This window comes from Elgaria multicarinata, chromosome 8, assembly GCF_023053635.1.
Source record: "Elgaria multicarinata webbii isolate HBS135686 ecotype San Diego chromosome 8, rElgMul1.1.pri, whole genome shotgun sequence".
Taxonomy (NCBI): Eukaryota; Metazoa; Chordata; class Lepidosauria; order Squamata; family Anguidae; genus Elgaria; species Elgaria multicarinata.
The window spans coordinates 97,575,979-97,720,157 of record NC_086178.1 but is presented as its reverse complement, the minus strand read 5'-3'; the positions used below and the strand labels follow the sequence as shown (position 1 = coordinate 97,720,157).

The 144,179-nt window shown below is 41.5% G+C and overlaps 2 protein-coding genes across 4 annotated transcripts; one reads left to right on the top strand and one right to left on the bottom strand.

Annotated features, from left to right (window-relative positions):
• The first annotated feature begins 10,010 nt into the window (after positions 1 to 10,010).
• On the top strand, positions 10,011 to 28,731 carry CDK1 (cyclin dependent kinase 1). Its single transcript, XM_063131640.1, has 7 exons — positions 10,011 to 10,068; positions 13,518 to 13,674; positions 16,714 to 16,837; positions 19,010 to 19,180; positions 21,268 to 21,431; positions 22,459 to 22,600; positions 28,566 to 28,731. Exons 1-7 carry the CDS (start codon positions 10,032 to 10,034, stop codon positions 28,680 to 28,682), a joined length of 912 nt encoding a protein of 303 aa, XP_062987710.1. The 5' UTR covers positions 10,011 to 10,031; the 3' UTR covers positions 28,683 to 28,731.
• A 14,431-nt stretch (positions 28,732 to 43,162) lies between these two features.
• RHOBTB1 (Rho related BTB domain containing 1) lies at positions 43,163 to 127,892 on the bottom strand. 3 transcript variants are annotated; one of them, XM_063133089.1, is made up of 11 exons: positions 127,784 to 127,892; positions 118,733 to 118,831; positions 89,290 to 89,491; positions 87,286 to 87,389; positions 67,535 to 67,720; positions 64,890 to 65,866; positions 61,633 to 61,751; positions 50,063 to 50,213; positions 49,292 to 49,380; positions 47,804 to 47,909; positions 43,163 to 44,846 (listed from the first exon to the last, which is right to left on the bottom strand). In XM_063133089.1, the coding sequence occupies exons 3-11, from the start codon at positions 89,479 to 89,481 to the stop codon at positions 44,677 to 44,679; spliced, it is 2,094 nt and encodes a 697-aa protein (XP_062989159.1). In that variant the 5' UTR covers positions 89,482 to 89,491; positions 118,733 to 118,831; positions 127,784 to 127,892; the 3' UTR covers positions 43,163 to 44,676. The 3 variants fall into 3 exon arrangements, with proteins under 3 accessions (XP_062989159.1, XP_062989160.1, XP_062989161.1); XM_063133090.1 differs by lacking the exons at positions 118,733 to 118,831; positions 127,784 to 127,892 and adding an exon at positions 108,760 to 108,811; XM_063133091.1 differs by lacking the exons at positions 87,286 to 87,389; positions 89,290 to 89,491; positions 118,733 to 118,831; positions 127,784 to 127,892 and adding an exon at positions 69,695 to 70,419.
• Positions 127,893 to 144,179: the final 16,287 nt, after the last annotated feature.

The window sequence follows — 144,179 nt, the reverse complement described above, 5'->3', positions numbered from 1 at the left end:
TCCTATCAGAAAAGGCAGAAGGACCTGGATATATCTGGCCTAAAAAAGCAAAGATAAAGAAGCATGTCTACCTACAAATTTCAACCAGTTCCAAACATGTTTGTTTGGAAGCCAAACTACTGTAGCTCTTTAAAGTCCCAGAAATTTATAAAAATGCTCAACATCCTCTCAAAATTACAGTTCCCAGGTTTCCTGGTGGGGGACAAGGAGAGTACCACCCTTTTATCTTAGCTTGTATGAGATTTGCATTCAGAACCTCTTGCACCCAAAGGGTGTCATCACACAGGAGAAAATCACATTTGCTTACTGTTGCTTCTCTGCCCACACCTTTGTCCCTCATTATTTCTTCCTTTGAAAGTGGAAGTAAACAACTTGCACGTGGCCCATTCAGTGGGCCGTTTTGATCCTGCTGCTTCTCCTGAACACAGCAGGAGATAGCGGCAGCTTCTATTTTTAAAAGTAAGTCAGACTTACTGGGAAGGTTTTTTTGTCACGCAGAGAAGGCTAGAAGGGGCAGGAGGCAGACGATGTTGTGAGAGGCACCCATGAAAATCCGTGAGTGCCCAGGAATGAGCATGCAATAAAACGCTCATCTGATGGAACTGAAAGTGAGAACCAACACAATTCCCACAAGGCTTTCAAGCAGACAGTGCCTTTCTAAAACAAACCAGGTATAGCTAATGCATCTCTGTAATTACACTTTCTTTACTGCATTAAACGTTTTTATCTTTGCACATTTATCCATTTGTCTGCTCTGCCCTCTAATGGGCAACTGTCAGATAGCCGCCCATAATTTCCCCCCACCCCCTCTGTAATAAAGAAATCAAATCAGCTATGATTTTAGTGACTGGCCCTATTCAGAAGACAACTTAAACCACAGCTTTAACCATGGTGGTTAAGCCCGAAAGCAGGGCTGTGTTCATACACCTTAAACCACGGCTTCAACCACGGTGAAAAAGGCAAAGAGCCTTATTCATGATGGTTAAAGCCATGGTTTAAGGTGTCTTCTGAACAGGGCCACTTTTTGATGCTGCCTTAAAAGAGCATTTATGTTAATTCAGATTTATTAATAATGTAGTTTGAAGTATTTTAAATTGCTCCACCATATGTGAATAGGGCAGCCCGTTTACTAACAGGGACTGGCCAGCGAGACCACATCACGCCAGTCCTTTTACAACTTCATTGGCTGCCAGTTCAGGTCTGGGCCCGATTCAAAATGCTGGTACTAACATTCAAAGCCCTAAACGGCTTGGGGCCAGGTTATTTGAAGGAACGCCTCCTCCCATATGTACCTGCCCAGACTTTAAGATAATCCACAGAGGTCCTTCTCCGTGAGCCCCTGCCAAAGGAAGTGAGGCAGGTGGCTACTAGGAGGAGGGCTTTCTCTGCTGTGGCACCCCGGCTGTGGAATGAACTCCCCAGAGAGGTTCGCCTGGTGCCTACACTGTATTCCTTCCATTGCCAGTGGAACACCTTTTTTATTTTCTCAATATTTTAACACCTAATTTAAACTTAAATTTAAACTTGCTGTTTTAATTCCGTATTTTGATCTATATCAATTTCTGCTGTGTGGTTTTATCCTGGTTGTGCTTTTTATATTGTATTTTGTATTTGTGTTTTTAGATTGTTGGTTATTTTATTGTGCTTTTCATGGTTTTAATTTTTGTGAACCACCCAGAGCGCTCCGGCTATTGGGCGGTATAGAAATGTAATAAATAAATAAATAAATAAATAATAAAATGAACAGCAAATAAAGTGTAAAAATAATATATTGCAGCTCTGAGATTTTTTCAACTGAGAATATGAATGCATATTTCCTAGCAAAATAATATTCAGGTTCTCAGTGGTGTGTAGGCACCTTTTCTAGCAAGGCTGCTGTTCTAAGGGAATATACAGCAGCTGTGGCTTTGCAGGGGGTGCCTACTAGAGAGGCAGATGTCATACAAAAGGGAAAACCAGTGTGGCATAGTGAACTTGGTCCAAGGAGATTGGACCAAGTCCAATAGCTGCTTAGCCATGAAGCTGATTGGGCAGCCTTCAAGAAATCATTATCTCTCAGCCTGACATACCTCACAGGATTGTTGCAAGGACAAAATGTGATAACCCCATTATGCTGCCATAAACATCTTTGAAGAACCATGTGATGAATAAGTAGAGGCAGACGATGGACTCAGAGAAGAAGTATGATCTGTCTGCCCAGCTAGACAACTAGGTGAGATGCAAAATCAGCCCTACTTGTGCAGTGAGTTGCATATTTATTATACATGCTCAAGTGGTCTTCTGATTGCTCCATCATACAGACATATTGGTTTCAACCGAGGAGGAGGTAAGTAATTTTTCTCTCATGCACTTTCTCATAGGCTGAAAACCCAAGGCAAAGTCTAATCTTCCTTACGTCAAGCCACTCATCATTTTATCTGTTTGCACTTCTTTGTTGTAACTGTGCTTGCATGGTGTGCTACACATCCATATTCAAGAGAGTAGCAGGCAAGTTTGGCTTGAAGGTTCATAAGCCTAGGGACCTGGCCTTGTTTTCAAAGAACAGAACGTTTTCACATGCATCCACTATGCTCTTCATTATATGCCATCCATGAAGGGGATTGGTGGAGTAAAATGGGCAGATGTTAGCTTTCAATTGCAGTAGGCCTAATGCTTAAACTGCAGAAGTAAAGGGGAAACGTAAAGGAAAAAGAACAGATCTCATCACTTTGCTAAATTGCAATCCTGCAGTTGTACAAAAAGCTTCCATCACCCTTGTGAGTGTGTTTTATGGTGTTTAAAGCGAAGTCTGTTCTCAAACAGAAGAGTTAGCTAATGTACATCTTGCTTCCTGCCACTTGTGGGCATCAAAGCTATTCATTCCTTGGAAGGAATAAGAACATTCATTGCAGGTGTTATTTTGGGATGTGGGTGGGGAAAATTTGTTCACCTTGCAGTGTTCACATGAGGTGATGGCTACCGATGATTAGACAGTTTCCCAGAAGATGCTGCTAACCTTTCCCAAAGGCACATAGCCATAATGCGGTGCAAACTCGGACGTGATCTAAGAGTCATGGTAAATCGTGAATGTGAAGATGCGCATTATCGGGTTAAAAACCTGGCACTGCGGCGAATGGATGGCTGTGTCGTGTAACCTAAAACGTGAATATGTGCATTTAGGTTGGGGTAAACAAGCCGTATAGACAAGCCTCCTGTCAGCTAAACCTGGAACATTCCTCTTTGGAGGCAGTTTACCTCTGGTGACCCAAGAGAAGCCTGAAGCCCCTCCCCACTTTCACACACACAATTCAGAAAGATGGGATTACATTCTGAAAGGACAGGACTACAAATAGGTAACACCACATCTGGCTTCCATTGTCTCTGAATTGGGAGTTTAACTACACAGGCACATGAATCACATAGCTCAGATTGTACCACTTCACTGGGAGGGGTGGGATGTGTCAACATGTTCGAATGTTCTCTTCAGGGCTGGCATCAGGGTTGGTGCCAGGCTTTTTTGCACCCTAGGCAAGGTGAGGTGCTTTCACCCCCACCCCACCATACCCCCACCTCACCCCAGGTAGGCGGAGACAGGTGGGGATGGAGGCCGCCTTACCTTTCCCTTGCCTGAAGTCGTCCCGGCTTGGCTTCGGCTGGGCAGGACGCTGCGGTGGGGCGGGCGGGCGGGTCCACCTTCTGACGTCTGGCGTGCCTGGATGCCAGAACGTAGAGCTGTCCATTCGCCCCCCCCCCCCGGCAGTGTCCCGGCTTGGCCCAGCCGAAGCCAAGCCGGGACACTGCCGGGGGGGGGGGGGCAGTCGGACAGCTCCATGTTCTGACATCCGGGGCATGCCAGAAGTCAGAACGTGGAGCCGTCCGTCCATCTGCTTGCCCCCACCCTCACCCCAGCGTCCTGGCTTGGCTTTGGCTGGGCGGGTGCCCAGCTGAAGCCAAGCCAGGGACGCTGGGGTGGGGGGGGGGAAAGAAGGGCAGCTTCGGAACAGCACGCCTGGAAGCTGCCCTTGCTCAGCCAGAGCGGCTCAGAGTGGGAGGGTGACTTCTGGGCATGGCGTTTGGCGCCCTCCTTACCTTGGTGCTCTAGATGGCCACCTGACTGGCCTCTATGGCAGCGCCGGCCCTGGCTGGCATCACGGCTAGTTATGCTTGGGCACTTGCCAAGGGACCACATCCCAGCAGGGCTCCAGTGACAGGAACCCTCTGTACTTGCTCCTTCTCTTCACCATTGCAACCTGCTTGTTCACCTACCTCACACTCTGGCTCAGATAATGGTGGTGGTGGTGGTGAGGAGGAGCAATAGATGCTACTGCCTATTGGCTCCCTGGCTCTCTGCCTGTCAAGCAGACAAGTGTAGCAGCAGTGATGAGAAAGAAGAGGAGGAACAATACCAGCTGGTGATAATGGTAGTAAGAAGGTAGAAACACTGAGGGAAATGGGGGTATTGAGGTTGTCTTGCTCAAGGGCCCTCCAAAAACTGGAGCTGGCACTGTTTTCCTCACATCCAATTCCCTGCTAGTTGAAAGCCAGAATATCAGGGAGAGGGTTCTAGACCAGTTTTCTCCCAGAAATACGAGATTATTGCATACCAGGGAGGTGGTTTTTTTTAACACAATGGACCCTGTGTAAAATGTAACTCTTCATCAGCAATCTGAAACTGTAAAGTCCAAGGAACTCTGTGCTGCGTGATTCATCTGCATAGTTAAAGGCTGGTTGATCCATTTCCCAACCTCTAAATATTTTGGACTACAACTCCCATTACCCTCAGGTATCATGGCCAATGGCCATCTGGAGGGCACATGATTGGGGAAGGCTGATTCAAGAGAGTTAAGACATAGTGCTTTTCCTAGGCAGTACCATTTCAGACTACTGATGGAAGATTGCTTCTTTGCTTATGCACCCCACCCACCCCCTGTGTAAAACCAACAACTCCCTACATGCACAAAATTAACAAGTCAGGGAGAAGAGTTCAATCTACTCTTCTTTCTGACAGCCTGTTTCATAGAATCATAGAATAGTAGAGTTGGAAGGGGCCTACAAGGCCATCGAGTCCAACCCCCTGCTCATTGCAGGAATCTGCCTTTGAAGTATCCCTAACAGATGGCTGTCCATCCAGCTGCCTCTTGAATGCCTCTAGTGTGGGAAAGGCCATGACCTCCCTAGGTAATTGGTTCCATTGTAGTACTGCTCTAACGGCCAGGATTTTTTTCTTGATGTCCAGCCAGAATCTGGTTTCCTGTAACTTGGGCCCATTATTCCATGTCCTGCACTCTGGGAAGATCAAGGAGAGATCCTGGCCCTCATCTGTGTGACAACCTTTCAAGTATTTGAAGAGTGCTATCATGTCTCCCCTCAATCTTATCTTCTCCAGACTAAAGATTTATTTATTTATTTAAAACACTTATATCCTGCCCTATATCAATAAGATCTCAGGGTGGTGTACAGATAAAAGCATACAGTATAAAACAGTAAATATACACAGCTAAAAACAAATTAAACCATAAACCAAGTTAAAACGATATATAATTTAAAAGCAGTAAAACTATTAAAACAGTTAAAACAACGTGCCTAGTGAATTCAACCATTAAAAGCTTTGTTTAAAAGCCATGTTTTCACTTGGTGCTGGAATAAAATCAGCGTTGGCACCAGTCGGCCCTCCAAGGGGAGGGCATTCCACAGTCGGGGTGCCACAACAGAGAAAGCCCTTTCCCTTGTCCCATCATAGCAAATGTGTTGTGCTGGTGGGATGCGTAGAACATGCCCAGTTCTTTCAGTCTCTCCTCATAGGGTTTTGTTTCCAGACCCCTGATCATCCTCATTGTCCTCCTCTGAACGTGCTCCAGCTTGTCCGCATCCTTCTTGAAGTGAGGAGCCCAGAACTGGATGCAATACTCTCTGTTTATGTCCAGAGAGTTTTATCAATGGGGAAATATTCAAATATAAAGCACCCAAACTTGCGGTGGTACACTCCAGGAAAAGTTTTCTCATTTGATTCAACTGGATGTATAGGGTGGTACTAAGTGTAAATCAGTGTACATGTCAAAATTAACCTCCGGCTTTATAGATATGATTACTAGAATTTGTCACCCCACTCCTTTCCCCAGCTTTCCATAGAATCTATGTGTTCCAAATAGTTACGGAGAGAGGAACACATGTAATAATCCATCAGCATCTATATTAAAGGAGCAATCCTATGACCCTACGCAGTATCTGAGGAGTAGCCATAGGATATTTTGGATTGCCTGCTCTGACCTCAGAGTGGGGAATCTGACCTCCAACCCCCTTCCCCCTCACAGCCGGTGTGGAAAGAACAGCACCAGCTGCTGTCTAGGATTGGGAACGACCTCAGAGAAGGATGCATATCAGTGGGAGGAGACTGGAGAGGCCAAATTATGAACTGTCCTGAGGCCTCTCCAGACTCCTGCCTCCCTCGCTAACGCCCCTCAGCTAGATAGGCAAAAAATCCAGCCTAGTGAAAAATGCAAGGCAGGAGTACAGGAAGGATCACTCCTCCTGCAGAGAATGCTCATAAACCTCCATGTTTGGGGGCTTACAATCATCAAGTATTGCACCTTAAGGCTGTAAATGTCATTGCCTATGCATAGGGCGACCATATGAAAAGGAGGACAGGGCTCCTGTATCTTTAACAGTTGTATTGAAAAGGAAATTTCAGCAGGTGTCATTTGTATATATGGGGAACCTGGTGAAATTTCCTCTTCATCACAACAGTTAAAGCTGCAGGTGCCCTGCCCTCTTTTAAATCTGGCCACTCTAGTATAGTTCCTGCAGCTTTAACTGCTGTGATGAAGAGGGAATTTCACCAGGTTCTCCATATATACAAATGACACCTGCTGAAATTCCCTTTTCTATGCAACTGTTAAAGATACAGGAGCCCTGTCCTCCTTTTCATATGGTCACCCTAATAGCCTATGTAGCCAAAACTGCATGATGGGCACACCAGAGGGGGAGGGGGTCAGTAGGCTTGGGAGAAACCCAAGGTTTGTAGAAGAACAAAAAGAGCTTTATCAAATACCTTTTGGGAGGAGGGATGCTAAGTTTGTTTTTTAATGGACCCCAGAATTGTTGTTTTAAATGGATGCTGCTGTTTTTATACTGTTGTTTTTATTTCTCTGATGGTTTTTAAATTTTGTATACTTTTAATGTTTACTGTTTTCAGCTTTTGTGAACCGCCCAGGGAGCTTCGGCTGTGGGGCGGTATATAAATGTAATAAAATAAATAAAAATAAATAAATAAAAATAATTCAATAAGGACTACGCATGCTCTCTGGCCACAGAACGCTGACTTTTCAGGGTCGAGGGAGAAAAGAAAAAACAAGGAAGGGAATGGAGTGGCCAGAATCCTTAACAGCAGCACTCCATACTGCAACATTTTGTTGCAGGGCCTACATGTTTGGTATATTTCCATCAGGAATACAGTTTTGATTTGTCCCAGGATGCCTTTGTGTCACCTCATACCATGGCCTGCCTATAAACAACTCTTCCTACTTCCTTTTTCCATTTTAATTCTATAGGAAGTCTGTCAGCAATGGAGTATGCCAGGCACAGCACTTGGCAGGCTGCTTGGCAGAGAAGCTCTCTCGCCTTCCTCCTTTCCTTTTCTCAAACAGCCAGTGGGGAGGAAGCCCTCCCCATCGCTCAAAAGCTTGTAAACTGTAGCCTCATTTCTGTTGTTAGGCTGTCAGCAATATATGAATTCAAACAGGGGCATCTAGTAAGAAGACAGATATTGCATGTTTTTAGAATTGCCACCTTTTGTTCTGGCAGGGACTGCTGCCCTTTTAACAGCTGCACGACATGCAGTAAATTCACGTTCCCACGAGGTGAAAACTTCACCTATCGTGTAGCTGTTAAAGGCTCGGGGCAGGAGATCTGGTTAAGGCTGCTTTGGGGGGGGACGGGGACCCAATAACCGTCTGAAAAAGTGAAACAAAAGAAATAAAATGCGTGGGGAGAGAATCCTAATAAATGAGGGAAACACTCCCTGGGAAGTATGAGAATAGAAATTTTGGAAAAACTCGGAAGACTAAAATTGAACAGTAAAGCAAACGGTGCGGGGAAGCAGCTATGCCTTTGTGAAGCTGCGCCATATTAGTTTGATGTTTTATTTATTAACACCCGTCCCCGTTTGAATTCCCTACAGCTTTAAAAAAAAATATCACAGCACACGTTGGAGAACTTTCTATTGAGGTTGCTGCGCCCGAGCACTTCAGGCCAGCCCGACCGCTCTTACGCAGAGCTTTGGCGCCGGCCCGCTGACGCGCGCTGATTGGCCGTTTTGAAAGCAGCGCCGCGGCGCCATTGGTACGTTGCGGGCGGCTTAGCGCGGTTAATTTGAATCCGCCTCCGTTCGGCCTCTCACAGCAGGCGCTGGGAGCAGCGTCTGCTCGCTCGGTCTTCCTAAGCTGGGCTCTTGGTTTGCTGGGGAAGCGAGAGGAACGGCTAGAGCAGTGTGGTTGGCCCAGGCTGAGGCTGCGTGGGTAAGGGGGCAGCAGGCAGGCAGGCGTGGATGGTATAGTCCTCTATGTAGGACTGGGGTAAGGGGCAATTGGTGGCTGTGGTTTGGGCAGCGGGGGATAGAAGCTCCTGGGGAGACCTGGTGGGGTGTATAAGGTGAGTGGGAGGGGGTTCATATGGTGTGTGTGTGTGTGTGTGTGAGAGAGAGAGAGAGAGTCTATTAAACGCTACTTTAAAACAACAACATGTAACGCAATTACATACTCCCTAATTTCTATTCCTAAGTGTGGGTGAGCAACAGCATATATGATGATGATTTGGAGAAAATCACTTGCGGCTTTATATCTCCAAAATTTCCCCCGTGGTTGTATTTGCCTTTTCCCACTTCCTTTTTCTTTGCGGGGTGGGAGGGATGTGGGAGATTAGTTTTCACTCCTAGAACTGTAATCTTATGCATGCTTACTTGGGATTACTTTTCAGCGATAGGGGATAGGCTGAGTTGTAAAGCAGATAGGATTTCTGAGAAGAGGAAGGAGGAGAGAGGTGATTGAATTCTCACCCTCCCCCACCAAGCTGTAAATTTAATCTGGGTTTAAATGGTCAAAATTGTGGGGTGTGTATGTGGAATAGAGAGACACTGTTGAGAGGCTGATTCTTTCTCTCTTAGCCACATACACTCCTAATCCCCAAAATCTGTTTTTCCTTAGCCTCTATAAGTGTACACGTGGCTCTCATGGCCTCAAAATGTGGTCCCTTATATGAACAACCATGCAGTGCTAAATCCTTGTGATCAGAATTTTGTCCTTTGGGAGTGTTGCTTCAGTTGGCAAAACTTTGTTATATGAGAGGCCTGAAAAGTGATGGTTTCTGGAATATATTTAAGCAGTGTCAGTTTAGATTTGGGCAAGGAAAGGCAGTGAATACAATAAATGACAAACTTTCTTATGTGTTCTCTTCTTCCTAGACTAAATACAGCTCAAAAGAGTGGATTGCTCACATATGTAAGCTTTGCTTAAGTGCTCGTCCACTTCTTATATGGACATGTAATGATCTATTTATAAATTACAGTATAGATATGGGGTTCATATGGAACCCCCAGAGAACATTTATTTCTCTGGTGCTAACCAGGATTCCTGAAATAAATCCCTACAACTGCTTCCCCTAACTAAATGAAAAATAACTCCTTCAACTCAACACATCTATGGATATGCAATGACAATACATTTTACTTGCTTTTTTCTTTACAAATTCTTAGCCCTTTTCAACCCAAAATTGAACTGCTATAGGTGAAGTTAAATGAGACTTAAAAGGAAAAAGTGATCTCTTGTTACCTTCCTTAACATCAAAGCAGTAATGGAACAAAATACCTTTCCTCTTAACTTAATTATAGCTGGCTGAATTACAGTTTGTGCAGGAAATAAAGACATACATGCCAGTTCAAAACGTTCCCAAGTAGATTTTGAAAACCAAATGGAAGGATACCTTTTATATTTGGTATGCACCTGTCATTACAAATTCCTATTCTCCTTCTTCTGTTTCAGGTCTAATCATATCAAGGAATAATGGAGAACTACACAAAAATAGAAAAGATTGGTGAAGGTTGGTAATTATGATCTGTCATGTAGTCTAGGCCTGCATTGCATCTCCAGGCTAAATCTACATACTTGGATGTAAATGTCATAGATTTAGATGGAGCTTAGGGTCAAATTACATATGATGTCAAACATAGACACACATACACCGCCATCATTAGCTGTGGAGGGCGAAATCTAATGAATTGACTTAAGCCTGTATGTTTTCTCCTCCATTGCTAATATCAGCTTTGAGCCAGGGCATTTTGTTGTATCAGGGTTATAGTGAAGAGGCATGGGGCTAGACCCTCTAATCCAAATTCCTTGCAGCCAGGGTGGATTTGATTTAAATCAATACTCAGAAAGACTCTATTTAATCATGTGACTTCCCCCCTCCCCGCAAAAAAGTGCACTCTTCCTCACTATATTTTACACAACTCATAGTTACCAAAGACCCATTCTTGCTGATATAATCTTAATATTTACAACCAGATGAAGGTTTCATTTTTAGAATAGCAACTTTTCAGATTAGTTTTACAGTTACATCAAAAAATACTGATTTGGTTATACTATTAGAAACACATCATAGATAATTATGAAATTATTGCGAGGTGAACTGTCTCCAGTTTAATTGGTTAATTCATATTTGGACAACTTTTCTGCTGTACTTTAGTGGAAAGAGAAAAATAATCTTACAGAAAACTCTGGAAGAGCATGACATCGTGAATGGATTAATGGAATTCATTTACCAAAATTTAAGCAGGCTCATGCTACATAATTAAAAACTAATCCTTATTTCATGATGAATAACCTTTGGACTATAATGTATCTTAAATAGAAAACTATCTTTAGATTTTTTCCTCAAAAAGCATTTTATTAAAAAAATCCAATTTAAATTAAAAAAATCTGATTTCTTTTATATATTTTTAAAATACTGATTTTTATCCACCCTCCTTGCAGCTGTTCTTTTTAAAAGCGAAAGGAGTTGGGACTTCCAATCACCAAATTTGAATCACCTGGTTTAAATTTAATGATCCCAGTCTGATAAACCATGGTTTTCCAGACCATGAGAGAACTGTGGTTTAAGGATATCCTACAAACCAGAATATCGACTCTATAAATCAGATCAACCCAGGGTAGATCTGCTTTATAGGGGATCTTAAACCAGTTTCTCAGTGTATAAATTACGGGAAACTGTGGTTTAAGAAACTAGAAAAGCTTTGTTGAAAGGGAGGGGCATCTCAGTCTGATAAACTGTGGCTGAGTGGGCTCTCATTATATCTGATCCAGGCCACTTTCCCTTGAACTGTTTAGCTGAGCTCTTGGATGAAGATGTATTCATCATTTCCCAGTGCAAAAAGCAGTCCCAAAGCGACACACACACAATACCGACATCCATGGTTAATATAACAGGGAAATCCTCTAAAATCAATATAGATCACAATTGCAATACAAATAAAATAAAATACCATAAAAACGCAATCTTAAAAAATTGCAGTATGAAAAGTTTACACAAACTTTTACACAAACTTGCCCCACTCCCAGCGCAGAACGCACATCACAAAAACAGCCCTCAATAATTGGACCATGACTAATATCCAAATGCCCAGAAAAATGAGGATGTCTTTGTGTAGTGCCAAAAAGGATGATAGCATTGGTGCCAGATGAGCATCTTTGGGGAGAGGATCCCATGAAAATGAGGCTATCACAGAAAAGGCCTCATCCCAAAATGACATCCGCCTGAAGCTTCTCCCCAAGAGGGTACAAAGGCCAGGGCTTCTGAAGCTCACGTCGAGGACTGGGTAAGTTTATACAGGGAGAGACAGGCCTTAGCTAGACCTAAGGATTATCCCAGGCAAATGGAGGGGTCGTCCCTGCCTGCTCCCAGGATCCCCTGTGTGTCACTTTGATGCACAGGGATGATCCTGGGATATAGGCCTGGTCTAGCAATGGCCACAGTCCTTACATTATTGAACCATGTAGGGAGTTATAAGTGAAAAGCATCCTTTTGAATTTGGCCGAAAAACAAATTGGCAACCAGTGCAGGTAAACCAGGACTGGACTTACATATTCATATTGCCTAGTCCAGCTAACAACCTGACTACCGAATTCTGCACTAGCTGCAGTTTCCAAACTCTTCAAATGGAAGTAAGGAATGGAAAGAAGCTTAACTGAGGAAATGGCCTTGTGGGGTTGGGGAGATAGATTTGCAGGACAGAGCTTGCAAATGTGGGAAGGATTAAGCACTCTCGTGCATTCATGTTACCTTGGTGAATATGTGTTTTTTGAGGTAACATACTTCCACCCTCGGATTAATGAGACACTTCATACCATGTCGAGCCTATTGGTCCAGAAACTTGACCTCCCATCTACAAAGAAATGGTTCCAACTGTAAGCTTATATTGTAGCCTTGCTTAACAGAATCTTGACCTTCAATCCTCTTTACTGCTACAGAAGTAGCATTTGTGACATTTTTAGCATCTGGGCATGAGGAGAACAGAACACGGTTTCCTACCCTTCTCCCTGACATCTAGTTTTCTAGGTTCAGGGAATTTTTATGTGAAAGGAAGTTCAGACTACCAGTCTGTGAAGGAATGCTCTTCAGCTATAATTCTTGATCTCTTGAGGGAGGAGTTGAGGCAAGTGGTAGTGACTTTTTGGGACAGGGAAGATAATATTCATAGCTGGTTACTTTGGTGGAAGACATCAGTAACTGGTCTTGTAAACCCAATGTAAATTAGTCTAAGTGTGTTTCAGCCAATCCGGATTCTCTTACCTGTGGCTTTGCTCTGCTCTAAACATCAAGGAGGACAGTTCATGCCCAACTAGATGTTCCTCAAGAATATAGGCATATTTAGTGGCCTGTTTTGGGTGACCCAGGAGCCTGCCATGGGTAAATTAACCATCAGGGCACTGCAGTGTCTGCTGGCTGCCATTATGAGTCTGCAAGTCCCAGCTTGGGGGCAGGGCGGGCGGGATTCCTAGCTTGCGCTCTCCGAACATGGGCAGCAGGGGTTATGCAAGTGTTGGTTAATCCTCAAATAAGCCCTGCTGCCCTGGTTTGACCAAGAGGATAAGTCACAGTGGTCACCAGGCAGGGTTTGTATATTCATAATAGTGGCTGGCTTGTGCCGTAGCTCTTCACAGGTAAATTAACCCATGATGGGCTGTCATGTTCTGCAAACTGGCCTACTTGTTTGTCTAAGCTTCATGTCAGTTTTTGGAGTATACTCAGGAATATTCCTGAGGCGGAGTATATACCCCCATTTGACTAGCATCCTTTTTGCTCATCCCTTAAATACCCATTAGCCAAATTATATTGCTCTTGCTGTCCTTCCTAGGTTTGGTATACCAAGTCATGAAATGAGTTCCTTTTCCTGGATTTTGCACCTATATTACTAGTACAGTCTTAAATAACTGAATCATGCCTTGTGTGCTTAGATTGTACTGCGTTAAATTGACATTTTTTCCTGTTAGGAACTTATGGTGTTGTGTATAAAGGAAAACACAAAACTACAGGCCAAGTGGTTGCCATGAAGAAAATCCGATTAGAGAGCGATGAAGAAGGTGTTCCCAGCACTGCTATCAGAGAGGTTTCCTTATTAAAAGAACTACATCATCCCAATGTAGTCTGGTATGTAGATCACACAAGATTGTATTTGGAAATGGGTTTTCCTGTCTTTGCCTCTAATGAGTATGCAAAATTCCACTTTAGTGCAAGAGAATGATGACCTAGTTCATGTGTCACAATAACCCAGAATTTATAATAATTCTGAGTTATTGCGAAAGTGTTAGTGAACGTTGCCAGATTGCTTCTGCTGTGAGAGGTAGACCAGGAACTCCAGCTTGTCTCTCTCTCTCTCTCTTCCAGCAAGCCAGACTTGGAACCAAAGCTTTAAAACCAGAATTAAAGCCAGAGTTCCTGGTTTGTTCGTCACGACAAAACAACCAAGGGATGGAACATTCTTGGATTGTTTAGGTGTTGTTCTCAATGGGAGCAATTGAGAAGCATGAACTAGTATATTCGTTCACAACAACCCAGTATTTATTTGGGTTTTTTATATAAAAAAAACCTGGGTTGTCATTATGTGAGAACTGGGCCAATCTCTTGTAAGCTACAAAATAAGTCAGTGTAAAATATTGGCGTTGGTCTTAAAACACATAAAGGTCGATCCCTCGCAACTTCTCTTGTGATATCAAAATAAAGAGCCATAAGTCAAATGCCACTAATAAGGTTGTGATCCTATGCACATGTGGTTGGCAGTAAACCCGGCTGAAGGTAGTCAGAAGTAAGTCCCAGTAAACAAGTTTAGGGCTGTGTTGCTCTTCTTCTGTTTTATCATCTGTATTGTATAAGCTTGTTTAGGTTGGCTGGACACTTTGTTGCAAGTTATAGTCTAGGTGGTAGCCTTGGAGTATACAGACAAATCTGGTGTGTGTTTAGAGGCATATCCTCAGTATACTTATTTTTCCTCCTAAAAGTCATGAGATACAGTATATGGTGGTATGCAGTATCAATTGCACAATTGGTATTAAAATATTCATAAATATTAGGTACTATCCAATTTTAAGCACCTTCAAGTCATCATTTTTTGACAGGTTTAAACTTGTGCTTGAATATCTTTTGTAAAAATCAATGGGATTGGCAGGTGTGTGTGTTTAATTTGATAGCATCATGCCCTTTATTTTCATCCTTAGTAATTTCAGCATAATTTTAATACATGTCTAAAACTTTCTGGGAAGTCACGATGTTTCTTCATTTCATTTATTGCATTTTTATACCGTCCAACAGCCGAAGCTCTCTGGGCGGTTTATAAAAATTAGAACTATAACAATATACTAATCAGCAACTTCACAATAATATTCAAAAATACAAGTTTACAGCAAAACAAACCAGCTAAGAAGATAAAAAGAAAAGAAAAGACAGCTTGGTTGGAACAGCATTTCTCCCCCTGAAGTAGCGCGCTCCAGCCTTGCTTTTAAAGTCTCCAGGTTTTGGGGGGGGGGGGATAGGGGGAATAGCTCACCCTTGATGGAATAGCATCCCCCCCCCCCAAAGCAGCGCCTCCCTTCAGCTCCAGCCTTGCTTTTAAAGTCTCCAGGTGTATGTGTGTGTGGGGGAGCTTGTGGAATAGCTCACCCTTGGTGGAACAGCGTTTGTGACCTCAGAGGAGAAGCCATGGCAGAATTTTCCACAGCGGCTGCAAGGAATGGGGAATCTAGGCTTGGATTTCTCCCCCTGAGGTCACAGTCGTGTCTATGGCTTCAGGTACAAATCCGCACATCCTATGGGCCCTGGGATCCATAGAGTTGAAAGAGAAAGATTAGGCCTTTTGGGGTAACAGGTGAATGGCAACACAACTATTACACAAAAAGGGGAGAGAGCCATAGTATGTGAGATGGTGAAGGTGGCCTCCCGTGTTATTCTAGGTCCCTTCCCAGAATCTTAAGCTTCCCCCTTTTTCCCCTTTAATGAAAAAACTCTGGTCCTCTTATTTTAGAGAAAAGGAAAAATGCACAGGCAATATTTTATTCAATTACTCAGTATGAAGTTCAATCCATTTCTAGCTGTCCTCATTCGGGCCCATGACCGCAAAGTCACTGGGATGACACTTAAGTACTTGGCATGTAAGTGTCCAATTTTCTGAGGCTACAATGCTATTCTATTTTGGGAATAAGCTCCACTGAACACATTGGGACTTACTTTTGGTTATACATACATGCTGTAAATCTGACATTTCATGAATAAGCAGGCATGCTAACTGGTTGCCATAACAAAATATCTATTTGCAACTCAATAGAGCTGTTATGCATCCCAAGAGCGTCATCTAAAGCTCTAGTTATGCAGCACATACGCCTTTTTCAGTACATAACTTTTATCTGCATAAGGGAGTATTTGTGAATGTTAAGGATTTCTGTTTGGCTATCTCTATGCATGGTAGGGTACTAAGCAAGATCACTTAGTGGAAGATTTGGGTGCCCAGACTTCCCAAAAGCAAGGGCTGTTGTTGCTAAGCAAAAGGTGTTTCTGCATGATGTAGTTGGTGAATGTCCGTGCTTTTTGTTCGACTGTGCGTCTAGAGGATTGTAATCTCAACAATAAATGCAATGCTAGACCTATTGAGTTATATTTCCCCTTGGTGTTTTTTTTTTTTTTTTTTTTTGTACATAGAACAGGCTGTGGATTCAGGTTTGTGGGATATTAAGTGTAGATTTTATATGTTATTAAATTTATATCCCCCTTTTCAGTAACTAAAGGTGTGATTGTATGCATGTTTAGACAGAAAAAAGTCCTACAATGCTTGGAGTTGTAGGACTTTTTTTCTGTCTAAACATGCATAGGATTGCGCCCAAAGTATATTGGGCTAGTTTTATTTGGTCTCTGTGTGCCGCCTTAATTTACAATGTCCATCCACCCATCACTGCCGCCACAGCATTTATAGCTACAGGTTCAATGGATCCTTCAAGATAAGCTGCTGATGGGAAGTATGTTTATGTAGTTAAGCTGCAGAACCCTTATCTTGGCATGTAGGGAAGGCTGGTTTAGTATAATGAGTGATAACCAAGATGCTTAATGCTTGTCCAGTTACATAAAGAGGCCTTAGTGGTATGTATAACAAAACTGGTTTATATGCTTAATGTTTGAGCTGTCTTTAAAAAAAAATCTCTTCAGTCTTCAGGATGTGCTCATGCAAGATTCAAGGCTTTACCTTATCTTTGAATTTCTGTCTATGGATCTCAAGAAATACTTGGATTCTATCCCATCTGGACAGTATTTAGATCGTATGCTTGTAAAGGTAAGGAAACAATAATGTAAATTGATACATTTGAAACAACCTCTCTGTGGAACCTTTCCACCTTGATTCGTCAAATAGGGAATCTGTACATGACAATTTCATTATCCATGACATATGAGACTCCTGGGGTGAATTCCAGTTCACACACAGTCATGTGGAATGCCACATGGGTCTGGGCCTCACTGTTGCCTTGGATAAACTGACCATGTGTCCTAAAAATGTCTGAGGCCCCATATCACATGGCATGAGAAGATTAAGACAATTGTCCACTACTACTGATGCCATAGGGTTTCATAAGCCATAGAAGAAGATGCATAGGCCCAGAGGGAAGAGGTCTCTCTTCTCTCTCCCCGCCTCCCCACCCCACAACATTTTCCTCCATATCCATTTGGCTGCTGGGAGAGGGACAGATCGTTCCTGCCAGAGGTCTGAATTGATCACTTCGGAGGGCTTTTGATCGCTTCGTATGGCGATTGAGCCACCTTGGTTTGGAGCGTTTTTACTTTGCTCTTCAGCTCAGGGTGGATTTGTTTAAAATCAATTTTATTTAAACCATGATTTAAATCTCGATTTAAATCACTACTCAGAAGGACTTGATTTAATCAAGTGACTTCCCCCCTCCCCCCAAAAGTGCACTCTATTCATTGAATTTTTTGAAACATAGCACTTAAGAGGTAAGGGGTTGATTCTGTGTACATAGATTTGCAAAGGAACAATGGGATTGTGATCTCTGCAGACACAAATTCACAGTTTTGAAGACCGTAAAACCAAGCATCTGTGATAATATCTTCTAGATAGAAAAATTACCCAATAATCTTACAGAAACCTCTGGAAGAGCAGGACATTGTGAATGGATGAATGGAATTCATTTACCAAAAAATTTAAACATTGCATGAATATACAGCCTCATGCTACATAATTAAAAACTAATCCTTATTTCATGATGAATAGTCTTTGGACTATAATATATCTTAAATAGAAAACTCTTTTTAGATAGATTTTTCTTTAAAAAGCATTTTATAAAAAAATATGATTTTTTTGATATTTATTTTTTAAAAAATCATTGATTTTTATCCACCCTGCTTCAGCTGAAAAAGACCCCCAGAGTGGCTTACAAAGTCCCTTAACAAGACTGTCCCTGCTGCTCTGAGGCTTACCATCTCAAAGACACAACACAAAAGGAAAAGAGTTTATGATGGAGGATGAGGAAAAAGCAAATTCTGGCACTAGTTCTTCAATGGCATGGAAACCGTTCACGGGGAGGAGGAGCCAAGAGTTGCTGATCCCAATGCTACTGGCCCAGTTTCCCATCACTCCTGCTGCAGCCTATTGGAATGGCTGCTGTCAGGTGGTAGTTGGTGGGGGAAGGACCCTAATGGAGGAGATCTCCTAGTGGAGCCAGTATTGGTGCTCTGCCTCCTTCCGTATGCATCTTTGTAGTTTCTTTCATTTATGTCTACTGCATAATGCACAAAATTAAAGAAGGCAGTAGTTGATATGAATAATAGCAACCAACAAGTGCCAAAGGCACACTACTATAATATACAATAATTTAAATAATAAATATATTAAGAAAGGGGGTGATAGAAAATCTCAATACTGTTTTTTTGTCTTTAATTTGACATAGACTTCTTTCAATAACAAAATCTCAATATTTTTTTGAATTAACATAAATTTCTTTCAATAGGCTTTTTAGGCTTTTAACATAAATTTCTTTCAATAGGCTTTAACAGGCTTCTGGTGTAAATTAATCCTGTTTTCGCTGATTTGCTTCTTCAGAATCACACCAACCATAGGGATAATGCCGTGGCCAAAAAGGCAGTGGTTCCAGACATCATTCTATGTATCCACTTAAATGCTTAAAGCCTGGCAGAAAAACCTCAAACAGATTTTTTTCTTCTAATAGCTGACATTTATGTTAAAAGCCTAAAAAGCCTATTGAATGAAATTTATGTTAATTCAAAAAATATTGTGAGATTTTGTTATTGAAAGAAGTCTATGTCAAATTAAAAACAAAAAAAAACTGCATAATGCATAATTTCAATCTCATCTTTCCCCTACAATTTAGATGTGAAGGGGACCCTTGCGTTTCTTCTGCGATGTCCAACTTCAGGGCAGTTCTTCGCGTGTCTGTGTGCCGTCCATAATAACACACTGTTGCCATTCTTTCAGAGTTACTTGTACCAAATCGTGCAAGGCATTGTGTTCTGTCACTCAAGAAGAATTCTGCACAGAGACTTGAAGCCTCAGAACTTGTTAATTGATGACAACGGAGTAATTAAACTTGCTGACTTTGGGCTTGCTCGGGCTTTTGGCATCCCTGTGCGTGTCTACACACATGAGGTAAGGACCCTTCAAGTACTATTTAGAAAAATGATTATATAACAAGAGAGCACAAACAAATCAATACTTTCCCCAGAGTATTATTTTGAACCAAAATAAAATTTCTAAATCAGGTCTACTATATATGTTAGGTATAATCTGTCTTTCACACTATCACTAAAATGTACTTGTGTACGTGTTTTTTTTTAAAAAAAACACTACAATCCTGAATAAACTTATTCCATTGTTCTAAGAAATCATTTTTGTGACTTAACTCTTCCAAAGTTTCTTATAAAGAGAAATGTTATGCATTAGTATTTTATGCAAATATTATTCTGTCACTTTTTTAAAATTGTCATTCCTTATTCCCCCCCAATTTTTGGCTTTTGGTATTCAGGCAGAAGTTGGCATATTTGGGGGAGTGTGATTATCTGGTTGAGCTTTTATATTGTATATTATATTATGGTTTTATACTGTTTTATGTTTGAATTGTCTTAATTTTGTAAACTGCCCAGAAAGCTTCGGCTGTTGGGCGGTATAGAAATGCAATAAATAAATAAATAAACAAACAAACAAACCATTATTTGGTTATTAGCTGTAACAAAATCTTTCAACTGCTAATAGTAAAACCATTGGATTCATAGGTAATTTATATCCAGTTATATCTTCTATTATACAAATCACACTAGCGCAAAAAAATCTTGCATTTTTACAAGACCACCATCTACATTTGATGTTTGCAGAATCTTGACCACATCTCCAACATATTCCTGTAACCAATGTATGTATCTTCTGTGGTGTTACTTTGGCTACTTTGTAGCAAAGCATTCTAGTTACTTTTGATTCCCCAAAGCTAAAACAAAGGCTAATAAGTTTTCCATTTAATGTGTGTTTAAGAAGGCTACTACATGGCATCTTTAGCTTCCAAATTATTGCTAAGATCCTTGCTGGATCAGATCAAAGTCCTCTAGTCCAGCATCTTCTCTTCCACGCTGGCCAACATTATGCTTCAGAGAAGCCTGCAAGCAGGACACGAAAGCAATAGCCCTCCCTGTCTGCTCTTCTGCCCCTTCCCCATCAACACTTGGCATGCAGGGGCTTACTGCACCTGAATTTGGAAGGTCCATTTCAGGGTGTGTGTGTGTGTGTGTGTGAGAATAGTTGTCACCTAATCCAGTGGTTGTCATCGCATCTTGCGGAGTAAACGCCATCATGGTATCAACTGAATGAAGAAGTGCTTCCTGTTATCTGTCCTGAAGCTACCGCCCGTGCACTTCATTGGCTGGTCTAATCCACTTCATTGGAAAGTTCTAATATTAGGAGGGAGAAAAGGACTCCCACTTCCTCCATACCGTGCATCATCTTATAATTGGGAGTGGCAACCTCTAGCCCTCTGCAAGGCTTCCGTTTGGACCTCTGTCAAAAGTGAATTGTCCCACCCTCCACAATATGCTTAGAGAAGGGGTGGCCCTGCCTGCCCTTTGCTCTGGCTCTCTGGCCAGGTTCAGATGACACAACAAGCTACGGCAACCCCTGCCTGGGGCATATTCAGAATGGTAGGCAGCAACTAATGCAAGCCAAGAGTTAATGAACCCATGATGGGATGACCTGTCGTCTGAACCAGGTCAGAAAGCGAAGCTATTTTTTTGTTCTTGGCTTGTGAACTCTGAGTTGTTTAAACCACGAGTTGTCATTATGTGTGAAATAACCATGGGTTATTTTGCCAGGCTACAGAGGTGGCAGATAACCAACTGCTCTTCTTGCCAGTAGTACAGCGCCTCAAAGGCATTTGGGATACAGGAAGGGAATGGGGGAAGGAGTAGGGAAGCAAACATCCCAGGGATTTCTTCGATCGTCTGCCAGACAAATCCTGGATAGGGCAACAAACCATGAGTTGGCCTTATGCGGGAACCAGATGCCTGTAACTATCTCAGGTATAAACTTATCACTGAATTTACAAAACGAGTTAAAAAACTGTGTGCTTTTAAAAGCAGTTACAACTCCAAGGACTGGTGTTGCAGGTTGCATTAGTTGCTCCAAAGTGTGCCAGATCTTTCTCCTCCTTCAAATAGCTATTAAAAATTCTAATGAGCATTTTCTTGTGCTAGGTAGTAACACTGTGGTACAGATCCCCAGAAGTGTTGCTAGGCTGTGCACGCTACGCAACACCTGTAGATATATGGAGCATAGGCACAATATTTGCTGAAATGGCCACAAAGAAACCACTCTTCCATGGGGACTCGGAAATTGATCAACTCTTCAGGATCTTCAGGTACTGAACAAAAAGTTGGAAAGATCCATCTGTGAAATTGTGGTTGGCCAATAAGTTTAGATCTGGTTTCACGAAAATGTATCCTGTCCATTTTGGACAGTTTTGTTGTGCGTCCAATGAATTGACACCAGTGCTTGCTTGTCTTTGTTCATTGTCTCTTTTGCGATGGCAAATTATTAAACAACACATCATTATGGATCTGAGCTAAGTGGATCCTAAATATATTCACTTGGAATTAAGTTCCACTAAGCTCAATGGGATTAATGTACTAGTAAGTGTTTAGAATTGTCACCTTAATGGTCTGTTTCTGAGTGATTATAGTGGCACATCTGTGTACAGGATATTGTGCATGGACTTTATAATAGTTCAAATGGCATTGTGTTCAGGCCATTTGAACTATTGTGTTGCAGCAGTGTCTGTCTGTGTTGCCTGGACAATACCACTTCAGCAACCTGCTGGGAATGATGGACTGTGTTTGCCCTCTCACAGAGCGTAATAGCGCAGATGTTCATTTTCTTACACACAGTCACGAGTGCTTCAGTTCAGCACAACAAACTTATTGCTGTGCATGTCTTCAGAAGCTGAAGATTTCAACAAAGCCACATAAATGGCGTTTGGGTGATTGAGATTTGTGGGTGATACCACAGTAATCTTGCAAAGGGCAATTCTCAAAGAAGCGTTCAGCAGAACCTATTCAGACGTGTTTGCCAAAGACAACTTGAAGAGCTATCCTATTGGTGGGGGCAGGACATACCCCAAGGCAGAGGAGACACCTGATCCAAAGTCTTGCTGGGCTCCTGTTGGAAGAGAGGAGGAACTGGTGTTCTTCCTCACCCTTATGATTCCCCTCCCATTGACTGGAACAGGAGGGAAACTATCTATGCCACTTCTGGGGCTGGTGGACATTCTCCCCAATTCTGGGAGTGTGTCAGGGGTATGGGAAGGCCATAGACTCAAGCCTTCCTCCAATCTGTTGATAGTATCACCCTTGCATCCTCAGTCAACTCCATGGTTATTTTTCCTGCAGAGCTCTGGGGACACCCAACAATGATGTGTGGCCTGAAGTAGAATCCTTGCAGGATTACAAGAACACTTTCCCCAAATGGAAACCAAGCAGTCTGGCCTCTCAAGTGAAAAACCTGGATGATGATGGGCTGGACCTGCTTTCCGTAAGTGAACATTTCTTTCGCATGGATGGATGGAGAGCGCACATAGAATGACTGAGTGTGTGTATGTGTAATGTTATGTTTATATTAATTTAAGGTTCTGATGCATGGTAAACATTTCTCCATCTGGCTGAAAGATTTGGTTGTCCCCTAACAGTTGCTGGGGATAAATAAGGTTATGCAATAAATAAGACAGGACTGCATAGGATTTAGTTGGCCACAGGGATATGCAGATGAATTATTTTTGTGTAATCCTGCTGAAGGAGAAGTTTTCTCTCTCTCTCTCTCTCTCTCTCTCTCTCTGTGTGTGTGTACACATTATCTAAGTGGCTTGCAGAAGTATTATTACACCTTTGACATCCACACTTTTGTTGTGTTACGACGTAGAATTAAAATAGAGTTAATTGGTGTGTTTATTATTTGATTTACACAACATACTTAACACTTTGGAGATGCAAAATATTTTTTATGGTGATACAAAAGTTAAGTAAACAAAAACCAACTGGCATTTGTTGGTTGCATAAGTGTTGACCCCCTGGACTGTGACACACCTAAATAATAGGGGTGTGCACGGACCCCCCGCTCCACTTCTCTTCCAGATCCGCGACTTGTGGATCGGGCCGCTTCGCTCCGCCCCCGCTCTGCCCATGTCCGCTCTGCTCCGCTGCGGAGCTCCGGATCCGGATCGGAGCTCCGTTTCCCCCCCCCCCCCCATAGGCTTGCATTAAGCTAAAAAAGTATACAACTTTTTTTCTGTTAAAGTTAGAAACCTCAAGTTTGGCAACATGACACCTCATGATACACACGAACGCCAAGACTCAAGGCAATCCCATCATCCCCTGATTTTTGGGGAATTTATGAAAATCAGGCACCCCATTCACACCCCTTTCCATAGCTCCGTCAATTTGCACGTTAGAAACCTCAAACTCACCACCATGATAGCTTATCCAGGGATACACATGCACGCCAAGACTCAAGGCAGTCCCAGCATCCCCTGATTTTTGGGGAATTTATGAAAATCGGGCACCCCATTCACACCCCTTTCGATAGCTCCGTCAATTTGCACGTTAGAAACCTCAAACTCGCCACCATGACAGCTTATCCAGGGATACACATGCACGCCCAGACTCAAGGCAGTCCCATCATCCCCTGATTTTGGGGGAATTTATGAAAATCGGGCACCCCATTCACACCCCTTTCGATAGCTCCGTCAATTTCCACGTTAGGAACCTCAAACTCACCACCATGATAGCTTATCCAGGGATACACATGCACGCCCAGACTCAAGGCAGTCCCATCATCCCCTGATTTTTGGGGAATTTATGAAAATCGGGCACCCCATTCACACCCCTTTCGATAGCTCCTTCAATTTGCACGTTAGAAACCTCAAACTCGCCACCATGATAGCTTATCCAGGGATACACATGCACGCCAAGACTCAAGGCAGTCCCAACATCCCCTGATTTTTGGGGAATTTATGAAAATCGGGCACCCCATTTGCAGACGTGGACTATTCTCTGACATTTGGACAGATAAAAAAAAGGGAAGTGAGCACACTCACAGATGCCATCTAGACCCACAATCATGCCAAGGTAGAAGGCAGTCCCATCATCCCCTGTTTTTTGGCGGGGCTTAAACCTGCAGACAGCTCAACGGGGCCATTTCAAAGGAAATCCCAACATGCCATGAATTGGGGAGTAGAGATAAACCTATGAATCTTCTTCCAAACTTGAAAAATGGATTTGGAACTTCCAAAACTCCAAGTGAGCGCAGGAAGGACTTTTCCCCTGAGTCAAAGCCAGACGCACACAACATCCCTGCGAGGCGGGCAGGGGAGGAGGGAGGGAAGGCAGGCAGGCAGCAGACATTTCTGGGGGCATAAGGAAGTGAGCCAAGGATAAGCCAGTAATGCATATAAAATGGAATAAATAAATAAATAAATAAACAAAGGAGAGGTGGAATTAAAAGCAGCAGTGTTGCTGAATAAACAACAAGAAGAACTTTTTTTAAAAGGCTATATCTGTCTTTTACCAGTCATAGGGGGATGTGCCCAGGGGAGGGGGAAGCAGCTGCCAATTTGACTGGTCCTAGTGACCAGTCTTTTAAGAAGCAACGCTGTCAGTTCAACTCATGAAAGCCATTGCTCCACCACTAGAGCTCAACTAAGAAGTCAAGCTCTCACTTCAACTCATGATAGGCATTGCTTTACTCTCTTTGGAGGGCTCTGATAGCCCTCCAAGTACAGGAGAGAGTGGGGGCACGTCCACATGGCATGCCCTAGGGGAGCTCATCCCCTTGCACCACATCTTTTCAGTTGTTCCCCAAAGTTAGGGTGGGTAGCAGTGCTCTCTTATTATTGGCTTAGTATATGATTTCAGGTTGTGTTTGTGCATTTGGTGGGGCTAGTGTTTTAAAAAACACTGGGAAAAGTCTGTTCAGACTAAGAAAGAGAAGTTCCCAGAATCCCAAGTTACCCGTTTTGCCTATCCCCTCCTCCAACTTTGGGATCATGTGATCATGACCGGGAGTTGACTCTGCCCCTCAGCAATCGAAACAGGTAACCTTTTCCCCGCCTTTACCCTACTTCTTAAAAAATTCTAGCATGCGACCCGCACCACGCAGAGAGTAGGCTCAAAATGACCCCCATCCACGACTCACTAAGCACAAGAATTTTCAGAAAGATAGCTTCAAAAACAACACAGTTATCCCCCTTTCTTTTCCGCAATGCAATGCTATGGGTGAAATGTTTCAAGATGGCGATCGGACCGGACCGCGGAAAGAGGAGTGCTCCGAAAATGGGCGCTTCTCTTCGCCTTGCTTCTAGGGGTCCGCGGTCCGCTTCTACTCCGCCTCTGGGCAAGGTGGAGCAGGCCAATTCGCTCCTGCTTCTACGCTTCTAATCGGAGCGGAGCACATGCCTACTAAATAAGCTCCGGTGCAACCAATTGCCTTCAGAAGTCACATAATTAGTTAAATCGAGTCCACCTGTCTTCAATTCAAGTGCCACATTATCTCAGATAAAATATACCTGTTTCTGGAAGACCTGCGAGTTTGTTGGAGAGCATATCTAAACCAATAGCATTGTGAAGTCCAAGGAACCAGCAAAACAAGTCTGGAATAAAGTTCTGGAGAACCACCAATCAGGGTTCGGTTATAAAAAAAATATCCCAAACTATGAACGCTGTTAAATTTATGAGCGCTGTTAAATCCATTATTACAACATGGAAAGAATATGGCACAACTGTGACTTTGCCTAGAGAAGGCCATCCACCAAAACTCAGTGACTAGGTAAGGAGGGCATTAGACTGAGAAGCAACCAAGAGACCAGTGATCACTCTGAAGGAGCTGGGGAGATCCACAGCTGAGATGGGAGAAACCGGCCATGGAACAACTATCACCTGGACGCTACGTGAAGCTGGGCTTCATGGAAGTGGTGAGAAGAAAGCCATTGCTGGAAAAAAAATGCATATCAAACTCTGTTTGGATTTTGTCAAAAGACATGCAGGAAACACAGCAAACATGTGGGCAAAGATTCTCTTGTCTGATGAGGCCAAAATTAAACTTTTTGGCTTTAGCGCAAAACGTGGTGTGTGGTGCAAAACCAACAGTGCTCATTGCCCTGAGAATACTATGCCCACAATGAAGCATGGTGGTGGCAGCATCATGTTATGGAGATGTTTTTCATCGACTGGAAGCTGGTCAGGATTGAGGGCAAGATGAATAGAGCCAAATACAGGGCAATCCTAGAGGAAAACCTGTTTCGGTCTGCAGGTGAACTGGGACAGCAGCGGAGGTTCACCTTCCAGGGCAATGACCCTAAACACACAGCCAAAGTTACACTGGGGTGGTTTTTTTTTTTAAAAAAAGCTGAATGTCTTAGAATGGCCAGTCAAAGACTAGACCTCAATCTGATTGAGAGTCTGTGACAAGACTTGAAAATTGTTGTTCACCCACGGTCCCCAACCAACGTGACACAGCTCGAGCAATTTTGCCAAGAAGAATGGGCAAATATTGCAGGATCCAAATGGGCAAAGGTGGTAGACACTTCCCCCCAAAGATCCACAGATATAATTGCTGCCAAAGGTGCTTTTACCAAGTATTGACTTAGTGGGGTGAATACTTATGCAGCCAACAAATGTCAGTTTGTTTTTGTTTACTTCTGTGTCACCGTAGAAGTATTTTACACCTTCAAAGTATTAAGTATGTTGTGTAAATCAAATGGTAAACATGCCAATTAATGCCATTTTAATTCCAGGTTATAGCACAACAAAAGAGGGAATGAATACTTAAGCCAGGCACTGTATAAAATGTAAGGTACTAGAATCATAGAATAGTAGAGTTGGAAGGGGCCTATAAGGCCATCGAGTCCAGCTCCCTGCTCAGTGCAGAAATCCACCCTAAAGCATCCCTGACAGATGGTTGTCCAGCTGCCTCTTGAAGGCCTCTAGTGTGGGAGAGCCCACAACCTCCCAAGGTAACTGGTTCCATAGTCGTACTGCTCTAACAGTAAGGAAGTTTTTCCTGAGGTCCAGCCGGAATCGGGCTTCCTGTAACTTGAGCCCATTATTCTGTGTCTTGCACTCTGGGATGGATCGAGAAGAGTTCCTGGCCCTCCTGTGTGGCAACCTTTCAAGTATTTGAAGAATACTAGGAAAAGCTCTGTTGGATAGACCTTTGGTCTGATCTAGTCTGATATTTTGCTTCTCACAGTGGCCAGCCACTTGCTTAAGGGAAGCCCACAGCAGGGCAAGAAGGCAAAAGCGCTTCCCTTTAGTGGCTTCCCAGCACCTGGGATTTATAGGTGTTAACTGCCTATGGCAACTTTGCTACCATGGCTGATTACTCTTGATAACCTTCTCCTCCATGGACTTCTCTAATCCTCTTCAAAGCCGGTGGTCATTGCCACACCTTGTGGTAGAGTAGCCTTCCCCATCTGGTCCCTCCAGATGTGTTGAACTGTGGCATTATGGGAGATGTCCAACGCACCTGGTGAAGGCAGTGGTAGTGAATTCCATAAATTTTATTCTGTGTTACTTGAAGAAGTACTTTTTTTACCTGTCCCCAAACTAATTTAACTTTGTGAAAGAGCAGCCTGTCTTCTGCTGTCTATTTTCTTTGCGCTATGCATAACACATGCCTAATCTTTAAAATTAAATCACTTCTCCATCTCACGGTCACACCTGCTTTTCACAATTTCCAAATTGTGATTGGGCCTCTGGGACCAAGTCAATGGGCTGCAATCTGTCAAATGTCCTACAGGGGTCTTTTTGCATGATGGAGATGTGGGAGTTCTACATCCTACTTCTCACGAAGCAGGTGCTCTATGCTGATGCAGAGCTGGTGTGGGTTCCCAATTCATGCCATCTCTCTTTTGAGGAAGAAGCACATGAATTGGATGCTCAACACAACTAGGTTTCTTTTCATATGGAGTTGCCTGCTCTGTGGGTTCGGGCACTTGCATAGTGGATTGATGGGGACACGCCTCCTCCTCTTCTGCTATGTGAAGAGGTGCGCCATATGTGATGTATGAACCAGGATTGAGGAATGGGGTTCAACCCCCTAAAGTTTCTTGCTTTGCCAAAATTAACATGTTGAAGTTGGAGAGGAACTGAAACTACTATCTATTTATTTATTTATTTATTTATTTATTTATTTATTTATTTATTTATTACATTTTTATACCACCTAATAGCCGAAGCGCTCTGGGCGGTTCACTAAGCTAGAATACTTATGAGCAGATCTATTACTGTTATTATCATCATCATTATTATTTTTCCTATACTGGGCCTCAAGGTGGCTTCCTATGGCAAGCTTTTGACCTGGTGTCAAATACTCAAAAAGAGAATGCTGGATAAGCTGGGTGTTTGGTCGGTTTCGGCATGAAATGTGCAGTTCTAGGGATCCTGATTGCTCTGCCTAAGCTTGCTCCTCCAGCAGGTGGCTAACCTGCCTTTATTTTGACTTGCAGAAAATGTTGATCTATGATCCTGCAAAGAGAATTTCTGGCCGTGTGATCCTGAACCATCCGTACTTTGACGACTTGGACAAATCGAAACTTCCAGCTAATCGGATCAAAAAATGTTAAATGCTTTAAAACAACCTCTGGGGTTTTGGAGTAAAATTACTGAAAGTCTCTCTCTTGGTTTTTTTATATGTATGTGTCTTGTCCTACTCTAAAGCTGTAGCGTTATTTAGAGTGCTCTGGTTTCAATCTTCCTTGAATGTAAATATTAACCTGGTCCCTAGCCAATAAAGCTGTAAACTGTTAATGCAACCCACTATTATATAAATAAAATCTTTAAATCTAGCATAGGAGTGGAGACTCTTTCTTTCAAATATGCGGAAGAACTCATTAACATGACTAAGTGAGGGGGACATAGAAATTACATGGCAGGTTGGGCTATGCCAAAGGAAACACATACTAACATAAATGAAATGGGATCCAGGATGGAGCTAAGCAGATAAGAGGCCAGCTTGATTTTCAATGGTGGAGTCGACAGGAGTAGGTTCTCTCCTCAGCCTAATGCCCTGGAGTGCACCCCATTATTTTTTCCCCATAGGAGTGAATTGCAACCATTCACTTTCATCCCATGCAAGTGTTGTGCGTGTGGATGGTGTTGCAGTGTGAGCGAAACCTGCCCCTTCATACAGGCTTGTCCCTCACTGAGGCGCATTGTGCATGATGTACCCCTGAAGCATGACTATTTAGAGCACACAGACACAACGCTTCTTTTCTCCACACCACCACCACCACCGTCAGTTCTTGGCAATACGCAACCCTTCTATCCATATGCATGCACTCTGCCTGTTGTAATCAGCTCTTATGTGGGGTTATCTGGACTTAGAATTGTGTTGCTGTTGTGGACGTCCTTTGGTTTGTCTTCATCATAGTGACGGTTTCTCTTTCATCTCTCCAATTCCTTCCTCTATTTTGATCTTCCTGGCAGTTCCCACTTACGATGGTTCTACGCGCAACAAGATAAATGAAGAGTCAAAACCTTGTTTTGTAAGATTTATATCGTATTAATATGGGGGAGCTATTGGCCTGTCTTCGTGTAATAAGTTCTAAAAGTAGTAGTTTTCAATGATCCACAGGCAAATTCCAATTCCTTGACTTTTAAAAGATTGAACCATGGTCTCTTGCTACTTTCAGAATGGGGGTTACTTTGTGAATCTGGATTAATATTCTTTGGCTATATTACCAAGAATGGCGTAATGGAATTTTTTCTTTACAGTGTTTGTATTTTGACCAGTAATGGTGTTTGCTGGATGGCTTTCACTAATAAAAGATGAAATCAGCAATCATAAAACGGTTTTTTAAAAAAGCCACCAGCAGCAAATAATTAGTACAATATTTGCATATCATCAGTAAAAGTACACAGCAGATTGAAGTTGCAGTAGATTGAAAGTGTACAGAACTAAAAAAAAAAGCCTGGATGCTTTTTTATAATTTTCAATACCAGCCACATTATAAGGATGGTGCCAGAGGAGCCTCTCATTCCATAACCAGGGACCACACTTGAAAATGCCCTTTAGAGCAGGGTAGGGTGGAAATCTGGGGAAGGCCTCCAAAAGTTATGCTCGGAGAATGTGTTTGTTCTTCATGGTCGCTGTGCATCACATATATTGTATCAGAGAGAGTTTCACGGAGAGGCAACCAGCTAGGTCAGCGGTTCTCAATCTGTGGGTCGGGACCCTTTTGGGGGTCGAACGACCCTTTCACAGGGGTCGCCTAAGACCATTGGAAAACACATATTTCCGATGGTCTTAGGAAACTATTGACTGAACTATGTCATGTATCATCTTTTGTATTATTAAAGCTATTGTTATGTATTATTTTCATTAGCAAACCATCCCATGACAATGGATTGTGTAGAGAAGAACGAAAATAATTTTATGGTTGAGGGTCACCACAACATGAGGAACTATTAAAGGGTTGCGGCATTAGGAAGGTTGAGAACCACTGAGCTAGGTGGTCGAAAGAACTGAGGAGATAGGCAGGAAACTGTTAGTGGACAACGAAGAAGAGTTCCTGCCAAAGATGCTTCTCAGCTATAGTAGGATGACCATATGAAAAGGAGGACAGGGCTCCTTTATCTTTAACAGTTGCATAGAAAACGCCTCAAATTTATCTACCTCCCTTAGTTCCAGTGAGGCGCTTTTACCCTCTTCTCCCACCATTCAAAGTCCTTCCCTTCCTTAGCAGATTCATAGTGCAATGCCAGCTTTTCTTGATGCTGATTTCATGTCGTATGGGGTTTATTTAGGGTGACCATATGAAAAGGAGGACAGGGCTCCTGTATCTTTAACAGTTGCATAGAAAAGGGAATTTCAGCAGGTGTCATTTGTATATATGGAGGACCTGGAGAAATTTCCTCTTCATCACAACAGTTAAAGCTGCAGGTGCCCTGCCCTCTTTTAAATCTGGTCACTCTAGTGTAGCTCCTGCAGCTTTCACTGTTGTGATGAAGAGGAAATTTCACCAGGTTCCCCATATATACAAATGACACCTGCTGAAATTTCCTTTTCAATCCAACTGGTAAAGATACAGGAGCCCTGTCCTCCTTTTCATATGGTCGCCCTAAGCTATAGAGGTTTCCCGAATACATGCTCTGAGCAGGCATAGAGCCCATATGCGTGATACACAGTGACCATGAAGAAGAACCGCAGTTATAGGTAATACAATACAAAGGGGGAATAATATATTCAGAATCAACTATTATATCCTAGGAATCAGTAAGCCATGGCTTGTTGGAATGTCATATTCTCCTCGGCCACAAGATGTCAATGCAGTATTTAAATATTCTAGTAAGATGCAAAGGAGTGGGGGGAAACAATGGACTAAAATGATTCCTTATAAAATTAGTATTTGGGTAGTTTGCAGATGTGTGGTGTTGGTCTATACCTGCCTCTTTATTCTGGCAGTTTTCCTGTCATGGCTGTTACTGGCACTTGTTATTGTACCGGTTTTCCTGTCATGGCTCCCCCCCCCCCCCAACAAACCCCAGGGGACTGTAATTTGGTGAGGTAACTGAAAATGATTAGAAATCCTTAGCCTCCTTTATCTTCCACACACCCCTTTTTGTTTGTAGTTCTGCCGTTCTCGGAAATCTGTAATACTACCTTGGACGCAGGAATGCTCGTTGAACCTGTTTCAGTGTGCTGCGTTCGAATTTAAAAGCTAACGATAATATCCGTGTTTGTAATGTAACACAGTAGGTTTGTGATAGTGGTTTCTGGGCCATAGTTTCGAGGTTAATCACGTATTGCTATTTTAACATGTGCTACGTTTCATTTTGGTTTTAAGGGGAATTGGGCAACACGTATTACATTTCTTAACAGGGCAACGGTTTTGTAGCTACGAATCAAAGGAATTGCATCAAGAGTATTTGGTGTCTAAAGACAGTGGATTAGGGCACAGCAAAAAATGGCTTCCCCAAATTCTCCAGCTTCTTTGTAGGTGTGTTTATATAAGGGAAGCATGAGGGGAGGTAGCGTGCTGGATATTATCATAGTGCGGAGAGGTGGAATTATCCAACAATTGTGTGGGGGGTGGGTGGGTGAGTGGGACAGAGAGTCTAGAAAAAGGGATTCTCAGTGATCTCTTCTGAGGAGTTTCTGATCAGAAAATGATCAATGAAGCTATATTGTTAGTTCATCCTAGTGGACTGAGGAAGCAATGGGCTGGGTTGTCCTTCAAGCAATGTTAAAATAACATTCAACAATATTAAGACTGGATCTAGACTTGTGCCCCAAATTCTCCACCTTATTTGCAGCAAAATGGGAGTGGGGAGATTTGCTGAATATTGTTGCAGTGTGGGTGGGAGGAAATATTTGCAAATCCTCCTCTCAGAACTCAGAAACTTTGACTGAGGGTGTCTCTATATTAAGAGAGAAAACACACAGCTTTATTGGGCTTTTTCCTGGCGTTTTTCTGTGTTTGTGACTGTCTGCTTTAGTCAGTGACCACATGATTTTTCATTGAAAACTTACCCCCTCAGCAATGTTATTCTGTTAAATGAAACAGCGTCACATAGTGGTGGAATTATAGCAGTATAACAGCTTTATGTGCTGGTGAAATCCTGTGCTAATTTAAATACTGCATTATCTCTCTATATATTTTAAAATGCAAGATTACTGAGGAAAGCACGGGAAACGTCCTGGAGGTTGATGGTGTCATGTAAGGGACCTGCAAACTTCTGTTTGGCCAATTATGAGCATGCAATAATTTGCTCATGTAGTGTTGCTCTAGGACTGTATATCCTATGAAACTTGAATGGTGTAGGAAATTTTGCCCCAGGGATTGTAAGTTTTTCATGTTCCCCTCTTCATTGGTAAGGGGAGTGAAACTTTGTTTTGAGTTGCAGCGGCAGTGTTGATTAAACTATGCATACAGTAAAATACATTCCAGTTTAATAGAGGAATTGTGATAGTATTGCCTGTTAAGTTTGAGCTGAGGCATATAAGCAGGGGAGGGTATGTGTCCTGTTTTATAGAGAACAGTTCTCTATTTGAAGGCATTCCTTATTTGAATGGTCTCTAGTTTACAAATCAAGAAACATAAGGAGAACATGGGCTTTGAAATTGCCCATCAACCGATGGCTCAGTGGTGGGCAACTTCTGGGGGTCGTACTCCCCCACACATAGACCCTCCAGGTGCCAAACCCCTCCCCTGGCCAAAAAAAATGACAATTTCCCTTTAAAACAAGGAGTTTGATCCCCACCTTGTTTTCAAGCAAAATTGCCCCCTTTTAAGCTGCTGCTGTAGCAACCACGTCACCAAATTTCACTTGCAAATGGGGGGCAGGGAAGGATATCACAAAAAAGACCAGGGGGGCACATGTAGGCCATATGTTACCCACCCCTGTATTAGCAGCTGGGCAGCAGGCTGAGCCAACACAAAAATCTGACCACCAGCATCCCCAGTAGGGAGAGATGCATTGTGTTTCCATTTAAATTACAATACTTATTTCTAAACTCACATCTATAGATATAAATTAGGATGTACAATTTTTATGTAAATTTGTATCCTTTTTTCATTCTTTGGACAATACATAACTGGTCACCCCATGGGTATGTAATTTTTCTTTGCTGTCCTATGAGTATGTACGCAAGGAATAGGTTGCAGTCATGAAAGTGCTGCACCCTATTAAAATTGTTAGCGTGGGCTAGTTCGAAAAGTAATAATTAGAATTCACATATTAAATTAATTGCATGGAGGCAGACTAGGTTTGTGAAGTTGTCCAGGACCCTCTCCTATCAGTCCACAGACTACAGTTGAGTTCAATGGCCTGGTTCAGAAGACACTTTAAACCACGGCTTTAACCATGGATAAAGCCCTTTTAAACATGGTTAAAATGGCTTTAACCATGGATAAAGCTGTGGTTTAAAGTGTCTTCTGAACCAGGCCACTGTTGTAGAATACTGAGTTGCAATTGACTGGGGGAAAAGATACACATAGTGTGGGCAGAAGGGACCATTTTTAGCAGGACCATAATATTGGTCAGTCCATCCTTCATTACTGCAGAATATTTGTAGCTGGTCATGGTTACGTCTTGTCTAGCTTTTTTCTCCTGATAAAGCATATGCAATACTTAATATTTTCCTAGAGCAGCACACTGAGACAATAAGCTTTTTCCATCTTGAAGAGGGCTACCTTGGCAGAGAGAGCAGTACAAGACTAATAAGTGTCGTTCTGTATAATCCTCATTAGCAGTTCTAGCTTTGAAAAGGAAATCCCTTGGGGGAATTCAGAAATTCACTTTTAAAAAAGTGTGAGGGGGAAGATTTGCTTATGCAATAAAATTGGCTAATGAGTTGTCACACATACACAAACCTCATTTAAAAGGAGAGGTAACCCTGGCAAAGTGATGCTCAATCGAGTATGCCTAAAAATTATCCAAGGCAGCTTTTTTTACTCCTAACATGGTTTTGTAAGTGCTTATAAGCCACAAAGGAGGATAGGGTGCCTATAATCTTAATAGCACTGTAGCAGGCATAATTTCTGTAAATTAGTTCCATTTGTGCATGTACACACACACACACACACACACACACACACACACACACACACACAGAGTACTTTGCTTTTGTACACATATGTCTCTTCCTGGATTGGGGCAGGTGCAACATGTGAAAAATTCCAATCCGGTTTACTAGCCCTTACAGTTGGCCGTTTAAGTATCTCATGATGCGCATTGTTGAGTTTTACGGATCCTCAGTTCCTTCCCACAAAGGACAAGGAACAGCGCAGAGAAGGGTGGTGAGTTGATTTAAATCAAAGCCATTTAAATTATTTAAGTCATGATTTGAATGGGCAAGAAGACTGGTTTTAAACTGATCTGAAATAAAGTCCCCCTATATATATATTTCTTAAATGGTTCAAACCTGATTACTAAACCATGTTAATTTAGAACTAGGCTTGCAATCCTATACACTTGAACTCAATGGGATTGCATTGTCAATAGTAATGGTAATAGTAATAGACCCGTGTGTGGTCTTGAAATGTTTAATCTTTGTGGAACCTAATTGCCACTATGCCAAATAATTTGTGAAATATATTTTAACACTCCAGCACTGCTATCATAATTCAGAGAATTAATCTGATTCTAAGTATTACTATTTTCCCCCTTTAGTATCCGTTTTATTCATATCTATCACAAAATGTCCATACAGCATGACATTATTTCTTATGATGAAAAAACAAACCCTACAGCCTAATCTGATAATTTGGACCTATTTGACTGCAAGGCTGTGTCCGGACAACACAATAGTTAACCATGTGTTAATAGTCTACTCCACAGATAACTATTTGGGGGTACCCCCAATGTGACATGGTAATAGTCAACCGTGGAGTTGACTATTAATACTTGGTTGAGTATTGCTCTCTTCCACCTCCTCTCCTGACAGCCTGTCAGGAGAGTCTCCTGCGCCTTGCCTTCATTCGACTTTTGTGGATATGGGACTTGGTGGAGGAAGATGCTCTCCTAACAGGCTGTCAGGAGATCCTCCTCCTCCACTGCACCCTCACTCGCCACAAAGTGGTGGTGAATGGGGACAGGGGATGCTAGGATCTCCTGCCACTTGAGAGAGGTAGGGGTTCATTGTGTCCCCTGTCCCCATCTTGACTCGCCACTACTTCCTGGCGAATGAGGGCAGTGCACCAAGCATTCCCTTCCTAGAGTCGGAAGACCTAAAGACACGCTGGTAACTTCAAGGCTCAACTTCTGCAATGCGCTCTACATAGGGCTACCTTTGTACCTAGTCCGGAAACTTCAACTAGTTCAAAATATGGCAGCCAGGCTGGTCACCGGTACACCTAGGGGGGGACCACATTACACCAGTTTTAGAATCTCTTCACTGACTGCCTATTAGTTTCTGGACAAAATATAAAGTGTTGGTTATCACTTTTGAAGCCCTACATGGTTTGGGTCCAGGCTACCTGCAGGATCGCCTTCTCCCATACAATCCACCCCGCACACTCAGGTCCTCTGGGAAGAATTTCCTTCAGCCAGCCAAAACTAGGCTGACAGGAATTACCCAGAGGACCTTCTCTTCTGCTGCTCCCAGACTGTGGAATGGCCTGCTGGAGGAGATTCATCAACTTAACAGTCTTTTAGCATTTAAGAAAGCTATAAAGACTGATTTCTTCCGGCAGGCCTATCCAGGGAATTTTAGGATGCTTTTAATATGCTTTTAGGATGTTTTTAAGGAAGTTTTAACAATGTATACTATATTTTTAATCAGTATTTTATACGTACTGTTGTTCCCTGCCTTGATCAGGATGGAGAGGTGGGTAAGAATTATTATTATTATTATTATTATTATTATTATTATTATTATTATTATTATTAGTCAAGCCATGGGAGTCATCCCTCCACCCTGCCCCATGATCCATTTGGATATCGGCTTGAGGGGTTCTGCCGCTCTTCCCTCGCAACTCTGTAGGCATGTGAAATAGTCGACGGAGCCCGACACATGGCATAATCAACAGTTGTGCAGATAATCAACTGCACACCACTGATTATTTGTGATGGTTATTACTGGGAAATAACCAACCATTGTGTGTAAAATGCTCAACCGATGACACAATAGTCAACAGTGGACTATTTAACCAACCGTTGACTATTGTGTTGTCTGAACCCAGTCATTTTTGGCTTTTGTTATTTTTATTGTTATTTTACTGTGTTTAGGAGTCAGCAACGACTCAAGTGCTTGCACAACAGGTTCCTTTCCTTTCCTTTATCGCTTTTAATATTGTAACTGTTTTTATGTATTTTATTGTTGTAAGCCACCTTGGGAGAGCTTCTGCCCTGAAAGATGGCCAAGAAGAATTTTAAATCAATCACTATTTTTAAATACCCACAGAACTGAATTAAGGGTTGTCACAGCAGAGATGTCCCAACTGAAGGGAGTGGGGTTTTAGTTATCAATAAATGGCTCTGCTAGAGCACACACAGCACTTTGTTAGGAGAGGAACGATTCATGCACCATCTAGCTGTGCATAGTTTCCCTTCCAATGTTCCTAGCTGGATGATAGCAGGTCTGTAATGATCCCCAAATGTTAATTCCCTAATTCCGTAATCCACATGTTACTTCTTTGATGATTTCCTTTTGTTTTTTAAAGTAACACTGGGTAGTCAATATGTCAGCTGCTGAGTCAACATCAATTATGTTGTTAATGACGACTTTCACCATCTTGGGACTTTTTAGAATCCCTCTAAAAATTACCTTGAACCTGCAGTGTTTCATTTCCTCGCATTCAATTTAATTGGGGTCTACGTGACCCCAATACCCTTCTAGTGTAACCCTTGAAACAGAAAGGAGAAGACAAGAAGTTACAAGTTAGTTTGGGATGTTGCATATATTTGAATACTTTATTGGGTATTTTTGCCCCAAATGCGGAGGAGGGTTAAAATGCATTTGGCATAATCGGAATGTCTAATTTCCTTTGGCCAAACTTTCTCCCACCCCCGAAGAATGGGTTGCCTAAGTTCTAATTCACTAACACAAAGACACAAAGTCTGCTTTCCTAATGCAATATTGTATATAGCAGCCCCGTAAATTACCTCTTCAAAAAGTGCATTTGGCAATGAACATATTTCCTTTTCTCTCCCTCATATATCCTTTGGATGGCTGATAGGTTTGTTTGAACAAAGAAAAAAGGCTTCTTCCTCCTCTACCCCAAACACACACACACACACACACATCTTCTCGCAACCACTTTAATGACTGATGTGTAGGGAAGATTAACATGGAGAATTTAGAAGCCTAGCTGTAAAAAAGGAAAACTGAAGCTATATGGCCACTATTTTATCATGAGAGTTCCTTCTTGATATTTGAAGAATGTCATTAACAGACTTCTAGAAAAACACTTTACAGGTGAGTTTATAGCATGCCATAAAACTGCGACAAACCTGTCCACTAGGAAGAACAGTGCAATTTATTAACTTACCCAAGACAGAGGGCATTTCCTTTGTTGTTTCGCTCCACTCATGCATTCATGAACATGCATGTGCATAGGGCAGTCAGGGTTTATAGTCATGCACAAACAACCATTTTAAAATGAGATAAAGCATTGCATTTAGAGTGAAAGGAACCACCTACTCCCTTTCTGGGATAATAAACACACTCGTGCCACTTTCTGCACCACTTTACAAAGCAACTCGAATGCATCACATTCAAGCTGATTTCTGTGACACTGCTATTGTGAAGGAAATGCTAGCGCTTTTCTCATTTGCATGTCATATACAAAACTAATACATGAAAAGGAGGAGTGCTTCCATGCCTTTGGCCAAATGCAAGGCCAGTATGTTCAAGCAGGCTTTCCAAACACAAGTATGGACCCTAAGTGGGTAGAGCTCATTCTCACCTTCATTCAAATGGGCAAAACCAGCTCACATGGTTCTGCTCCTCCTTTTGTACAATAAAAGTGTGATATGCAGGCAAAAATAGGACATTTATCTGAACTATTCCCATGATGGGTCTGCTAGGGTAAGATGCCAGGATTTTTGTAGAGTATTAAAATAATAGATCTGATATAGGCCAGCAGCACTATCTAGAGTGCTCTAGGTAGCCTTCTAGAGGCTATCTAGAGTGCCTTCTACCAGTTTCGGTTGGTGGCCCAACTATGCCCCTATCTGGACAGGGATAACCTGGCTTCAGTTTTCTATGCCCTGGTAACCTCCAAGTTAGATTACTGCAGTGGGGCTACCTTTGGAAGTTGCAGCTTGTGCAAAATGCAGCGGCCAGTGATAACAGGGACCAGAAGGTTTGAACATATAAGACCGATTCTGGCCCGCTTGCATTGGCTGCCTGTATGTTTCCAAGCCCGATTCAAGGTGCTGGTTTTAACCTATAAAGCCTTACACAGCTTGGGACCACAATACATGATTGAATGCCTCTCCCAACATGAACCTACCCGTACACTGCACTCAACATCCAAGGTCCTCCTCCAGGTGCCTACTCTGAGGGAAGCTCGGAGGACAGCAACAAGAGAGAGGGCTTTTTCTGTGGTAGCCCCCCAATTGTGGAACAATCTCCCTGACGAGGCCCGCCTGGCGCCAACATTGTTATCTTTCCAGTGCCAGGTCAAGACTTTTCTCTTCTCCCAGGCATTTAGCAATATGTAATTAGCCTGGTTTTGTTTTTGTGGTTTTAAATTGTATATTTTTGTGATTTTAAATTTTTGTATATTGTTTTTAAGTGTTTTTATCCTATGTAAACTGCCCAGAGAGCAGTAAACTGCCCAGAATATACCAGCACCTGCCTTTTAATGACAGAAGGTTTCTGCTCACAGAAGGGGCCTCCACCCAAGTATCAGAGATTCCCTACCCCACACCACCACTCATCCTATTCAGCGGGCTCCTATAACCCTCTGCATAGCCTTTTTAAGGCCTTGAGTGGGGTGCCATGGGTAGATGATGCAGGGAAGTCCACTTCTGTCAGCCTAGCTGCACACAACTAATTCTGGATCCAAGCCTTGGTTTTTCCAACCCACTTTCCCAGTTTAATCCCCTTTTACCAAAAGCCAGCTGGCCAGCTCTTTTGTGATGGAAGTCAAAACTCACTAAGGTCAAACCAACCTTCTGAATAACTCCTGATTGGCTACTTGACCTCTTACATCAGAGATGGAGCACATTTTACCACTGGCCCAAACGTCACTCCATCTGAGTGCAAACTGAGCTCAGGTTCTCTCATATATGTGAAAGCATCATCCCAGTCCCTGTTCTCCTTGGGAACCACGTACAAGAAATTAATACTCTCTTTGAGACCGTCTTTCCTCCAAGAAATTCTACACGTGCTCTGAAGCCAAGATGCCTGCTACCTGCTGAATTATGCACTGCAATACATTGTTTTGCAGCTTGGCAGAGTAACCAAGGGTCAACAACTAACAATTTGTATCCTTGAGCTAACCATGAGAAGCCACATAACTTCAGTGCCGTATCTAGACGCTTGGAATACGGGAAGTTTTTGAATTAGGGATGGTATTGTGGTTTTAACTATGATTTTGTGTTTCGCTGTTTATTCAAATAAACATTGTTTAGTCATATCTCTGGTGTGTGTCAGGTACCCATACATCCAAATTTGAGATCCCAGGTTTTCCTGGGTGGAGGATTGAGCCAGGAATGAATATAAAAGAAATAACTTGATCTGTAGATACTGAACCCAGCTCTGGGTTTTGACCAAGGGCTATACCTGGAAAGAAAACAGAGAACAGATAGACATAACCATTTCTAGCTCCAGCAAAGTGCAGGCATAAGAAACAGGCTCAAATGCAGGCTCAAATTCAGAGCAGAACCAGTAGTGCTTGAAGGTATCCCAGTCTAGCAGTGTTCCCCAACCCAGTCTTTGTGTTTGTCTCCAAAGACATTTTTCAGTTTCACTGGTTTGGAAGAAGATGAATAGAGATAGGAAGTGTTTTGTTTTGGTGGATTAAAGTGTGGGAGAGAGAATAGTGGCTTTAGCATCCCAAACCCTTGACGAAGGCACCTGAGCTGGGTCCTTTGGGATCCAGAAAGATTAAGAGTGATCCAGAGTAAACCCTGTGTAGAGGTGGTTGTCACATGGCCATTAGAAAAAAACCCACAGTAGAATGTTCACATATGTTATTTTGTGGCTTCCTGTTCCAGAGAGAAGCCTAAACAGCTTTTAAAATGTTATATTCAATTATCAGAAGCTAGAACCAACAGTTAGGAAACATTTTATAGCTAAACAGCTTTATTGTTTTTTTTGCAAAATAAAAACAAAGACAACCCCCCCACACCAAGATTAAAGGCTATAGGCAGAATTAAACCAAATGAACCAGCCACTTGGTTATAGTAGCTGATAACTAATACAGCTGATTATTATTGCATATACCCCTGGTTCACATATGCATGTCCATGTCAGTTTGGCAAGATTACAAAGAGTAGCTTTGGTTTTGCAAGAACTATCAGGTAATACTGAACAAGTCACACAATCTGCTAATGTTTTACAACTGAGGCTCAATCGACATATAATGGTGCAGGCCCATTTGTTTAAGTCCTGTTCTGACAGACTTGTATATGAAGCAGGGATGAAGGGCTACACAGTTGATGGGAGCTGAACTCTCCCCTATACTTGCTGTGTGCCTCCTAGACCCTCCTCCCTACCAAACCATTTTGCTGAGCTGGACCTGTTTCTTATTTCACAACTGGGAGAGGGGCTGCAGGAAGTACGCCACAGGCAGAGGAACAGTTTGTCACCATCCCAGTTGCCAACTGAACTTTAAAAATCAAGCCCTTACCCCTATTAAACCAATGGGGCTGCTCCCTTTGCATGAAGCTTGAACTTCAAGAACAGTTTGTTTTGCTTATTCTGTCTTCTCTCACATGATTGTTGACCGCAAATTTATACATACTTGCAACCACTCTTCCCTTCATAGCCCTTTATCACAGTACAATGATGTTTCTTTTAGGTCAGGGATGGCCAACCAGATGTTGGGCTCCAACTTCCAGTCATTGTTCACAGTTGGAGTTGCAGTCCGATAACATCTGGAAGGCGACACATCCCCTGTTCCTGTTTCAGGTGGTGGATCTGGTCTCTTAATTTCTTCTACAGAGACCTCTCTGCAATAGCAAATGATCTCTTCTACCCTCTTAAGCAGAAATTCTACCTTCTCTGGAAAGACACCTGCCACCCAAAGCCTGAATTACTTCGGAAAGTTGGATGGTTTTCACCATTCAACCTTTCCTGATCTCAGCCATGGGGGTTGAACTCACTGTTTGTAAGAAAAGAAAAGGGACAGCACTTCCGATTGGTATGCTGAGGTGACTGCAGGAAAGAGAATAAACAAAGCCTACACAGTGTGGTCAAGGAGCTTGATAAGGGAATTGTGTAGAGCAGGAACGGGCAGTGATCTTTTCCTGAAGCTTTTCTGTAGTTCGTGCCTCTTTTGCATATAGGCCGCCTAAATACAATGTACAACATTCTGCAACCACATCCACTTTCTATTGCAAAATTCAAGACTCGTCAAGGTGTTACCCTACACTACTTTGCCACCACTTCCTTATGCTGAGTATCCATTCTTCTCCCTGCTGTTAATATTCACCTTCTGATGTGGACTCATCACGCTGCTGTTTTCCCCTCCGGATTTTCATATTTATAGTGAAGGCAGTTTGGGAAAATTGCAACATCATGATACTTCCACATGGTGTTTGTTTACAGGTGCTGACGTTGCAGCAAAAGGGTAGAAAATAACCCAAAAGAAGCAGCTGAGGCCTGGGTAAGGTAAAACCTAGACCAGCTGTCATCTTCTTCACAAAAATGGAACACTTATGATCACATAGTATCACATTTACTATGAAATATTAGCTCCACCTCTGTCAAAGACAGAGACTGCAAGCCAAAATGGCTTTGAGTAGGAGGGAGCAAGCAATAGCTTCAGGAGTCCTCCATCCAGGTGCCTAAACAAGGGCGGAGGGGGGGGGATAGCCTGTTGGCTGTGAACTGTTCATTTGTCTGTTTTACATGTAAATATTGTAAGTATCTGAAGACAGTCCTCCTTAAAAGCTGTCTTATTTAAAGGCGCTCAGAATACGTAGGTGGAGTGAGTGTCCCATTTTATTCTCAAGGGGTTTGACTGGCCCACAGTCACAGGCATAAGCTTCATGGCTAAATGGGGATCTGCATTCGGGTATCCCAAGTCTACGTTCAGCACACTATACCATATTGGTTCTCTTAGCCAGTAAATATTTAGTTTACTGTTAAAATATTAAGAAAAATGACTTAATACAAAGTTAAGTAGCTGATAGCACAATCCTATACATGGCTACTGAGAAGTAAGTCTCAGTGAGTTCAACAGGGCTTATTCCCAGGTAAGTGGGTATAGGATTATAGCTTTAACTTCAAAGTGACTTAACTTCAAAGCATTGGAAGCTTGGTAGGGGACTGTGTATGCATCTCTGGAGGGGAAAAGGGTATTCACAAAAAGTTTAGGCTTTTACTGGGATATATTTTTTCAGCATACACCTTACATTTATTTATTTATTTATTACATTTCTATACCGCCCAATAGCCGGAGCTATTGGGAAGCCCTAAGAGCGAAACATACCCAGTGGTAGGCCTAGGTAAAGTGCTCACCTATGTAAACATGCCATGTGTTCTACGCCCTTTAAAAATGAGCTGGCAACATGAGTTGGGCTATTCTCACAGCTAGCACTGTAGTGGCATACTCATCATGGATCAACGGCATACCAACTTGACGCACAAATGGACCAATTTGCATGGTAAGTGTATTTATGGGATGCCTGAAGAGGCAAGCAGCTTACCCATGGCTGCCATCATGTTTACTTCAGTGCTAAGAGATTATTTGGGCCAGAATGGTGTTGCAATGCAAATTACTCTTTGCTAGTGTAATGATGAAAATAGAAAAGATCAATTTATCTCCACAGCCCTTAACATGTGGATACACACATTGAAGCAAATAGTTCTCAATATGCAGAAGTTTCTTAAAAGTAAAGGCATAGACAACTGTAAAGAAATAATCCAAATAATTAAACTAAGTGCTACTGCCTACATTCTGATTCTTAGAAAATTTGCAGTGAATATAGACATAAGCTTAATAAGGTATTCTAATTATTTTAAAATGATCCTTCTGAAAATACTCTTTTTTTCCCCAGTCATGGAAAACAAACAAAGGAGTTATTTTATGTTGCCTTCTGCCCTTATATGGCAAATAGTGGAAATACACATTCCAGCACTTAGCTGAAGAGGTAAATTACCCTTCATAGTCTTCTGCTGATCAATCATTTTAAAATTCTGCATGGCTTTATTGTTTCTGGATCTTGTTACATCCTATCACTTCAGAAAGAAGAAGAAAAAAGGAAATAATTGTTATGAATACATAGTACTTGGAAGTGTGTTGCAGGGTGGGGGAGTCAGTTGCCTAGCAAAAGTTGGTTTGTTGCTAGGCTGGAAATTTCTACCAGGGAGGCTCATTAGAGATGTTGTTTGTATTTCATTGTACTTGTGGGGGTGGGGGGAGCAACACAGATCATCTAAGTTAAAGACTTACTTACACAATTACTTTGCGGTCTGCGAAAGAAAACAACCCAGAAACATTGTTTAAAGACCTTTTACATACACACGCACACACTCACACCTCGGTATAAAAATACGTTCCACGTAGGAGATTGAAACATTAATGCTGGATTTGTTGTTGTTCTGTATATATATAAAAAAGGAAAACTGATACTGGTTTATACAGTATTTTTAGCTTATTAAACAAAACAGACAAACATTGTTTAAGGAGCTTTCACACTCACTTCTGGTGAGTTTGTGCTTGTTGATCCTATGGATGATAAATGCACGCAGGTGGAATAAGAACAAGTGCCTCAAACCATCTTCCGCACACTCCGCTAAGAACATCCCCTGTGGAAGCTCCATTGAAATGAATGGGAGCTACATGAAGAGCAGAGTTCGTGCAACTCACATTGATTTCAATGACACTTGGCACAAGAACAGTTCTCAGTGAAGCATGGTGCTCTTTCTAATGATAAGACTTTATTACTATTTTTAAAAGCAATGCTTTCCAATTCAAGGCGCGCTCTTGTCTTTCCTCAGGCAACTACTGTGGAGGAATTCCAGAAGCACCACTTCCGTTTTGAATGGTGTTTATTCAGTGCAACGTCTTCCTTTTCTCTTTCCTTTTTAACCCGCTGGAAATGATCTTCTTCCTTAAGGTACCATACAGGAGGCCAGCGGTGTTGCTCGAAATATTCCTGATTATCTGCATTAAACAAACAACAAGTAATGAATTCTATGACTAGTACAAGATTTTGTTTTGAAAATAGTTGGAAACCTATCTAGTCCTGCGACATAACAGACCCTTACACTAGGCCCATCGCATAAACTCTTCTCAGGCCATGCGCCACCACTTGAAAACCTGAGGGAGGGTAATTAAAACCTTTCTCCTAGCTATGAGGGAAACAGGTTTAATACAGGATCTGCTCTAAATATACTGTGGGTATAATCTGGTGTGGGTGTTTAATAACTGTAAGGTAGGCAAATAATGCCAAGCTGACATGTAGCTAACAAAATAGTAAGTTTATTGTTATTTAAAAGCTTTAAATAAAAATATAATACTTTCAATCCTGCCTAATCTAAACTCTCCCCCACAACAACCACCCTTCTCTCTTTGCACCAATTCTCAGTCCTTAGAATCTAAACTCTTCTTACTCTACAAATAAAAACCAAGAAAGCCAAACTACTCCTCAACCTCTAAACACACTCCTTATAGATTCCTTTCCCCCTCCCTATTACATCATAAACCACACCCACTCAGTTCTAACATTCCCTACTTACCAGACATACTAATCAGACATATACAATATAATCAATTGTGGGTTAACACCACAAGTTCCATGATATGCAAAGTAGTATATCTACTACTAAGATAAGCAAAGTAGTATATCTAGCACCACATTCTCGTGCAGAATTTCTGGAAATGTCAGGTCTCTTTTTTCAAAAAAATCTGTCACGTTTAAAGTTTTCACGGTACAGAAGTGGGAATATACTGAATTCCACATCTATAATCCCCTTTCTTCTTTCTAGTTTTAGATATTATGTTCTCAGACAAGGAAATCAGTAATAGATTTTTTACAAACTATACGTATAAAAACCATAAAATGCTAGAATACAATATATTCAAAATGGAAATACCAAGCTATTATATGGTGATAATAGAAGCTGCAGAACTAAAAGGAATAAAAATACAATAGTAATAAATAATAGCTCCGTTCTGGGGTCAAGCAAATTTTATAGAATCAACATGCAGTGGTGGAAAACACGAAGGTGTGTCTGATACCCTGTCTTCATGTAAGTGATATACATGCAGAATCTAGTGTGGTGTAGTGGCTAGGGTGTCGGACTGGGGGTTGGGAGATCCGGGTTCTAGTCCCCACTCGGCCATGGAAACATACTGGGTGACTTTGGGCCAGTCACAGACTCTCAGCCCAACCCACCTCACAGGGTTGTTGTTGTGAGGATAAACTGGAGAGGAGGAGGAGGAGGATTATGTACACCACCTTGGGTTCCTTGCAGGAAAAAAGGCAGGATATAAAGGCAATAATAAATAAATAAATAAATAAATAAATAAATAAAATAAAATCATGGGAGAATGTTAATTTGTAATCCTTATGCCCAGGTTTACCAGATCAGGTAAATTGAGCCTTTTTATGTATACGTTGCTTTAAATGTTATTTTGAACATATGCATACATGTGTTCCTTTAATGTAATATCCAAGATGTGGAGGAAAGATGGGTAGTTAGGTACAATCATGCTGCCTCACTGACTGCAATGTTAGTCAGTTGGCTTGATGTTTGAACAGGACTTTAGATTATTATAAAATCACGTACTAATGAACAAACTTGAAAGAGAAAGATCAAGGTATTTTTCTAGCTAACAGAGCAAAATTAACTCTTTTTCACATCCACTGGCTGGGCTGACAAGAAAGTAAGGTTCTTCCCAAATTACTGCTATTTGGATTCTTCTGTACAGAGCAGAAAGTCATACTTTTAAGGAAATCCACAAGTACCTTGCTCTCTAATACAAGGGGGCTTGTCTTTTATAGCTTAATCACTTTTGTGAAAGCCACAAATGATATTCAAGGAACAAAATTTAGAATTTCAGGCGACAATGTGACTAACTCGCCTGATTCCCTTCCTATTAGGGATATATGAGAAATTAATTTCAGTTTGTTTTTGAACAGGATTTACCCAGTTTGCACTTTCTGGACTGAACTTGGATGCAACCTGCAGATGAAGTCCATATATTCCTGAGTTTACAATGTGATTCACAGATCCAAAAAAATGCATTTGGCAGCATGCATCCCTTTAAAAAATGCACTTGAAAAAAATAATGCAAACTTCAGAAAAATGTGCACAAGTACACTTTAATGAATGGGAGAAAAATGTATACATTTTGAAGATGCACACAACTGATGGGTACATTTGGAAAAACATGCATGGATTTTTATGCAACAGCCCCCACCCCCCACTCCCCAAAGCTTGCAATCTGATATGGACTCAAGTCAGAACAAACTTCAAGACGGAATTTGGAGAAGTTCAGCTCAAGTTTTCTGATTCGCACATTCCTACTTCCTACATCTCCTGTAAGTGGTTGCGTATGAGTAGTTCTGAACCATGTGTTGTTTGTTGAACCATGGGTTAGTGCGTTGTCTGAAAGCAGCCAGGGTGGCTTGTTAACCATGCAGTATGCGTTATTTTCTGGAACAAGACACCTTGAGAATCTGGTGGTATGTTGTTACGTTGTTCAGGGTGGTTAACAAGCCACACTGCAGGGTGAACAAGCCACCATGGCTGTATTCAAAAACACGATAACCTATTCTGTGGAAAATGTGCTGCACTGAGACAAGGCACCAACCCACAGTTCAAAACAATCCACACTCAATCACTGAAGGTGTTTTGGTGCGGTGTATGAACAACCCCTTAGACTCAATTTTATTCCCTTCCCACTGCTACCAAACCTGTCCTTTCTGAAAAGTCCAAATACTCTGGAAACCGGAATCTTTGGAGATTAATGAAATAAATCGCAAATATATGTATTTTTGCAAGTTTACTTAATTTGCTATCTTTATTTTTTAAGCACAGGACCAAAGAAAGACGAGAAAGCAAATATACAAAGGTTGGGAGAAGGAATGGAGAAAGCTTGCCAAGGGGCCTTACCAGGAGATTTAGTTTTGATTTCCTTTCGGAACTTGGAACAAACACTGTTGTAGTTGGTGCAGATATAGTGCAAGCACCAAGCTGCCAGCTGGTTAGCATTGTGGAACTGGAAAAGAAGAGTATTGAACTGATATTCTGTGGAGTTAACCATTGGCTTGCAAAGCAATTGTGAAGTTAATGCAAAAGAGAATTAATCCAGTTTTCAACCATCTCAGCTGCACGTGAAAAAGTTTGACAATACCACATACACAGTACTATATTCTGCACAATGGAAGCAGCAGAGTTGGGGAGCCAGAGGGCACAACACTAAAATAACCTGTGGTTCAGAAGGAAGTCTAGAAAGTGTGCTTTTGGTACTCTGTTCTGAATCAGGTTTGTACACAGATGCCATGTCTACACTAGCCAGTTATCCCGGGGTCAGCTTGAGATCGTCCCTGTGTGACTGGGTTTTTGCTGCAGTCCCGGATCAACCCCGAGGTCTGCGGGCTGTGTGGTGCTTCACTCCCAGGGTTGTTCCTTCTCCCCGTGAGTAGCAGGGCTCACCAAATGGGCACAGAGCTCTTCAGGGAGAGTCCAGGCCCATCAGGGGTGAGGAACAGGATCATGCCTGCGCAATTGAGCAATGTCTCCTCTCTTTTAAAAACAACAACACCGTGCTGGAAGGTCCCTCAGTTCTGGGATGACGTGCTGTGGTTTGGACCCTGGGGGACGATTCCGGAAGCTGGAAAGCCTGAGATGGAAGGCCTGCAGGTGTAGACTAGGCCTGATTCTCATTCAAAAATTAATGGGAATTGTGACTGGTTCCAGGTTGTCAATTACAACAAAATACAATCAACCACTGAGGAAAAACACGGGTTTTCATATTTGCCTCATATCCCTGGGGAGATATTTGAAGGGCAGAACTGAGGAACAAGAGGGGGGAGCTTTAACCCTGCCAGCTTTCCACAACATGGTGTCTTCCAGTGGTTGAACTAAAACTCCAATTGTTGTCAGCTAGGCTGGCCTAGGCCATCATGTCCCATTCCCTCCCCCCCATGAAAAGTCTCCAAAACTAGAATTAAGAGCAACTGGGAGCAAATGCAATAATGTGCATTTGCAAAGGAGAATCTGAGGGCATGGGAAGTGTTAACTACTCCTTCATCCTGCTAGCTGATTCTCCCCTAAAGAAGCGTCTCCACTGCTTCACCTCAGCAAACACAAGACTTGGGAACAGGTGTTTGCTAAGGTAATGTGTAGTTCTAAACTTAGCTTTTTAAAGGACCAGCAGAACAGTAAATATAATAAATACTGACGACATCCCTTTTAAATTCTCATTAGCCATTATCATCATCATCATCACAGAAATAAATAAAAAGAAATAAATATCTGAATTATTCTTTTAATCCTTGAGAAGTAGTAATTTTCTAAGCATACAATGATCTTTAGAAGAAAGTCCATTTTTTCTACACTGCCACATAGAACATATATCCACACTGTAGTAACACTAACCTGGGCTATTTCCAAATAGCACAGTACGTCTCCATCTATGCTAATGCCATTCACAGCGGTTTTTGTAAGCTCCTGTACAGTATGCTGTTCTGTTGTGGTTGAAGAGAAACACAAACTAGTTAGGTTCAATCTAGTTTCAACTCTGCTCCTCACCCATTACAAGGAAACAGAAAAACAGCTACAATGCTACTACAATTGAGGCTCATGTAGATTTATTTTTAAAGCTATGGAATAAAACGGAATAATCTTGCTTCCAGCCACTTCTCTTTAAAACAATGGGGGGAACAATTAGTGATTCCTAGAATTAACTATCATCATATTACTAACATAATAATTACCAAGTCAGACTAGGCTAATAAAAAGAACTTGGACTGCTTTTTTTATGCAAGACTGGTTTGAACCGGATTGATTTAAAATTGCTTAAGATGAGTTATTTGACTGTTAAAACAGGAATTTACGATGGAAAATTTAACGTTTACACTCTTTCAATTAAGAGTAATTAGGTCATCTAACGGGCATTATGAATTGCACACTATTATTTGCTTTCTGTCTCTTAAGCATGCACAAGCTTTTCCAATGGACTAAATTAATTCAGCACAGACAGAAGTGGCGGAAACATTGTTTTTCTAACTGAAAATTCTAATTTGGTTTTAGAAAGCAGAACTGCGTGTCTGCTTTTGCCGTAAGATTATGACAAAACAACAGCTGATAATTTCAACACTACTGGCAGAAAGCTGATGGCAACACCTGTGAAAAGCTGAGAAACCTTACCTGCAAGCGCAACCAAGTGTGGGAGGCAAAATCTGTTTGCCAGTGCAATTAATTCAAGTGTGTCCAACTCCTGACTGGAAGATAGTTGCTTGGTGTACAGATAATCCAGAACGGCTTGCATGGAAGTCTTGTTTATGTCGGGAAGAACCACCTGGGGGTGGATGGGAGAGAAGGTATTTTTAAAATGTTCAGAGCTGGGAAACGATCTAATCAAAGACAAAACATGTGGACCATTTGGCTGTTGCTATTTTTCCCATATGTTTTTATAAACCCAGAAAAAAAAGAGTAGACACGCCTTATTACAAGGAAAAACTCCAACTAGATTGATGGGTTACTCTATATGGAGCACTGTATGTACTCTGCCTTAACCACCTCTCTATTCTTCATTATTCATCTTAAAATATGTATGATCCCTTATTTTGTTTAATTTATTCTGCTTTTTTTCTTTTTCCATCCTTCCGCCTCCCTTTCTTCCTCCTCTTCTTCCTTACTGTTCAGCATAATTTATTCCACTTCTGCTAGTTATGGGAGAGAGGAAGGAACCATACACAGCACTACAGCTTTAGCCTCTGGCCATTGGACATCTTATTTTCAGTCATGCGCCTGAGAATTCAGCGGGCATTTCCCACATACTTTAAAGCATATCTTTGCAATCCTTAAGAATTAAAAAGTTGCTTTTTTATTTAAATGGAAATTGAGATTCTTAGAAAATTAAATTCAGTGGATTTTACATTCTCCTGCTAAATTATGGCACAAGTGCAAACCCACACCCTTGTGTATATGGAATAGTAGAACCCTAAACAAATACTGCCCAAAGCTGTCTAATTCAGCTAGAACCCTCTTCTCCACACTATCAAGAGTGTTTAGTTGTTGACCAGAACTGTTATTTGTGCCATGCTTCCAAATGCTATTGCCACATTGGGTTAGGAAGGTGTGTAAGAATGCTACAAATACTGCCCATGGCTAAAAATAACTTCGCAGTGCCTATTACAGAAGTGAGCATACCAACAGACAGTAGCTAAAACATGGGGAAACAACCTGCACCCCAAGTGTCACAGGAATTTTCGGCAGAAATTTGTGGCCTGTCTACAAGAAAGTAATTTTTACACACTTGTGTCTCCAGAACTGCATTGCTGACTGCAATGCTTGTTCAAGAAACAGGTTTTTATGCCCATCAGAAATCTACTGTTCCATGTTCAAGGAACAAGTCCTTCTGGAACATGAATGACTGGGGATAGGGGAATTACTTTGATGCTAAGGGAACCTCCTCCTTCTGGAGCACTGGCTTTATTCTGCCTGAAGACAGGCAGCTGTCAGTCTGGTTGAGGTAGTTTAGAAATTAGCATGTTTTTCAAAAAAACACAGGAGCCCAGCATGATTAGTGTCAAAGTAAAGCATCTGAATAGGCAATCCTCTCCCCCTCCCCAAACATGTAACCATCAGTATATCTGTTAGGGATAATATGAGTTGAACTTAATGTGCATACTAATCAGCCACTGTACACATTCACCACATCTCATGGGGAATCTGCACATATTCTGTCCATGAAGGAATGTGCAGAATTTCCTCTTCATTGAACGATTATGTGCATTTTTTCCATGAGTGCCAACATCTTCCCTTTTTGGGCACCACAGATGCATAATTTCCCTTCCATGGGGGGGGGAGGGGTCTTTTGCTAATGTCTTATCAAGCACCTGCACAGAATGAAGGCTCTTCATAGAGAGTAAAGGTTACATCATGGACAATGAGAGATAAAAGCACATGTTGAAATCTTTCCTACCAAAATCAAAGAACTTAAAAGTGCTTAATCTAGGTTTGATTAGGTTTAATTATGCACACATGCAAGAACACACACACATATAAATATACATCCATCATGACCCAGATGAATACAGGAGAAAAAGACACATAGGCATAGATGGAGAAAAAACACACACAGCCACAATGAATATATACAATGTCAAGGACACTTCACATTGTCAGTTTTGGGCTTTGCCTCTGCGTTAGCTCATTCTTGTCCTTAATATAAACACCATGTAGCTAAAAATAATCTAGAAATGCTTTCTGGGATGCTGGTTATTTTTCAGTACCTAGCAGTATTACCTTTCGTAGGACAATTGCTTTCAATAACTCTGTGTTTGCTGCTGTGACACCCTCTTTGCACTTCCAATGACATTTCTCCCCAAACAAGAAGCAATTGTGGCTATGGTTAGGAATGTAGCAACTGGGCACTTCCCCAAAATATAAACATACCAGCATTTCTCAAACGTCCAATATTGAAGCACATAAAAAAAAAAAAATCTGAATTGAACTTACAGGCACATTTCACTCCAAGCTTACCCAGAGCAGTGATGGTGCAAAGATTTAGCAGTGCAAAGGTTTAGAAGCAAACCTATTTTAAACAAGCGTTTGACTCTGCTGTTGCTTAATTTTATTTACTGTTTGTGGCTGCTGTTCGCTTTTTAACGTGTATTCATGATTATTATTTTGATTTTGTTTTGTTTTGCAAACTGCTTGGAGTGACTCCTTTTTTAGAGGGTGTGGGATTTCTTATATAAATAACTAATAAAGGCAGATCATTCTGATGGACAAATTGAATAGTCCTATCATGGTCCAACACAGGAGGCCCAACAGAATTACTTTCCCTCATAGAAAGGAAGGAAACAGGCCTCACAGTCTAAGAGTTATTTCATTCAGTTTATTTGTCACAGCTCTCTTCAAATTATAGTAGTTGGTTTAGTACATTGAGAATTGTTGAAATATGTGTGGGCTCTTCTAAACAGGATTTCGTTGTGTTTTTTTTAAGTATCCTTAAGATAGTGCATACTAGCTTGTTTAGCTGTTTATTTAAAATATTTATATGTGCTTTTTCAGCTCACAAGTTGCTCAAGGTAGCTTAAGACCAAACATCAAAAACAATGATCAACAATCCCCCCACCCCAATAAACCCCCCAAAGGAGTAAAATAAGCAGAGGGCCAAAGGCAGATCAAACAACAGCCAAGGCCATAGGCCTGCTGAAATAAAAAAGCAGGTAGTGTTGAAACACCGCCAGTGTAGGGGCCAAATGGCTAAGAAGCTGCTACTCCAAGGCAAGGAGTTATACATCCTGGGCCCAGGACAGAGCAAGCTGATGACTGAAAGCTGCTTCACACAGTGTGGTGTAGTGGTGGACTGAGACTTGGGTGGTCCCCACTCAGCCATGAAGCTCACTGGGTGACTTTGGGCCAATCACTGACTCTCAGCCTAATCTACCTCATGGAGATGTGATGAGGATATAATGGAGAGGAAAAGGAGGATCATGTAAACTGCCTTGGGTTCCTTGCAAGAAGAAAAAAGGTGGGATATCAATATAATAGATAATAGCAAAAGATGGCTTCTTGCTTTTGCAACCACACCCTTAGATGCAGTGTTGAAAGTGAGCATGTACAATTGGGTATGGATTAGTGGCAATGAAACTACTTCTACATCTGCTGTGTACCATGGACGGAAGCCCTGCTCCAGTCTTCCCCAAGCTTGTGATCTCCAGATGTTTTGGACTTCAACTCCCATCAGCATAGTGAATAGTCAGGAATCCTGGGAGTTGTAGTCTAAGAGCTTTATCACACCAGCATTATACTGTGCAATCACTGCAAATTGCGTGCAAAGGACTCTGAAGTTTTCCAGCTTATAATCTGCTTTTATTGTGAAGTACTCCCATGCATCCCGCTTTAATTGTGCTATAAAGGGAAAAGACCCAACCTATTTTGCTACTAGTTTCCAAGCGGCCACTGGGGTGCAGGAGCAGGATTTGATATGAATTTAACGAATGCTTACATCTGCATAAGGTTTAAAGATAAAGGCCGTAGCTAGACCTAAGGTTTATCCCAGGATTGTCCCGGGGTCAAACCTGTTCATCTAAGTGCCACACAGGGCATCCAGCGCTCAGGCAGGGACGAACCCGGGATGATCCTGGGATAAACCTGAGGTCTAGCTACGGCCAAAGACTTCAAAATTGGCACAGTAATAGATATTAAGGAGAGCTTTAAGCATACCAAATTTGATTCAGATTGGAACATCCATTGATTTTTTATGATTTTTTTTACATTTCCCCCCTTAAACCCTTTGCAAAGGATCTTAGGAGCGCTGCCGCCTGGGGTGTGATTTAGCAACAACAACAACAATGCCGACAGCTTAGTGCTGTAGGAGATAATTCGAGGGAAACAGGTACAGTACGTGGGATGAAGCTCTAAAACAGCTGGAGGGCACTCGGGGAAGACTGCCCTGTTCCTTCATACTAAGTATACAGAAAGAGACTGAACTTGCATACTGACGAGAGAAAGAGCCCCCACTTTCACAAAAACCAGCTTTTCAGTGCTGGAAAAAACATGTATTATTTATTTTATTTATTAATTAATTACATTTCTATACCGCCCAATAGCTGGAGCTCTCTGGGCGGTTCACAGAAATTAAAAACATTCAAGGTATAAAACAACAGTATAAAACCATAATATAAAATACAATATAAAAGCTCAACCAGATAAAAACAGCGGCAATGCAAAATTGCAAATTTAAAACACCAAGTTAAAATTTATTTATAGACTGTTAAAATGTTGGGAGAATAAAAAGGTCTTCACCTGGCGTCTAAAAGCATATAATGTAGGTGCCAAGCGAACCTCCTAAGGGAGCTCATTCCACAGCCGGGGTGCCACAGCAGAGAAGGCATACTTCCACATGGTAGTGGGGTCAAGTAGAACCAATGTCATTAATGAGAGAGGCTTGTTGCTCGCTCCTCTTCAGGCTCCCCCTGCCACTACAGTCTTATGAATAGGATTGGGGACTAAATAGCCCACAATACTGGCTCTCCATGAGAGCACCCCACTGGCACAAATAAGCCCCACTCCAAAAAGTATCGTGCCAGCCTTAACACTACATCTGAAAAGTGAATGCTGCTCCCAACTCTCGAGCTGTGTGGCTTTGGAGCTAACACCACATCAGAGAAGTGAATTAACACAGCAATAAGGAAGCACATAGATATCACTCAATGGGAATGAACTGGGAAAGGGATCGCCCATGTCACAGCCAGGTCACCGGCACACCCAGGATTTAATGCGGAGGCATGGAGGCACATTGCAGAGCAAATGCCTGGGAGCTACTTTTAACTAAAAAGAATGGAGTAACAGAACTCTCTGATACTCCGGCTTTTCCAGGTGGAAGCAGCTGGCTAGGAGTGCGTTGGCCATGATGTCATGTGCTGCAAATGACTCTACAACACACCCAAGCTGCAGGGAAAACCCTGTGAAGACAGCCCCTGGCACTGTACATGTTCTTAGAGGTACTTTATTACTTCACATCTGTTTCTTTAAACAAGAAAGCCACCTTTAATGCCATTTTTGGGCAGAAAGGTGAGAGTATAAATCAAATGAATCAATAAATAATGGGGCACGGGCAAATGTGAGAGGAGGCAGTGCTACTGGGGTGTGGCTGAAGGAAGAAGGGTGAAGTTACAAGGCTATAATTATTTGCAAAAGATTTTGCACTACACAGGAACATTTACTATACTTTCTGGCAAGCAAATAACATTTAAACATTATTAACAAGATGTGCATTAGAACCCCAGGGATCCATCCTTTTTATTATATGTTGAGTGCTCCTCCACGTCAAGGAGCATGAACTTCTGAACAGTCAGAATAATCTCCACATACATAATGGGATTAATTTCTAATTGTATGCTCAGGAAGTAGATAAAACATTCATTGCAACCCAAGAGGCCTAGCCAAAACTGATTAACTCTGGTACACAGCTAAATGTAATTAAAAAAATATAATACCTATTGCCCCCATTAAAGATCTTCTAATACTTTCCCTGTACTTCTGTCTATTTTGCCAATGCAAACAAGTTTCATAGGGGACAGCCATTCAGTTCCCCACCCTGAACTCAAAGCCTACCTTTTTACTGATAGCAATAATTACAGAGAAAGAAATTGCGAGGGATGGGAAACAACCTTCTTCACATTTCTGTGAGAGAATTGTGCAGGCTGGTTCCCAAAGCACTATGTCAAAGGAAAGATCTGACGATCACCAAGTGCTGAACAAAGAGAAGAATCTAACAAGCTTTGATTAATGTCTTCTGTCAGCTCCATGTAAGAGCCACGTTCATTTATAATATTTCCTAATGTGAAGAGTAGAACATATTCAGTTCAATGAAAACTGATACTATGAGCCTTTAAGAATGCCAGACATAACTCTCTAGCCTAGACTTGAGGCCATGGTTCCATAAGGGGGTAATCCTTCCTACACACACATAACACTTTCGTGAGCACGCACACACGCACGCGCACACGGAAGCAAAAGACTATTATCCAAAGTTTCTTTACTAGGCTACTGCAAATTAATCCCAAGAAGAGAGGCTCTGTAAATGAGGACTCTCCAGTTCCTATTCAAGCCTCCAAGAGAGGTAGAAGGAAGAGGGTGGTCACATTTTCTAAGCTTGGCAGGTGTAAACCACCTCATTTGAGAACTCAGTGGTCCCCATAGAGCAAGGGAGAATAACTTCCTAACTGACTTCTTATTGCCTTGCTGTTTCTGGATCCTTATTTATTTATTTATTACAGTTTTATACTGCCCAATAGCTGAAGTTCTCTGTGAGAATATGCCTCCCAAGCACAAGATCATAAATATTTCATTTCTCAATATCATCCAATATCATCAGTGCATATTTTTGCTTTCTATTCTAGTGTGGATAAACAAAAGAGAGGCTTGTCCAAAATTGAATAGCTGGAACATATTACCCAAGTCTGAAAACCTGACTTGCACATATTACTTTTTGTTTCCAAGCTAAAAGGAAAGGAATGGAATTAGCCCATGTGGGCACACAGCTTCCTTTACAGGTCTCTGGGAATTCTCTATGGAAACAGTATCCTTTCCATGAAGCTATTTCATATACAATATTTAAAAATTGTGCCAATGTCAATCAAATAAGGTACGAGGAACACAGCCTTGAGTATGATCCTGATTGCAAGGGGGTGGGTTGCCATTTAGTCTCTTACCCCAGACTGCCACACTGCCTCTCTGCAGCTATCTGCACTGAAGGTTTAGCTTCAGTGGCTATTTTATTTTTCCCACAATGCAGCAGGTACTGTGCTAGAGCAGGGCATTGTGGGAAAAATAAAATGATGGCTGCTGCTGCAAAAAATGGCTCTCGTGAGTTCTGCTGTTCCCTACAGTTAAAAAAAGGCCTGCTGTTCTGCCTTGCTATGTGGTAAGTTTCCCATAAATCTTATGGGGGCCAATCCAAATGGGAGAGAAACTACAAAGGGCACTCAAGCTAATCCTGAGCATATGAGCAAAGGTAAAGGAGGATCTCACACCACCCTTAGAGCTATCTACTTCTCCCTGCCTAGGACCGCCTCGCTTTATGAAATGCCATTCCTTTTTCAATGCCCCAAAGGAAAACTCTGAGCTATCCCAAGGTGAATGTCGGAGGCGATGCTGACGAAGTGAAGCGCGCAGATTTCTGTACAGGGAATAGAACTAACAACTGGACACTGAATATATACAGGAAGCAATTTAATACCAGTTGGTACCCAAAATCATATGTAATGGAAGTTATTGGGGCATACTTGTCTTCTCCAAGAGATGGGTGGTTAGTTAAGAACATAAGAAGGGCCTGGATCAGACCAAGGGTCCATCTAGTCCAGCACTCTGTTCACACAGTGGCCAACCAGCCATCAGCCAGGGACGGTGCAAGCAGGACATGGTGCAACAGCACCCTCCCACCCATGTTCCCCAGCAACTGGTGCACACAGGCTTCCTGCCTCAAATACTGGAGATAGCACACAGCCATCAGGGCTAGTAGCCATTGATAGCCTTCACTTCTAGGAATTTCTCTAACCCCCTTTTAAAGCCATCCAAACTGGTGGCCATCACTACAGTAGTTCAGATAACTACTGCCAAAAAATCTGCAATCTTCTGCTCACTTTTTCTAGAAAAAAATGGCTAATCTTGTTGTGGGACCTATGTAAATAAATGCAAAAATCCATTAGTGTCCATTTGCAAAACTATTTGGAGTCCACTGTTCTAAAGACAGAGAGGTGTACAACTGCCACTAGAGGAGGGCAAAGACCCATCATCTCCTACAGTGACTTTAATCTAAGGTAGAACAGGTTTGAACACTGGTGATTTCGCCCCACCCACCCCCATTGCTGGCTCTTACAAGGATTAACCACAAATGCATGACTTACTCCTGCAAATAACCTGTTCTTCCTGCAGAATTTCAAAACAATAAATAAATTAGAAGTAGCTCATTATATTTATGTCAAATTGCCTCAGTCTCTACGTGCTACACACTTCTTGGAAACAGCTACTTCTCCATTCCATTTCCATAGCTCTGTTTGTACTTTTGAACTTAAAATCTCAGATACGGCGCTTTGTGTGCTACAGAAGTCTAAGGCTTTGCAATTAATATTTAAGGTTACCAAGAAGAACGCAAGCTATTAGGGTTTATAATTAGGAACCAGATTGTAGAAAATGAATATATGTTCTTGTTGTAGAGCGCTGCTTACTAAAAAATCAAGGTATGTATTTTTAATGAACCACCTGCTGAGAGTGCCTCTGGGGAGGGAATTATGCTTACTTCTGTTTTAAAAGTAATGAGAATAAAATCAAGTAGAACACAGAGCTTCCAGATATAAAATACAAAAAAAAAAAAAAAAAAAGAAGAAAAAGAAAATGTGGAGACACAGCAATGCTGAGGCATATCATTTCCTCTTGATGTGAGCACATCCCCTCATAATCAAGCTGAAAGCAAAGATATTATGGTTAAAATATGATGAATAATTAGGGAACTGTTCCAAGAATCTGAGTTTGGATAAAAAATAATTAAGGCTGTGCTGATCTAGCCCTCTTCCTTAAAAGCATATGTATTACTCTTTCTGTATTGCTACTAGAATTATAGTACTCAAACCAGATAAGTCACAACAATGTAGAAAATAGATACTGTTCACCTTAGTAAGCACGGTGTCACAGTGGTCTTTCTAAAGTATTCATGTTTAAGAATATACCAGTTTTTATTAGGAATTCTGATGGATTAAGGATTGGGCAGTGCCCCATTTAAGACTATTTTAACACAGTAGCATCTGCACTATAGCTTGCTTTTTACCCACAGAGGAGGTGCCCCCTGGACTGACACAATGTGGAAATGATGGTTTAGACCCAGGCCTTAGCTAGACCAGGCTATATCCCAGGGTGAACCCCGGGATCGTCCCTGTGCATCCACATGATGCACAGGGGATCCCGGGATCAGGGAGGGATGATCCCTCCCTTGCCCCAGGATAGAACCCTCCCCTTTAGACCCGCTTTTTCCGCGGTCCCAGGCTAAGCCCGAGATCGCAGAACATGTGGCCTCTTTCTGTGGTTTGATCTGGCTCCGTTCGATTACTCGCACGAAGCCAGGAGCTGCGCCCATTGGGGTTAGGGTGGGGGGAGTGGGGAAACCAAATTAAACTTAAAAAAAACCACTTACCTTCAGTGCACGAGCGTTCGGGCGCTGTCATCGCTTTAAGAAAAAAAATGGCAGGTGCGACGCCTCTCTTCCTGAGGTCGTCACGCCTTATGTGTAAACGGAGGAGGGATCTCACGTTAATCACAACGCGAGATCTTCACTCGTCCATTGTGTGGTAAAAGGCAGGTCTAGCTAAGGCCCCAGTTTCTCTAACCTGGTGTGCCCCAGCTGTTTTTGACTACAATTCCCATCGACCCATCTCACATTGGTTTAGACCTAGCATTGAGGCAGACATATATTGGCCCTCATAGCTCCATTAGTGGAATTTTTTAGAAGATAAGTAATAAACATATGGATGAAAAGAGATACAGGGCTTCGCTAGACTTACCTGTTAATCCGTGCAGAAGGAGGGGTGAGCCCGCGGTGCAGCTACCGTGGGCTGTTACTTCAATCCACATGTCAGAAGTGACGGGCTAAAGGAAAGCCCCATCATGTCTGCCATTTTGTTTTCCAATTAAGGGGACGATGTGCATGAACGCTCGTGCGCTCAGGTAAGGGTTTTTTAAAAAAACTATTCTGATTTCCCCGATCTCCCCCCTGGCTCTGGTCTCTCCCCCCCTGGCTCCGATCTCTTCCCCTGCCCTGATGGGTGGCTTCTCCCACCGTGCGTGGCTTCTCCCGCCTCCTCACGAATAATCGGGAGAAGCTGCAGAACGGGATACACGCTCAGACCGAGACCGTGGGAAATACTGGGCTACAAGTGAAGCCCGTTACCCCAGGGCAAGGGAGGGTTGATCCCTGCCTGACCCTGGGATCCCCTGTGCGTCATCTGGACGCACAGGGGCAAGCCTGGGGTTCACCCCAGGCTAACCCGTGGTCTAGCAAAGGCCACAGACACACAGACACACCAAAAAACGCAGGGCAGTTTAACTGATATTTTATTCTGTTTATTCTGTTTCTGATACCTGAAGATCAGACTCTTCAATCTGAGGGCACATGATACAGCCACCTTGCAGAAGCTAAGCTGGTCTGGATTTGGTCAGTGCCTGGATGAGAGACTGCTTGAGAACCCTGTGTAAGCTGCCTTGAGTGCCATGATGGAAGAAAGGAGAGCTATAAATATACTAAATAAATATAAAATAAAAACGTGTGAGTGGCTGGGAAAACCCCATTTCTGCACATGTGTGCTTTTATGTTTACATAAATGTAAAAGTATATGCAAGCTGCATATAGATTTTGTAGTCAGATATTGTAATACAAGTCCAAGCTGTCACATAAGAAGATTGATAAGCCAATGGTTCTCTTTGAAGGTATAATGTCCTGGCTGGCAATTACATTTTCTGGAGTGCCTATTTGATAACAGAGTCAGGAGGTAGGGGCCAAAACTGTTACTCCAACTTCCCAATGAGGAGTGCTGGCAAATCCTGTTGCAACAAATACCACTCACATCACACCCTTTGGGTTGAAAATTAGGAAGCCAGGCAATATCCCTCAGGAGGGCAGCAAGAGAAATTTGAAGAGCTTCCTGCTTGTCTGTTTCTTTCCAACCAATTTAGTCTTAAAGAGGCGAAAGAATCCACAAGAACCCAAGGTTATCAACATTTACTTTAGTTTAAAATCCAAAGTTGTTATCTTTTTGGCGCCACGTCAAGACTTTTCTCTTCTCCCAGGCATTTTAACAGCATTTAACAACGTTAAGTTTGTTTTTAATGGACCCCAGAATTGTTGTTTTTAAATGGATACTGTTGTTTTTATACTGTTTTTATGTTTTTTAAATTTTTGTAAACTTTTAATGTTTACTATTTTTAATTGTTGTAAACCGCCCAGAGAGCTTTGGCTGTGGGGCAGTATATAAATGTAATAAAATAAATAAATAAATAAATAAATAAAGTTAGCCAGGAGCCGCACGAAATGGAGAAAAGACATAACAAAAGAAAACTGACTCAAGCAAGATTATTTCAGAAAGGAAATAACTTAGACCCTCAAACATTCTAAAAATGTTGCATGTACCATTATTTAAACTATTGTAACCCATAAAGCAAAGCATGTGGTAGGCATATTATTGAGGTTACACACCAAAGAGGACAAGTACCTCACTGTTCGAGCTTTCAACAAATGATCCTCCAAACATTGCAGACATCCATTCACAGCTACAGATCAGTAGTGGTTTATGTGCATTTATGTTTCCATCTTCCAGCTTAAATGTCACATCTGCCAAGGAATCAAAGAAACAGAACCATAACCTATGATAGCAAGTGCTTGCAGTTAAATTTAATAACCAGGGTAGGGTACAGTAGAGAGCACACTGCCCACTCTCTCATGGCATTACTGCAAAGAATTTGCTTCATTAAGGACATCCAAAAGGACGCATAATTTTTAAAATGAGGAACAGATAGCAATTAAAACCTGGGCTTCCAGAGAAGAAGCAATACCAGCAGTCAGCAGTTACTGCACTCTGGCCAAACAAGATGTGTGCTTCATTTACACAAATGAAAGTTATTTAAACTGGTTCACCTAAACTATATCATGCAATTCAGCAAGTGGCTGCAGGTCTCAGAATTACGGAAACAGTGATGTGGGGCAGATTCCGCCCCCCCCCCAAGTGCTTAATTTTTCCATACAAAATTTTCCATTTCATAAGTTCTTTGGTAAAATAATATTAGGCAAGCTGGAAAGTTCCAAAGTTGTAATTAATGTCTTTCAGGTGATAGTCCCTAGCAAGTATGAGAGAATACACAGATGTCACTGAAATACAGATGTGTCAGTGAGTAATGGAGCAGTGACAGTGAAAATGAAAGTGGCCCAACAAACTTTGTGAAAGAGAGTTGAACTCTGTTGAAACAGATCAGTGGTTGTCAGCAGTTCATCCACAGTTCTTTGGGTTGCTAAAATTAATTAAAGCAACCTTCCCCAATTTGGTGCCCTCCGGATGTTTTGCACTATAATGTCCAGCACTCCCAGCCATCCATGCTACATGGGGGATGCTAAGAGATCTAGTCCAAAACAACTGGAGGGCACCAGGTAGGAGAAGGCCAAATTAGTATGTCAACAGTTTTCAGTACTTTTTTTAACATTTAAATACTGTAAGGGAAATACAAGCTATTGTCTTTAAAGTATTCCAATAAAAATGTCATTATTATTATTATTATTATTATTATTATTATTATTATTATTATTATATTTATATACTTCCCCATAGCCGAAGCTCTCTGGGCAGTACATAATATAATATTTAGATAAAAATAAATGTGCTTTAATTTCCCCCCTCAAATATGTATTTATTTATTTATTGCATTTCCATACCACCCAATAGCTGAAGCTCTCTGGGCAGTTTACAAATTTAAGACAATTCAAAACAAAACAATAGTATAAAACCATAATATAAAATACAATATAAAAGCACAACCAAGATAAAAACAGAAGCAATGCAAAAACACAAATTTAAAATACAAATTTAAATCAGCAAAGTTAAAATTAATTTATAGACTGTTAAAATATTAGGAGAATAAAAAGGTCTTCACCTGGCGTCTAAAAGAACATAATGTAGGTGCCAAGCGAACCTCTTTAGGGAGCTCATTCCACAGCCGGGGTGCCACAGCAGAGAAGGCCCTCCTCCTGGAAGCCACCTGCCTCACTTCCTTTGGCAGGGGCTCACAGAGAAGGACCCCTGAGGATGACCTTAGGGTCCAGGCAGGTACATACGGGAGGAGGCGTTCCTTCAGATAGCCTGGCCCCAAGCCGTTTAGGGCTTTAAATGTTAATACCAGCACTTTGAATTGGGCCCGGACCGGGACTGGCAGCCAATGAAGCTGGAAATTTTTGTGTTGTATTGGAACAAAAAATTAACATGGGGTACTTATTTAGCTTTGTTGTTACTAACTACAAGTAAAATAAACACACTAAATTAGGTCATTCTCTCTAGGGCAGGAATAGGCAATGTTTTGTCCTACAACTCCCACCATCCCTAACCATGGGCTATGCTTAGAGTTGATGGGAGTGGGAGGCCAAAACATCTGGAGAGTCACAAGTTGCCCACCCCTGCTTTAGGGCATCTGAAAATTTCCCAGTACAAACGGGACATTTTCTGGTGCAAATGACCCTATGCAAATTAGCCTAATTTGCATAGGACAATTTTTTGTAACGATTTGCAGAAAAATTTCAGATTCAAAATTTCCTAGAAAACCTGCATAGAGCACATGCTTTGTATGCAGAAGGCCCCAGGTTCAAACCCTGGCATCTCCAGGTAGGGCAGGAAAAACTCCTGCCTAAAACCCTGGAGAGCCACTGCCAGCCAGTGTTGTCAATATTGAGCTAGGTGGACCAAGGGCCTGACTGAGTATAAGGCAGTTTCAAATGTTCCTAACTCCTGCTTGTGTTAATTCTTAGACACAGGACTAGGAGTACACATGTTCTCAGCTGGTGCATTGCATGAAAAAAGCAGCCTCTCTTTGTGCAAATGGATGAAACAGGATGTGTGCATCCCACTTTAATTCCGACACAAGATTTGTACTTGTATAAATTTGAACCAGACAAATCTTTGATGCAGCTATTTACACTTTCTGTTGTTTCCCAAAGAAATCTCAGAATGGTAGTTGTGGTGGAAATAGGGATCTCTAACAAAATTCTCAGGAAGTTGCCACACTACAGTCTCCATGATTCTCTGGAGTGAGGGGAGTCAGGCCAAATGTATCCACCATTGTTTAGAAGCAAAACACATTGAGAGACCCAACCAGGGGTCTCTTGCATCACATGAAGTTTGGCTCTAGTTTACAGGGAAGAAAAATAAGAAGTGCTGACCCAATCCTTGCTTCGTTTCCTTGTCCAATAGGTCATTAATGTTTCTATTTTACAGGCATGGAACTGATGCCAAGAGAGACTTACCCAAGGCCATTTAGGTATTGCTGCCCAGATATCCCAGGTTCAGTTCTAATACTACTATCCACTGTACCACAAGAGCTTGGTTCAGCTGCCTTACAGTCGTACGCATGGAATAGACCTGTGGTCTCAACCACATGGAGGAAATAATATATGAGCCAGCATAACCTGATTGAACAAGTGCCATTTCCTGTCAATGATGTCCACAAGTGCAGTGATATTTTTTTAGTTGTCCTGCTCCCATGAACCCCCACTGGAAAGTAGCACTAGTCAATGTGGGCACCACTTCACATGTTACATCCTCCATAGGGCTGTGACACCGATCTGCTCTCTCTGGAGGGTTTTAGCATGGCTGAACTGAGCTACTGACTCCCACTTAAGTGTTATAAATTGCTTTGTAAATGGAACTGCTATTTGAATGATTGTTTTGGATTAATTCACAGGGAGAATCAGGAGGAGTCCATGCATACTCACCAGAAAACGTCTCTTTACAGAGGCATTCTTTTATCCGATTAGCTTTTCTGACATGGAAAGCCTTTGTAATTTCCTGGTTCATGAAGGCTTCCTTATTTGTGATGTTTTCCACCATCATCCGCAAGTCAAATACTTCTAGTATCTCAGCAATCTGAGCTACCCTGGTGAGATCTTTTTCATTTTCATCCAGCTGCCCTGTGTACAGAAACTGCAAAACAGTTTTAAAAGGCCCAGGCTGAATGGAAGCATCTATCTTGACTACTGTTACAGCACACGTCCGCTTTGAAACAGGGTTGACTTGCATTTCTTTATGCATGCTAACAAAACCTTTGCCCCAGAATGTTGGAGCTTGTTTCAGGCAACTGATTTCCCCTCCTTCAAGTTCTAACCTTGTTGAAGGGTTCCCACCATCTGTTGATAATGTGAATTTAGCGTTAGAAGGATTTAAGGATGCCACTTCACTGTTATCATCTGTTTCAAGGCTGCATGTTCTGGTCATAAGGTTTCCACTGGCCTTTTCTTTATTACAGTAAGATTCAGATAAGTCTGGGGTTTCTTCACATTCCATTAAAAAAAGGTCATAAAACTTTGAAGAAGAGGTAGCTAGGTAGATCTTGTGAGCAAAAATTTGAGTATGTTCCTGAAGGATAAACATGACATCTGCACACAATGGATTATCCAGTAAGTATCCAGCTTCATTGATACTGGTGATGGGACACTCTGGGATTTTGATAACTGGAGGAGGAGCCTTTGGAGGTAGAAATGGAGCTTGAAGTAAAGGTTTCTGGACCTTCTTCAAATGTGATTTCCAGAACTGTAGATGTCTTCTGGAGATCAGGGCTGCTCTAATTGCATTATCAAACACATCCTTGATGCCAAACTGGTCAAACACGCTAGTTTCATAATAAGGTATCCCAAGCTCCTTGGCAACCTCTCTGCCTCGTTCTGGTGGCAAGATGTCTCCCCTTTTGATAGGTCTGTGAATTAAACAAAAAAGTAGTATGAAAGAGCTGGGCATAGTTTCCAGGGCTCATCTAATTACACCAGAACACCTACCGTCCCACCAAGGCAGTCCTTGGAAGCCGCTAGTGTAAGCCCAGCCTGCACTACTTTTCTTCCCTGTTCTTCTGTAGATCTCTTATGACTCACTACACGTAGATTTGGTTTTCCCAGCCACAAACATTTCCTACCCCCTGCTTAGCTGGATTTTGAGCCCCTTGTGTAAACAATTGCCTCTAGAAATTCTTGAGTATGGTTTGGAGGTTACTTCTTCACAATAATAGCTCCTGGGTAAGATTGATTTTACTTTTTTGTTTTAAATACGTAGTGACAATTTGGATCATTTTAACATATATGTGGAAGAACTGCCAGTTGATTAAATAAATTTAAAATCAATTCATTGATAAGTTGATTAATTCCTCAGTTAAATTTGCAGAGATATACATCCTAGATTTGTAATGAGAATTAATTCTTTAAAAATTTCTTTGGCATTTCCCCCCAAAAGTTAGAGAATGTTAGAGCCTTGGTTCAGATAATGCGCTAAACCACACTGCTTAACCATTCCGTAACCATTTTGTGGTTAAGCAGCATTGTTTAGTGTGTTGTCTGAATGGGGCTGCAGTCTTAATATTGCCAATGAGAGACTTCCAGCAGGCTGTAACAGAGGGAGCTCAGAGGGGAACCACGGCCATTCCACCAGCTCTGCAGAAAGACTTAAGTTTTCCCCTTTTTCCCCTCCCCATTCACTTTTTCCTCATGTCTAAAAGTTGCTCCACGAAAATTATTGGCTGTGGAGTGGGATAAAAATACTTTGAATGAAGAAATAAAGAAATGGTGATATGCACATATATGGGTTGGCATTTTGTTTTTGGCCACATTAAAGTCTCTTTTCTTTTTTGTGACCAATTCTACTAACAATAAGTGAGTAGATAAAATATTCATTGCTAAACATTTTATCTCATAATGTCATCTATGATCTTCAGTTAAAGTCAAGATTCCCCTGCATCAAGAGTTATGGAAGTACTATTTCACACAATGCCTAGTTAACTTAATAGGATTCACAAAGGAGAAGGCCTATTACATTCATGCCCTGATTGCAGAGTTCCCAGGGGCATCTGGCTAGCCACTGTTTGGAACCAGCTGCTAAATCTGCCTTTTGATCCAACACGGCTCCACTTAGGTTATTTTATTTTAAACAATATTCCAAACAACAAAGGTATGAACTTTCTATGTCATTTTGACACAAAATAAATTGCCCTTTGAGAAACAGAAGGCAGCTGTGCTTAAAAATTAGTAGACACCTGGCACCAGGTTATGCATTTGGCCTGAAATGCTGGGCCAATTTTATGATGCATCAAAAAATTGGGGAACAGCTAGTGCTCTGTATTCATCAGGTTCAATCCCCAACATTTCCAGTTAGAGGATAAGGATCTTAGGTAGCAAGATAGGTTAAGACTTTCCCCCTATGGTCTTGGGAAATCCACTGCCAGTTGGAATAGAGAGTACTAGATGGAACAATAACCTGACTCAGTATAAGGCAGGTTCATATGTATGTGCCTTTAGGAAGGAAAGCATTATACATTCCAAAGAAGTTGAAACACATACAAATATTGCCAAGTGCGAATGTGATTTTTCTCCAACTTTACCTTGCTAATGGCCTTCTGGCTCGGTTTACAGCTTCCAGATCAGCATATCGAAGATCCAGTTGGCAGCCAACCAGAATAACAGGCGTTCGAGGACAGAAGTGCTTGATTTCTTGACACCACATCGTTTTCACATGATTCAGGGAGTTAGGGTTAGCAATGGAAAAGCACAGGACAACAACATCGGACCTGGAATAAATGTGTACTTGTTTTAAATGAAGATTAAATTTCAGCCTCCTTGTTCTAAAGAAAGGACGTTATAATCCAAGCATAGTTTCCCCCCGCCCCCAGAAAGGCATCAAGACCAAGTTGTCAGAGTTTACTTCATACTCAAGCAAAATACCACTTAAAATTCTATATTCCTCCACAATGCCCAAGACCAAAGGACCCTTTTCATTCCCTAGCTGACAGATGTCATTTAAAAGCAGGAACAGAGTGGTGGCCAAATTGTACAGCAGCCACTACAGCTGGGAAAATGGCTGCTACCATCCATTCTCATCACAACATGCCAAACTCTAATTTGCAGAGAAATGTTACGTAGCTACCGAACCATTTAGTAGGAACACAAAAGGTAACAGGATAGTGAGATGAGCCAATAGCTATCTCAGAAGGGCCATTTCACATAGTATGTGTCAGAAAATCTAGATTTGCCACCAAGTCTGCACTCAACAAGAAAGTGCAGCCAATACAGGCACTCTGTTAAATGTAGCTGTATGATGTATGCATTTCTAACACATTTGTCTCATTCACACATTACACCTTCAGGTATATGCTTAAAAGAAGGAGTAGGTGTACATTTACAAACAGTACACTTAGCTTTCCTGAGCTGGGAAAGGAGAGTTAGGGAAAGCACTAACACTAATGTCAATGACATTACACTAGCGTTAGCCATATCTAGGGAAACGCATTGTGCTAGCAAACACTACTGATATTGCGCTAAATGTCTCTTATGCTATTGCAATGTAGTTGACATTAGTGCTAATGTTGAACTGGATACTGCCCACAGTTCCTTTTACTTTGGTATGATAATGCACTAAGTGCTGCAGACTATGAATTTCTTTGTGGTTTAAAGAAGATATTTTTTGCTGGTGCCAGTTTCACCAAGCTTAATCACTGAATGGAAATAAATACTGACAAAAGAAAGAAAGAAAAGCAGGGTGGGGGGAGGGAAAAAGGTGGAAAACTTTAAAGAGCCTCATTGAGATTTCTGCACACAGTAATTATATAAAAACAACAATTGCAAATAGGACTGCATTACATAAAGGAAGAAGGGCTAGATTTTTAGAAAACAATTACCATGGTAATTATTTTATGCAGATTATTTTCTATCATAGTTAGAGGTTGTGTTTCCAGAGAACTCATAAACATGTTGTAGGTTTCTTTTTAAAAAAGCAGAACATATGCTTAAGTGCTTTTCTGAAGCAGACCCTAAATAACTGAAATTAAGCAATTGGTTCATAATTCTCAATCAGAGATGCTGCAAACACCATGGATAATAAATGCAAATTTGTCACGGAAACAGTAAGTGTAACAATGTTAGAAAGGGGGGGATATATTGGCCAGAGCCACAGAAACAGCTGCTATGGTGCACAAAAATGTCACCAGTTTCTGTTCCAATTCATTTCTATTAAATTTTAATTTAGCACCAATTTATTGTGCCTATAAATTTGGGTAATTAACAGAGCGAGACCCATGAATCTCAACATTTACCTTCTAAATCATTAATGATATACCTGCTCTATACTGCTGCCCTCCTCATTTCATTGAGGACACAGTTCTATCTAGCATGTCCTAGCAATATCTAAAAATAACCCCAAGTACAATGCAATGCAGTGCAGACAATGATGTGAGTTTACATTTAGTGGAAGGCAGGTGCTCTTTTTCAGCATGTAGGTGTTGTATAAACCATGGCACAGCAAATGGCTAATTGCGGAGGACTTTAATATGAGGGGTTTATAGCAAACACATTAATCTTCCTTCTATTTTCTGAAGTTTGCTTCAGAATCAGACCTCTCCCAAATGCAAAAAAAAGGTCCAATTTATTCCAGCTAATCCTCTCTAGGCACTTCACTAAGCTATCCCACAGTCTGTAATACCACAGTGATGCACGAAAAGGACATGTTGACAATGTGAGAAGAAAGAAGACACATGTGCAATGCTTACCCGGGGCATAGCTTCTGTTAATGTTTGCTATCAGCGTTTGCATTTCAAGCTTTTTATATCTGCCAGGAAAAAACAGAGGACTACTGGGCAGTTTAATTCACACTAGTTGTCTAATCTGCAAGTTCCAACCTGTTTGTTTTGTTTCCATCACCAGGCCCTTCTGAAATGTAGGTCTCTCCCTCACCCCTTTAAGAAGCCTTTCTCAAAACACTGGCCACTTATGATTGAAAACTTAAGTACCCTGCCTCCCATCGCTACAGTACAAATGGCTTTCCCATCCACATATTTCTAGACAGGTATGCAGTGTTGAAGGGAGGCTAGGGAGGTCCAATATCCAGCACCTAATCCTTTTCATTCTCCCAAAATCCTGCATGCACCAGTTCCTCCTCAAGGGACCAGGCATCCTATTTGGAGAAACCCAAGTCTAACAAGTGAGGATTCTCATCAGACTATAGATTTGCCGGGTCAAAACAGAACAAGACTGACATTTCAGAGGTTACTTCATGGTGTTAAAATAATACTAACGCTCTAATTCTTTGCTTGCCAACCTGGAAGGAAACCTCACTGAATTAGTGGTACTTCCTTCCAGTAAACAGGCAGAGGGTCAGAATATATGATAGTTTGCTATCTTAAATTATTCCATGATAACCTTATGATATGGGAAGCTGACTCAGCTGACTACAGCACTTCAATGTTATTTTATGCTGTGTATAGCATCACTTGACCTTCAGTATTTGTATTTCTGGTAAAGCAAAGTATACCTTGATGGAGATTAATTATGGCCAACTCCAATAGATTTCAAATCCAAATTTTGTATCAAGGACAATCACATCTGTAACTAGAAGCCACCAAACTATGCAACCAGATTGTATTGTCTAAACAGATCAGATAGCTTGGTTTTTTTAAAAACAATTTTGATAGTTTAACTTGCTATATCATAAAATGTGATTTTTCTTTGAAGGAGCTAGTATTCCAGAGAAAATAGGAGTGAGGTTATGTAGGCTACATTTTAATCACCTACTCTGAAGTAGTCCCATTGCTTCAGTACATCTACCCAAGGATCTCACAATTAGAGATCATGGATCTCATTGTGCAACCACTACTTTATCCGTCAGTGATGCATTTCCCCCTTTTTTAATGTAGAAGTTATTATTATGATTAAATACTCTGAAAACAACACCAAAGCTGCAGCTTCCTGATACAGAGGCACATCACAGAACACAGTGAATATATGTGCATATAACTAGTGTTTTCTGGGGTATACACTCTGAAACGCATAGGATCTGATTAGCCACAGTTCCTTGCATATTTGGAGGCATTTTCACACTACTGCAACAGGCAATGGTCAAATGACATTGGATTCAGTGACTCTGAGATAAAATTAAATTGGAATGATCACTATGACCTGGCCCTTAATTATCTGGACTAATGTGATGTTAAATAGAGCAACCTCCTTTGGTTCACTTAGGGCATAATTCTATGGGATGTGTCCTGGATTCTCATCAACCTCCAAACTCAGAGGCTTAAGTGTATCCAATGCACAACAGGAGGTGCCTTGTGCCTCTTGTTGTGCATTTTAGCTAGATGGGTGATTTTGCCCATCTAGCAGAGGCTTCAGGGAGTGAAGGAGGCTGGAGATACCTGTCCCAAATCACTTCTCTTCTCCACCAACAGGAACACCTCCTTTTCCCCATCTCCGTGCTCTGTCTTGCAAGCATGGAGAGGCAGCTGGCGCAGTTTTCTCCATTCCGGCTATGAGAAGGTTGGGTGGGCAGAGAGGATAGTTTCCTGGCTTCCAGTTTAGAACCCAGTTTACAATCTTGGAGCTAGGAAAGCCCCCCCCCCAAAAAAAAGCTATTCTCCACCTCTCACATCTTGTCTAGGGGATATAGGATTGCTCCCTCCATGTAGCTTATATTGTGTCAAACTATTGGCCAATCAAATTTAGTGTTGTCTGCTCTTTGATCTGGAGTGTTCTTGGTTCTTGAGAGACAATCTTCTCCAGGCCTTCTGGCTGGAGATGCCAGGAATTGAACCTGGGACTGTGTACATACATAGGATATGATATACCATCTATGTATGGCCATTCCCCCCATTGTTTAGTTCCAACCAAAGACATTGACTATGAACACATCTATCCCACAATCTTAAACAGTCACTCCTTCTTATCAGGGAATTATAGTTCTGTAGAGCAAGGAGAAGCATTAGGGATCTCTAATGGAGAATTCATAGCACCCTTGCCGAACTACAATTCCCAGGATACTTTGAGGGAGCCAATTAAACTGGTTTTAAAAATGGTGTAGAGTTTTCATGTGGCTATGCCAAATGAAGCTTCAGTATTATATTAGCATGGATCTAAAAGCCAATCCAAGTCTATGAACCCCATTACGTGAACCCCATTTTGTGAACCGCCCAGAGCGCTTCGGCTATTGGGCGGTATAAAAATGTAATAAATAAATAAATAATACTGTTCATGGCAGAGAAAACCTGCTTTGACAAACATGTTAACTGAGGCACAACTTTCCCTGTTATTAAAGGCAAACAGTATTCATGCACACATTACAGTATTGGGAAAGACAACCAAAAAGACTTGCATAGATAGCTTATAAGCAGGCAACATCTTCACAATATTAGTAAAATGTAGCAGCGGCCACCATATAAAGATGAAGAAGGTCATATGTGACCAGTGGGCATAACCAAATGATCTGAAAATGAATGACTATGGCTGCATTTAGGCATCTGGATAAACCATGGTTTATGATGATACGAATGAGCTGCAGAAAGCCCAGGGCTCAAGTTCTCCCCATCTCATCCTCTGACATAGGTATGAAACATTTGGAAGCTTTTCTTTCCATTCTGATTAGCCTTAGCTTGCCATTTCATCTAAACCCAGCAATCTGTGATTTATCTGAACTATGATTTGTTTGAAACCTGCGAACACTAAACCATGGGTTATGAAGCTGGCTTGTTTCAACAAACCATAATCAATATTAGTCACAGTTTAGGGGTTGGATGCAACACTAAAATAAGTTTAATAATAAAAGGAAAAACAAGCTTCTGATCTCCTACACATGGACACACCAGAGTAGAAGGGGGAGTGTGCAAGACTGAGGCTAGCTAGGGGTCATTCATGCTGCATTGCCACAATAAACTATGGTTTATTGTGATGTCCAAACAAGCCTATGTGTCCACTCTCACAACAGATGGGACAATAATGAATGAGTGGCCTAGCATATGAAGGGCCAAAAAGATGTCCAACAAAGGCAGGTCAAGGCCATGCACCAGCCTGGGTGGGAGCAGGGGTGGGGGGAAACAATTCTATACTTTACCGAAAACAATGAAGCTTCTTAAGTATAGGAATTATACGCGAAACTGTCAAAACACCCTGAAATATATATATACATTCAGATTTTGGTAGTGCGAAGCATGCAGAACGTTATTATTTATAAATAGCCTATATAACCTGAGATCGTAGTGAGAGCCAATATGAAGCATGGCAGGAACTAGCTCTTGGAAGGAAAAGGTCAATGCTTAATGCCAGCTTCAGAAGAGGGGAGTAATTAAATTCTTTTTTATCCAAGGATTGCTTCGGAACGTACATTTTTTTTCCTACATAGAAATGAACTCTGTACACTGAAAAGTATATTCTCTAGTTTTGAACAGTGATATAGTCTTATATTCTGCAAACCAACACCAACTGGAAAGCAGAGCCTCATACTGGCTGCCTTATCAGTGAACTTGCCACAGGAGGTAAACCTCATACTACATTTCAATTTTCAAGTGATATGGAACACTCATTTTCCTATGATTATTTCCATATAAGAAAATGTGAAGCAAGCACTTACTAGAAACAATAATTAGAAGACATGCAATATTTTAAGACTTTCACATTCTTCTTTAATTACAGGTGAGGGAGAAACACACACCACCAAATTAACATCCCCAGAAATCATCTGGAAGTCATCCTGGAAGTAATGATTGCACTCCCCATGCCATCCCAATTTTGAATAAATTTTTAAATAGATGACAGTTGCTCCCATTATTTCCATCAATGAGTCCCCCGCCCCCTGTAACATGCTTCCATCCTTGCCTTATGAGCCAAATTCTATGGCTGCTTGTGGTTCTACTGTTCAAGAGATGGCTGCTGAAAACAAGATGAGTTTTACAGTGACTCAGAGACACAGAATGTAGCAATATATCTTGAGCCATAGAAGGTTTTGCTATAATCCTTCCTTGCTTCTTGGAGATTTAAAAGAGACTTTATGATATAAAAACAACATTGTACATTTCTGAGATGAGAATACCAGATAAAGAATCAAAAGGGAAGTAAAGATATGTAGAACAATGACTAAGATAAAGATTCCAGGTAGGCCTGGAAAAAGTAATCTGACAGGGTTCAAAACTGCCAACAACAATATTAAAAAATGTGACAGAGAAATTGGATGTCGTAAAAATGTGAATATTCTTTTGTTGATTACGTGCACACAAAAACTGGAAAGTAATGACAGGCAGATATTTTTAATACCTAAAGTAAACCCAGTATATAAATTTATTTATTGCTTTTTTATTCTGCCCTTCCTCCAAAGAATTCACATACCCCCACTGCCAGCCCATCCCGTTTTATCCTTGCAATAACCTGCAAGATGGGTTGGGTTGAAGGTGATTGGCCCAGCTCATCTACATGAGCTTCATAGTTGAGTAGAGATTTAAATCTGTTGCCAAATATTTTAGCTTATTGGTCCAAGTTCACAGGCTGCAGAACAGGGCCCCCACCTATATTTCCTCTCCTAAGTTAAACGATAAACAATCCAAACCGATACTCCAGAGGAAGGCCCAACTACATATAATGTTAAATGCATAGTTTGCACTTGTGTCTTTAAAAACAAAACAAAACAGAAAGGTGTGGGCATTCCAGTTTGGGACCACGTTAAGGTGGTGGCAGGTTTAACCTTTGGAATAAGTTGCCATCAGCGGTCTGCCAGGCCCCATCATTGCAGGATTTTAAGAAAGTCCTGAAACATACTGTTTTACTCTGGAATTCCCCTGATATGTTTGCTGCTGTGTCCTTATTGGGTTCTTAATGTTTTTAATTGGTTATTTTTTAAATCATTTTTAATTCTGCATTGGTTTTTATTATGTGTTTTATTGTTGTATGTCACCTTGAGATGGCTAACCTGAAAAGTGGCCAAGAAAGTGCCCTATCCATCTTCCCACCTACTCCATGCCACAGCTCAGTCAAAAATCTCCCCCTTCTTCTAAAACAACTACTTATGCAAAGGGATAAGCTGCTATTGGCAAGAGCAGCTTCCCTTCTGGAGTAAATAGCAGCCTTGAGGGATGGAGAGGATGCGGAGGAGATATTTTTGGTAGGAATGTTGTTCACAGTAAGTTGCACTCAACTCAGTGAAACTTTCTTATGAGTAAAAATATACAAGATAAGGCTGCAAATATTTATGTTTTATTACTATTTCTTAAAATATGGCTGCATTTATTTATTTCACTCACCACTAACATGGAACGTAGAGCTATAAATGCCCTCCCTTGTGGAATGCTCTCCCCTTGGAGGCCCGATTGGCGCCAACATTGATTGCATTTCGACGCCAAGTAAAAACATGGCTTTTTAACAAAGCCTTTGATGGTTAAACTCACTGGCACATTGTTTTAACTGTTTTAACTGCATCTGTTGCTTTTAAATTATATATTGTTTTAACTTGGATGATGGTTTAATTTGTTTTTAACTGTGTATATTTATTGTTTTATACTGTATGTTTTTATCTGTACGCTGCCCTGAGATCTTAGTGATATAGGGCAGGATATAAATATTTTAAATAAATAAATAAATAAATCTTGGTGCCTTTGGGTGTACACAAACATTCTGAAGTGTGGTGGAATACATTCTGAGGCATCTTATTTCAGGGCAGAAAATATGTGTTCAAAACCACTTAAGAACATAGGAAAAGCCATGCTGAATCAGACCAAAGTCCTACCTAGTCCAGCATTCTGTTCCCCAGTGGCCAACCAGATGTCCTAATGGAAAGCCCACAAGTTGGACCTGTGCTCTCCAGCAATCTGTATATACAGAGATACTGCCTCCAATACTGGAGTTAATCAAGCCTTTACTTTGTGGTCTGGATCACAGGGTCTGGATTCATACAACATGCTAACCCACCCAGTGTGAGTTGTAGTTGAACAGTGGGTTATCTTTTTGTCCGACCGCAGTGTGTTTTCTTCAGGGTTGCTTGTTTGAGAAAAATAAACCACACTGCATGGTTAACAAGCCACCCTATGGAAAACGCACTGTGTTCAGACTGTATCTCAACCCACCTGTGGAAACCACTCTGTGTTCAGACAATACAATAACCCACTCTGTGGAAAACGAACTGCGTTCAGACAACATGATAACCCATGGTGGTTTAGTGTGTTGTGTGAACCCATCCAAGGTATAGCTATTATAATTAGTGCCAATTGATAGCTTCAACCTTTAAGAATTTGTTTAACTCCCTTTTAAACCCATCTAATTTGGTGGTGCACTTCCACTGCACTTAGAATATATCTGTCTCTATATACCTCTGGATCAATTTAATAATTTACTCATTCAAATATACACCTCGATAGCAAGATAATGCTAAGCAAGGCATTGGTCAATAATGACTTTTTCATTTTCAGGTCTCATTCTTAAAAGTATTCTTTCCTATGAGAGATATGAGACTTTGAAAAACATTTTAAAGATAATGTCCAATAGTTAATACAGATTACAAGGAAGGAGGTGGCATCTATAGTTTAGATGGGGAAACCCAACTTCAAGTCCCCACCCAGTTATCATGTTAGCTTGGGATCCAGAGACCTCACAGGATTTGCTGCAAGGACACATGAGAAGAAGGAATTCATTCATCAGATAAGGCAAAAGATAATTCTAAAATACTAGATTACTGTGGTGGTTTAACAAATAAGATTTAATCTCTGTTCTAGAGCTTTCCTACTTCCTGTTGACACCAGTGCTACGGAGATGACAACAGAAGTGGTTGGAGACAATCACATAAGTGCTGGTATTTCTGCAAAGGTTTACAAGCTATCTCTAGTATTGTCAGGCTTCATCAAAACCACTAAGGCCCTTTCTACACCTAAGGGTTATCCCAGGAAAATAGAGGGATCATCCCTGCCTGCTCCCGGGATCCCTGTGTGGCATTTGGAAGCACACAAATGATTCCGGGACGATCCTAGGATATAGGGCTGGTGTAGACATGCCCTAAGAAAATACTAAGGAGGTACCAAACAACCTCCCAACAGCTTCTCTGGCAAACAGATAGGTGATAGAACTTTTCCTCCAGCCTCCCACCTACCCCAAACATTCTCTCATTTGATGTCTGGCCAATAAAATCACTTGTTTGAAATCCCATCATTTCTTCATAGCACACCACAGAGTCCTACCTTAAGAACAACATCTTAACAATCCCATTTTTAGGACACTACCCTCAGAAAGAAGGCAAACCAAGGTAATTGTAAAACTCCCTTCCATGGAAGATCAGCAAGAACTCATCTCGAAGAACTTTCAGAAACCTTTTAAGTCCTTAAAATGACTGGGCTGGCTTATAGCGTTGGGCTGGTGGGAGGGGATGAGTTAACAATGTTTATAATACTTACTCCTTTTTAATCTGGTATTTTACACGCTTTCATTGATGCCTGTTTGAAATCTTCATGATTATGTGGGATAAAAAGTCTCAACAACAATTATACATTCAATGACATGGACCTGAGTCAATAGGTCGCATGGAAGATGTAATTAATGTGTACCAATGGGTAGTAGCAATTATACACAGACAGAAGATGAAATGAACATGCATATAGGAGAAGGAGCACCCCTTTAATCACTAACTTTTGACCAGAACCCTCTCTGTTGCTCTGTGATGGGTTTCTCTATACGCTTCTGTGAGTGGGCAAAGCCAGCTACTCAGTTTAATTTGAACAGGCAGTATTCAATCTCATATTTAACTTGTTAACTAAATTATCATGCCTGAAATGTTTTAGAGACCATATCCCCCTGTCTGTAAAAGTAAATACAAGGCTGAAATTGATTTAATACCTAGCAACTGCACATGTGTTTAATAATTCTTAGTGCACTTCTTACCTGCAATAAATTAACTTGAACCTTGGTCAAATACATTTCATTATTTGTAGTTGTTAAAAGAGCAAATCCTCTTCCCACTTCCTCTCATGGCATTAGGTCTAGTAATATGAGATCTAGGCAGCTTTCTCCAAATCCAGGCTTTCCATTAAAACAAATCTGATAGTAGAAGCAACGGGGCTTATATCTAATAAAACTTTCTTGGGATCTTATAAATTAAAATTGGAGTTCTAGCAGTCCTTTGAGTTTTGCTGCACAGTTCCATAAACGGATGGTCGATGGACAGCTCACTTGGTGAGAATCCCTTTCAACAGAGTAAAGAGACAACCCTTTGGAAGCAGGTAGTATATAAGGGAATAGAAGGGCCTCATCAATATAGGAAGATGCCTTATAATGAGGTCCATGTAGCCCAGTACTACTGACTGGGAGCAGTTCTGTCAGTTTTCAGGCATGTTTTTTTCCTGCCCTAACTGGAGATGCTGGGAATTGAACCTGGGACCTTCTGCATGCGAAGCTCTACCATTGAGCTAAAGCGATCTTTCCTTCTGACACCTTGAAGCTATAGTCTAAGGGGCAAACTGCATGTTACGTTACATGAATTTTTGTTTAACTCAAAAGTAAGTATGGGGGCCCAGGTCTAGATCGGAACTGCAGCACATGGTGAAGTGAGGTTAAAACCTTTCTTCCCCAGCCATGAAACCCACAAATTGCCTCCCCCACCCCATACTCAGCAGTTAATGCCAGGGTTAGGCAAGCTGGTGCCCTCCAGATGTTTTGGACTATAACTATGATCAGTCCCAGCATAACCAATGCTCAGGAAGCTATAGTCCAAAACACCTGAAGGACGTAGTTTGCTTGCCCCTGAGTTAACCAATAGCAGCAGCTTCTTCTTTTTTACTAGCACTCACTGCCATGCAGTGGGCCCAATTTTCAAAGCGGAGAGGTAGCAGCTGGAGGGGGAAGAATTAAATCACTCATACCCATGCACGGTCATCCCAATCTGGATTGGGGTGTGTATGTCTCACTCTTATTTTCAAATAAAACAAAAACAGAGTGAGCGAGCTGCAGGTTACAAATTTAATGTAACATGTAGTTTGATCCTAAGAGGTCAGAAGCCAATCCTGGTGAATGACCTTACTACATAGAGAAGAGGAATACCCCTTGGTATGCCTGATTAAAAAAAAAAATCCAAGGAAGCGGACTTTTCTATAGGAGCTTGTGCACCTCTGAAACCTGGGCTTGATCACTCTGCTTTGTTCATTGCTCCTTCCTTATACACATGTGGTAGCACTTGAAGAAAAAAACTTGAATACCTAAAATTGTTATTTGCGTCACACAGCCTATATACCCTTCCATCTCTGTGACACAGCAGTGTGTTGAACACTGACAATGGTAGAGCTCTCATGCGCCATTATACAGCCTCGCCTGCTTATAGCCATCATTCTCCAGCTAGTGCGGTTATTGGCCAGTCTAGCTAAGGATGTGGGAGTTGTAGTACAACACAACTAGGGGGAACCAGGTGGGAGAAAGTTGTATTAGAGTTTCCAGTCAAGTTGTCAGAAAAGAGTGCACATGGATAACTCTCAAAGAAATTAATAATTATAAGTAAGCTGCTTTAAATTTATGGTTGTTAAAAAAAAGATGGCTTTGGTCAGTTCTTTCTAGAAGTTTTAGGTAATGAAGTAGTAGGTAGTATCCAATCTGACTCTTGCATGGGTGGCCCAGACATGCTGGTGGCAGTGTGTGGGTTGCCCCTACCACTGGTAATGCAGTGCAATCTGCCGCTTCCGGAAATGATGTAGCACAACCTGTCCCTTTCTGCTCATGCGGTGCTTCCCTCCAGAAGTGCTATATCATGGCCACCAGTGGTAGAGGCCACGTGTGCACCTGCGGTGGTATGCTATCCATCTTAATGATGAGATGAAATAATTTCTGCAAATTAAGAGTCTGGTCCAACTGGTAAATGCAATGTTATTCAAGTTCTATTGAGTTCAATAAGATTTCCCCCCTCCCCTAGATTAGAACATAAAAGTGTACTAATTTTTAATGGGCACTGTGGCACTTTGTCAAACTTGGAATATTTTCTCATTTACCCCAGTAATGGAGCAACACCTTATATAGTTAAAGCAGATGATAAATTTGTTTCTTTCATAAGTTTATATCCCACCCTTCTATACAATCAATTTTCAGAGCCACTTACATAAATCCAACAAAACAATAAAATTAATCAGTACTCACCATAATTATTCAAGAAGACTATTTCATACAAATTATTATTTGAACTATTTCTAATGGTAACCCCTTATTCCACTTTAAGGAGAGAACACCACATGTTCAGTGCTCTAGCTCTATGAGAGGAATGCAAGAGAAGTCCCCTGAAGAAACAATGTCAAGTTTGCCAAGAGAAACTCTTCCTTCACTTGTAATGTTCCTGCAGGCACGCAGACAAGAGAGGGGTCCAGTGTGGGCTGAATCTTTGACACTGTAGGGCAGTTCATTTATATCACTTGATTTTCTTCACTCAGCCCCTGAATTTTGCCCTCTAGTTGTGTGAGCTGATTCCACTGACAAGCATTGCATTTGAGGTAATGAAATGTATGTAAGTCCATGGATGTTGCCTCATTTTCTCAGCAAGCCAAGGTGTGTACTTTTCACACTGACAGTTCCCCTCCATCAACTTGGGAAGAGGCAGAAACTCATCCCTGACATCACACTGAGCTTTGGAAGTATTAAAAGAGAAATCTTGTTGCTTTCTGAGTGCCATCAAACCTCAGAGCAATATCAGGAAGGAGCCCCCATATCCCTTTTCCAAGCCTGGAGACAGGTGAGGGCTCTCCTGGACCCTTAGAGACTACTACTACTCTCTGATAGTAGTAGTCAACGAGAGCATCTTGACCCTGGAGAAATGACTTCACACACTCATGTCACACTGAACTTCACTCATTAGATTAAACCTGTGCTTGCCATTAGCAATGTAATGAGCATATTTATAGACCATAATAATACAAACACATGCACTCTACTTCCTTGCTTTGCTTTTTTTCATTTGCAACAACAAAATAAAGTAGATACATACTGGCAATTGCTCATATTCCTGCTCATTCACACACTATGACTAAGCCGTGTTCAGACAATTCGTGGTCATGGCTGAATGTTTGGCAATAAATTCCAAGGCCTCCAATGTATATGAAAATATTGACGAAGCAATCTCATTATAATTGTTCAGAACAGAAAGGATACCAGAGAGGGGCACACAATTTCTCTCAGTATTTTGAAATCTTTGCTTCACTACAAAGAACACATCACATCAAAGACCATCTCTATGCTCCATTAACAAAATGGTGCAAATTGCAGCAAAATCCATAATGGCCCTCAAAGCAGCCATTTAAAATGAAATTTAATGGCATGTAACTTAATCCACTGATCAAGTAAATGTAATTCAGCAAAACTAAATTTCCTTTTAATAAGCATATGCTTATAATTATGATTATAAACTGTTCTAAAATTAGTCTGCTATTATTTAAGGGCTTCAAAATATTAAAAATATATGAAATATTAAACAAATTAATCTTAAAACAACACAGAACAGACTATCCAGACTATTTTATAATACATGCCAATAAAATCTTATTGGGCAATTATTATTTGATGATCTGATAAAATTCTTTATTGTTTTATGTCAAAATGCCATAAATGAAAAAGAAGAAATGGGTGGGAGGAGGCCAAAGCCTTATATTGAGTTCATTTACACAAGTAATATATGGGTTCTGACAACACGGTAACCCAGTATGGGTTAAATAAACATGTCTGTTGGGAATTTTTTAATCCACGATGGCTTATTTGTCCTAAATAACCCTCGGTCTGCAGTATGTCTTATTTAATCCATCATGTGTTATTGTGTTGTCTGTCAGGCACCGTGGGTTAATTTGCTCACCTACAGATTAATGCGGCAAGAGCGGTTGATTGCTGCCACCACTCTGTTCTTCATGGGCATTATCTGAGCAGTGGGAATAGTACTACTGCATTTTTAGAAACAGCTGAAACTGGCTATTGCTAAAGTGTCTATGGGTTAAATGCACAACTGTGCTTTAGTGAATGAGCACCACTGCGGTACTGAGAACAGCTAAAACTGGCTACTGCCACTTGGATGGGAGGCTTGAACAGGCGTAAACACTGTGATGGAAGATGGGTGTCATAATCAGGCCTGTTCCCTTTAGTGTAGGTGAAGGAGTTTCAGGCTATCAATCAGAATCAGATTCTGAAGCTGAAGAAACAGGACTAGAAACGTACCAGCCTACACAAGAAATGGGAGAGGAGATTCTCCCAGGCTCTTCGCCACTAGGGGAGAATCTTCACCAGACTTTATCAGTGAAAATGTTAACTCAGAGTCTGTGGGAACTCAGCAATCTTCAGAGGTGGAGGGGACTTCAGAGTTGGCTGATCCCAGAGTTCGCCGCAGGTTCAAATGAGAGGAGCTAGAAGAAGGCAAGAGGTGTTCAGCTCGACTAGCTTCTCACCAAAGGTTTCTTCAGAGGAATTCTTCCTGAAGTTAAAGGGACTCAGGAAAAAGATTTTCCCTTTTGTTGGAAAGACAATTGTCTCACTTTAGTTAGCCAAGTTTTAGCCTAGAAGAAAGTTCCTAGTGTTTAAGCTCTCTTCAGGTGCGAAGAGATGTTTATTTGTTGAATAAAGCTTTGTGGATTACTTGGCAGACCTCTTTATTGTCTTGCATAGCAGTGGGAGGGCTTGGAAACACGACAATGGAAAAGCCAGGGTGCTTGGATGGGAGGATTGCAGCGGGATGAGTCAAATCCCCACAGTAGCTTTTAGCCTATTCATGTGGAGGGGCATTGTGGACTATTTAAAAAATAAGCTACTGTGCATATCTTATTAAGCCATCATGTATTTAAGTGACATCTGAACCAGCCCAGTACGTTCACGAAACATGGCCTCCACCATTTTGCAAATGAAAATACAGACACTCTTGTGCACCTCTATTCTTCATTGGTTGTATTTCTCTGGTGCCCTCTATTAAATATTGCTGATTATAGTTAAGTTACTAATATACACGAATGCACACTAGTATTCAGTAATTTACTCATCACCATGTACATTGATGGTGCTATATAAATAAATAATAATAATAATAATCTGTTTTATAGTGAAGAAACATATACATAACATGCCATGCTTTTTGTGACATACCTCTACTTTAAAAAGTGTCAGCTAACTAGCATGTTGTATCAGACCTAATAAATAACTGCACTGGCAGATAAGAGTTTACTAAAAGGGCAAGCATCAAGTCTCCTACCATTACTATAATATATTGTTGGAACACTTTACTTACCTGATTCTGTCATTTTTAATAATTGCTGGAAGGGTCAGAAGCTTTCTCAGAGCTCATATATGTCTACTGTAATAAAAACTTAATCAAGTAGCATAGTAATAACTAAAATATGAATGGTGATAGTTATGAACTTAGGTTAGGACTTTTTTTTTGGCTTGGATATACATTGGAGCATATAACCCCCAAAATAGCATTAAGCAACCAGTTCTGTGTGACTCAAAATCAAAACAAGGTATGATAAAGCAAGAAGAGAGGGGGGGGGGAGGAGAGAAAAGTGTGTTTTGTATGAAATGGAAGGGGAGGAATCCTATTTCCAAGTTCAAAAACTTGTATTCAGTGTTATTTCATTCCAAGTCTACCCCAACATTGACAGCCCAGATAGATGCAATGGCCAGGAGTGTCTATTATCAGCTTCGGCTGATATGCCAGCTGCGCCCCTTCCTAGAATCAGAAGACCTAAAGACGGTTGTGCACGTGCTGGTAACTTCGAGGCTCGACTTCTGCAATGTGCTCTACATAGGGCTACCTTTGTGCCTAGTCCGGAAACTTCAACTAGTTCAAAATATGGCAGCCAGGTTGGTCACCGGTACACCTAGGGGTGACCACATTACACCAGTTTTAAAATCTCTTCACTGGCTGCCAATTAGTTTCTGGGCAAAGTATAAAGTGTTGGTTATCACCTTTAAAGCCCTACATGCTTTGGGTCCAGGCTACTTGTGGGATTGCCTTCTCCTATATAATCTGCCCCACACACTCAGGTCCTCTGGGAAGAATTTACTCTGGCCAACAAAAACAAGGCTGATAACTATTACCCAGAGGACCTTTTCTTCTGCCGCTCCCAGTTTGTGGAATGGCTTGCTGGGAGAGATTCGTCAACTTAACAGTCTTCCAGAATTTAAGAAAGCCATAAAGACTGATCTCTTCCAGCAGGCCTACCCAGTTGAATTTTAAGATGCCTTTTTTAATGGTGTGCTGCTTTTTATGATGCACTGGTTTTAAATGTTTGAATTAGTTTTATGTATTTTATGTTGTTTTAATTGTGTTGTACCCCGCCTCAATCCAGAGGGAGAGGCGGGTAACAAATAAATATATTATTATTATTATTATTATTATTATTATTATTATTATTATTATTATTATTATTATTCATAACAAATGTAGACTAGAATCCACATTTCACCTCTAAACATCCATGTAAAGGGTGGGGCAATTCACAAGGTTACTATTTTGACAGAGTTCGACATTATATTTAGCAAGTATTAGGGAGTAGCTTTTCTACATGAAGTGATCCCAAGGGTAGAGTTACATATTATGAGTACTTATGTAATCCCCCCGCCCCATTTTTCTTTTTCTTCTTCCCATATGCAGTACAGCAAACTGAGGCTGCACACTGAAGCAAAAGACAGACAAAGCTTTATTCATACAGCCTCACAATAAGAATCCAAATTTACTAATATTTCCATAATCGAATAACTTTATTCATGTAATTATTCCCAAACAAGTTATGCCTGGTCTTTGTAGGATAAGGATCAAAATATGTTGTTGTCCCACCCCCTTCTCTCCACAAATACTGGAACATGCCTGATTTTGCCCTCTTAATCTCCAGTAATCTGCTCAGTGACAGGCTGTATGTTGGCATATATTATAAGGACACATCAAGGAGGGAGACAAAGAGTAAACACAGACACAGCTAGCCCTGCTAAATCAGGAACAACTGAATTTTAAACTTGCTAACACTTGAGTAGATTAGTATCTGGTCAGCGTTTGGGAAACGTTGTGTAAAATTTGCAGCTTTTGTGCGGTACAGTTAAGCTCAACAACGCACTTAAAGTATTTAATTGGATGCTTTAATTGGGGCTTTAATAGTTTTTCAAAAACAAACTGCCCACGCACAGATTGCAAAACCAGTGACTTCCCACAAGGCCCTCGCTATCATGGCAGTGAAAGCGGAGAAAGGTACTTTGCAGCAGCAGGGATGGCCATAATTCCTAAACCTGGAGTCCCCCAAAGTGGCTCCCATGAGCACCTACCTTGGTTCCCTGCCCCTCCTCAGGTTTAAAAAACAATAAAAAGGAAAAAGAATAGATGATGATGATGATGATGATTAAAAAGCACCAGCCTCCAAGGCCATCTTTATTTTCAAGAATGATTTGGGGTCCGACATAGGTTCCCAGATGCATTCTTAGAAAATAAATATGATGGATGATTGCAGTCCAGTGCTTTGTTCTGAGGAATACCCAGCTGCCCAAGAAAAAAAAAGAAAGGAAAAGGTAGGCTGGCAGTGGTAGAGACCATCTTAGGGTATCAAGGAGGTTGTGGGGGGCATTCCACGGGGCTAGAGAGTTGGTGGGGAGAAGGAGTGTGTGTTTTGAATGTCCTGTGTGTGAGGGGGGAGGTAGTTGGTTTTTTTTTTACATGCAGTGTGTTTTGCCTGGAGTGTGTGTGTGTGTGTGTGTGTGTGTGTGTATTATTTGCTTGAGTGTGTGTGTCTTGCCTGAGGTTTAAAAAATGTGCAGTTGGTGCTTGTTTTCCCTAGGTTTTGGCGGTGGGGTGGGGTGTGTGTTTTTTCTGTGTATGTATATATCTCTGTGTTCCTCTGAGCAGCACCAGTTTGCCTTCTGTGAAATGGTATTTTGTTGTTTTTATTTATTTTTGTGTAAGTTGAAAGATGAACATATTTAAGAATAAATGCGTAAAATGCTTTATACACTTTATATCAAAAAAGGTGGATACCCTGCCTGACCCTGAGTGGAAGGGGAAGCCTGGGAGAGTGGATCCAGCATTTTACTTGCCTCTACGTACATGCATATAGGAAGCCATGAAGTCAGAATCATACTCTGGTTGAAGAACTGGACATCAGCACTGTTAAAAATGTCACATCTGGGTAGTATCCCTTGTTCATTCTATGTAGAGGATTTAAATGAATGGGACTACTCTACATAGGATGAACATGGGATGCTACCTGTCAATGCTGTTAAAAATATTACATCTGTCTTCAGTCACCCAGAAAGTGCATTTGCAAATACTCTGAATGCCACCCCACCCTGGAGCACTTTAAATTTCTGCAGATTAGTGCTCATGCAGTCACAGCTGGAAGTACAATATAATATTGTACAATATATTCACCCCTGCTAAAGAAAAAACACACACCAAACCTCCATACAAAGATAATATCAGGAACTAAAAGTCAGCATAGACAAAATGTCCAGAATCTAAAGAATTCTGCAACTGTTTCTGTGAACAGTGCAACTGGTTAACATGGGGTTTGGGGGGTTGTTTCTCAAACAACAGTCCCTCATACCTCATAGCAAGCCACTTTTGATACTCAAGTCTTTTGGGCATGTGAAAAGGAGCTCTTTGGATCTCAGCCAGTGATCTGTCATTCTTAAATATATTTGATATTCAGGTAATACATCCTGTTCCTTTTGGTAATATTTAAATAAAGATACTAGGGAGGAAGTCTCCTATTGATTTTAATGGACTTTAAACGGGTTGCAATCCTACATGAATTCTAAACAGGTAGAACTCTGACCCTGTCAGGACTGTGCTATGCCAATAAATTTAGGACTACAGACACAGAGCATTTCATTCACCCACATCATCATGATTTTTCAATTAATAATACAATTCGGCAGCTATGGATAGCCTGGAGAAGACCAAGGGTCACACTACACTGTAATATAAATTATAAACTGGGTTATCCCAATTTCATTTCATTTGCTTGTATAGCAGAGGTACTGGAGAAAGATTGCTCCCTCTACAGAATCACAAGTGTTGCACACTCCTGGAAGCTATTTCAGCCACAAGTGAATTGATTGCCCTTCATCATGACCAGTCAAGCAATTAACAACACTCTGGTTACTTTTTATAACATTTTTGCAGATGCTCATCGAAATACAAAATAGTTCAAGACTTTTTCTCAAAACCTTCAATCCACTGATAAACTATAGGTAGTTCAAATAAGCTATATCCCTTTCAAATACTTATAGATGTTATTCTTTGCAAGAGGCAGGAACAAGAACACTGTTGATCAAATTATGCTTCACACTTCAAAGCTGCAGTTCTTTGCCCCCTTCATTTTATGTCACCTGCAAACAAAAAGTTGGTCTAACTTCCACATACCTTCCATAAGCAAACCGTCTGTCTTTGTGGTGATCTCCAAATGTGTCCCAGAGCCTGAGAGAAACACTCACTTCATCAACAACATCACGAGAACGTTCAAGAACCTGAAACAGGTACATTTCCACTAGTTAAAGCCTTGTTGCAGATACAATTCCCTGAAGAGAGACATCTGAAAGTACAATATGCTCTGAGACAACCTTTCCTGATCTAGTGCTGGCTGGAGACTACAATTCCCACCATCCCCAGCAAGCATGCTCAATGTTCAGGGAGGATGGGAGCTATAGTCCAACATCTGGGGACCTCAGGTTGCTCCTCTAGGATATAGTCAAAGGCTTGGTTCAGACATCACTCCAAACTATAGTTACAGAGACTTAATTACTGATGCCTGAATTGACAAATCATTATTTGTGACAGACCAGAATCAGAAACCCTTATTTGACACAAAGCACTGGCTTATGTTAATTGTAGTTTGGCATAATGTTTCAACCAACCAACCAACCATATTTATGGCCATTACCAGAGGCTGCTGTGCTATGAAGATGGCAGTGAATTTATGAAGCCATGTATTGAGAGGATGAAAAACAAAAGCAGACATGCAGTGCTAAACCATGGTTTGCCTGTGGCACATTCTAAACTATTGTTAACACAATCCATAGTTTGGCACAATGTCTAAATCAATCTATTTACGCTCTTGGAAGTGATCAAATTTACTTTACAAAAGGCTGATCATACTAAATTAGTTGAACTAACATGCCATTGAAAGAAACAGGACCCATTAGTCATGACTTAAGCCACACTGATCTCAATGGGAACTAACTGCAACTAAAGAAGCCTAAATTCTACCCACTGTTTATACATTTTGTTGAGGGCACTATGGCCCTATCTGGATGCAAGGGCGGCATGCAGCAGCAATTAATAAATTAATCCATCATGTCCAAACTTAGGAACTTGAGCTGTTCTTGGGTTAAACAACCCCAAGTTAACCCAAGAACATACTATGGTTTAACCTGGGTTGCTTAACCCATAAACAACCCCAGGTTCCCAGGTTTGAATGTTACGGTAACAACCCTTAAATGCTGCATTTGTGGGCTGTTACTGGAAACAGGAAGCAGCTCAGGTATAGTGTCCCCCCCCCCCCCGCAATTTGTGGGTTAAGTAACCCATGAATTGCTGCCCGATGCCGCAATTACATCTGATCAGAGTTGAAATAATTATGTAGCACTGAAACCTGACTTGAGGGCTACATGTGGATGTCCAGAAAGGGCTTGAAGATAGACAGCTTTCAGGCTTGTTATGGATTTTATTAAGAACAATGTTAATTAGGACAGCCAGATGCAATGGAGCTCCTGGACTACGAATGTAGATTTTCTCATCCATGAAGCACTACGACATGACCTATTGCATCTGCAGAAAAAAAATCCTCTTCTATACATCTACTTGAAGACAGAACAGTTTTATTGCGTACATCTTCTAGGCACTTAACCATCAACACTACAAACTGGAAAGAAGGTGAAGGGGAGGGTGAATCAAAAACCAAATATCATGCTGTGCTGAGGTATCCCCAACTCAATAGTGTCCTGGAACTGAATGAAATGAATAATAGGAATGTTTCCATGTCTTACCCATGGAAAAATAACATATGTATTCAAGGACAGTGCACAAATATTGCAAAAAGTAACAACTACAACATAAACATAGAATGAAATTATCCAGCGATTTCAAATGAACTTCTATTAACTCTGATGGGAGACTAGTCTACTGTCCATTTTAAATTATTTCTCCTTCCTGAACACCATGCATCCAAAATTCTTGGCTCTTTCAACCCCTTTTAGATTGACGCTCTGTAGTAATAGCACTTATTCTGCAATCCTATACTAATTTAGCGGGAAGTAGACATACTTCTGAACAGACGTAACGGATTGCACAGTTAAAAGCCAATAACTGATGGATGCTAAACCAAATCTATCATTCCTGTTCAAGTTGTTAAAGTTTGATAATACATACCTCTTGGCAGACCCGATACTGATCAATTGCCCAGACTGTAGGTACATGAGTTGCTAGCAGCTGATACTGGGTGAGAGTGGTGTTACATGCTCTTGCACATATTAAGCGAGTCTTCCCCACTGCATTATCACCAACAACCACACATTTGATGGTTTCGACGTTAGGTCTTTCGTAGTCCATGTCAGCATCCATCTACCAGAGACTGTAACAAAACAATAACACTGGTTTCCAAGTCTGTAAGGAATTCTACTATGTAAAACAGAGTTTTGTTTTTTTGACTTGCTGAAAGGCAAGGATGGAAGCTGAGACTAAACTGTGCTACCACCGAGTCTGATTTATATACCCCACACAGTTCATAAAAACCAGGCAGTTGATTTGACCTTGAATGCTTTATTTCCCAGTAGTATGTTATTTTCTGCTTCGTTTTCTGTAAACAGAAACTTGCTTGAAGAAGATAAGGCATGGTGGAGTCAAGGTGGTTGGTAGGACAGCAATAACTTTAGTCTTAGAGCTGCTTCACACTGCAAGCATGTTTACACCCACATTCTCCTACAGCAAACACACAAGGTGAAATGTTCTGAAACTTCTGTTTAAAAAGTGTAGTTTTCATAAAATTACAGAAGTGAAACAGCTACAAATCATGTGTGTGTGTGTGTGTGTGGGGAGAAACAATACTTTAGTCACAACCAGATTAATAGAACAGAAATCAGCCTAGAGTACTAGAGTCAATCTTTAGTTGACTCTAGTACTTAATCAAATTCACTCACTGTAATTTGAAAACCATTTCTGATTTTAAATGTTCACTCTTAAATATGCATTGAACATGCACTAGGGATGTGTACATATTTAAGAACACGTACTTCACTTTTACACCATTGGATGTATCCAATGGTGTCAGCTAGCACACAGCTTTTACTACTTGCAGAAACCCCATTTCCATCCTTGCACAAGTGTCAAATCCAGTATTTTGATTCTACTTGTGCAATCAGTTTAAGAAGTCAGTGGACAAGCTGTTGCACAATTCATTAAGCTACGTGCATCTTGCATTAATTGTTCTGCTAGCACTTGCACAAATGCTTGTAGAATCCCACATTTTTTTACTTTTCTTTGAACCTAAAATGGGATATAAACCTTTGTGTTTGCTATGAGGAATAACAGCATAACTGCAGCACACACAATTGCCGCATAAAACATTTTGGCGGTACAGAATCCTGCCCAGTCAAAATTGGGATACAGACTGCAAACCAGCTTTTGAAAGATCCACCTGTGCTTTCAGGAGTATAAAATCTGGCTGAACACACAATGTCGATTAACAACTGAAAAAGGAATGTGCAGTTTTACAAGCAGAGTGAGAGGAACCCGTACTTTATTCTGTCTCATAACAACTTTAGTAGCCTCTATACTGCGCATAGTTGATTCCAGCTCTATGCCCTGTTTGGTCTACCTTTATAATTTTAAAAGATAACCAACCCCAACAATAATGTTGACAATTTATAGGCAAAAGTTCAAGAACACTGCAGTATGCTTGTCAGCCAGATTCATGTCTAAATTAAAACCATACTGTCTAGCAAGAATGTGTAAAATATATTTCCTCCTTACCAAGTGTTGTTGATAAAATATTGGGGTTGTTTTGCTGATCCACCTGCTAAAGAAAGCACAAATACTTTCTTTCCCAGGTCATGCAACCCCTTGGACAAGTTGAAGCTTCAGTCCTGCTATGGAGTGTACCTATTATAGCGCTACATGAAGTGCTAGTGGTTATTTTCCTTCCCCTCTTGGGTCGTTGGATCCAATCAGTAGTAGTAACAAATAATACTTTTTGCAATGGAGTTTTGTGTCTTCCCAAAAGATCAATGGATAATTATTCAGTGTAGGACAACAATAAACCCTTAAGCCACTTAGTCTAGAGTACTTCCACATTTCAGTGCGGCTGCTTACAAGTAAGGGATTTCATTCAGGCTGCTTTTCTACACTGGGTGCTATATGGCTTTCTTCACCAGTCTTGTTGAAGACTGTGTGGGGAAGGTGGCACCAAATAGTCTGAGAGTCCATTGCAGAAATATTTTCTCTCTCACCTCTGCAATCGGGAGCATGGGAAGTTGCCTTATACTGAATCAGATCATTGATCCAGCTAGCCCAGGTTTTGTGGAGATTGAATGGCAGCAGCTCGCCAGGGTTTCAGGTGGGATTCTTGAATTCTAGCCCTAACTGGAGAAGCTGGGAACTGAACCTGGGATCTTCTGCATGCAAAGCAGGTGCTCTACCACTGAGCTACAACCCTCCTAATGCAAAGCAAGCTCCTCCCCCCCCCCCCCCCCATGCATCCTGGCCCTCTGTGTTGTCACAGAAATGTAAACTGGTGCAAGAGATGAAACCTTGGGTCTATATGGCACATTTGTACAACAATTTGTAAATGTAATACTAAATGGCTCCACTCTACTTTGTAGAAGTAACAGAGAGAAACAAGGGAGGATTTCCCTCAATTTTGCCACATTATGAAAGAAGAAGAAAAAGTTTCAAACCACCAGATTTTGCAGAAAACTAATCTTGGGATTTGTTTAAACAGAAGCCTTCCTAGAAATGTTCAATAGCTGTCAAAACACAATTAAATCTTTTATTGTTACACTTTATTTTCCTACACAGAAAAGCAATTTCAGAATTAAGGAACAGGTATAATTACAGAGGCGAGCAATATCGCCTTTATGCGTGCCACATAATCACAGTTTTTTCAGAGCTATAGAATGTGCATTAAAAGCATTCCATCATTAGTTTTAAATGCTATTCTGCCGTTCAATATTTGCTCTGTCCAATTACATTTTCAAAGCACGATATGAGATTTTTCATAATGGATGGGCTATTAACTAATTTTACTTTTGCTTTTCTTTCAGATGAGATGTAATGTAAAAACTAAATATTACCTAACTAACCAAAAGCTCACACATTGAAGGGTGAAGGAAAATTAAAGTGGTCTGATCTGTAGTATATTTACTGACAGTCTAGAATGGAACATCTTTACATTATCCTGTCATGCTGGTCTATGTATGTAAGGAGCTGGTGGATTAGGAAAACCAGATGGGTCACAATTCATAGATAATTTGGCCCATGCCCACAGGAATTACAATCTACTGCTGTCAGAGGGCAAGACAACAATGATAAAGTCAGGGACTGACATCATGAGGGGGAGGGGGAGAAGGAGATGTGGAAGAATTTTAAGGTCCAATTTATATATTACCAGTGCAAGAAACAGCCTGCAGGGGTCTTCACGGTGTTGGGTTGGCACTGCCTCCCAGGGTAATCATGATGATGAAAAGAGAGCGTGGGGTTTCTGGGTGGCCATCTGGGGACCGGAGCCACCACACCCTCTTACTGGTGGAAGGCAACCAGTTGCTGGTCACCTTCCACGAGGTCCCACCCGGCCACGCTTATGTGACTCCGGAGCGACAGCGGTAAGTCCTGGGGTGGGTGAGTTGTTGTATAATTGGTGCCATGCCACTGTGCATGCACCCCGGAGCTTTCTGACTTGGGCCAAATTGTGGAAGAAACACCTCAGGTCATGGCAGCATGTTGTGAACGGCTGAGAGATTCTATTATAGTCAGCCGTATATAAATGTTACAAATAAATAAAATAAATAAAGTTTTCATTGCCATGCTAAATGTGCATCTGGGATGTATTATTTCAGAATGCAGCTAGGAGGACTTGCATGACTTAATGCTCTTCCATATAAAAAAATAAATAGACTCACATTTAAAAACACACACCTAGATTTCAGGGCTAGAATACGTTTTAAGCCAGTCTCTCTCAATGGGGAAGAACATGTTTTAATGGAGGTGCTCCAAAGCAGGGCAGAGTAAATTTGGGAGCAGGGAAAGCCAGGAAGGGAGAGAGAGGCACAACCAGTTTAGCTGTGTAGTGAGCAAAGAGTATGAACAAGTGTTTCATATAATAACAGGAGAAGATCCTTGCTGGCTTGGACCCAAATTAATCTAGACTAGCACTCTGTTTCCAGTCAGGCACTTCCGGGAAGCTCAAAAGTAGGCGAAGGATATGAAGGGAGAGAGAGTCTCTTTCCCACTCTCTCTAAATTGCTTTGCTTTTCCTCAGCATCTGGTCTACTGATTTTGAATATGGAGGTCCCATTTATCAATCATGGTTAATTGCCATTCCTAGACCTATCTTCCACAGCAAAATGGTTGCACTTGGGCCCAGGCCTACCATTAGGCAGGGTGAGGTGGCCGCTTCAGGTGGCAGATGCTGGGGGTTGGGGAGCAGCAGCAAGGTGTTGGAGGACAGAACTGCATGTGCCCTGTGCCCTCTACTGCCCTCAGGTGTTGTGGAGGATGCGGTCTCTATGACTATACTAGTTGGGAGCATCTTGTTCTTTGCCTCAAGCAGGAAGATGTCTTGGGCAGTAAAAAGTCTTAGAAAATATAAAGGAAAAACTAAAACCTTTAATCTAGCTGTGTGTGTTTTTCGTCTTTTCAAACAACAGCTTGATTAAACATTTAGATCTCTAAAACAATGAGCTGTGCCATTGAATTATACAATCAACATCTGGCAAATTCCACAGATCTGCTTATAAAAATGGAGCATAAGAACATAGGCAACAAAAATGATTAAAAATGGGCAGTGGCGCTGGGAGGTGGGGCTGCTGGGAGAAATCCACACAAGTCCAGGGATTTTGACTTGCAATGTCACAGCTACAAGACATCAGAAACCAGGACTGTGGCTAGTTTAAGCTTCAGATAAATCTATTATGTAATCAAATGAAATAATAATAAAATGTATGTACTAAACAGAAAAAGCCAAAACAGAACAAGTGATTGGTTTTTGATGGACAAACATAGTTAACAACTGGCCAGCAAATGTGAGCTGGTTAAAACCAGATTATGAGGAGACATAGCAGCAACTGGGCAAGCATTGTTATAAACAAAGGTGTGTTCAGTTCAGCACTTACTACATTTCAGCGGTTTTCAAACATAAGCACGTCAAAGCAGTAGTGGTTGCATGAAGTGTGGGAAGCAATACTTCCACTTAAGAACTATGCATAGAAAAACTCAAGTTTCATCACAGGGCTGGTATATAATGCAGTGGTGTAGTGATACATTTTGAAGTGCAAGAGCTCATCATGTCAGCCCCCATATCCAGACCCTCTTAGAGAATTCACAGCCACACCTTATTTCATTTCTTACATTTCTATACCACCCAATAGCTGAAGTTCTCTGGATGGTCTGGAAAGATTAAACACCTTAAAAGTATATTACACATAATATAAAAATTACGTACATACAAACATATAAACAGACAACACACACACACACATACACATACAGAGAGAAAGAAACTATTTTAACATTCAACAATAAGAAATCCCAGGACCTGATTACAAACCTTATAAAATCTGACAAATGTCTGAGTGTAGAGGAGGTTTTAATCTGGCGCTGAAAAGACAACAATGTTGGCCTCACTGGGGAGGTAGTTCCATAATTGGGGGGCCCTTCACTGAGAAGGTTCTCTTCCTTATTACCACCTTTTGAGCCTCCCTCAGAGTAGGTACCTGGTAGAGGTTTTTACATGATGTATAGTATACAAGCAGGTATATGTATAGAGATATCACCTATTTTTCTATTATTCTTACCTAAAGAGCTAAAAACTCCATCATGAACTCCGAACATCCAAACCAAATCACTAATAAAATCCCACAATTCAGTTTATGGGTCATGAGTTCAATCCATTACATAGCTATGCTACTGAACTCAGCAGGGCTGCTTATTTCTGACTCATTCAGTTGCCAGAGGAAGGAGGTTCCATTGATTCCAGCACTCTGGCTGATGATGTTATTATTTATGCTCTGAAAAATATATCTCTGGCTGCATTCCTCTGTGTTTGCCTTCTACTACACCACTGGCTATCGTAGTGGCTAAGATATTGAGTTACAGATCAGTTAGACTCTAAATGGAATCTTGTTTCTGCCATGGACTAAATAGGACCTAGAGAGATTGCTCCAAAGACTTTAACAGAGGTGGGGAAAAGGGGCCCCTGCCAAAAAAATGGTTTGAGAGGGGAAGCCACTTTGGTGGGGGATAGCCTCCTCCACCCATTCGTCAGCAGGGCACCCTTCCCCCCACCTGTATTAAAGTTGCTCCAAGTACCATGCAAAAAAAAAAAAAAAAATAGGCGGGGGGGGGGGAAGTATCCAAAAAGTGAAGGGCGAGAAAAACGAGAATCCAGAAAGTGGGGTTGCTCCAAACATTTTACACCACATGGCAATTTGTGATGGTACCCGGGACACTTTTTCAAAATATTAAATATGCTCAAAAAGTCTGCATACCTATGGACTAGGTGGCATTAGGCCAAAACCCCCAAAAAACCCAACCTTCTCTCAGCTGCAGCCTGCCCATCTTCAATAAAGGGGGATTCTTCACAGTGATAGTTTCTTTTGGCTTCCTTGCATGTGGAAGAAATTATGAAAGCTATTATGAGTATGAATACTGGGAAATCCCATAGCCCAAATGGGTTTCCAATCTATTAGTTCCAAAACCACATCATCTCTATAACCATAATTTTGAATCTGGCTCTCTCTCCCTTCTTCGTTAAATGATGCTTATATCACTGTGATCCCCAAGCCTGTCAAGGACGATGCTCAATGTGGTAATTTTCACCCATATAATTAATTAAGGCTGATATTAAAATATTAACTGCTATATTGGCTAATAGATTTCAAGAAGTTATTACAACATTGGTTTGAGCAGATCAGGTAGAATTTATCAAACATAGATAGTAGATAATCTATGTTTGATAAATCATCAAGTAGATAATCTATGTTTGATAAGTCATCAAGTAGATAATTGATGACTGATAATCTTAGATCAGTCATCAATCTGATTGCTTTAAACAGTGATATGGATCAGGCCACCATTGTTCCTTTGGACACTGAAAAGGCCTTTAATAAAATTTATTGGCAATTTAATTTCCCTACTCTGACTAAATTTGGCTTTCCGTTAGAATTTTTGAAGTGGGTCAGAACTTCAAATGCATTTTCAAGAACTAGAATTATGATTCAGCATTTTTTCCACTTGAGAGGAACAAGAATGTCCACTTTCTCCTTTGATATTTGATGAACTTCCGGCTTGTGCCATTAGACAGAATAGTAATATTCGTGGTTTTGTGCATGATTGCTTAGAATTTAAAATTATTCTTTACGCTGATGAGTGTTTGTTTATTTCTGAACTCCAGTCACCTGTGCCAGCTTTGATGCAGCTGATTTGGTAATCTGTCTGGTTATTCAATTAATTGGTCAAAATCTGAACTCAGGCATACTGGAGATACTATATCTCATAGTGTATTAGCAGACTGGCAAATTTGATGGTGCCCGAATGTTATTACTTCTGATTAATGAAATTTCTCAGGATTTAGATAGATGGGCATTTTTAAAGGTGAATTTGTGCAGTAGGGTAAATACACTCAAGATAAATACTGTACTTCAGATTGTTTATGTTATACAGTATGTGGGATTCCTGCCATCTTTACAATGAGTCTCCATCATTATTGGAAGTACTTATAAGGGCTGGTCAGGCAAAGCAATTCATGGTCCATGTTTATAAATACTTGCTATTGGTGAATGAATATGATATAAAGGGTTCTAAGCAGGAATGGAATAGGGAAATGAATTGTCCCAGTTTGCTTAACCAATCAATTGCAGCTTTGTTGTCTGTACCTGATGCATCTATGGACCTTACTTATTCAACAAAACCTTTGTTTCATGTCTTTTGGACACTGCAACGTCCCTTTCATAAGGGTTGGACTAATTTGGCCAATTGCTGGTGGTGCAACACAACTAATACTTCTTTTAAACATATTTATTTATTTATAACATTTCTTGGCTGACTTTCAGGGCAGAAGCCCTCAGAAGGTGGCTTACAACAATAACATACATAAAATATCAAAAGCAATAAAGTATTAAAAACAGTAAAAACAGTAAAACAGCAATTAAAACAATAAAACCAACAATAAAACCTGCATATGTGGCAAGCTCAAGTACTTGCTTCTTTTTCGGAGGAGGTTATTATGCAGATAAATTTTGAAGTGGCATAGTATATACTATTCCCTGATATACATACTCTTTTAAATTATCTACCTACATCTTGGGAATCAATGAAGGACTGGCGTAAATGGATTCTCCATGCCCTTTTGACAGCTAAAAGATTGATATTCCAGCATTAGAAGTATAAACTCTCTCCTATACTACAATGCACTGAGGACCTTACAATGCTTTTAATATTTGAAAGGGTGATATATAGATACCACCTTCATAGAATCATAGAATAGTAGAGTTGGAAGGGGCCTATAAGACCATCAAGTCCAACCCCCTACTCAATGCAGGAATCTACCCTAAAGCATCCCTGACGGATGGTTGTCCAGCTGCCTCTTGAATGCCTCTAGTGTGGGAGAGCCCACAACCTCCCTCAGTAACTGGTTCCATTGTCGTACTGCTCTAACAGTCAGGAATACTTATTTGGATATCTGGTCTGCTTTTGTTGAAGCTTATGAATAACTGCTTGAAAGTTGCATTTTCATGAAATGGAAAGGCACAATAGTAGCTACGACGGATGAATGGCTAGTGAAGATGTTGGAATTGGCAGACATGGCAAAACTTACAGCAAAAATCAGAAAAAAGTCTACATCTATGTTTAGAACTGAATGGAAACCTCTTATAGACTTTTTGCAGGATCTAGGAAACAATTATTTGTTTACCTGTGGATTCAACGAATAAGAAGAAAATTTTAAGACTGGAGAAAGAGGGGAACTTGGAATTTTATAATTATAGAGCAAGGGAAATATGGTTACTTATATTTTCTGTAGAGAAAATAGGAAGTCCATCTTAATTTTGTATGTTTTCTTTGTGTGTGTGTGTGTGTGTTTGTTTTTTAGTCTCTTTTGTATTATATGTTTGTTACTTTGTTGTGAAAATAATAAAAATTAAAATACGAAGGAAGTTGTGTTTTCATATACACACATGCATTCCATGCATATTCATATGATATGGATATATACAAATCTATGTATATATATAATTTTTTCTTTCTAATTTTTTCCTTTCTTTTGTTGATTTTTTTTAAAGATCAATAAAATAAAAAATAAAATAAGGGGGATAATAATATTGAGTTATCATACAGGATTGTATCATGCATGTGAAGTGCTTTGAACACTTGAAAGAAGAATACAAATGTGAATTATTATTAAACAGGTTTGAATCAAATGAAGCTATGTCTCATGCACTAAGGAGTGACTGCTCGCAGGATGTAGAGAAGACTATGCCATCAACTTTTCTGAATAAAAGTAGAAGCTGAAAACTGCTAGACTGGATACATCACAAGGATAATGTCAGGATTCATCCTTCCCCCTCCACTCCCACTCCCAATGCTGCAAAAGCACACAAGAAAGGAAAATAGATGATTGAAATTGGGATTAGGAACTATGGCTAAAGACAGGTCACCTTGCTGAAAAACTACTGTACATGTACTCAAACAACTGGGCTTTTAAAAAATTTACCAGGAAGTAAGATACAGTGTCATAGACAGTACCTATAAAGTTACTCTTCCCAAGATAGGAACTCCACAACGTAACTGGTTAGTTTCAGGTAGGACAGTAGTGGGAGGGCAGATCAAAAGAGAATGATGGAAATAGTAAGAATGGAAAATGTCAAGGGCTCCTTACTACATAGAGATAAAATTACTGGAAGTCAAACACACTGGACATCCATAGAGTAGCAGGGTTTTTTAGGAGCAAATTTTCCAACTGCATAAATGCCCTGTCATACACCCTACCCCCACCCAAGCCAAACACATTATTTCTCTTTCACAACAGGACAGATTATCACCAACACAAGTAGCACCTTAAACTTAAAGACAGATTGACAGGGTCATATGGATACCCAGGAAGGACGACAGACCAAGAGAAGTATACCACTGGTTGTCACCTACAGCCCCCAATTGAAACCACTGCAATGGATCATCAGTGAACTCCAACCCATCGTCAGCACAGCTATCTCACAAACCTTGGGAGGCAGACCAGTCCTGGCCTGTAGACAACCTCCCAACCTGAAGCAGATGCCAACCAGCAATAGTACACAGGACAGAGACACAGACAGAGAGACCAGACCATGCAATAGACTCAAGTGCCAACTCTGCCCCCACATCTATTCAGGCAACACTGTCACAGGATCCAGCAACATCAGTCACACCATCAAGGGCTCTTTCACCTGCATCCTTATATAATTTGAGTTACATGCCATCCCTCACTTTGTCTATTGTTAAGTTCTTAATAAGCACATACATGTAACACGTGTCTTACGTTTTTCACCACTTTTTTCAACTGCACATTATCAAATTTCCAACTGCACATTTTGTGTCCAACTGCACACTAAAAAAAACCCTGTAGAGTAGAAGAGAATACCTTACTGTATTTGCTTTAATATGCAGCACTTCATTTCTATTTTGCTTTTTCCTTGAAGCATACATGTCCATTTCTTGATAACTACTTAAACGTAGAGTAGAAAAATACCATATTTCTCTGGGTGGTGCACAAGTAAATAAAAAACATAAAATACAAACAAATAATTGTAAAATGCAGCATGTAGTATAACCAAGATAAAATCAGCAGCAAAGGATAAAAAGAATATAGCACATAAAACCAAAGTAAAAGGATCAGCAAAATAAAATAGTGTGAAGATTGAAAAGCACCAAAAACAATTCTTAAAACGACTGAGAAAATAAATAAATAAAAATCTTCCCCTGCTGCCCCAAAGTAGGTGACAGGCAAGCCTCTCTGGAGAGTACCTTCCACAGATGGGTTGCCACCAGTGAAAAGGCTCTCTCCTTTAGTAGCCTTTGCTGGGGGCACCTGGAGGAGGAGCTCAGACAATGTCCTTCTGAGGGTCCGGGTACATAGATATACAAGCAGGTGTTCCTTCGAAAGTGAAAGTGGATGCTTTTGCCTTCCTCCTGTACATGGAGGAGTAATGGGAAGGGAGAATGCATGAATTTTTGACTTGCCTTAGGTTGTTCATGATCCTCTAAACCAAGCCAATATCTGAGCTGATGTACTTTCCTCTTAATAGTCCTGCCTGGCAGAACCTAAAACCAGTATGAGATGGTTATCCCTTTAACTAACTGTAACTTTAGAAGCAGAAGATAATATACAAACACTGCTTCAATGAAGTAGCAGCTTTTTGTTCTCTCAGTAACTCTCAAGTTACTGCATACCAGACAAGAGTATCAGACAGAGCCAGCAAATCTACAGAAATAAAAAGAAATTTGCCAATAAAACAAGGCAAGCAATGCCTATCATATGGAAGAAAAGAAAATATTATGTATTTGCTCAAATGAAAAAAAGTGTGGATATTTCTGATTTCACAAGGAAAATCAAGAAGGATGAAGGCTAGGGATAGCCAATCTTTTGGAGATGTGGGCACATTTGGCAAGTTGAGGAAACTGACCTGGGCCCCACCACAAAATGGCTGCCATGGGAGGCATGGCTAATCACAACGGACAAGTAACCTGTCAAAAGACTGAGTACAAGGGAAAGGTGCACTCTGAGACCCAATACACTAAAAAACTCTGTTGAACCCAGAGTTTTCAGCACAACAGAAACTTATTCCACAGTAAACCCAGCTGCTGATTAGAAAATGTGTTGTCACTTCTTTTTTTAAGTGGAAGGTGTAAGCACCTTGGCAGGCACCAAGAAAGGTGCCGCTGGGCACCACATTGCCTATCCCTGATGTAGTCCAAATACTCTCACCTAACACAGCTTAGTAAATGATAGGCATGTGCTCCGCTCCGATTAGAAGCGCAGAAGCAGGAGCGAATTGGCCTGCTCCGCCTTGCCCAGAGGTGGAGTAGAAGCGGACCGCGGACCCCTAGAAGCAAGGCGAAGAGAGGCGCCCATTTTCGAAGCGCTCCGGTTTCCGCGTTCCGCTTCTATCGCCATCTTGAAACATTTCGCCCATAGGATTGCATTGCGGAAAAGAAAGGGGGATAACTGTGTTGTTTTTGATGCTATCTTTCTGAAAATTCTTGTGCTTAGAGATGCGTGGATGGGGGTCATTTTGAGACTACTCTGAGCTCTCTGCGTGGTGCGGGTCGCGCGCTAGAATTTTTAAAAAAACCGGCGGGAAAAATACCTTTTCCGAAGGGCTGAGGGGCAGAGTCAACTCCCGGTCATGATCACATGATCCCAAAGTTGGAGGAGGGGATAGGCAAAACGGGTAACTTGGGATTCTGGGAACTTCTCTTTCTTAGTCTGAACAGACTTTTCCCAGTGGTTTTTAAAACAGTAGCCCCACCAAATGCACAAACACAACCTGAAATCATATACTAAGCCAAGTATAAGAGATAGAAACACAGCACTGCTACCCACCCTAACTTTGGGGAACAACTGAAAAGATGTGGTGCAAGGGGATGAGCTCCCCTAGGGCATCCCATGTGGACGTGCCCCCACTCTCTCCTGTACTTGGAGGGCCATTAGAGCCTTCCAAAGAGAGTAACCCGGTGGAGCAATGCCTATCATGAGTTGAAGTGAGCGGTCTACTTCTCTTAGTGGTGGAGCAATGCCTATCATGAGTTGAAGTGACAGTTCTACTTCTTAGTGGTGGAGCAATGCCTATCATGAGTTGAACTGGCAGCTACTTCCCTCTCCCCTGGGCACGTCCCCCTATTGCTGGTAAAAGACAGATATAGCCTTTTTAAAAAAGTTCTTGTTGTTTATTCAGCAACACTGCTGCTTTTAATTCCACCCCTCCTTTGTTTATTTATTTATTTATTCCATTTTATATGCATTACTGGCTTATCCTTGGCTCACTTCCTTATGCCCCCAGAAATGTCTGCTGCCTGCCTTCCCTCTCTCCTCCCCTGCCTGCCTCGCAGGGATGTTGTGTGTGTCTGGCTTTGACTCAGGGGAGAAGTCCTTCCTGCGCTCACTTGGAGTTTTGGAAGTTCCAAATCCATTTTTCAAGTGTGGAAGAAGATTCATACTCCCCAATTCATGGCATGTTGGGATTTCCTTTGAAATGGCCCCACTGAGATGTCTGCAGGTTTAAGCCCCGCCAAAAAACAGGGGATGATAGGACTGCCTTGAGTCTGGGCATGCATCTGTATCCCTGGATAAGCTATCATGGTGGCGAGTTTGAGATTTCTAACGTGCAAATTGATGGAGCTATCGAAAGGGGTGTGAATGGGGTGTTGGATTTTCATAAATTCCCCCAAAATCAGGGGATGATGGGACTGCCTTGAGTCTTGGCATGCATGTGTATCCCTGGATAAGCTGTCATAGTGGTGAGTTTGAGGTTTCTAACGTCCAAATTGATGGAGCTATCGAAAGGGGTGTGAATGGGGTGCCCGATTTTCATAAATTCCCCCAAAATCAGGGGATGATGGGACTGCCTTGAGTCTGGGCGTGCATGTGTATCCCTGGATAAGCTATCATGGTGGTGAGTTTGAGGTTTCTAACGTGCAAATTGACGGAGCTATGGAAAGGGGTGTGAATGGGGTGCCCGATATTCATAAATTCCCCAAAAATCAGGGGATGATGGGACTGCCTTGAGTCTTGGCGTGCATGTGTATCCCTGGATAAGCTGTCATGGTGGTGAGTTTGAGGTTTCTAACGTGCAAATTGACAGAGCTATGGAAAGGGGTGTGAATGGGGTGCCCGATTTTCATAAATTCCTCAAAAATCAGGGGATGATGGGATTGCCTTGAGTCTTGGCGTGCGTGTGTATACCTCCATGAGGTGTCATGGTGCCAAACTTGAGGTTTCTAATGTTCACAGAAAAAAAGTTGTATACTTTTTTAGCTTAATGCACGCCTATGGGGGGGGGAAAACGGAGCTCCGATCCGGATCCGGAGCTCCGAGCGGAGCGGACATGGGCGAAGCGGGGGCGGAGCGAGGCGGGCCGATCCGCAAATCGTGGATCTGGAAGTGAAGCGGAGCGGGGGGTCCGTGCACACCCCTAGTAAATGACTATAAATAATGTCAAATACACTGGAGTAAGAGAAGCCACAACAAGGCATCAGATGTCAGTCAGCTTGTTGCACTTGAGATATTACACATTGTACATTATGTATATTGTATATTGCATAATATGCAACTAACGTCATTTAATGATGTTTAAGAAACATTTTAGGATGTTGCCTTGATCAAGAGGTATGCACGGATGACAACTTCAGCTCCAGATACTCTTTTCAAAGGCAATGCTATAATTAAAAACCAACTGAAGCCAGATAAAGAATTTTCTTCCCCTCCAACATTTGACATGATAGCTAAATGGAACCCCCATTCAGGAAGGCAGTGTATCTCTCAGTGCTAATTGTTAGGAACAAGCAACATTGAAAGGCTATCAACTTTACGCTCTTCTCATGAGGCTTCCAGAGATGTCTGACTGGCTGCTGAAAACAGAATGCCAGACTAGATGAACTTTGATCTAATTAAATAAAGTAATTCTTATTGTATCAGAAAACAGGATGAGAATAAAGGTGGGGTTCTTTCCACAGTACAAATCCTGGATTTCGCTTTGAAATTATCAGTTTTTGCAGTAGGAGTTTAATTAGAACTAAAGCTTGCTGACAAAACAGTCATTGCTGCGTATAAGTTTATTAAGCATGCAGCTGATGTAAAGTGTTTGCACTGAAAACAACTGATAATTGTTGTAGGAAATCACATTTTACAATGCAGTGCTTCTTGATTTCCATATTAAAACCATATGTAAAAAGCGCACATTATACCATGCCTGGTTTAAGCCAGCCTGTCTTGCCTGTACCCCTATTCTGGGTTTAGTGCAAGAGATGCAAGTCCCTGGCAAGTTTATTTTCCAGCTGCTTTGTGGTACTTTCATCTTTTCTTTCCTATTTCATTCAATTATGCAATAACTGCAACATACTCTGCTACATGTGCTGTGGTTATTGGGTTCAGGGCTCCCAGTACAAGCAAAGGGCGGCTGTTGTCCTCATGCCCCAGTGCTGTGAACTGGCCTTGTATTCTATGCTGAAGCAGGTAAGGTTTCCATTGGTGCTGGTCCAGGAAGGCATTAAGTCCTGCAGTACTAGGGCGCAAGGGGCTTTGTGGCCACATGCACACCATTCTAAGCCCCTGATTCCAGGGAGCTAAAAGTTCTAGCAAGGTGGCTCTCTCTTTGCTTTTGAAGGCTGGAAGGGCAGAGCTGTCCAGCTCCATTCTACGTGCATTGCACAGGATGCTGTAGTAGCTCTCCCTTGGAGCACCCTATGCAAGGCACATAGAATGGAGTTGGACAGCTCTGCCCTTCCAGCCTTAGCTTGGGCTGGATCTACACTACTGCTTTAAAGTGCTTTATAACAGTTTTATAGCGCTTTAAAGCAGTAAAAGCGCTTTATAACTGTTATAAAGCGCTTTAAAGCAGTAGTGTAGATCCGGCCCTGCACTGCAACAGATGTAGGACTTGATAGAGTCAGCCTGTCAATTTCTATGGCCATGTGTTATACTAGCAGATTAGTTCTCCCCCACACCGTTTCCTGTGGAGTCTTTGACCTAATCCCGTAGGCCTTTGCTTGTGCCTTAGCCTTCATCCCCAAGCAAAATGAAGCATAATTACATGTAGCATATTTGCTCACATACCCTTGCTTCTCACCTCCCTATATTGTCTTCCTTATTGATCAACAGTAGATTATAACCTGCTTGCAGGTGTGTGGGGTGTGTGGGGGGGAAGGATCTTTCTTTTTTTGTTATGTTACCATCATTGGTGCTTTATGTGTCAATAGAAACTATAATAAAGCTTGAAACAATTACACTGCAGAATACAAAACACAATAAGGAGGGGAAAGTTGTACTGAGATTGTAGCTTTTGGATTCTCTATTGCTATGAATCCTACCCAAACGCTTTCTAAATCTCCTGCAGGTTGACCTCTCCCTCTTTCCCTGAGTGCATGTTAGACCACTGTTGTAAAGAATTCTTCTCCCATATGAATCAAGTAAACTGTCCAATGTAAACATTCTTAAACAGCCCATACCGCTATTAAGGTCAATGACAGCTGGCTTGTACAAATACTCTGTTGTTCAAGTAAAGATATGAAAGCATAAACCAACTTTCTCCTTCTTAGGGCTTGAAGAAATTATTCATTTCCAGAGCTGTGGAAATGCTATTGTCCTCTTCCTGTTGTGCATACACCTATGCTCCCCCTACGCCATATCAATCACTGGCAAAACCAGGGTTGGATTGTTGTTGTTTTGGTACTTAAACACCTCAAAAGATACCTCTTAAAAATTTAAAATGTCTTCCTCAGTCCCAAGAACTGCAACCATTATATGTCTGCCAATACTATCTACTGGATAGTTTCTGTGACATCACTGATAACGAAATATCTCCTTACATCTGTACAGTTAAGGGCTTTTCTCATGGGCTTTTGTACACCTACAGTAAATGGCAGGCATTGAAAGTGGTTTAGCACAGGAGTGTTTCTGTAGCCTGTTTAAAAATATAAAAAGTGAAAGGTTATTCCTTTCCATACACTCAACATTTTTAGATCTTTTTCCCTGGGAGGGGTTTGCTCCTGTCCCCCAACACATTCCTCTTAAAACGTTTAAAAATAAAAAAGTCATCCTTCCTGGGAGCACGTGTGTAGAAAGTGCAGTATATAAAGTTAACTAAGAATAATGAAGAAGTGGACTTTTCAACTTTTCAAGGCTATCCCCATTACAGCAAGGGGAACAGTAGTAGCTCAGTGGTAGAGCATATGCTTTGGATGCAGAATGTCCCACCTGCAGAGGGTGGGTTCAAGTCCCACCATCTGCAGGTAGGATTGGAAAGACTCACTACCAAAAGAGCTGCTGTCAATGTAGACAATATGAGCTAGATTAATCAATGTTATGACTTTGTACCAGATGCTTTTGTTCTTAAGTCTTCCACCTCCATTACATCTGTACAACATTTACACTACACTAGCAGGATTTGGGGGAGTGCCACCATATCACTAAGAAGGAATTTGTTCCCACTGCTCTCAAAAAATTATCTCATGGCCTTGCAATCTTCTCTTCCCTCCCCAACAAGAAAATATTACTTATTGAACCATGAATTAACTTTTCGGATGCCTTACTTTAGCCCAATAAGGCTAATGGAAGGATTGTGGGACTTGAAAGTATTGCCATTAAAAAAAAACAGTCTTTTTGAATGGATCCAAGTCCTATATCTCGCCATCTATGTACATATGAATGAATGTAACACATCTATGTGAAGCTGTATGGTGGCTGGTTGCTAAGTACAATAAACTTGACTTGGAATATGTATATTAATATGGATAGTTGGATTTTAAAAAAGAAGGCTATGAATTATTGCCTAGAGTTCAATCCAATGTATGTTTTTTTCTATCTAAACATGCATAGGATTGCACTGTTAATGGTTGTTCCACCTGTTGGTTGAGTACCACACTGGCATTATCAAATGAAGCTTTCACATGATAAATGCCTAAGAGCAGATAATAGGGCCACCAATCCAAAACTTGTAAATTTAAGTCAAATTCCTAGAGGACATGGAGCAAACTGTAGGACCAGTAAATGTAGTCTTCTGGAATGTGATGAAAGCTATTTTCCAGTGTGTGGACCTGGGTACCTAACCTTTATTACGTTAGCTATTCATAGTTTCCTTAGCGTAAGAAGGCATATTCAGTTAATTTTCAAGTTCCTAAAAAAATCTGAGTCCACAGTGTGTCTCCTTCATCAATGCAGAGTTATAGAACAATACATTTCAAGTTATATAAACCACCAATTATCCACCATTATTTGACACACAGACTCCCCAAGCCCTTTGGATAATTACAAATTAGTTATTTAAGTGAATGTATTAATGCTTGTAAAAGAACACTGGGTAGGAAATAAGATTTTAAAAGAGTATATTTTCTTGCAAAACTGGACTTACATTTAAAAGAGTTTTACTTGCTAAAACAAAATAAAAGTAAAAAAGGTAATATGAAGCCTAAGCATAACATCTTTCCTTGAGGAGAACAAAGGAGGGAAGATAGGTATGCAGAACTGTACTGTGCAAACTACTGACTTAGCAATGATTAATTAAGCAAAACATTATAATGGCTATTGGCTGTAGTCCAAGCATACATAGGACAGGGTGAATGAACCAGATACATGATTTCTATCTCCTCTTGCTTTTTTAAAATAGCTCTAGTACTACTTAGCATTTCTTTAACATCGCCAGTTTGCTAGGTGCTACATGTTTGGCTGCTGTTCAACTGAATGTCCAGGAACAGAAAACAAACGGCGGGTGAGCTACTGTCAGTCACTGAGAATATTCTGGCATCGCCTCCTAGCTCTCCCTATGACCATATGCAGAACTTCACGGATCTGTGTGAACAGATGTGCAACGCCAGCTTTTCAACTGCATGGCTTGCGTTATGGCCAGCAGCAGCCAAGTCGGTCAAAAGAACTGGATCAAACTGCTTGCTTTGCCTTTTTGTTTGTTTTGTTTTGAGAGGGACATTAATGGTTGGATGCCACGAGCCGCAAACTAGGAGAGAAAGAATATAATTCTACTAGTAAGCTGTTTATTATGAGAGAAATATTATGGACACAATGCAGCCGAAGAACAAGACTTCTAAGGGCCATTTATTTCAGTGAGAAAGAGTTAAGCACCTGCTCAACCCTCTGCCATTGAAATAAATGGCCCTTGGAACTCTGGCTGGATTGCAGACGAAGTTTCTCCCATTTATTCATAACCATTCAACAGAGAGCTAGACTTACTCCTGACATATGATTTTAAAAACCTGTATTACCTGAAACACTTTGGGTTTATATAATCAACATTTCTGTAATTCATTTGGGCGTATTTTTTCCCCCCATTCCCGTTTTTGTTGGAGGCCACTAACTTGGTGCAGCTTTTCTGCTCGTTGGGATCCCACAAAGCAACCATTCATTGTTTGCTTCAACTTGTGCATCCCCTGACAAGCCCCCTCATGGCAGCCCCTGGTTGTTGTCACAGCAACTCACAACAGACTCCATAGCCACAGCAAAGGCAGGCCAGTGAGCACTAGCATTGCATGAGCCCAGCCCAGAAAAGCAGATGCTCCTGGCTGCTTACTTCTTTAGGTTTTGCAGCTCACACAGATGCTTCCAAGTTTTGCACCCTCCTTCCCCATGGAAATCTGGCATGAGGGAGGACAACCTGAGGCAGAGCGATGCTGCCTCTGCTATTAACAGCTTACTGGGCAGAAGGACGTTACTGAGGGCCACCCCGCTGCTGCCCCACCTGGGTTAGGCTCCTACCGCACAAACTTTCTGCCATGTAACACTCTGGGAGAGGCTGCCTCGCGTCTGCGGCAGGCGGAAGGGCACACGCGCAAGCGGACGGGCTCGGAAGGGAGGAAGGGGGTGTGAGGCTGGGACTGAGCGCGCGCACAGCAGAGGAGCACGATCACGCGCGGCGGCGGAACACGGCGCCTTACCCGGGAGGGACTGATGCCTTGCAGCCTCCGCGGCTGAACGGCGGCGGCGGCGGCGGCCCCCGGCGCCAGCAGCAGCAGCAGCAGCCGCCCCTGAGTCCCTACTTACTGCTCCTTACACAGGGCGTGCAATGCTAAAGAGCAGCCCGACAACTTTGCACAAAGGCAGCAGGGCGCTGGAGCTGCCCTTCACCCTGTTCCTGCAGCTGCAGCCGACGCTCGTTCCAGCCAGACCCGCTCCTCCCTCCTTCCCTCCCTCCCACAGGATTCAGGGTGAATCTGGAGTGTAATGCAAAAGAGCCAGGCTCCGTAGCTGCGGTACGAGCCCCTCTCATTCTGACGTCGGCAGCCTTCGGAGCTATTTATACTCGACCGATTGGTTTTCATTCATGAAAACAGGGACGGACGGCGGTGCGTAAGGAGGCGGGGCTGGGGGCGGCTCCCAATGCCCAATACAGACACAGCTAGCGCGTGCCAACACTGTGCACAGTCCGGGCCACTTTATTTACCCAGCCGTCCCCAACTGCAGAGCTTGCAAGAGAGCCTGAAGTATAAAGCACTGCACCACACAAACACATGGGGTGGCGTCGTCGTCAGGTCACACTGTAAAAGCTCTTGGCATCGCAGCCTTGAACGAAAAGGAAACTCGCCACCGTGAAGAGTCAGGGCCGTTTCGTGGAATACTCAGGAAAAGTACCCTCAACACCCACGTCTGGCTCCCTAAAGAGCATATCTGTATTCTTATGGCCATGCTTGCAAACGCATCTGTCACAGATACACTTCACATTTTAGCCGCACATCGAAAAAATATATTCCAAAAAGCCCTCAGACTGCAAGCGGCTCAAGGCTGCCAATTCGAAACCTAAAACTACAGGAAGGGGTGGCGGGATCCTCAAAAAAAAAAGTATGGGGCTGAGGGGGGAAGAACTGAAAGTTGCCGACATTAGTTTGGGGGAAGTACTATCATTCTAGCCCAACCCTATGCATCCTTCTAGGGAAGCAAGTCCTTGGGCTAAAGCAGATTTTACACAAGACAACTGTGTAAGAGGCACTTAAAGGTTTCGTATATTATCATTATGAATTCTTATTTGAGGAGGAGGAGGAGGAAAAGAAGGATGCTGAGACAGTACACTTTAATGGAAAGAATGGCAGGAGAAAGGCAGCTTAATCTTTTCAAACTCCAGCCATTTCCCCACTCAACACACCCATCATCCTACCCTGCTGCTGCTTTTCCCCATCCACTGGTGGGTAGGTGGGAATTAAGCAGAAAAAATGGATGGAGGGGGAAAGACAGCCCTTCCCCTGCCAGTCTTTTGAGTTTAGTCAAACTAGAAACCTCTTATGGCTGTTTTTCTTTAAGAGAGAGACAGAGAGAGAGAGAGAAGGAGACTGTTCTACACATATCTGTTCCATCTCCTATGTAATGTCCAATACAGAGAGGTAACACTATGTCCAAACAAAACCATTCCTACAGTTTTACAGAAGAGAGGAATTCTCATCTTGCATTTGAGGTACTTAGCAAACATTTTATTCATAAAGAAGCCCAGCCATTCCCACCCACCCTACATCAAACTGTGAAAAGCCAAAATACAAATCAAACTCAAATATTCACATGGACTCGGTTTGTGATCTGGCTGTCTTGTTACTGTTATCGGCTTCTAATGTTCTGCTTACTGCACCACACTGCCAATCCGCTTTCACACAGACTGATGGAAGATGACACCGTTTATTTTAAAAGGCATGGAATATATTTCCCAAATTCTCATGGTTACTCATCATATGAAGGACGCCATTGGGGGAGGAGTGTGTGTGTGTTACCCTGCACATGTTTCAACTGCATGAAATTATTCCTAAGGAGCACCTATATTTTTTGTCCAATTCATTAATTCTGCAGTGAGTAACTACTTTAACAAGCCTGTGTGCCAAATCTGTATGCCAAAACAAATACATTTGCTGTATTATTTTTTCAAAGTTTGTGTACACACAACAGAGAAGCATTGCTTAAACTGAGTTGACAACATAACCACAGTAATTACGGAATATAAATATATATGTTTTTAAAAGTTAACCACAATTCTAAGAATGTGCCAGTTTTTCTGTTCAGACTCCTATAACTTTAACACTTGGCTAACAAACAAAAATTCACCAGGTGAATGTTTACCTCCTCACTGCACCTCTATCTTGTGAAAACCCTGACTTACAGCTGTTAAAATGTAACAGATATTCATGAGTGACCACTCACAAATCAACATATGAATCAACTTACAAAAGTATCAACTTATGAAAGTATTAAAGGAACAACAAAAAAGATATGGTACCTGTAAATTGTCATATAATATAGCTACAGGGATCCAAAATAAAACCACCGCATCAACCGTATTGTTCATGAAAGAATATGAAGGTTTGTAAAGACCTTCTAGAGCCTCCCTGAGAACTGGCCTGTTTGACTTTTCTACGAGAGTTATAAAGGAAAGGCACCACTATCAAGGCATAAGAAGAGCCATGCTGGATCAGACCGAAGGTCCATCTTGTCCAACATTCTCTTCACACAGGGGGCAACCAGCTGTCAACTAGGAAACTGTCATGTTCCCCAGCCTTGACCTGTCCTCTGGCTCTGAAGAGGATTCAGAGGTAGAGGAGATTCCCTTCATGACTCCAACCCTGCTAGGTCAGGGTCTTCCAGACCAGAAGATGTGCCTCTATCTGACTCTTCAGGTGCAAAGGACGCTCCCCCATTACAGCCTCCCACCCTGGAGGAGCCAGTGACTACAAATCAGGCAGTAGCCATTTAAGAAACAAAGTTCTTCTCTGAGGGGGTGGAATTAACTGCAGGTCTTGAGCGACTGGCCTTTATAAAACTTCAGAAAGCCTTTGAAGCGTGGCTGAGTCAACAGCTCTCCTTGCTTGAGTCTCAGCTAACATGGAGCTGACCAAGGTCCTGGAAGACCCTATTTAACTTGCCTGGCTGTTCAGCACCCTGAAACCGGAACTGACTTCAGAAAGCCTTTGATGGTGTGGCTGAGTCAACAGCTCTCCTTGCTTGAGTCTCAGCTAACATGGAGCTGACCAAGGTCCTAGAACACCCTATTTAACTTGCCTGGCTGTTCAGCACCCTGAAACCGGAACTGACTTCAGAAAGCCTTTGATGGTGTGGCTGAGTCAACAGCTCTCCTTGCTTGAGTCTCAGCTAACATGGAGCTGACCAAGGTCCTGGAAGACCCTATTTAACTTGCCTGGCTGTTCAGCACCCTGAAACCAGAACTGACCTGACTTGCCAAGTCCTTGCTGGTTCTAGCACTTCTGGGTGATGTGAACAAAGCTGGACAGGACAGAATCCACAAACAGAGCATGAGTGCAACAACAGCCTCCCACCCAGGTTCCCTAGCAACTGGTGTACCTAGGCATACTGCCTCTGATACTGGAGGTAGCATTCAGCCATCTGGACTAGTAGCCATTGAAAGCCTTCTCCTCCAGGAATTTATCTAATACCCCCCTTTAAAGTCATCCAAATTGGTGACAATTACTACAATCCCACTCCTTGTTGGTGGGCTATATATCTCAAAGTTTCAAGGGCAAGAGCCTTTGCTTCTACTTCCTCTTTTTTGTTATTACCTTTATGAACTACTAGATAGAATTTAAACAAGACGATATTCTGAAAATCCTAAGGATTTTTTCTTTTAATTCTGAGATTTGCTATCCATCTTTCCCAACCATTTTCTGTTTTAACTACGATCCTAGACATGCATTTATTTCAGGCAGATATTCATAATGCAGATGGAGTAGAGTAGATGTGCTGCTTCTGCAGGTTCCCAGGGTCCTAACAGTGTGGAAACGTCTTTTGACAATGCTTAGAGTGACTGTATTCTGTCTAGACAGCTTGAGACCCTTTCACTAACCAGTCCTTAGAATTCTAGTTTTCTTCCTAGATGCCTTCCAAAAAATAAAAGCCCCAAGATGTGCAATTTAACTGAAACTCATTGGCACTCTGAATCTTAAAGATGAGACATTTCTAAAAATGACTGGCAACAGGAAGTGGAAGGATGGAAACTAGCAAATTGTTATAGTGGTAGAGAGTGGCTCTAGTGGCCAAGGGAAACTTTGGACACACCTGACCAAAAAAAAAAGAATGACTCCAATGTCCTCTTTCTGCACTTTATATATAATGTTGAAGCAAGAACTTGCACATCTTCCCAAAGTGAGATGCATGAGTGTGAAAATGATGTGAGAATCATGCATCTCATTATAACAGGCGATGAAAACATTTCCTCATGTAAGGTTAAATAATGTTCCCAAATGGAGATGTACCCAGCATATGTAATGTTTGACAATCCCCCTCCTTCTCTCTTTCTCTCATACATGCATGCACGCACGTGCGCGCACGCGCACACACACACACACACACACACACACACACACACACACAGAGGGAGGAAGACAGATTACCAGCCAGTTCAATTACTTAAAAGGCACTGAGGCTTTCAGTAAGTTGGAAGTAACATAATCTTTGCTTCAAGAAATAGTAGGCAACAAAAGTTTATCTTCTTTACCTGACATAGCATGTACTCATGACCTTGCAAAGTCTTCTATCGAAGCAACTGGTTATGAGACTTTCCAACATTATATAGGCTGTATTAGTGCTGGATTCCTCTTGTGTGAGGAATGAAGCGCTAAACAGACCTCTCTGTTCTACGCCCATCCTCTCTTGAGGAACTTGCACTGCGCCAAGAGAGAACGCTGGATGGAGATTCAGGATGTAGGTACAGATCTCTCCATTCCTGTAATTGTCTAGTGCAGGAGGTGGCAACCTGGTATTTTGGTCTACAACTCTAGGTATTTTGGTCTACAACTCCCATCATCACTGACTATAGGCTATGCTGGCTGGGGCTTATGGGAGTTGCAATCCAAAATGTTCTGGACAGTACCTACCCCTGGACTAGGGAGATCCACCATGCAAATGGGGAAGGGGACAAAATAGGGGAGCTATTGAGCCAATAAATTCTATTTGAAATTCATTGTTTTTCTTAGGGTCCAAACATTTAAGTATTAGACAAGGCACAAAGTAGCTGCCATTGTTTTTGCATACATTTTTAGGGCTGTGCACCACCTTGGGCTGAATCCCCGAATCTGAGGTGAGGCAGGCTGATTCAGCCCACCTCAGCCTGGATCTGATTCAGCCCACCTTGGCCTGGATCTGAGGTGCCCTGAGGCAGAGCAGATTGGTACTGAAGCCTCAGGGCTCCTTGGGCCCGCCCGCCTGGGAAAGCTGGCGCAAGGCCGGCCGTGAGTTCAGATGGGTCCATTGGACTCAGGTTCCTCTCCCTCCCCACCCTACTCCAGCCGCTGCCACCGCCAAGACTTACCTGTAAATCGTGCCCTCCTCCCAGAGAGCCATTCCTCATGATGGCCACCATAGTTTGTGGCCATAGATACAGTAAAAACAGAGGGCCACCACAATCTTAACTCTAAATTGCAGCTTGGCTCTCTGGGAGGAGGACGCAATTTACAGGTAAGTCCCGGTGGCAGCTCTGGGTTGAGCGGGAAGGGAGTGAGGGGGCTACAAAGGGGGGGGCGAGGGAGTTACTAGTGGGGAATAAATCGTGTTCTCCTTGCAGAAAGCCAAGCCACAATTTAAAGTTAAGGTCACATCGGCTCTCTGTTTCTACTATATGGACACAAACTATGGCAACTGTAAAGGGCCATTCGTTTTTATGGCCATAGATATAGTAAAACCAGAAAGTAGTCATAATTTCTACTTTAAATTGCGGCTTGGCTCTCTGGAAGGGGGATGCGATTTACAGATAAGTCCTGGTGGCGGCTCTGGGTTGGGGGGAAGGGGGAGTGGGTGAGGGGGCTGCGAGCAGGGAATGGGGAGTCAGGAATCCCACGGACTCCCAGATGGCCTTGAGCCCAGGAACCTGCAAAGCCGAGTGCTTTGAGGGGGGCAAATCTCACTTCAGTGCCGAGGCAAGACAGGCACCTCCCCAAGTGCCCTCAGTCAAATTGGGGCCATTTTGGAGGCTCCGAAGTGGTCTCCGAGGTGAGTCGGGGTATGCATACCCTATACATTTTAGATCTATTATGCTTATGTAATCATCTTAAATGACTATTAGCACTTACCACCCCAAAACACAAGTAGATAAATATTTCACATCCGTTTGAGTGAATAGCTCAAGCAAATTGGCAATAAGCAGAAATTCTGAATAGCAAGAAAAGGAGACCCTGAGATCTCTAAGAGGATTAAATAAGAAGCTGGAGTGCTGTACAGTATTTATGTTGCTTAAAACATTTTCAGGAGTATGTACAATACTGCAATTTCTTTTAAACTTAAAGCTCCATAACACAGTAAAGCTAGGAGTGTGATGCCCTAAGCTACTGCTTCTCCTTTATGACTACCAGATGGATTCACAGGGAGGGTTATGGGCATGCCACATACACCCAGCCATTATGGCTGCAAATATGTGCTTGAAAGCGTGTGAGCCTTGTAAGGATGCAGAAGCCAGAGGGATAGCTGAATAAGATTTCCGGTGGTTGGATGCGAACACATCATAGCTACTGTATTTTCCCCATGATTAGCAAAAACGAAGTATGTTACACAAAACAGTAACATCTAGAACTGTGCAAATAAGAGTAATTACATGTATTTGCATAATTCATATAATTTATACAGCTTGCAGAACTCAACTTTGTTTAACTCAGAATATATATGAGATAAACAATCCAGCTCATAGGCTTGGAGCTGATGTCCAAAATGTTTCAATGACTGTCGTGTAGTGTACTACTATCCAAAAACCTTAAGTAGTGTACATGGAGGATCCAGGTAACTGACATGTGTTTATGATTGTTAATGTGTTTACGAGAGCAGGAAAAACAGCTGACAGTTCTGCCTATTATCTTGTTCTCCTCAGCATACCAAAAGAGCAACGCTGGATTAAATGGTAAAATCAAGGACAGCTTAATCTGACCATTGCTAATCTGTGAGAAACAGCCTTGTCAAATACAATTTACTCTGCAAGCAACAAAGTAGAGGTGCATGGGAGTAAAAGACTCTCAGCTGTATTTCCAGTGCTTCACTCAAAGGCTATTTGAGTTTTACTCAATTCATCACCTCTACTGACTTCCGGAAGCTTTACATCCATAATATTTAAACTTGAAACTGTGTCTGGAACATTTAATTACCTAAAAAAATATGCTGTCCTCACTGACACTGACTGAAACATCCAGAGTGTACTGTTTAACAAACAGTAATCCTGATCCATGGGGTGTGTGGTTGGGGTGGGGTGTGTTTCCCTGCATGTTCTTAAACTTTTAGAATTCTGCTTTTTTTGATATAAATGTTTTTGCGTCTTTAAGCAGAAAACACACACATGAAATAGAGTTGAAGTAGAAGAAGAGCAATTTTGTAACATTGTTGTGCCCAATTATTAAAGTTCACCAGGGACACAGGGATTCTGAGACAGCTACAGGATTTAGGGGTGGGGGTGGGGTAAACACCTAAAATCCCCTTTCATTTTGGAGTGTGCCACCATATGTGTACACTTATCCAAATCATCTCTTGTCAAAAAGGGGTTCCTCCCTTACCTCAAAAATCTCTGAATCAAGGCAACAGTGGGACAGAAGAAAATTAGTACATCTACCATTGGCAACCATCTGACATATGATCTTCAACTCTTAAAAAAAAATAATCTACCACCCATCCCTAGCCCCATGTTAAAAATTCAGAACAAACTAATTAATTAGGCAACCAGCCAATGGGTCAAATTTTCCAGTTGGAACCTCTTTTCCTGGGTTTTAAGGTTAAAACCTGGACAGGCATCTATCAAGAATGCTTTCACTATGAGTTATCCTATTTTAGGAAGAGAGATTAGACTTGGTAACTCTTGATGCACCTCATAAGAATTTACTGAAAATGAATGGCTTCCTTTTCTTATGCTATAATTGCACTACAAAAATGGTTGGTGCATATTAAAAGATGGCATTTTTACAATAGAACTATATGGATTATTTGTGTCATGACATTTCCTCTTATAGCTACCACCATCCCCCAGTTCATTTTCTTTACCCTCCTGTCCCCAGTTGACATTCCATTTCTTTCTCGCTGCAAAAGGGAAAAACTATTTTATCCAAGGAATTTTGATAACATATGCAAATTTACTTAACTTTAATAATTAATTTGGCATGCAAAATATATGAGCTACCTTGATTCAGAAAGGGGAATATGCACAGAGTTTATCCAGTACATGCTTGGAAAGGCATGAAGATCATTCATTCATTCCTATGTATTTGTACATATATGTACTTTCCTTTTTAGGAAACCCTTAATATAAACGTTACTAGAGAACTTTCTTAGCAGAGAATTATTTTTCTTCATGTTATTATCATTGTATTATTAAGTGAAAGCAATTCTGTTCACATAGGAAAATAAAATTAGTGGATCCTCCAGAAATATTCAAAGAAAACAAAACAAAAATTATGAAGGCGTGGGAATTCTGTGTAAAATACTGTTGGAAGCCTGTATTGCATATGCATTCTAATTTTAATTTTATATATGTACATCCATACTGAAGATATATTCCCTTCACTATTCTATTTTAAAGCAGATTATGTTAGGAACTTCTAAGTGTGGGTGTTGGTATACATCTGCATATGTTAACTGGGTCCAAACTATTTATCCAATCTAATCCAAGAAAATATAGGAAAGATTGCCAGGATAGTTCAGGGAGTCCTTAGGATAACACTACAGCTACTAAGTGCTTTTGCAGTGGTGCTGCATATATTACACTATTATTGTCAGCCATTTCATGAGGTTCCACCCTTTGTGCCATCAAGTTTCTATATCAGCAGACATTACACTCAGATGAGTTTTGTACCAAATCCTCCATCCCTAGGAAGGGCTAATATAGGCACACACGATTGCTAGCCATAAAGAAGGTTACTACAGCTCCTGTCCCCATCTACAAGCTGTAAAACAAGGATGGGGAACCTTGGCCCTGGGAGTAAAATTTGGCCCTGCTAGCGTCCAAACCTATACATGTCTGGTCAGAAGTAAGTTACATTTAATTCAATGGGACTTACTCCCAAGTAAGTGTGCATAAGATTGCAACATTAATCTTTCATTGCATCTATGACAAATGTGACGGTCTCCCTTGGCTCTAGGACTCTTCTTGATCCACCTGCTGCCACGGGAGAGAAGTCCACAATCCACTGGGTATCCTCCTGGATCACTTCACTACTTTTGTGACTCTAAAGGACCCAGCTCAGGTACACAAGTTAGGGCTATAGATGCCAAGTCTGTCTCTGTGGCACGCCTGCTTCAGCTTAGGCCCCACAGCAGCTCAGTTCAACACCTTTGCCCCAAGCTTCTCCCTTCCGTTGCCACCATAGATTTCACCCGTACTCTTTCCCAGGTACTTCACTGTCCACCCCAGGATTAATTAAACAATATTTATTTAACAAGAAGATTGTTCAGGTTCAAAGCATATTAGTTTCCTTCAGTTAACAAGCGTATGGTTACAAGCACATAGCGTAATGGTTTCTTAGGTTCATTCACTTAAACATTTCACAATATAACTTTCAGCAGTCTTCTTGCCTACTCTACCCACTCTAACTACACTATCTTCTTCCCACACACTGATCTCCCAAAACAACAAAACACACAGACCCTTCTTAACTCTAACCCAAAGCTTTCTCTCTCCACACTTTACCTCATAAGCAGTTTTCTTTTATTCAGCTCAGTCTTCCGACTCCTCCCCCCTCACACACAGCCAATCCAGGCACTCCCCACCAACATCCAATCAGCACTCACCTTCATCCAGCACTCATACTTTTATGCCTCATACTTACCAATCAGCAACACACACATGGTAAGCACTATCTTTTAAACTCTGCAACTCTTAATACTTTATATTTAGCAAACTTAACGCTAAACAGTAAAACATCACAACAAACATTTTTTCCCCAGAAATAAATTTCTACTCACCACAGAGGAGAAAAGGGTGTTCACCGCCATTGTAAAAGCTTCTTCTGAGAGGGATACTCCTGAGAGACAACCTTTTGCAAGTGTACTTTTCGTTCTTCCCTGGAGGAGAAAAATGAAAGTGAATTTGTTTTCATTTAGGACAGTGCTATGTTGTTGCAACACCATGAGTGGCAGCTTGAAGACCTAACCAAACATAAAGGACCATATTTGCAGTAGAAACAACCCTGAAATTCTGGCCACCTGCTCCCTACAATTATCTAGTACTACTTACCAATTATTCACTAGCCTCCTACTTGCTACTATCACATACCACTCATGGCAGGAGCGGTTTGCATGATTGCTGTAACCTACTGTGTTGCAGCGTGTGCTGGCTGCCATTGTGAATATTCAAATAGAAATGGGTGGTCACCATGGCTTATTGGGATGTCCAACACAAAACAACCCATGGGCTGTTTTGGGGTTGAGGATGGTTTGTTAACCACGGCAACAGTCCATCCTGCACCATCCAAGGAGTCACAGATCAATTTATATGAAATAATACAATACATTTCAAATTTTGCTTCCATATAATAGAAGCAGGATTTGAACCATGGACTTCTTGGTCCAGAGTTCAGACTCTTAGTCCCTAAACTGTACTACTTCTCTGAGACCAGGGGCAATCTTCAACAACAGGAGATTTTCTCCTGTATGTTAAGGTGATTCTACCTCCACCCCATTCCTCAATACATAATGTCACACTCATAGTAAGCTGGGTAAATCAAGGAAACAAGGAGCAAGCTCCATGACAGTGAAGCACCAAATTCATGCTCAGCTGTCTTTGGCCCCAAAGTGAGGTTTGAACTGTTTTGGGCGCCATTGGACCAGCATTTTATAGCACACTCATTACTGGCTACTCACAGATGTTCGCAGTTCCTTTTGACAATGCTGTCCACCTCGCACATGCCTCCTGCTTCTTCTGCTTGCTTTTCCATCACAAAAAAAGACCCAGAAAATCCTTTTTTTTTCTGTAACGAAACTTGCTGCCATTTCCTGCTGTGTGCAGGAGAAGCAGTGTTATAAAACGGCCACTGAATGGGCCATGTAGTCACTACTTGCTTCCTCTTTCTTCCGCGTGTAAAGAAAGACGAAGCTGCTTGTCCCTATTGTGGGAAAGAAGCAGGAGGCGAAGCGATGGTAGGGAAATGCGATTTCCCCCCGTGTAATGATCCTTTATATCTCAAGGTATGGCCAACTTTATAAAATCTTGCTTTTTCCAAACTGTCACAGTGCATTTATGCAAAAATTATTCCTGGTTAGAGATCATTTTAAAAATAGTAATTCCTATGAAAGTGCACTGGTTACACAGAGCCAAAAAGGAAAATAGCAAAAAGAAGAATAAAACTAGCGCCAGATAGGTGTAGTAGTTAAAGTGCTGTAGTTAAATTGGAGAGACCTGGGTTCAGATCCATGCTCAGCTATGAATCTAACTTGGTGACCTTGCAACTGTCATTCTCTCTTAGCCAAATCTACCTCATAGGGCTGCTGTGAGGGGAACTATGTGCACTGTCCTGAGCTCCTTGGAGGAAAGAAAGTATAAAAGTGTAAAAATAATAAACAAACTAGTTGCAGAGCTCAAATAATCATATCTGGCACTCCCTATTATTCATGGGATTTCCCCCCAAAACTGTTGTAGGTGATTCAGCCCTGACCCCCAATACTGAGTCAATGCACACGTGTCCACAATTCCTCCTAAAGCATTGCTTCTCCCCCTGCCCCGCATCCCCTGCTTTTCATACCACCTAGCCTGAAGAAGAGTACTGGAGAACTGAGAAGACTGTACCCCTTTGTGGAATTTTGGTTGGTCCCATTATGTGAATTTTGGATTCCCTCCCTCCCGTCATGAACCAGCATAGTTATCTTTGTCCTTGCCCACCAAACATCCTACGTCTCATTTTTAATCCATATATTAGCAGTAGTACTCTCAGTTTCTTTCCATTTGCTTTCAAGAGATGAAATCACATGCTTTAAGACACTTTATTTTCAGGAAGTAGAACACAACCCCCGCCCTGCCAACCACTCAGGTGCTTTCCAGTAAGAAATCAGTCATTAACTAAAATACTTGTTTTCCTAAAGCTGTGTTCAGACCATTTCCCTTTACTTAGCAACATTAATCATTGAGGCTTCATGTTTCATTCCCCCTTTCATCTGCACAGTGGTGTCTCTATAAGGATTTCATACTGTACAGAGACTTCTGTACGGTCAGGTATGAAGTACCAACATAAGCTTGACTGGTGGTTCTAGTGTATTGTAGTACTGTAGGCTACATTAAACGTTTTCACTTTTTTATAAACTGTGTTTTAGAATGTTTCCAAAGAAGGTGAGGACAATGTTGAATTTAAAACAACAAAATAAAGTCTCTGGGCTAATGTTATTATATTATATATTTCCCTGCCTCACAGGCTGCCACTGCCACTTGTAGAAGAAGGGTGGAATAACAAGATCAATCACTCCAGCAAGGGATATTTTAGACTTATAACAGGGCTTCTTATGTGTTGGACCCTCTCCAGGATCAAGTGGGTTAAATTGTTTTTACTATTTATGAGTAGGCTTCAGCCCACCTCCAGGTATAAACAAAATTTGCAAGACTTGCTGTTTTCAAATTATTGTGCACATACTCTACTGCAAATGTGAAACTCACAGGCTTCCTATTGGTGCAAACTCATTAAAAAAATATCAATTGGAAGAGCAACTCCCTGTGCACTTTAACAAATGTAAGGGAATCAAGCACTATTAATACCACACCTTTGGGGTACTTCAGAGAACAACGTAAGAAAGACATAGGTCCTTGCTCCAAAGAGTTTACAATTCAAATTTAGGTTGAATGGGGTAGGGGAAGGAAGGAGAAGCAAAGGAAAAAAGAGGAACCAATGCAAGCAAATGCAGTTAACATACTAATGTGTTGTTATTTCAGCTCAAGCTGAAGTCAAATGTCCTGCTTACATTCTATCTGAGTAGACTTTTATCAGTCTGGACTCTGGCATGTCCACAGTGAAACAGTCATCTGAGCTCCATCACAGGCACAAATTGAGTCCACACATGCAACACAAAACGGTGCTAGAGTGGAATGCACCAGTCATGACAGCTATTTCCCTCGCTTCTCATACCCATGTCTGTTGCCAGGCTCTGGAATAGATGAAGTAGGGTGACCATAACAGTTGTACAGAAAAGGGAATTTCAGCAGGTGCCATTTCTATGCAAGCAGCACCTCTTCATCACAACAGTTAAAGCTGCAGGAGCCCTGCCCTCTTTTGTATCTGGTCAGATTTAAAGCAGATTTTCAGCTACCAATGAGAATATTTCACATTCCAAGCTTCTTGGCTACTCATCCACCTGGGGCTTCTCAGATATGCTCAAGTGGGGCCTTTGCAGCTGGGCTTCTGGGCCAGCTTTGACGCCTTGAAGATGCTGATTAGACAAGGTTCTCTCCATCAATGTGCAAACTCTAGACCAAGGATGGTGAACTGTGGAAGTTCTGGGGGGCATTTTTGACCCCTTGACCCCAGGGCCTCACTCACTCCCAGGTCTAAAAACTCCTTCCCAGGTCAAAATATTCAGTGACAAACCACTACAGAGTGCTATGGAGCACTACAAGGGTTACATTTTACTTGTTTACAAGCTAAATTCAACCTTTGAACCACTCCGCAGTAGTTACAGAACACTAAAACGGTCACATTCAGTTTGCACAAGCTAAATTTGACCCTTGTAGCATTTTGTAACACTATGGATGCCATTTCTTTTTAAAAACAAAAATGCCACTGCCGAATTCATCAGTGCACTGGGGATTACATTGGGGGCTGCACCAGGGGATGCGTACATCTAGACCATGGACTGCATGTTGACCACCCCTGCTCTAAGTGCTCACATTTTCATGCTTTTTGCTCTCCTTAAACACAGTCAAAATTACTACTGCCCCTTGTCTTCCAGTTTCTGTAGAAATTTTGCAATTTCTTTCAGAAGTGCTACTTGCTCTATTTGGCAGGCAGGCAGGTCTTGCCATGCAGCAGGGTGAAGTGACCTGCTCCAGGTGGCATGGAAAATAGATGAAGGCAGGAATTGGTGTCTGAACGGTTCATCAAGACTTATTTAACCAGCTGGCCCTAGTTGTGTGGGGTGGGGGTGGTGACATTTGGTCTCTGCTTCAAGCTGCAAAGTGCCATTGTCCAGCACTGTATTTTGGCTTACTTAACCAGCTCACAATTTCTCTCCAAGGAAACTGCATCCCACTCCTTACACCACTGCTAAGAGCTCTCCCAAGCACTTTTCCGTTTGGATAAGGAAGTATACTAGAGAGTTCTGATATGATTGAAATATGTGTTTTATTTGTATACTAGCAAATGAACCTAGCTTCACAGGTTGGAATACACAGCCTCCTGGCTCCCCTAAACACTATGCCTGCTACAGTGCACCTGTATAGCTCACTGAGGAGGGCTCTGTCCACTCCATTCTCCTGAGGGGGGCTGCCCCACAGTATGGGGGAAGGGGCAAACATATATAACTCTGTCCTTGCTTTCTACAGAAGGTGGGATGATGGAGGATGAGGGAATGGAGTGGTGGAAGAATGGGTTGGAGAGACTGCAGCTGGCTCCTCTCTTGATTCTTCATAACTTTTCGAACGTGCATCCATAGTCTCAGGGTTAACAACTGGCAAACCTCATAAGAAATCACACACTCCAAAATCCTCAATGTACATGTGCTAGTATACAACAGGATTCAAGGCCCATTTTATAGAGAACACAGCCCAAACAACAAACAGATAAAAATAACTTTTAAAAAAAAGCCACCCAATTTTATTTGCAGAGACTCCTTCTATAAGTTTTATAAATTTAGCTAACCTGAGGCGAATTCAAGGCTTGCCCTTGAGTCAAAAACGTTGATGAAGTATTATGCTATATTCAAAATACAGTCAAAGCAGTAAATCTTAAGCAGGAAGGTTTAAAAAATATTAGTATTGTGAAACAGTAAGTATTATGAAACTCATTAGACACTGCTATTTAAACAAGGAAACAAACAGCTTATGTGAGCTGTGGGAATCTCTGTCACTAAGCATTTTTAATGAGAGGAAAGTTCTGCTAAGAAGGCTCTGGTCTTCTCTTGAGTCAGATGGGTTGGGGAAAAACAAGGCCCTTTCCCATTTCTATGGATTTATGTTCTCCTATATTATAGGCATTTGATAAGTGCCTGGTGATCCAAGGAAGTAGTGTATCAGATTTCCATTATGAGAGCTCTAAATAATTAATGAAAGTGAAAAAGTGCAAGGTTGTATCTTGCTTCTTCCATTTCAATTTATACTAGCTAAAAAATACCATGAGAATTATTAAGACACAGTATAACATCCTTTCTTTGCAGCTATGTCATAAAAGAGATGTAACAAGGAACTTTTACCTAAATTATTAACAATGCATAAATAATTAACAATTCTTAACAACAAAACATGGATTTAGTGTGCAATATTCTAGAAAGAAAACAAAGTAAGTAGAAAGCAGCAGCTATGCTCAATGTAATGGATTTATGGGAAAGAGCCCTGTGAAGATAATTGTATACACTGTTTATCATTCCATTTCTATGATGTTTTTTTTAAAAAGATTATTTATAGAAGCTTTATAACAGTTTTTGTGTTAATGATCTACAGTCAGCCTAACAACACAGTCCTTAAATCACTGAATCTGGGTTTTTAAAACTACTTTCTAGGAAAGAGTGGACCATACAGCTCAAGACTGCATTTCTGACCATTACACTCTAGAAGTATTTCCAAACAAACATGCTTAGGATCAGACTGTTAACTAATTTTGGGAATGTTCTAGTCAAAGTTAAGCAGATGTCCATGGAAATATATAGGACTCTTCTAGAACACTTAACCTTGGCTTAAAAATGCCCTAATACAGGAGTAGGTTTCATTGAGTCAATGGAAGCTATTTCTATGTAAATGTGTTTAGGACTGAGGCTGCCAGTTATTTGTTTACAAAAATCATGTCAATGAGGTATTATATTTATTTATTTATTTATTTATTTATCATACTTATACCCCGCTCCTCAGCCAAAAAAGGCTCTCGGAGCGGCTTACACTTAGCAAAAAAGACAGTTATATGGCCTCCTCTGGATCAGGTAGAGAGGCTTGGGGCTTTTTAAGTCCCAATTTTCAGATCAGCTATATACTATGCACTTCATACATTATCCCAGTCTTCCAACCTGGTATCCTTCAGAAGTGTTGGACTACAACTCCCATCACTCCCAACCAGCATACATGGCTGTATTATTTATTTAGCCACATTGCTGTTTGTTTCAGCATGTTCATTATTTAGTTCTCTGTGTCCATTTCAGGCCAATCAATTTGCAATCCTATACCCACTAACATGGCTGTGCATTAGCCCCAATAAACTCAACAGGATTTACTTCTGAGTAGACATGTATACAGTTATACTGCCCATTGCTTAGGGTGCCTATGCACCCTTGCAACATGATCCTGTGTACACTTACTTAGACATCAATGTAATTTAAGCCCTAGAATTATGGTTTAAGATTTCAGTCTCACTGAACAGAAAACCCCATTGAACATATTGGGCCTTACTAGCAAGTAAATATACTCAGTAATAGGCTACAAGGTTCCTGTCAGTGTATATTAACTTGTAGTTGCAGTTTTATTCTGTATTGTAAACATTCCCTGAGCAAACTATTGGAGAAGTAGCACAGAAACAGCTATTCATTATACTTTAATTTGTTTTCTCCTAGGAACTTCCAATGCACTTTGGAAATAGTGAGCACAATCCAACCAGAGTTAAAACACTTTTAAGTCCCATTTAACGGAAGGGAACTGAACACAAGCAAATCAGCAGAGCTTAAGCATGTTTTACTTTGATTCCATCATTTGTCCCCATTGTATAGATACCACAATTCTCCTGAATGACTGAGGGCTAAGAGTAGATGGAATAAATGAGGTCAAACCCCTGAAGGAAGGAATGCTGAAGCGGACTTTGTAGAATAAAAATTAGATCTGAAAAGTCGAATAAAAGAATAGAACAATGCTCAGTTTGTGCAAGAGCTCATGAGGCCTTAGGCTGCAATTCTATACCCACTACCTGCTAGTAAACCCTATTGAATTCAATGGGAATTACCTTGAATAGGATTGCAGTGTTAGTTCTTCAATCAGTTTTCAACAGCAGGGCTGAATCTTAAAACATATGCAGCAGAAATTTAAATTCTTGTCTCTGAGTTTCTGCACAGTGTTTTTCCCCCCAATTCATTTAGTATTAAAGGGCAGAACTTCCATTAGCAAATGACAGCACTTCCAACTGCCCCTTTTCTTTAGAAATTAAACTGTTTTATGGGGAAAATATTAGCATCTAAACTAGCTACATTGCAGTTGCTGTGGGAAGGCAGAAATTTAATAAACATTGTCACTATTATTTTATATTGTTATACAATAACATTATTATTGCAGCTGCTTGGTGAACATCTTTGGTTAAGCCAATTGCTTGTTAACAGCCAGGGACGTTTCTTCAGTGGGAGCTGATTGTTCAGACTCAGTGGAATTCTGCTTGTTCTTTTCTGAATGGGCAATTTATCTGCAGGTAGAGTGTCTTGAGACACTCAAGACACTCTACATCTGCAAGCATGTGTGAGAAAAGAAAGCAGTTGGCTATGTTGAACTTAGGCAATAGAGAACAGCAAGTTTAACTGGACAAGAAGGGAGCTGCAGGAGTTCACATTGGTGATAGCCAAGACTCTGATGCACGTTCATTGGTTATTATTATTATTGTTATTTATTTATATAGCACCATCAGAGTACATGCTTTGCTCTCCATAGCGGGGAATCTAAGATGCCTCCAGACAGATAGTTCCTAGCGTTAGCAATCAAAAGATATTGTGCATCCATTCCATTATTTTCCTCCTCAAGGGTGTGTGTGTGTGTGAGAGAGAGAGAGAGAGAGAGAGAGAGAGAGAGAGAGAGAAAGAAAGAAAGAAAGAAAGAAAGAAAGAAAGAAAGAAAACCAGTGAGGAAACACAGGAGGTTTACAACTAAAAGATGACATCACGATCTGGATCCTCCGTAAAATTCTGTGAATGAGGCAGAGCAAGTGCATGATAGAAGCCTCACCTGGAAGCACTACACTGGGCTTTTATTACAGATATCACAAAGATACCACGAGTCTCCAAGGCACCCCTAAAGGAAACTAAGGCTGCAATCCTATACACACTTACCTAGGAGTAAATCCCATTGAACTCAGAGGGACTTTTGAATAAACATGATAAGAAGCACACTGTAAATGTGGGACAGTGGGGTGTATACTTTCAGGGTAGAAGGGTATATAAATGGTTACACTAAGGGTGCAATCCTATGCATGTTTAGACAGAAAACAGTCCTACATCTCCCAGAATTCCACAGCCAAGCCTACCTGACAGGACATTTTTCTGTCTAAATATACATAGGATTGCACCCTAAGAATGGGAACTCCCCTTTTTTGTGTTAAGTTCCATGGCCGTTTTTATTGTGCTATATTGGATAAAAGACACTTGCCAGTTTAATAGGTACTCGCTATATGATACATTGTATAGAATGTATAAATGCAGTACTTAACACCATGCATGTTTTTCAGCCTGCTTATGATATTTAACTTATGTAGGGCAAGTCTGAAAATCATCACCATCCTCAGTAGGAATAGCAGTATTTAAAATGAACTTTGATGACTGGGGAAAACTTGGAAGTCCCAAACTTGCAACTGCAAGTTAAGCTGTGTTTTTGTTCTCGTTTTGCTTGTTTGAGAGAAACCCTGTCATAGGCCCCGTTCAGACAACACGCTAAACCATGCTGCTTTGTGGTTAAGCAGCATGGTTGGTGTCTAAATTCAACCCCTTTTTTTGCTCCACAAGCATCTCTCTTTCTCGCTCGCTCTCTCTGCGCGTCAGGAGCCGCTTTGCCCCTCCCTCTCAGGTGCCCTCGTTTCTAGCTTGCCTTCGCCCTTCGCTCAGCTCCCAAACCCCGCGCACAGCCTTAGCAGGGTCCCCCGCGCGTCTCACCTGACAGGAGGCGACTTCACCGAGCGGGGAGCCACGCGCTCAGAAGGACGCACCAGAACTTCTCCGCAGCGCCTTGGGGAACTGCGCGAGCTGCCGCTGCCGCCGCCGCTGCCGCGCTCCTACGCCGCCTGGCTCTCTGCGTTTGGCGCTTCGCTTTCTCGCCCTCTTCCTCGCGCGCGGGCGCCGGCGCGCACCCCCCGCCCGCTCCGGAGCGCCACACCCCGCCCAGCCTTCTTCCCCCTGGCGGGGACAAGCTGCACAGGAGCCACCAGGTCACATGGCCTCCCGAACCGATCGCCTCCTTCTCTTCTGCCCCTCCCCCTTTCTCTCTTCTGGTGCTGTAATGGCCACGCCTGCAACTTTATATATAAACAGTATGTGGCACGTGCTGACATTATCCCTGTGCTCTTAATAGCAGCCGTTAGGCAGAATTATTATTATTATTATTATTATTATTATTATTATTATTATTATTATTTACATTTGTATACCGCCCCATAGCCGAAGCTCTCTGGTGAACATTAAAAACAAATATACAAAATTTAAAACCATAAAAAGCATAAAACACAAACAAAAAGCAGACAACAAACAAAAAACAGACAACTTGCGCATCAGCCCCAGTGAGTTTTGTGGTCCCTGAGGGCAGGACGGGCCCTACCATTTGGCAAAATGAGGCAGTCGCCTTTGGCAGCTGATTTTGGATGTTGTGAAAGTGCAGCATGTTGATAGTTATGTTGTTGTTGTTGTTGTTGTTGTTATTTAGGGTGGAGATTAAGAGCGTCATCACCCAGGGGAAAATTGCATTGCGTTTGCTTACCCTCGCTTCTCCATCCTCTATTTGTCCCTCATTACTTCCTCTTTTGAAAGAGGAAGTAAACAACTTGCACATGGCCCATTCAGTGGGCTGTTTTGATCCCGCTGCTTCTCCTGCACACAGCAGGAGATAGCAGCCACGTCTGACTTTAAAAATAAGTTGGACCTATTGGGTTTGTTTGTTTATTTGTTACGCGAAGACTAGAAGGGGCGGGAGGGCGCAGGAGGCAGTTGATGTTGTGAGAGGGACCCGTGGAAACCCTTGAGTGCCCAGTAACAAGCGTTCAATAAAACACCTCTCTGATGGAGCTCTAAGTGATGGGAAAACATTGTTATGGATATGTTAAATCCTATTGTTGTTCATATGTTAGATCCTATGAGTTAATGGAACTTAACTTATAGGATCAGAGAGTTGGAAACAGTCTTGCAGGCCATTTAGTTCAGGAGTGGGGAACCTCAGGTCTGGGGGCCAAATCTGACCTTCCAGAAGTCCAAATTTGGTCCTCTGGGTTTCTGCGGATGGCCATGCCCCTTTTCCACAACCACGCATCTTTTAGTGGTTTCTTGGCTTTTGTACAGCCCCACCAGCACCAGCCCCACCATTCCTAAAGGCTGAAATGCCTCTCGTAAGCCATAGTCACTGCCAGTAAGAGCTTTGATCTACATGGTGCTGGTATTATTTGCTATTTTGGGGGCCCACTCCTTTTTGTCTTTGGCCTTGTCCACCACTGGAATGCAGACCCCAAAATGAATTTGGTCACCAGGCTAGAAGAGATTCAACACCCCTGATCTAGTCTAACAGTGCTGCTCAATGCCTAAGCATGCATAGGATTGCGTCATCCCCCACCCTACTCACAAGTTACCTTTCCTTGAGCAACTGTAATAGAAATTCAGCAGATGATGCTTTACCCAGGATGGAGGTGCAGTGATTGGAAATCATCATCAGCTGAATTTCTGCTTGTCATGTGGCTGTTAATGGCACAGAAGCAGAAATAAATAAAACTTTATAGGAGAGTTTATAGAAACTGCCATTCTAAAAAGAAATAATAATAACTGGAAGTATTTCCAACTAACGTCCAAGTGAATGTATTTGAGACTCAGGTACTAGTTATTTAGGAGTCTGATGTTCCTGCAAAGATTGGCACATGCTTTATTGCTGTGACTAATCCCCATTAAAACCAGCAGGAATGCAAGGTTATCGAACGTGCAATGTGCCACCTTTACAGGACTTCCTGGACCTCTGACATCACAAGGTTGTCACGAGAAATGCCATCTTGCCTATTTAAAAGCAGCTTAAAGATAAGCTCAAAACAAACAAAGAAGGTTGGTGTGCAATTTAATGAAGGCGCATGCAACAGGGTTATCTGCTCATGGAGTCATCATGAGAGTAATTCTTTTGAGACAGTCTATAAAGTGCAAAATGCCAATAATCTAACAAATGTGGACAATGATTGGATGGGGACTACAAGTAAAAGCCAATTTACTGCCTGATCCTAACAATTTACTGAGAACTGTCTCATTGAATTCAACAAAGTTCTGTGGCACTTTAAAAATTAACAGCACAATCTTATGCATGTCTACCAAGAAGTAAATCCCATTGAGTTAAATGGAACATATTCCTAGATAAGTGGATATTGGATTTGTAGCCTAATAAATATATTCAGTGGCATAAACTTTCACGGGCCAGAGCCCCCTTTGTAATTTATTTCAATGAAACAAATTTCCAAATAAATTTGTTTTAGACTAAAGCTTGCTCACTACTTTGTGACATTTTAATTGGTGCTAATAAAAGGTATTACTTTTTGCTATTGCTTTTGGATGCTTTAGACTGCAGCCTGATCTTATGTAAGTTTATTCTGAAGTCCCTCTGCTCTGAGTTCAATATTCATAGGGTTTTAATACTATTCATTAATATTCTAAGTATTTCCTGACTTTTTGTCACAGAGATTAGCCAAGGTAATGACAATAATTGGAATGCAATTCAAATCAGAAAAAAATAAAATTAAATAAAATTAAATTAAGCAACACGGCCAAAGAAAACACAGCACTAGCAGCAGCAAAACACGTTAGGATAGTCCTACAGAAAATCCGTATCCACAGAAGCCTTCTTCAGAACTTTTTTTTTTTAACTCTGTGAAAATTAAAGATACAATTATGAAGTACTGTATATAGAAAGACAAGTCTTGCTAGAGGAAAATCAACTTGGCTTGTGCAAAGCTAGATCCTATCTCACCAAACTTGTAGAGTTCTTTGAGATTGTCCGCAAACATATGAAAAGGGATGATCCAGTAGACATTGCTTATCTGGATTTTCTAAGACCCTCATGAAAGACTCCTAAGCAAACTCTTATGGATCAGTAACTGGTTAAAGAACAGGAAGCAGAAACTAGGAATAAATTGATAGGTCCCACAATGGAGGGATGTCAACAGTGGGGTTTCCCTAGGATCTATATTGGAACCAGTGTTGTTGTTTTTAACTTGTTTGTAAATGATCTAGAGTGAGAGGTGAGCAGTGAAGGGCATGTCTAGACCAGGGGGGGTGGAGGTGGAAGATCTCGCGATACGCAATGTCCCAGGAGGAAGAGGATGTCACGCCTGCCATTTTAATGTTTTTATTATTATCAAAAATGAGTGCAGGAGCGCTCCAGTGATAAAGGTAATTTTAAAAAAACAAAAAAACCTTCCGCTCCCCCCACCCCCAATGGTTACTTACGAGGAGCAGGGACAAACCTGGACAGCCATCCACATATCCCACGGCCTTGGGATCATCACGGGACCACGGGAAAAACTGGGACAAAAGTGTAGGGCAATATCCCAGGGAAATGCTTCCGGGATTCCCTGTGTGTCATGTGGATGCACAGGGACGATCCCTGGGATATCGCCCCATCTAGACATGCCCATAGTAACCAAGTTTGCTACTGACATCAAATTATTTAGGATAGTTAAAACAAAAGGGATTGTGAAGAGCTCCAAAAGGATTTCTCCAAACTGGGGAAAAGGACATTAAAATAGTAAATGCAGTTCAGTGTAAGCAAGTATTAAGTCATGCATGTTGGGGCAAAAAAATCCCAACTTCACTTGGCATCTAAACTCACAGGGACTGACCAGAAAAGGGATCTTGGAGTTGTGGTGGATAACACAATGAAAATTTTGACCCAGAGTGTGACTACTGCACAAAAAGGCAAATTGTACATCGGGGATTATTAGGAAAGGAATAAGAGAACAAAACTTCTAATATCATACTGCCTTTGTACACATCTATGTTGTGACCGTACTTGGAATATTATGCACAGTTCTGGTCAACCCACTTCAAAAAATATATTGTAGAGTTGGAAGAAGTGCAGAAAAGGGCAATTCCCCTATGAAAAAGGATGACAGAATTTGGAGCTTTTTACCTTAGAAAACAGATGGGTGAGGGGGACGATATAGCTGTATAAAATTATACATATTGTGGAGAAAGTGGACCGGGAGATGTTTCCTCCCACCTCTTTCATAATACCAGAACTTGGGGGCATCCAATGGAGCTAAATGGAGCTTCAGCACAGACAAAACTACTTCTTCACAGAACACATAATTAAACTATGGAATTTGCTTCCACAAGATGTAGACATGGCTGCCAACTTAAAAGACTTTCAAAAAGGGATTCGACAAATTCAATGAGGATGTGGCTATCAATGACTACAAGTCAAGATGTCGATATGCTACTTCCAGTATCAGTAGCAGTATGCCTCTATATACAGGTTGCTGGGGAACATGAGGGGAAGAATGCTACTGTACTCATGCCCTACTTGTGGGCTTCCTACTGAGACATCTAGTTGGCCACTGTGGGAACAGAATGCTGGACTAGATAGGTCTTTGGTCTGTTCTGGGATGGCTCTTCTTATATCCTTAAATTGGATAGAATTGTACCCAAGCCAATATTTTCTAAACAGAATTACATATTCCCTGTCAAGTACCCAACACTATTACAAATCATCCAGCAAATGCTACTAAACGCTGAACATTTTGCAGATAAGCTGTGAAATACTAAACACAACTCTATGTCAGCAGTTGTCAGCTAATACTGTGGGGGGAAATTAAATGAAGTAAAATATCAAATATTGTCAGATGTCAAATATTGTTAGATGTCAGCTTATATTTGAATATTCACAGTTAGTGACTGAGTTGGGATGATTGTGCTGAGTGAAGAAGGGCTTCTCCCTTCATACCCATGCATGCTACACATGTGACCTCCATTTGCATAATCCCTCATGATGCAGTGCAGGTTAGAATGTCCAGTGAACACTGTGTGGGGCACAGCAAGGGGGACGTCCTACACACCCTACAACCCAGAACGTGCAGTAGAGGTTTCAGGGTGGGCACGAAGCCATCCACACCACACCGTGTGCCAGGTTTGGACAACCTGCCAACCTGCACTGCATCACAGGAGATTATGCAAATAGTGGTCGCAGCATAGGGGGGAGGATGGGGAGAATCTGGCATCCCAAGGAAGGAGGGTGTCCTCCCCCTGCATGATTGGGAGGAATTTTCATGAAGATTGGTAAATGAGACCTTCAGGGACATAATAGTGATGTCCCACTCCATTGGTAACAGCTCCTCTGCATTTATGGAGAATTCGGGTCCTGAGGAAGGAGGGTATCATTCTGAGGAAGAGGGAAATGATCCCTCAGAAGACAAGCAAATATCCTCTTGCACCCAGAATGTGCCTCCAGGGGGATGGGGGCTTGTGATATATAAATACATTGACTATGACAATATCTGGTTATCTCTTTTGCTTAGGTAAGATTCTTCTACCAGCTAGGCAAGTACAGGCAGACATTGTGAACGACAGTTTAAGCCTCAGTTTGGCAAAGTTTGTATGAAAGGGACTTACATATTTGTAGGATTCCAATACTGAGCAGTTTCATCCAACCCTAGAACCTACTAAGACACCTACCTAAACCATAGTCCTATTGACTTCATTGGGATCACAGAAATATGTTTTCATGACTGATGAAATCACCCTAAGTTGAAATAAACTCTCCTCTGTTTGCTATAGCATGTCACCAATTTTCATAATCAGTTGCACAACTGCAAGCAGACAGCTAACAACATAGGGTTATCTTTAGGTCAACTAAGATACAAATAAGACCTTGCATTGGTCTCATAGTTTTAGAGTTGCTGGTTTTTATTCTAAAGTAAACTAGCAGGAGATAACAACTAGGACCAGCTAATTAGGTTGCACTCTGGACTTTAAACCACAGGCCTGTATTAATGTTTAATGACTCTCCCCAGCCACCATTATCCCCCTCCCCCCAAAAAACTCAGTGTACTTTGTGTCTCATGCATCACTGACATAATTAAAAACTATACTCCTATTTATTCCCCCCCGCCCATGACTTTAGGGCAATACGATCTCAGGAAAGGTATCACATTTTATGTTCACAGCTATTCTGTGAGGTGTATTCGGAGAGAGTGATTTTTGTGAGGCTTCTCAATATGATCCATGGGATTTGAACCCATCTGCTACAGCACAACAATTACAATTACTCCAAGCTGTAAGTTTACCACAAGCAATATTAGAGTAATGATCTCCTCACAGTTTCATAAGGACAGGCTACATCTGGAAAATTAACACCTGTCTGAGGGAAGAACCTGGGGATGGAGGTCACTGGAGACATGGAAGCAGCAAGAATCTCTCTTGCTATTTCTGTATGTGTCCCAAGGTTGGCACAAAATAGAAAAAGGGCCCACATCCAACCTTTCAATCAGGTCTGGGTAACTTGTAGTCTTCCGGGACTGCAACTCCCATCAGCCCTAGCTGGCATAGCTGATAGTGAGGGATGATAGGAATTGCAGTCCGACAACTTCTGGAAGGCCACAAGTTGCTCACCCCTGCCCTAAATCTTCTGCATGTGCCAGAGAACTTGGGGAGTGTTTGATGGTGACCTCAAATAATTGCTGACTGCCAAGCCCAGCTAAAATGTGTGGAACCTCAATCAGGGAGCACCTGGTGCTGAGTGGTTAGAGTGTCAGTCTAGGACTGGAGAGACCCAGGTTCACTTAGCCATGAAGCTCACTGAATAACTTCAGGGGATAATGTTTTAGCCTAATCTACCTAACAGAGGTTTTGTGAGGATAAAACAGGGAGAGAAAGGCCCTGCTTAGAAGATACCTTAAACCACTGTGGTTAAGGCTTTTTTGTTAACAAAAAAGCCTTAACCACTGTGGCTTAAGATGTCTTCTGCACAGGGCCAAAGAAATGTGTTGGCTGCTGTGAGCTCCTAATAGGAAAGGCAGGGTAGAAATGTTATAGGTGAAAAGAATGATGCTACAGTATCAGATCTGGACCTGATCAATAACAGAAGACTACTGAGGGGCCCATGTAACGAAAAAGATAATATAAATATTAAACAGTCTTCAATTTTCTATCTTAATAAGGTCTCAGCAAAACAATTTCTGTTATCTTTGAAGCTACATAAACACACATTTCCGTCTACCAAATTACTAGCACCATCAGCTTTTGGGAGTTTGTTCCTCATAAAATAGGAAAACTTATTTGATGTCTCTGTATGGACTCTAGTTCTCATTGAGTCTGTAAACCTGTGCCGGGCTATAAACCTGTGACAGTGGCTGTACCACATCAGGCTGCAGGTAGGGATTCAAATGCCTGAATGCTGTCTATCAGTCATAGGAATATCAAGCTTATGGTTTTTCGTCAAAGGACTTGAAACGCAAGTGGAGACTTGATACTCATTATATTGAGCAAGTCCCTTCATATTGATATTTAGACCTACTATTTTCAACATCTGGTACCTGGGGCCCCTGAGATTAAAAATACCAGTCCCTGAGATTAAAAATAGATCAACAACTAAATGAAGTACAACAGTACCATTCAAGAGCAAGTTATTAAATTCCTCCATGGGGGCACCATTTGGATGTTTTGCCTTACGTACCAAAATGTTTTGAACCATTCCTGTGGCTCCCCCCCCCTCAAGAAATACAAGGTTTGTTCTGCCCAAAACCCAAACAGAAGTCACATTTGCTCCAGATTCTCGAATAGGCTGCTATTGCTACCCTGTTGGCACAAGCCGGTGCAGCTTAGCGCAAATACTTATCTACAGGGTTAGAGCACCAAGAAAGACACCGTGTTACCATCTTTTCAGATGCTGTGCTGATTAGTAGTGGTTTCATTTTCCAAAAAGAGTACATTAATGGTCCTTTTTTCTAATAATACCTCCAAACATTCCAAATCATTGAGAACAGAGAGGAAGATTAAAACAGTGAGCAATAAATGCTGATTCCAAAGTAGGACTGTCACTGAAAATGATTTATTTACTCCACCGGTCAAGGGCTGAAGCTCTCCCCCTTAATTTGATTCCTGGTTCTATATCAGTTCATACTTTCTATATATCTTATTCTCCAGAGGCACATTTTCAGCCACAAGAATTCATTGTTTGAAAATAATGGATGTTCCTTCAGCATAATGAATATTTAACAGGGTGTAGGCAATGGCTAACCAAGCCACGGTAGTTTAAGTCGTGGTGTGTGCCGGGCACAATTGCTGCCTGGCCACAGTTTGCCATGTCATCGGAACCTGGGTGGCATGGCTTGTTTGAGAGGGAAACAACCTGCAAATAACCCAATAACAGCCAATGGGTAATTTGAGGGTTATCAAACAAATGAGGAAGTAAGGCACCCACAAAACATACAGATTGAAGGAGGAAGCTCAGGTGCCTGACCAAAAGCACTGCAATTTGGATGATTGTGAAGATATTTATTCCAAGCCTGACGCATTTTGGGTTATAAAACCCCTTTTTAGGAGAACTCTTACAAACTCTGTTGCATTCTTTTCCAAGGTAAAGAATGAGTTGCTAAGTACACATACCTTAAACAAACCATTGTGGCTTGTTTAGCCTATAATGATTGTCTGAATAAGATCAATCTTTTTGGGCCTGTGGGCACACTTGGCAGTTTAAGGAGCTGTTCTGGGCACCACCACAAAATGGCTGCCATCCATTCCATCCTCCATGCATTCACACACACACAAGTATCCCATATATAAACACATTCCTCCCTTCTCCTAATTGCAACCACAAGAAAAAAACATTCACTCTTTTTAAGGATCCCTCCAAAATCCCACCCACCCCCAACCCCTTTGCCCTTTCTCTCACACATGCAGGTCCCAGTAACTGCTGGAGTAGTCTTCTTGTTGTTGTCAAAAGGATTTTAATAACAACAAAGCAAAACAAAAAAATGCCTCTCTCAGCTTTCAGACCTTCAGAAGAAGGCCTGAAAGGCTTCACTGGAAAGCCCAAAGGGCGGAAGTCATGGTTAATATAAGTCCTCTAGGCTGCTTTCCAGGAAGCTCAAGCAACCCAATAGGATTAGGGTGACCATATGAAAAGGAGGACAGGGCTCCTGTATCTTTAACAGTTGTATTGAAAAGGGAAGTTCAACAGGTGTCATTGTATATATGGAGAACCTGGTGAAATTTCCTCTTCATCACAACAGTTAAAGCTGCAGGTGCCCTGCCCTCTTTTAAATCTGGTCACTCTAGTATAGCTCCTGCAGCTTTAACTGTTGTGATGAAGAGGGAATTTCACCAGTTTTTCCATATATACAAATGACATCTGCTGAAATTCCCTTTTCTATGCAACTGTTAAAGATACAAGAGCCCTGTCCTCCTTTTCATATGGTCACCCTAAATAGGATGCAAGGACAGAACAATGGTTTTAAAAAGGGTAAAACAAAGCATGCGTACCCCTCAGCCATCTCCTTCCAGTGAGGTAAGCACTGAAGCCCAGCGCCCTGAAAAACGTCTCAGGAATTCTGAAGAACTCAAAGAGGCAGAAAATCTCTGCTGCTTCTTTCACAGGGAGACCAGGGCCAGATCTACACCAAGCAGGATATAGCACTATGAAAGCGGTATATAAGAGGCAGGAGCCACACCAAGCAGGATATAGCACTATCAAAGTGGTATGAAAGTGGTATATGGTATGTGTCATGGGCCCCAACAGTTGTCAGTGCACTTCAATACCGCTACAGAGCAGTAGTACAGTTCCTGCTTCTTAAATACTTTCTTATCTGCGCTTTCATAGTGCTATATTGATATTCTGCTTAGTGTAGATCTGGACAAAGAGGCTGCAAAAGGACAGGTGGGGTTTTGGCAAAGCACTAATACAAAGCTGCCTTAATTCAAAACCAGATCATTGAGATATCTAACCAAGGATGGACAAATCTGTCTATTTTGGTCCCTGTCAGTTTATCACATTTTCAAAAATAAGTTTGTTCCATCCCATTAAAAACAAAAGAAACACTAAATGAAAATACACATTTATTTGTGTAGACATTTCTCTTAATACATGCATTTTGTTTGCATTTGTCCTAGTATATATATTCCTGTATGCAATTTCTCCCTAATATACACATTCTTGGTAAACAATCTCCCAGAATACATGCTTTCAGAAATACTATTTCCTCCTATCTATCTATCATCTATCTATCTATCTATCTATCTATCTATCTATCTATCTATCTATCTATCTCTTTCTGTGCAACTTTCTATGTTACCAATGCACCTCCTTTTTTTGGCACCTGCTATGTACATTTTTTAATTAACCCATTTTTTTTACTGGCAGTTTGGATTGCTGTGAAATAGGTTTCTGTTGGTGTTGCAAACTGTGAGTTCAAAGAAGACGTGGAATATGTTGGGGCTCAGACTAGGGATGTCAGATAAATCCACAATGGAATCAAATGAGTTCCAATTTCTATGAATCTGACCCGTGGATCACACAAAGGACTGGATTTTCCCCGGTTGCATGGATTCCGCGGACTTATGCACTTTTTTTTTTAATCTTTCCAGAATTTTATGCAAATTTAGTTGTAGAAAAATACATTTTGGGGGTAGTTGCGTATTTTAGGGAATTTGTGCATTTTAAGGGGATTTGCGCATTTGCGCAAGTGTGAATTCATGCAAATTTATTTATTTGTAATATTTATATAACACTCCATATCTAAAATAGATTCCAGAGTGGTGAACATAGGAATAAAACAGTAAAAATTAGTAAAAGATTAAAACAGCATATTAAAATTCTTCAATTTAAACAGAATACTTCCTGGATAAGAGCTGTTTTCAGGAAGTGATGGTTCCAAATTCGCAAACAGAACAAATTTTACAAAATCCATACATCCCTGTCTTAGATTTCACCTTTGCTTTGCATACAGTCTTTTGGGCAGGCTACTTGTCCTTTGCCATACCTCCCACAGTGGCCATTTTGTGGTGGTGCTCAGGACAGTTTCTCAGATTGCCAAATACACCCTCCCCAAAAGGTTGCCTACTTCTGTCATAAACCATGTGCTCTATCACTAAGCTAGGGCCATGAGAGATGCTGTATCTGACCTGCTCATTCTGCATGAATATTGAAGATTTTGAAGTTGCAGGCAGGAGCTGCCACAAAATGTTGAAGTGGGCAGTGCTCCTGTTCAGAGTTTCAGCCAGTCAGCTATGCCCTTTTCCAAGATATTCTATTTGGTGATATACAAGCTGACCCCATTATAATTGGCTCACCAAGGGTTGGATTCTGACACTTTGAATTGACACACTGAAATAAACAGGACAAGTCAGTCAAGATTAAATTAGGTCTCATTTATTTCAATGTGTCTTCACTAAGCGTGACTAAATCTGGATTCAATCCCAAATTATGAATCCGAGATTTTGAAGTAATAATGAATTTATGAGATTTTGAAGTAATAACAAATTAAAATAAATAAACACTAATATCAGGTGATCCCAGGGCTTTAAATCATTTTCTCTTTTATTTTCTTTAACCCTTTTAAATGTGAAAGCCTTTCTGAAAGGCTAGGAAACATGGCAATTTTTTTGCTAGAAGAAATTCTGCAGACACTATCTTCTAACAAGTAAGGATTTGTATATTGTACTTTATTACATTTTTATATGATTTTAAATAATATTACAGCTGTATAGGCCCTAGTGGCACCTGGTTATGTTAAAAAGTTTGTTAAAAACTTTGTAACACTTACATATAGGCATAGGCCATAGCTAGACGGGGCGAAATCCCGGGGTGATCCCTGGGATCGTCCCTGTGCATTCACATGACGCACAGGGGATCCCGGGATCAGGGAGAGATGATCCCTCCCTTACCCTGGGATCCTGCCCTCCCCTTTAGGTCCAGTTTTTCCACAGTCTCGGGCTGAGCAGAATGTGTGGCCGGGCGCTGCAGTTTGTCCCGGCTCCTTATGATTCCTCACGAGGAGCTGCGTGTAAACAGAAGGGGGATCTTGCAATAAAACCATCGCGAGATCTTCACCCCTCCGCCACGGACTAACAGGTAGATCTAGCTAAGGCCATAGGCTCTTGTGGCACTGTACTTAAACTAAACATATATTAAGTGTTATTTTAATGTATTTTATTGTACTATTAATTTTACAGTCCCCTGAGAAAGGCCTTTGAATAAAGTATAGGCTGAAACACATCAGGCTTTTTGTGAAAATAATCATTTTGCATAATGAGAACCCGTTTCTCCTTTTTCTGACCTGTGTTGGATGCTCATCTAAAAGAACACCTAGGCCCTTTCTATACTTAAGGGTTATCCCAGGAAAATGGAGGGATCATCCTGCCTGCTCCCGGGATCCCCTGCGTGGCATTTGGATGCACAGGAATGATCCCGGGATGATCCCAGGATATAGGGCTGGTGTAGACATGTCCTTAGAGTACAATCCCACATGTTTATTCAGAGGTAAGTCCTTATATGCTCACTGGGACTCCCAGGTAAGTTGTGCATAGAATTGCAATCACAATCATATAATGCTCTCCCTGAACTTCAGAAAAGTGGGGGAAGCGTGTAAAAGTTTACGTTGGTTCTTAGATGTGTGTGTTCCTAGAAAACACCCACCCTCAAACCCTTTTACGTCCTGTGCACATTTTATTTCAAATGCTCTTTGCTGCTGGGAACATCTTTAAATTATTTCAGCCCTGTTGTATATCCAGGCACTCAGCCCGTTTATGACTTAGAAGGAACAGTAAAAGGATATTGAATGTGACATTGTTCTTAGCCTGGCAAGCTGAGCGCCCCATGCCTAAGGCAACTGGCCAGAACAAGCCAGCCTGTGTAATTATGGATGAAACAACATCTTTTGCCATTTCTCTTGTTGCTGTTTTCTCACAGGCAAAGCTTAGCTAGTATTAAGGCATTTGCCTTTCTTGAAACCCTTCGTTGGAAATGGGAAACGGTATTCAGTTCATAGCTGTCGGCTGCCAAGTCTGTGAACATCCCTTCCCAGACTCGATAATAGGTAAGTCTCCTTGAAGGAAACGGAGTATATAAATAGGATTCCTTGATGCCGTATAATCTTCTTACAGGCTGTTTTCACTTCTTCATTCATTCCGTCTTTGTTTGCTGGCTGGAGTAAAATTAGAGTTTCAAACAAAATAAGAAGAAAACTAAAACTAAAACTAAAACAAAAACAAAAAACAAACGGCAAGCTCATACCAAGAGAATAGAGGTAGCAAAGATGCTAAGGAATGCAGATGTCTCTGTCTTTGACACTGCTGAAGAAGTGCAACGGCTAAGAGAACAATCCTATGGCTCCATAGTCAGAGTCTGGGGGCATGTCTAGATAGGGCGATATCCCGGGTATCGTCCCGGGATCATCCCTGTGCATCCATATGATCCCTCCCTTTCCCCGGGATATCACACTACCCTTTAATCCTGACTTTTCCCGCGGTCTTGGGATGATCCCGAGACCGTGGGACGTGTGGCCGGCTGTCCCGGTTTTGTCCCGGCTCCTCGCGAGTAACTGCGAAGAGCCGGGAACCAGGCACGGGTTGCGGAACTCCTCAGGAGCTCTGTGCCCATCGGGGGTGGGGGTGGGAATGAGAATATTTTTTTAAAGGAACAACACCGTACCTTTGCAATGGAGCACTCCTGCGCTCTTTTTCAATTAAAAAACCCCCACAAAATGGCAGGCGCGACGTCCACTTCTTCCTGGGATGTCACGCGCCACGTGTAGACACCCTGGGACAATCCCGGAAGCAGGTAAGTCTGGGATCATCCCACCTCCCTCCCTCTACACCGTATGGTGTAGACATGCCTTGGGGCACCATAGAATGCTGCAGATCTTCTCCAGACCCAGAGACAGAGCTATGAGAATGGAGCAGGAGATCCCGACTATGGATCTTCTCTCCCCACTCCTAGCTGCCGTAGAAAGCTTCTCTTATGAGGTTGCAAACTCTGAACTCAAAGCCCTCTGTCTGTTGGGCGCACAGTCCATAGGATTGCACCCTAAGTAGATGAGCTATGAGCCAACAAGACCCACATTGAAATTCAAATTAAGCCAGGCCCTCAGAAGGCTGTGAAGATATATGTAATCATTTTAGAGAAGTGGGGCCAAAATAAGAGTGCCCTCACTGCACTTGATACAGATGTACCTTCTGAAGTTTCACAGGTTTCCAGCAGAAACTGGCTGTGGATGGTGTTGATTGGCAAGTGCTGGTGACGTCACCAATCAATCTCTCTTCTCTCCCCAAACAGTTTTCCTTTTTTTTTTAAAGAGTCCTTATTTTTTTAGTAAGGACAAATGCATAACTAGGTAACTGTGTACATAATGCTTAAAATATGTGGGGGGGGGCACACAGGAAGGGGCAAGACCAAATTGATCAGCACTCAGTTTACTGTCATGTACATCTGTCATTCAAATTGTGAAACTGGCAAGAAACCAAGGCGCCTATTCTGAGTTCTCTTCTTATACCATATCTTGTCTTCGGCCTCAGTGAAGCCGCTGTTGCTCACCTCTGGACCCAGATAATAATACTGACTTAGCATACAGGGTGATTGTAAGGATTTGTAAGGTAATGACATGGGTCATACCATCACTGCAACCCAGAATGGCTTATTAGGCATGGTGGGCTGCAGTGCCTGTGGGCACCAGAATGGCAATCCATGTTCCCACCGCCACACCTTCTTGTTATGTGCGAACCTGGTGAGGGTGGGTTGTTGGGGTGGTTGACAAGCCACTCAGAACCCATGGGTTGTTTTAGGATTGTGAGTGCTTTGTCAGCTAACTCAGCAACCCACCTTCACCAGATTCACACATAACATGCCCCCTGAATATTCAAAATGGCAGCCGCCACTGCAATGAGAAGCCATGTGGGGAAATGTGCAAACTGGACCAATGTATGTGAAGCACTTCAAATATTTAAATGCTTTGACCCTGTTCAAATAACACGCTAAGCCACAGTGGTTAAGCATTTTGAGCTAAATGTTATGGCTTAGGGTGTCATGTGAACCATGACTTTGTGTATTGTGTAGTCTAAAGGCACCTGTTTGGGGAAGGCTGGGATAAGCTCCACCATAAAGGTTTCGCCATATGAGTTACACCTGAAGCCAAAGGATTCTTGAATACGTGGAAGCTTGCTCACTACTTTGTGATTTTTTCTTGTTTGTTTGTGTCATTAAAGATATTGCCTGGCTTGAGTTTTGATTTTTTTTCCCCTTACAGAACTATATTGTTTCCTTTGCATTCCATGGAAATCTCTCTAAACCTTTGCTTAGAGATAGCTTTCTTAGAAGTAAATGCAGGAGTTCCTTCTTGGTACATCAGGCAATAGGTAAAAATGTGTCCACAACTGAAAGATTTGCTCAACTCAGGTGTACATCATTGCACAGTCTCTGCTGGCTCAGACAACTCTTTCATGCTGCTCTCTGACAATGATCTCCACAGCCAACATTTAAAGGCAACAACATGGTATCTAGTTCACTTTTAATAGAGAGTGGAGGTTGCCTTGATGTTTTTCTGCCTCACTTCCTGCGATGTTTAGAAGGCTGGACAATATGCATTCTTCTAGAATTCAGGGTGGACAGTGCAGGCCTGAACAAGGAAGCCTTCCTCACATTTGGTTGTCTGTGTTTGCTCATATGTTTCCAAGTTATTCCAGAACATTTTTGAGAATGCAAGACCATGGCTCATGGGTAGAGCACCTGCTTGGTATGCAGATGGTTCCAGGTTCAACCTGTGGCAGCCAGGGAGGGCTAGAAAGGAATCCTGCCTGAAACCCCATAGAACTGCTGCCAGTCAGTGTCAACAGTACTGAGCTAGGTGGACCAATGGCCTGACTCAGTATGAGGCAGCTTCCCATGTTCCTAAGCATGGAGAGCAGATCCCAAATCATGACCATTGTCTAGACATTTTTCAGTATATTTTTCCTGCAGTGTGGATCCTATAATGTGAAACCACACACGCAAATTGCATTGTGAGTTATAAACGCAGAAGTCTCATTTCTGTTCCTATTTCCCCTACCCCCACCCTGACATCATACCTGAGAGTGCTGTTTATAAAGAATTGTATCCAAATCAGGTCATAGTGGGAGAGACCATCTGAAAGTTGTTTATGGGAAAGAGGATAATCACATTGCTAACTAAATTACAAGAATTCTTCTTACGTATATTTTCTTTTTTGAAGTGATGTGCTTGCACTATCAAGCGTTCTGGTGAAGTTATTCTCTGTTAATTGATTCTGCTGGGAATTAAACAGGGGTGTGGGGGAGAGTTGGCAGTAGCATTGCATATTTGCATCTCATTTCTTTA

What these genes read in the sequence shown, in the direction of transcription:
- RHOBTB1 (XM_063133089.1), bottom strand. Translation starts at nt 89,481, where the DNA reads ATGGATGCTGACATGGACTACGAAAGACCTAACGTCGAAACCATCAAA. An exon ending in AGTATCGGGTCTGCCAAGAG is followed by an intron (nt 87,390 to 89,289) that starts GTATGTATTATC and finishes TACCTGTTTCAG; the next exon opens with GTTCTTGAACGTTCTCGTGA. An exon ending in AATCAAAACTAAATCTCCTG is followed by an intron (nt 44,847 to 47,803) that starts GTAAGGCCCCTT and finishes TGTTTAATGCAG; the next exon opens with ATAATCAGGAATATTTCGAG.
- CDK1 (XM_063131640.1), top strand. Translation starts at nt 10,032, where the DNA reads ATGGAGAACTACACAAAAATAGAAAAGATTGGTGAAG. An exon ending in AATAGAAAAGATTGGTGAAG is followed by an intron (nt 10,069 to 13,517) that starts GTTGGTAATTAT and finishes TTTTCCTGTTAG; the next exon opens with GAACTTATGGTGTTGTGTAT. An exon ending in TGCGTGTCTACACACATGAG is followed by an intron (nt 19,181 to 21,267) that starts GTAAGGACCCTT and finishes TTCTTGTGCTAG; the next exon opens with GTAGTAACACTGTGGTACAG.